The 144,179-nt window shown below is 42.9% G+C and overlaps 8 protein-coding genes across 10 annotated transcripts; 3 read left to right on the plus strand and 5 right to left on the minus strand.

The window, feature by feature from the left end:
• Positions 1–1,775: 1,775 nt before the first annotated feature.
• ahdc1 (AT hook, DNA binding motif, containing 1) lies at positions 1,776–5,708 on the plus strand (the record flags this gene model as incomplete). The annotated part of the gene is made up of 1 exon (XM_080858895.1): positions 1,776–5,708. The coding sequence occupies one exon, from the start codon at positions 1,776–1,778 to the stop codon at positions 5,706–5,708; it is 3,933 nt and encodes a 1,310-aa protein (XP_080715021.1).
• Positions 5,709–23,923: 18,215 nt separating this feature from the next.
• wasf2 (WASP family member 2) lies at positions 23,924–32,300 on the plus strand. Its single transcript, XM_080859660.1, has 9 exons — positions 23,924–24,020; positions 25,370–25,525; positions 26,783–26,917; positions 27,575–27,728; positions 28,723–28,840; positions 28,985–29,109; positions 29,577–29,720; positions 30,107–30,558; positions 31,057–32,300. The coding sequence occupies exons 2-9, from the start codon at positions 25,393–25,395 to the stop codon at positions 31,212–31,214; spliced, it is 1,419 nt and encodes a 472-aa protein (XP_080715786.1). The 5' UTR covers positions 23,924–24,020; positions 25,370–25,392; the 3' UTR covers positions 31,215–32,300.
• Positions 32,301–33,993: 1,693 nt separating this feature from the next.
• Positions 33,994–34,962, minus strand: gpr3 (G protein-coupled receptor 3; the record flags this gene model as incomplete). The annotated part of the gene is made up of 1 exon (XM_080858950.1): positions 33,994–34,962. The coding sequence occupies one exon, from the start codon at positions 34,960–34,962 to the stop codon at positions 33,994–33,996; it is 969 nt and encodes a 322-aa protein (XP_080715076.1).
• A 2,704-nt stretch (positions 34,963–37,666) lies between these two features.
• cd164l2 (CD164 sialomucin-like 2) lies at positions 37,667–39,980 on the plus strand (the record flags this gene model as incomplete). The annotated part of the gene is made up of 5 exons (XM_080859580.1): positions 37,667–37,745; positions 38,149–38,244; positions 39,301–39,378; positions 39,657–39,692; positions 39,826–39,980. The coding sequence occupies 5 exons, from the start codon at positions 37,667–37,669 to the stop codon at positions 39,978–39,980; spliced, it is 444 nt and encodes a 147-aa protein (XP_080715706.1).
• Positions 39,981–54,387: 14,407 nt separating this feature from the next.
• On the minus strand, positions 54,388–74,799 carry fam83hb (family with sequence similarity 83 member Hb; the record flags this gene model as incomplete). The annotated part of the gene is made up of 6 exons (XM_080859065.1): positions 74,694–74,799; positions 62,633–63,127; positions 59,877–60,041; positions 58,083–58,207; positions 54,995–57,713; positions 54,388–54,408 (listed from the first exon to the last, which is right to left on the minus strand). The coding sequence occupies exons 2-6, from the start codon at positions 63,095–63,097 to the stop codon at positions 54,388–54,390; spliced, it is 3,495 nt and encodes a 1,164-aa protein (XP_080715191.1). The 5' UTR covers positions 63,098–63,127; positions 74,694–74,799.
• An 8,187-nt stretch (positions 74,800–82,986) lies between these two features.
• On the minus strand, positions 82,987–105,559 carry sdc3 (syndecan 3). The gene is made up of 5 exons (XM_080859151.1): positions 105,295–105,559; positions 88,676–88,763; positions 86,834–87,708; positions 85,807–86,026; positions 82,987–83,386 (listed from the first exon to the last, which is right to left on the minus strand). The coding sequence occupies exons 1-5, from the start codon at positions 105,343–105,345 to the stop codon at positions 83,220–83,222; spliced, it is 1,401 nt and encodes a 466-aa protein (XP_080715277.1). The 5' UTR covers positions 105,346–105,559; the 3' UTR covers positions 82,987–83,219.
• Positions 105,560–110,284: 4,725 nt separating this feature from the next.
• Positions 110,285–135,219, minus strand: pum1 (pumilio RNA-binding family member 1). 3 transcript variants are annotated; one of them, XM_080858757.1, is made up of 22 exons: positions 135,149–135,219; positions 133,619–133,911; positions 130,185–130,253; positions 129,390–129,489; positions 128,399–128,586; positions 127,545–127,714; positions 127,035–127,266; positions 126,677–126,791; positions 126,289–126,390; positions 124,759–124,895; positions 121,856–122,000; positions 121,578–121,703; positions 119,651–119,938; positions 119,128–119,346; positions 118,547–118,814; positions 116,626–116,755; positions 115,967–116,101; positions 114,784–114,921; positions 114,391–114,516; positions 113,281–113,402; positions 112,693–112,885; positions 110,285–111,748 (listed from the first exon to the last, which is right to left on the minus strand). In XM_080858757.1, exons 2-22 carry the CDS (start codon positions 133,901–133,903, stop codon positions 111,617–111,619), a joined length of 3,420 nt encoding a protein of 1,139 aa, XP_080714883.1. In that variant the 5' UTR covers positions 133,904–133,911; positions 135,149–135,219; the 3' UTR covers positions 110,285–111,616. The 3 variants fall into 3 exon arrangements, with proteins under 3 accessions (XP_080714883.1, XP_080714884.1, XP_080714882.1); XM_080858758.1 differs by having other exon boundaries at positions 126,701–126,791; positions 129,390–129,492; XM_080858756.1 differs by having other exon boundaries at positions 129,390–129,492.
• A 3,720-nt stretch (positions 135,220–138,939) lies between these two features.
• On the minus strand, positions 138,940–144,164 carry fkbp9 (FKBP prolyl isomerase 9). The gene is made up of 10 exons (XM_080859611.1): positions 143,729–144,164; positions 143,294–143,439; positions 142,159–142,348; positions 141,874–142,019; positions 141,143–141,332; positions 140,683–140,828; positions 140,302–140,488; positions 140,008–140,153; positions 139,555–139,718; positions 138,940–139,246 (listed from the first exon to the last, which is right to left on the minus strand). The coding sequence occupies exons 1-10, from the start codon at positions 143,929–143,931 to the stop codon at positions 139,070–139,072; spliced, it is 1,695 nt and encodes a 564-aa protein (XP_080715737.1). The 5' UTR covers positions 143,932–144,164; the 3' UTR covers positions 138,940–139,069.
• Between the last annotated feature and the right edge of the window lie 15 nt (positions 144,165–144,179).

Below are 144,179 nucleotides of genomic sequence, written 5' to 3' on the forward strand. Positions count from 1 at the left end.
GATGACAGCTGCATTTCTGCAGAGTGTCACTGTGTGTCTCCGGTGGACCCCATGACCCAGTTCCTCCCCCCTACCTCCCTCCCTCTCTCTCTATCCCCCTCTCTCTCTCTTTTTCCTCTCTCTCTCTCTCTCCCTCTCTCTCTCTCTCCCCCTCTCTCTCTCTCCCTCTCTCTCCCTTTCTCTTTCCCTCTCTTTCTCTCTCTCTTGCTCTCTCTCTCTCTCTCTCCTCTCTGTCCTTACTCGTGTGTCTCCTTTCCAACCCACTCTCTTTCTATCTGTATCTCTCTCTCCCTGCTTCCCCTCTCTCTTCCCCCATTCCCGCATCTATCTCCCCCACCTTTCTCTCTCTCTCTCTCCCTTACTGTTTCACCCTCTCTCTCCCTCCCCCCCTCCACCTCTCTCTGTCTCTCACCCCTCTCATGCTGTCAAAGCTCCTGCCTGTATCTTAGCAACAACTGCACTCCCCTTAGAAACTGAGTGAGGGGCTTTTTTCTACACCCCCATACACACACACACAGTGAGAAAGAGAGAGATTACAGAGAGAGAGAGAGAGAGAGAGAGAGAGAGAGAGAGAGACATTAACTTAATCACTGACACACTTTTCTTTATCAATAGTCACGCACACACACACACACACTCGCTCTGCCGTACTCACACTGAAGACCCGCCAGCTACACTCAGGTACAAATGCATATAGACAGCTGTGACATGCATATAAACTATCACAGACATTAAACACACACTTATTAACACACTAACACAGCACATTTTACAAGGTTTGCTGTGAGACACACGGTCACAGACTCTTTCAGTCAGATGGAGAGTAGCAGAGAGAGAGTCTGGCATCCAAAATACTAAAAATGTCTCTGTGGAGTCTAGAATGGTTGGATTGAAGGTGATAGCACAGATACCCCTTACGGAGGATGGAAGGATGGATGTGTATCTCTCAGGTTGGGTCATTGATTCAGCGACATAAACAGGACGATGTTTTGGATCAGTATATATTTGTGTCTTTGTTCCAAAAGTCTCCAAAAAAGTCCTTTTCTACAAATGACACATTTCCACAGAGTTTCTACAACTGTAACATATCTGTGAGAGGCTTGATAAGAAACAATGTGTTTGCTCACACGTATGCATATAAAACACATATCTCTACCTGCAGACTAATTTCATTCAATTCTATTTTTTCAATTTTTTACTTTTGTTACTTAATATAGCACCAAAACAATAACATTGTTCAGAACAAATCTTAAGCTGCAGTAACTCATGTTTACACATACTCATGTGTGACAGTGATGTTGTATCACCTTATGACTGATTTTGTATTTTTGAACCCCACAGGTTCACAAATGGAAATGGCTGCCAAATCAGAAAAGGTAAATATTTTGATACAAACCGTGGACGATTTCCATGTAGCAGATTTAGCTATATGTAGAACCATGTTGTCATGTCGAAAAAGGAAATGTGCTGTTGACTGGCATGTGAATGGCTCTATACAGTGTTTAGTTATAAATACGCAGCTGATATACAAACTGTTACATGCCAGGTATTACCTGTGTTAGTTATGTGTAATTAATAAAATAACGACGTTTCTGTTTCTTTGGTGTGCCCTCAGGTCTCTGTGTGAAAGCCCAGTCAGATTTGTCATCGGGGATCCTGGAAAAGAAGCCACTAAGAGAGGAGACTACTGTATTGTCACAGCTAAACCAACAGAGCAATCCCTCTCAGACTGGACTGTGCAGAGCACCAGGGGAATCTCAAATACACACAGTCCCATGAGCGGCCTGTCTGGGCGGCTGCGGTCAGGAGGTGTGCGTGTCGTGTGTGGGGGGGTGGCGGAGGAGGAGTGTGTGGAGCCAGAGGCGTGGGGGGCGGACAGGGGGGCCACGGCGGCCAGTGGCCCCATCGGCCCCCGCCCCTCGGCCTCTGCGCTGCACTTCAGTGTTTACCCGTCTCACGCACTCGCTAACGGCCTGCGCAGCCATGACAACCAGCACCACATGTGCAGGCACAGGAGCGAGGAGACGACAAACACAGACCTGCAGCAGGACCATTCAGACAGTCACACATTCACACACCTTGAAACCGACTCGCCCCTACAGCAGCTGGAGACACACACAGTGCAGGCCCTCATGCACACAGAGTCACAAACACCAGCCTGTACACAAGGGGACACTCGTTCTGAGATGGATCTGGAATCCTCCGCAGTACAGCCACAAACACACAGGGAAACACCTTCGGCCCTGCTCAAGCCCACGTCACCTGCACACACGTCCCTCCCAGCCACAGCCCTTCCTCCTGACCCCGCCAAGCCGAACCACACCACCAACCCCGACCCTGTGCCCGTCGCCAGCCCAGCTGAGCTAGAGAGGAAGTACTCGCTGCGGAGCTCCGGCCGGCCGCGCTTCCCCAGCCGCCTGCGCAAGTCCAGTAGGCTTCGCCGCGTGTCTGAAAGCGCAAAAGACAAGCAAGAGGACGTGATCGAGGAAGAGGAAATACAAGTGAAGAGAGAGGAGAGAACCTGGAGAGGAGGAGAAGCGGGGGAGCGGGTGAAAACAGAACAAGCTCCAGAGGTGACTCCTCCTGCACCCTGTAACCCCCATCCCCCACCTCATAGCACTCCGCCAGCGAGCTCCACCAGGGCTGTTGCTGAATGTCCCGTTGGTCCCCCTCATAAGAAACGGAAAGGCAGGTTTAAGGGGGCACGGCGCATTGTGGTGAAGGTGCCTCGAATCCCTGTGCACCTCAGCCGCCGCCAGAAGAGCTATAAGATCTCCTCCCTGGAGGCCGTGTCATGGGTTGGAGGTGGTAAAGATGCGAACATGGGGATGGGCAGTCAGGGAAAAGAGGGAGAGGGACCTCCTCCTAAGCCCACTGCTCTGCTGCGCATGAAGAACAATGGGAAGAGTGTCATGGTGATGTTCCCCCCTGGGGAGTTACCTGTCATCTTGAAGCGCCGACGCGGACGACCACCCAAACAGGCCCTGCCTGGCCAACCGGACTTGAAGGAGACCAGGGCAGCTGCTGCTGCAATTGCAGCCGCAGGGGGCAACGGTGACATGCCCAAGAAACCACGGCAACGCAGGCGGGTCAAGCTGCCCTCTCCTCAGCCCTGCTATGTGACCGAAACCAATGACACATGCAACGAGTATGCCGATGTCCTGTCCAAGCTGGCCTTCTTAACGAGGCAGCCTCCCCCAACCGGACGCTGTTCCCCTCCACGATGCTGGACACCAACGCACCCCGAGAGTGCCGGTGACACGCCACCGAACCCTGCCCTCCCCATGCTCCTCCAAAGACTCTCTGGGTTTAGGAGGAGGGGCGGACGAGGGGGCGGGGCTGGTGTGCGTGGAGGCGGGGCCTCAGGGCTTGGAGCCAATGCTCCCAAAAGTGATTTCTGTGACTTTTTTGAAACAATCGGGAAGAAACAAAAAAAAGTGATGCCATCCGAACCAGGGGCTCCACGGAAACGAGGGAAGGGTGGTGGACCTGGCGGGGCCGGAGGAATGAGCAGGGCCTCCCTTTCGGACAAGATGAAAGCAGGGGAGGTGGATCCTATGGCCCCACCGGGCGAGAAGCCACCGCGCAAACGGCGCTCTCGCAAAAATGGACTGACAAAGGCTGGGAAGGGTGCGGCCGCCGGCGATGACTGGGCCAATGGGAATATGGTTTGGGAAGGTAAGGACACACCTGAGCGAGAGACAGGGGCCAGGTATGGCCCCATGTCCTGCGCCGAGGGGAGGGGTAGTGGGGGGATGTACGGCAGCCCAGGGGTGCAGAGCAGTGGAGGAGACGAGGCCCAGGGCTTATTTGCAGGGTACTTCCGCTCACTGCTCGACTCGGACGACTCCTCTGATCTGGTAGACATATCCAGCCCCCCTGCCCGCAAGACTCCCGTGGGATTTGAGGGTTCACCCCAGCGATGGTCCCCTGCATTCCCCAAATGCAGCCCTAAGGGACAAAGTACTCCTGTGGATGGAGGTCTGCCCCCCCAGGCCAAAAGCAGTAGCAGCACCCCAGTCAGACCTTCCTATCCATATGGACAAATATCCCCAACTACACCCACCTACTCCAAGTCCTCTGCACTCTCCCAGTCCCGCTCCCCTAGTTCCCCACACCCCTCTACAGGTTATACCCCTTTTCCCTCTGGCTATACCAGCAGTACTGCTACACACACTCACATACCAGTAGGTGCTGTCAATTCTCCCAATCAGGCCCAGCAGAGGGTGAGTGACTGCAGTTTTGGCTTTGGGGCAAAGGCTTCATCATCTCCCTCTACCCAGTGTCAGATGGGCTACGCAAACTACCAGCCTGCAGCCAAATGCAGCTACGGAGCCTATAGCCCAGGCCACTCTGCTCTGATGAGAGGGGAGGGAAATGGGCCCACATCTCCAGGAGGGGGTTACATGATGATGTCCAAATCCAGCCACCATGCCTCCTCCGGCTCTCCACCTGAGGAGTATAGGCAGTACCCAGGGCAGTGGGGGTACCGCCAGGCCTGGGGAGGGGGTGAGGGTTTTTCGGGGGGCCAGTACCACACCTATGCAGAGTATACTGGTGCCACAACCTCTCCAGAGTCCAAAGACATCCTGGACATCTCAAATTACACGCCTCAGAAAACCAAGCAAAGACCATGCTCAGACACTCTCTCCGAGTCATCATCGGACTCTTCACACATTAGTGGAGGTGGCAGGGCGGTGTATAGACAGAGGGAGGTGCCAGTGGTGGAGGCTCAGTCTAGTTTATCAAGTCTGGAGAAGTTGATGATGGATTGGAATGAGAATTCCACCGGCCCCTCCTTTAACTGGAGTCAGAGCATGCTATTCCAGGGCGGGGCCAAGCCGGGTCGAGGAAGGAGAAAACACAGTGAAAGCCCACAGGGTGAAAAAGAGGCGTGTCCTCCAGTGGCAGTGCCCCCAGGGTCACCTGTAAGCCCATCCTCTCACAGTTCGGGGCCCAAGCGTGTGGGGGTCGCGGTAAGGGGTTCACGGGGGTCACGAGGAGGGAGGTACGGATACTCACCTTGCCAACGGGAGCGCTCTACCACCAAATCCAAGTTGCCATCTCAGAAGTCTCCCACCAGGAGCATGTTCCAGGAGACTCTGGACTACTACAGCGGAGACAGTAGCAGTTTATCCCCCATGAGTCACGGTCCCGAGACCTGCGAGTACCCCTCGCCGTACTCAGGCCACAGCTCCACCGCCTCCTCCGACGAGCGCGTCTCTCAGATCTACCCCACCGACTCCACCTCCCTCTCCCCCAGCCAGGTCCCATCTGTCCAGCTGGATGTCCTGAAGCCCTACCCCAAACCAGCCCAGGCCCCTCCCTCTCAGCCCTACTGCTCCTCCTCCACCTCCTCCAGGACATTTAGCCCCACCCTCTCCCCGACACCCCGCCTCCTCCCTCAGTGTGGCTCATCTGTGAGTAGTAAGGAGCCCATCTCGCAGTATGATTCGCCCAGATACAGCTCCTCCCCTTGCTGGTACAACCCCCACGCCTACGAGGAGGCTCGACCCCCTTCCAAACGAGAGCTGCCCATGATGAGCCCAGGGCTGAGAGCGATGCCCCCGTCTCCTTACCCTGGCCCTCTACAGAGAGGCCCCTCTCACACAGGGGCATGTGAGCCCGAGGAGTATGGGTACCCTCGAGGGGGGGTGCTGTGCCAGCTGCTTGACCAGTCCAGTGAGGACTGCTTCACCAGCCTTTGAAGGACGTCTCCATGGCAACACGGCACAGGTGAGAGGTCTGGTCTTTTCCCTTATGGATATCTATCTGTTAAGTGCAATAAGGGAAGGCTGATTGCCCAGGTGTGCAGGTTTGCATTTTTGAGTGAGACTCAAGTTTAAACAAGTTTTGCATTCCCTGATGCGAATGCATCTCTTGAGTGCTCCATGAAAGTTGACAACTCCTGGTTTATGTGTAAAAACTAGGAGCTGACCTGGCACACACCTGTTAATCCAGACACATTCATCAATTTGGGAACCCCCTCCAATGTCAAGTCCAGTTCTAGGAGGGGTGGTGTCAACTATGCCCATTACAAATCTTGCTGTCATCTATAGGAAAAATGTAAATGTGTTACCTCATCAGTTTTAGCACTACTGTGGTCATTTTTTGTGGTCATGGAATAAATTGCCCAAGTTTAAAGTTATTTCCAGCTGTTTTGGGGAAAATTGTATTTATTTGCACACAATTATCAGCTGTTTTAGGGGTGACACAAATGGGACATTTAAGGACAAAATGATTTTTTTGTTTGATGTAATTCTAAGAATTGAAATGGAAGGCACATTCATTAGATAATGGCACTACTGCCTTACAAATACAGGCTAGATTAGTCTGCAGTACAGAATTACAGCATTCATTTGACAAGGAGACATTATATTTGAATGGAATAAACACATATGTATGCTCATCACTGCATTTTGATGTCACACACATGAGGAACTCATGCCCTAGCCTCACCACTTATCATGAATGAGTTGAGTGGTGTCATCCCTCCTCGCAGTGCGGAAAGTGAAGAGTTGTAACCAGAAAGCAGTCACCTGATTTTTGTTTACCTTCGTTCAGAGGATGAGAGAGATAGAGAGATAGAGAGATAGAGAGAGAGAGAGAGAGAGCGAGAGAGAGAGCGCACTGGAAAACAACTGCCCTTCACCTAGTGTTATGTTAACTTATTGACATCATATTATTATAGCCTACATTGGGTTTCTGCTATGATAGCCTCTATCCTCTCCTCAGTGTCTGACACCATGGAAAGGACCCCTACAGTCAGTAGTTCTTCCAGACTGGATCTGAAGAAGAGAAACAATTTTCTTTGCAATTTCTTTACAGTTCTTGAGGTAAACGGAAACAGGTCTATCTCTGTAGGGATCCTTTCCATGGTGTCAGTGGCAAAAAAACAAACGGCTTACTTTTAATGGATGTTTGCCCCGTTGGATTACATTGTATAGATGTTTTGTGATTGCTGGTTATAGCGTTCTAACTCAATATTAGACCAATTTGGGTCATTTTTGTCCCTACTAGAAATTTGAAAAAAAAAGATGGGAAAATAGGGCCCAGGTTAAAAAATACCAGAGTTCTCCTCTCACACAAACATAACACACATTACTGACTCTTTCACCATAAACACAATGTTGCCTTATCCACCTCAGAGACAAGTCCGTGAGTCATGGACAGAAAGTCAATCGCGGCTATCAAGACAACGTTAGCAAGCGCAGCCAACACTGACAAGTAATGTAAGGTAGCTAGCAACAGACTAGTCAACAACTAACGGACACACCATTCAAATACTAGCGTAGCCTACACAAACAAAAACACGTTTGACTTGCTTTTCTGCTGTCAAAACACTGTTTCTTGAAAGTCTCTCCTTTGCAGAGGAAAAATTATTTTGACTCACCCCGATACTGATAATGCATTATTTGTGTGTTTGTTCATTTTGAAGCTTTCGTTAGTGAGCACATCCCCACATAAAACAAAGAGAGGCCTCTCCTCTCAATTTTGAATGGCTTTGGTGAAGCCAAGCACATAAACCCTATTTCCATTTCGACATCATGCACGCATTCGACAGTGAGGGAATCACAGATGTCACACTCACCGTAACCTCAGCCGGAAGCTGAAACAATAAATCCACATATCATAGCATTGTTCTGCATTTCACTCTGGCAACTGTCAACCCAATAAAGATGTGTCTGTGATGTGTGAGGGAAGCGGTGTGGCATGGGCATTACATCCACAGTGGCGGCACATTTCAGAAGCGATTTTAGGCGATTTCAGACAGCAGACACATTACTGCCACTAAAATGACATCTTTAGTTTTTCAAGTGTGAAGGTTTTATTATCATAAATGTACATATGCAGGTTTTATATAAAATGTACATATGCTCTTGACCTGAAGTATTTTTTTTCTCTCTGTCTCTCCCTCTCCCTTTTAGGAGATATGGATATGGACATCTCTCTTTCATTCATTTGTACTCCTTTTTTAAAAGACTGAAGGAAGGAACAGAGGAGAACAGCTGAACTCTGTCTGTCTCCAGCAGTGACAATCAAGAGACAACCACGTGCACACACAAGCACACACACACACCCATGCACACTCACCCACCCACACACACACATACACACACACACACACACAAACTGTATCTGCCTTTCCCTCTTCGGTTGGGCTGGGTGGGGTGTTTGAACAGCGGTTGGGGCTTCGCTAAGTGAGGGAGCAGTCAGTCAGGGAATCCTAACCCCCCCCCCCCTCAGTTTACCAAACCTATCAATCATCAAAATCCTCTGGTTTGGACCCCTGACTTACCCCCCCTTTTTATGTTTTTCTGGTTTTCACCTGTACTTTCTTACCTACCAGTCCTTAAACACGCTACCCTGGCCCCACATTAGTGACCACACCTGTAACACCAGCATCTGTACATAAGGCACACCAAGTGGCTCAGTGTTGTTATGGAAATGCTATGTTCATGCTACAAAAAATCAGTATGTGTGATGGCAGTTTTATTGTAGAGTGGTGCTTTGGCACAAAAAACCCAGGACATACAAAACAGAGACATACATCACAGTCTGATTTGGGGTGTCTGCTCTCTCATAACGGGGAGTGAGGGGCGTGTCTTAGATGATCCGCCCCTTTGTTCTCCTCTTCCTGTGATTGGTCTGCAGCATGGTTTTCTGCTCCTCTCCATGTTGTCCCTGTGTGTATACATCATTTCCTGTCTGGAGAGGAAGAAGCACACTTGTGCCCAAAGACTCATGCCCGTGATCCTGGTCTTAAGAGGCCAGTGTGGCGGTTGCGTTCCAGATCCTCGTTTCCTTTGACTTTGTTCCTGTTCTCTCTCTCTCCGTGGTTGGCTGTATTGTGCTGCTCTTGTGATGATAATTATATCTGTCTATTCCATCCCTGTGGGGTATTTAAATACATGCTCTTCTGATCATTGCTTAAACACACGTCTCCTGTGTGAGTGTATGTGTACTTTTTTGAAATGCTACCAATGGTAACAGTAATATGCCAAAGCCTCCACTGGTGCATACTGTGTAAGGTATGCATTTGTAACTATATTTGGGTGTATATGTAAGTGCGAGAGGGTTTTAAGTCAATCTAGTTTTGAGAGCATGTTTGGGCCCTTGTTTCAGTTTGTGTCTGCCAGGTGAAATTTGTGAGAGAGTGTGAGTGTGTGTGTGTGTGTGATAGAAAGAAAGTGAGGGAGAGTGTACATGTCCTCTCTGGTTGAGTTTATGCACATACATGACTTTTTTGTGTATGTTTGCCCAAACCAAACATTTAATGTATTTTGTAGCTCTCATGGTAAAAGACACCTTTCTGATTGCATATTCAACTCCTTGTTCAATTCATTTCAACTCCACACGGCAGGGGGGAGATGAGGGAGAGATAATGAACATGCACTGCTGTCTCTGTCCTCTCTCCTGCGCTGGCTTTCACAGTTCAGAAAAAGGTGTCAGTGTAGGAATTAACAAGACACATGTTAAACTCACAAAGATCCCCTCTTTGTCACCACCTTGCTTCTGATAGTCTAATGCCCGTAATACACATGTAGGTGTCTCTGGACCCAGGTCCCTTTCTCTTCACAGGTCCTGCCCTGGCTTAGTGCTAGACGGAGATGAGCCTCCATATCTTCTCTATTGTCTTACACATCTATACATCACACTGAATTTATTTCATCTGTGAAATCATGCTCACCTGTACTGAAGACACCTTGAATTCTATTTGTTAATATAAAAAGAAGTTTGAGACACAAGATCTCGTTACCAAGAGAACAGTGGGAAACATACAGAGAAGCAAAGCTACAAGTGAACACTGTGGTGACATGGGTACCACAGAGTCTACACAGTAATACTGGACACTGTGGTGACATGGGTACCATAGAGTTTACACAGTAATACTGGACACTGTGGTGACATGGGTACCACAGAGTTTACACAGTAATACTGGACACTGTGGTGACATGGGTACCACAGAGTTTACACAGTAATACTGGACACTGTGGTGACATGGGTACCACAGAGTTTACACAGTAATACTGGACACTGTGGTGACATGGGTACCACAGAGTTTACACAGTAATACTGGACACTGTGGTGACATGGGTACCACAGAGTTTACACAGTAATACTGGACACTGTGATGACATGGGTACCACAGAGTTTACGCAGTAATACTGGTGAAGCTTTTGGAACACTCACATTTCCTTTTGATATGCACTTGTAGTGCAGCCACCTGGAGAAATCGAATGTAGTTTTTGGACAAAGAGATGAAGCCCTGGAGTCCAAACATGATCTAGATGAAGGGTTATACCTGACAGGTCACTGAGCGGTCTAAGCCTCACTGGAGCAGAAACTGGAGAACCAGCAATACCTGAGCATGGACAGGTGCAACACGGGTTTCCCCTCTTGTTTATGTAGGTGTCACTGGTTAAACAGCTCCAATAAGATCATTCCAGTCTAGGCACACCTAAACCAAACTGTCCTCTCTCTGTAGCGTGTCTGGCTATTAGAGAAACAGCTGTTTGTTTTCTCTAAGTCAGATATATCCTCAAGAAGAAGTCATTCTAACAAGACCCTCTGCCTAATTCAACATTATATTTATCCAATACATTTCCCTAACCTCTTGTAGTTATTCATTAATCATTTGTTATTTTCTTGGTACTTAAATGCAGACACAAATGGGTGAGACATCTATGTATTTCTTTGGGCTGATTAGAATAATGAGCAAATCCAATTCCCCAATCTGAACAGAGATGTATGTATGTCTAGGACGGTGGTCATCAGGGTCTCCCGATATACTGAAATAAGGGATGAGATGGGGGCAAAGACCTCCATGAATGGACTTTCCTCCAACAAATCCATCATTTTTGTCCCTCTGTCCTATTTATACCACAGTAATGTGCCATGTAATCATCAAAATTGTGATTGTCCCAAAATGAATGGTTACCATTATTGGAAATACTGGAATATAACATGGCCTAATATGTAGGATACCCTGTTAAATGAAGAGACTTCACACCTGATGCTATGAGAAAGAGGATTTCTATGACTATATAAATGGTGTTATTCTTGATCCTTTGATCCCCAACCCCTTCACCACAGTCATAGCAAAACACAAGTGCACACACAGCAACACATATCACCAGTTCATACATACATGTGCTTGTTTATTAAAGCACATATGTGTATACATGTATGTGTGTGTGATTTACTTGTTAAGTTTATGTTTTTTTAACGGTCGAGGTTAAGTTACAAAATTATGCGTGTAAGTATTTACGTGTGTGTGTGTGTGTTTCTATCTCTGTGTGTTACATGCCTCAGTATAAGTTTATACTGAATTGTTGATATGATTTCATGAAGCAGTACATTATATTGAAATGCACTGAATTAGATAGAATTCTTTTACCCTTGTGTGTGCATATGTGTGTTTGTGCGTGTGTGTGTATGTGTGTGTGTGTGTGTGTAATGAATGAAAAATGCAATTTTTGAGCTATTTTGATCCATCATATATGTTACCAAAAACTAAAAAAAGATCAATAAATAATGTACAATTTATATCGAGAAGTAATCCTATGTTACTCAGAGCATCAAAAGAAGAACAATTAATAACATATTGTTTGTATTTCTTTGTTTTCCTGTGTCACCCATAAATTTCACTGCAAAATCGTTAATTTTGTTAATTAGCCTTAGTTTGTTTACTTTGGAAAACTCTGATTGAATAGTTTTAATCAGATTGCCTATACTAAGCTCTTTGAGTAACAATTGGGTTGGTTTATGCTTTAAGGTTTGTTTTTGTACAATTATAATGATTGCACTGAGGATTTGACATCACACTCCTACATCACCTAACAAATATTATAATAATGTATTCATACCTCTGTAACACCCACCAACGTAATAACTTCCCACCAACGTAATAACCCTGCCAACGTAATAAAAAAGTGTGCATTTTAGACGTAATAGCCCGGCCAACGTAATAATTTCCTGCCAACGTAATAATTCTTGCCTCCTGCCTGTTTCTCAACAGGTTAGTTGCTAACTAACTAAGTTAGCAACTTACTTGGTTGCAATGCAATTTCCCATTGGCAACTTACTAAGTTGCTACTTAGTTAGCAACTAACCTGTCGAGAAACAGGGTCCAGTTAAACTAAAATTATTTGTTTAATTTTGTATACCGGTAAATCCCTTACTAAATTTGACCCATTTCATTTAATGGCAGGAAAAATACCCTAAATGTCATGTTTCCCCTTCCCCCTTTTCTAAACTGACTAAAAATACACACAATGCATTATATTATTATGTTCCTTATTATCATAAATATCTTATATTGTTTCTGTAGGCTGGTCAGGACCTGAAAAGCTATTCTCATGCACTTGACCTCCTGCACTTTCCAGCTTTTCCACTATACTGCAGGATTGACAAGCAGTTACGTAATTCAAGCTCCCTTAATGTTCTGCAGAAGTGTGATACAAGGAATGGGCCACTTTCATAGTATGAGCCATCAGCAATATACGTATGCTATACAGATTGCATTCATAATGTTTATATTGGCATCCCCATTTGCGTAGAGCCTCTGTTATAACCTTATTTTCAACGATATTGTTATTATCAAGTCTTACTGTAGGGACAGGTAGCAGGTGTTGAAAGACTGTAAAACGCTGCAGTCCCACCCGGAAAAGACATTTGCACAAAGGCGCTACTCACACACACAAACACACAAACACACACACACACACACACACACACACACACACACACACACACACACACACACGAATGTGACAATGTGACACATTATGTTTCTCATAGTGGTCTATTAGTCTATCAGTGATCTATCAGTACATAGCAGGGACATGTTTTATAAGTGTGTTCACAGTTATAGTCTACACTTTTGACACAAGAAGAAACACAATGAAAGATTTAGTCTGCATTTAATTGCAACTGTTATTCACACAAACAAATCCAGCAAAAGGACTTTCTTGATAAACACACAAATACATTTTTTTTTTTTTTTTTTTTTTAAATCAACCTCTATTGAAAACAAAATTACACAACATTTTGAGCTAAACCTGAGGACGCAAGGAGAGAGAAAAGTTATTGTAACAGATAACTGTCTGAGTGGGAACTTTGTAAGAAGGAAGCAGGAAGCTGTGAATTATGTTGGCAGGAGGCAAGAATTATTACGTTGGCAGGAAATTATTACGCTGGCCGGGCTATTACGTCTGAAATGCACACTTTTTTATTACGTTGGCAGGGTTATTACGTTGGTGGGAAGTTATTACGTTGGTGGGTGTTACATACCTCCTACAAATTTCGTTTTTTTTGTAGGCTACAGTCTTTAGAAATGCATGGGCAAACTAAGTAGAGAATTCAGTTCAGTAATCAGATATAATACAACTTAGCTATCAGAAGATTTGACAATGTTTTCAGGCTATGATAAAGAATGTAAAATAAAAGGGTCTTCTTTTAAAACAGGAGTTGATTTCCTTGACCCCCCAATTTTACCCCTCAGTCTAGTTGTGACAAAATGTATCTCAACTGCAGTAACGTGCAGTGAGGTTCGTAGCTGGTGATGCTAGACATGCTAGACACAGTTACCACTGTTCTATGCTAATTAGCAATTATTGTGTTTGGCCTTCAAAGACTTTCTATTTTACTCAACCCACTAAACCTCACTGCCAATCTGGGTCACAGCAACAATCTAACCAGTATAATGAGAGATTCTGTCCTACACTTGGGTCTTGTAGACATAGGAGGTGGGCAATGGGAGATACACTAGGCAGATTATCACTAGCTAATCCATGCTCCAGTTTGATGAGTTCAAACATTTATGGAAAAGTAGCCAAATGTAACCTTCAAAATGTATCAAATTAAAAGTATATTTTCATTTTGGACCATGTTAGTTACCCATGCTGTAGAAATCTTAGCCTGAGTGTGAAAAAGAAAAGTTGTGAGTGAAAGTCAATTTGTGTGTTTATTTATGATAGAGTAACCTACCCTCACATTGTGGTGTTGCAGATATGCCTCAGTCCCCCTCTGTGGCCGAGTCACTGTTCAGCCGCCTTGTAAGAACACCGCAGTAACCTGTCCTCTGTGCCATGGGTGATAGCTAATCCCAGAATCACCTGGATTAAGAGTAACCAAACAGCAGTTCCACTTCAGGTACCTTCAGGAAACTGGAAGATTATGAAACGATTAATGACTATCAACAAGGGGATTCAGCTATTATTTATCCAGGTGTTAGAAAGTGCTAATGCATCTCTTTCCAAACAGAATCTCCTTAAGGAGATTTCTGATTAATCTCTTTAAGGAGCTTTCTGATGAATCTCTTTAAGGAGCTTTTTTTGTTTTGCTTATTTGAAGGAGCAGCTCACAATATCCTTTTGAATAACCACACATGTCCTCTTGCAGAGTGCTGCCCCAGCTGGCCCTGGAGACGCAGAAGCTAGCCAATGCAACCCTATTCAGGTTAATGTGTGGAATTAGTGGCATTATAGATGCCGGTGTAAAGAAGAACACTATTCCAATGCACGTCATCATTATCGTTTCCCTACAAATGACTGGTCATGGGGGGCGTTATTTGATTAGCTTCTCCATGTCTTCTTTAAGCAGTTGCCTCAGGGTCCCTCAGGTGTACCTTTTGTGACTGTTGGGAAGGGAGGTGGTGTCAATGTGTTGCTGATGAAACTGAGGAACATGGACAGTCAGAAGGCAGAAGACTAAAAACATGAAGCAGGAACCTAAAGGGCCTGAATATTCACTGCTAAAGAGGGTGTGGTACGGTCTGTTTGATTATGATATCCGGACATCAGTTTTATTTTCCAACCAGAAAATAGAAAGTTCAGTACTAGAAAAAGACCTCTCCCCACCACAGCGGAAGGCTGAATGCCAACTTGGGTATCAAAATGATGTTTGAAGTTCATTTGTAAATAAGACTTGAGGGGGTGCTCATGTGGACATTTAAAGTAAGCATCTCATTCACTACTATTCCAATTAGATGTGTTTTGAAATATCAGGCTGTTATTACATTATTTCTATGGAGGGTAACACATCACATGCTACCATTGTGAAACTGCTCTCTCAAGGCTTGAGACAGGAAGTGGAGGCGGGAAGTTTTGCTTTATTTTCAAAGTCCTTGGTGATGCACGTCATCCATAAAATGCACTCCAGCCCCCTGACTTATAAGACTCGAAATTTAGTTGCAAGGGTGGAGGATATAAAAAGTGAAATACCAGAACAACACCATGATAACAATCAGCAAATAAGCGTTTGTAATCAACCTTACTAACATTAATATGCAAAAAACCCTTAGAAAGACCAGGTGAAGACTTCTATCTACTTTTAAAATATACTGCCTATTTTGTGTCTGGTTTTCAGAATCAAAGTTGGGCAACCACTGTGAACAGTTTGCAGAATGTAGTTTAATGTTTGGTAGACTACTGTTCATGCTCAACCCAAACCCAAATGTCTCAGTGAATAGTAGGGTAACTACAGCCTTATCAAAGGAGTGGCAGAATTCTTCAGCTGCACAAATAATGCCACAGAGTAAAATGAAAATAAGGACTCATGCTTTGTATCACTCTCTCCCAAAAGTCCACATCCCTGAGCATTGTGACCGTAACAATAGCAACGGTGATATAACAAAACCTGCCACCAGGGGGCCCCACAGCAGTCCTTTCTGCTCAATCTATGGCCTGGTGGGCATACAGAGTAGGCCCTGTGCCAGTATATCAATGCACTCTATTGTCCTTATGTGTCCTCAGTTTGGATGTTATGTGGTAGACTGGTACTTATACAATATTGTGAATAATAAGGAATTGTATCTACAGCAGACAGATCAGTCTGCAAGATGACCATCCTTTCTCCCTTTCTTTCCTGCTCTCGTCACAATTTATGTGCTCTGAGTCATCCTCCCTTCCTGTTGCAGCATCGCCATGGTTACTATTGAGGATGGGCAGCAGAGGGTTTTGTGTTGTAGTGTGATTAAACATAAATACCTCCGAGGTATTAAACACATATCATATCACCTCATGCATTTTAAAGGGTCATGCATGCAAACACACACACACACACACACACACACACACACACACACACACACACACACACACACACACACACACACACACACACACACACACACACACACACCAACATTTAACAGTCATTTATTATGAAACCATGTGACATCATAATGCCTTTTTGAAGAGAGCACATTCTTTCTTGCACAGAAAAAGTATATCCAATGATTCATGTTGTGCAAAATGACTAGTGAGCTTTTCATTTTGTGGACCAAAGGTTGAATGCACGTCTCACTTTGTTGACAAAATTAACTATTTTCGTAAACAAACTGTCATAGATGCCCTAGGCCCTCATACTCACCTTTGTGGCATGAAAAACAGCATGGGCTACATAATGATGACTGGCATCGTATGTTCATTTTGTCCACTTGTTTGCATAGGTTTTGCCCTTGTATAATGTGCACCAAGGAGTTGTGGTCCAATACAGAAAGCAATCTGTCCACAAAAGCAAAGGCTGTTTGAACTTTCATAGATGTCATTGTCTTGTTCAAGTACAAAATACATCCCTAGGCTATACAGTATATAACTAACAGTATGATGTGCACCAAAGGCCTTCGGCCCATACATTCCGTGAGTCTGCAAATTACAGAACACATTCTATCCATGGAAGCAAAGGCTGCTTGAACTTAGACATCGTAGACATCCATGTTTGCTAATGTACAAAATTAAAGATTTACTTAGGCTTTATTACTGAAAGTATGATGTGCACGAAAGGTATTTGATCCGATACATTCCGTGAGTTGTATGTGAGGTAGCAGGTGAGTTAGAAGGTTACAGAACGTGTTCTGTCCTGATCTGTGTAGAACACCGGCAAAGGCTCCTTGAACTCATGTACACTTTTGAACTGGCAATGAAGCCTATGAAAGTGTAAGCAACCTTTGCTTTCATGGACCGAATGTCTTCCATAACTTGCCGACTTACGAAATGTATTGGACCACAAAAATGTGCATGTTGTAGCACAGAATTTCTGTCTAAGAAAAAAGATCTGTTACACTTGATACCCCATAGTTTTCCACACAAACACCAGAGCACTTAAACCTAACATTTCACACACATACCAGGCAAATATGGATGGAAATTAAAAATAAGTATGTTCACAAAAACATGAAGCTTTTAGAGTCGCTGCCCCAGAGTGGGGAGAGGAAAGTGTTCCTCGTTGGCCTGTCTCATAGCCAGACGAAGCCGGACATCATTTTCCAGTTTTGGGACGATCACAACTGGGTCTATCCACAGGATGGGCCCATTCACAGGTTCAGTAATGTCCAAGTCCATCACTTTTTTTTATCCTGGCCTCTGCTGCCTCCCTAGGTTGAATGGTATGCGCCTGAGTGCCTGAGCTAGAGGCCTCACCTTTGGATCAAAGTGCAAACTGACCCGTCATGTTTTTCAGCCTTTCTAAGCTGCTAAATACTTCTGGGTACTGCAGTTGGAGTGTCTGCGTCTGTTACAGCAGAGATGTTAGCGCCTTTTCCCAGAGTCCCCCCTGGCTCTCCAGTATTGCCTCCTCATATCACCCTGAATAATATATCTTTATAAATATATCCTATTGTATATTTTTCTTGGTTTATGCTAATCGTAAAATCCAACAATGACAACGTTATGTCAGAGAATTCCTGGATCATGCAACGTGCTTCCTTCCTTTTGAGTCCCATCCCTCACCCGATCCTTAGGATGTGACGCGTGCTGGACAGCTGGACACAGCTCTCAATCGGATCTCAATGTGGACACTGGAGACACATATTAATACCAGGTGTAATATAAATGTTAACTTGTTTAAAATCATATCATATCTATATCAAATCTGCTGTTTTGGAACATTTCAATAGGCTACTTAAAACTACTCAAAACTGCAAGGTGGGGAAGGGGTATGTATAGCTATCAAAATTTGAAGTAATTTCTACTGATCTTGTTGAATGGTTGTTTGAAGACTGTGTGGAACGTACGGTCAATGCGCAAAAGAGTACGCCTAGTAAAGCAGCAAATATATCACCTTCCTACATGGCGAGACCCGACGAGAGTCAAGATACTACTTCAATATACACATGTTGTCTATAAAGAGATGGTGATGATAACGTGGAGGAATTTACCTTCGATGCAGTTCACATAAAATAACTCACAACATTAACTGGTCAACTGCTTAAAAGTAAATTCCATCTATAAACACTAAAGTGAAATGAAGAATGTTTTATTTTATAAGCAAACTCATTAAAGTTTACATTAAAGTATACTTCGGAATGATGTTAACAGAGTCTGACAGAGGTCTTAGGAAGAGTTTATCTGTTTATTATGCTCTAACTCTAGTAAGGAAACCAAGTACTTAATCCACCCCAGATGCAAGCCAAAGTGGTATTTAGACCATTTTAATATATTTAATAGATGCCAGACCAAAGATCATTGGTGCTTGGCTGCTTCAATGTCCCAAAATATGAAACTATGTAATGGACCCTTTGTTCCAAACCTGGTTAAAATGAACCAAAAAAAACATATTACAATTGATAGTGATAATCCTTAAAACAATCAACAGTGGTAATAGTTATTATACAAATGTATAACATTATTAAACAGGATATTAAATTACATAATTGATCAAACAGATTATGATCCTTTTACAACATCAGTTCTACTTCAGTTACTATTTGAATTGCACCCCGGTCTTTGAAGAGCCCTAAGGCAGGCCATTTTGACTGTTTTCAGGGCCTTGACAAGCGTATTGGAGAGGGTGGCGATGGAGAGAGAGAGGGAGAGGGGTGGTGATGGAGAGAGAGAGGGAGAGGGGTGGTGATGGAGAGAGAGAGGGAGAGGGGTGGTGATGGAGAGAGAGAGGGAGAGGGGTGGTGATGGAGAGAGAGAGGGAGAGGGGTGGTGATGGAGAGAGAGGGAAAGGGGTGGTGATGGAGAGAGAGAGGGAAAGGGTGCTGCTCCTGTGTGCAGAGAGCCCAATCACCCTGATCCAGAGCTCATTCAGACACAGGCAGTGGCTAATAGGGTTTGAATTGCACCCACGGCTTCATTACAGTCTATCAGTTAAGGGGATTTTGTGTTTTCATTGTGTGAGAGTATGCACTTACAAAAAAAAATCTCCATTTAAGGGAAAAGCTTGTCCTGCCTATATCCGCTGGTTTCTGAAACTGGTAGAAGAAGGCTGTAGTCAAATGTGCATTGAGTGAGAATGTAGCCCACAGCCATGCTCTGGCAGTCACTTTAGAACAGCCAGTGAATGATCTATTGTCTCTACACTGTAGACTCTGCAGCAAGGGCCAGGCAGCAAAAAGACAACAGGCACTGCTTTAATAATGTCATCCGCTCCATTAAGTACTTAGCACGACAGAGGCTTGCTTTGAGTGAGCATGAAACAGATGGGGCTAACCAGGGTTGGGGAGTATCTATTTACATGTGCAGTTAATAAATTACAAAATGAATGTAATTACAATTGCGTTACAGTCACTGAGAATAATTATGTAATTCAATTAGAGTTACATTTACATTTACATTTAGTCATTCAGCAGACGCTTTTGTCCAAAGCGACGTACAAGGGAGAGTTACTATTTTTTTTCAAATTTTGACTGATTTTTTTGATCGGATCTCTATTCCACCTCTTGTTCACCAATCAGAAAGTAATAAAATGTAATAAGTTACATTACTTCACAGATGTAATTATAACAGTTAACATCACCTATTACATTTTTTATAAACTGGTATTAGTCAAAACTGGTACAAGTCAAAAGAGACCTTCCTAACCCTGGTGGTAACCTATTGCAACTTATGAGTAACAAAGCACAGAGTGAAAAGAAAAGAAATGTCTCTATAATATGTTTGATCAATTATGTCATTTAATATCTTGTTTAATAATGTAATATATATTTTTTCAATAACTATTACCACTGTTGATTGTTTTAAGGATTATCACTATCAATTGTAATATGTTTCTTTTGGTTCATTTTAACCAGGTTTGGCGCAAAGGCTCCATTACATAGTTTCATATTTTGGGACCTTGAAGCAGCCAAGCGCCAATTATATAAAAAAAAAAAGAATCTAAGTCACTCCCTGCTTCAAAATATTGAAAATACTGCCCTCCAGTCGATGGAACACAGGGCATGTCAGGCACTGAGCAGCCTGTATGTCTATATGAGTCTACGTGTCTACACTACGGAGGCAATGATCTGGTTTCACAGGAGGTGTTTGTGGGCTTGTGTCAAACTGGTGACACCACATGGAGAGTTCACATGCTCCTACACGCCTCAATCTACCACTGACGTGCTTAAAAGGGCAGACGTATGATGGCGTTGCTAACATTGTCATGGAAACCCAATGGGGCACAAGCCATGATTAGAGACCACCAACCACTAGCTGTACATGCCAATTGTGGTACACACTGCATTAGCCTTTAGGGCAAAAGGTACCGTATGTACAGCTTCTCCTGTGATTAGAGATGCAATGGATTGGGTGAGTCAGTAAGGGGTTCTGTGTTGCCAGTCAGGGAAGTTTAACTCTAGGCATTAGATTGGACTAGGAATTAACAGATGCCAGACCAAAGGGCTATTGATTGCACCCATATTGCAGCAAGTCAGGGTGAGAATGAAGTCATTCCACAACATGAGCGTTAAGGTAAAGGATAAATAAGAATACTCGTTTGGTCATACTGGCGCATGCCTTACGCTCACTCACACTGCCTACATGAGCACTAAGGGGTTTGCAGAAAATGCAGTAGCCTGGATAACTGGGTCATTAAGGTCCTTCCTATAATTATGGAATATTCATATGGAAATATTCACACAGCGCAGGGGTCACAATTGGAATATCTTTCTCAACACTGCATAAAATTACTAAAATACAATTTTTCCACCTCATACAGCGCTTTTTTAAAAGATTGTTTATACTGTATGTCAAGTTCAGGCTTTCTCTTGTAGAGACCCCTTTATCTGGTGCAACCTAAAACACATAAAACAAATGATACTGTTGCTTAAACGTTTAAGCTTTGTCCCTTTAAAAGGCCTGCTTTAAGAAAGATGCAAATTTTATCTCCTGGACCTAAAAGTTAAGGCCATGGCATAGGCTCAGGGGAGAAAGATTTGGCTATCCCTGCAAACTTAACATAAATTAAATGGAAGTCATTTTTTTTTACCATTGATTCGTTGAAACCTACCCTGTACAAATGACCAGGGTCTGATGTTACTCCTCCTTCCGCCCTTTCCATCAAGAGGCGACCCTGATTATTGGAGGGCCAGCTCCTTAGCAGGAGTGTAGTATGGTGGAGGGGGGCCCACTCCAGCCTTTCTTGATTCGGTTTTCATCCTGTTGGCTGCGATCACTTTCATAGCCATTTCATTGTTCTGAAGGCCTTTGTATAGCAATACAATCCTACTACAGAGACTGATTATAGCACTCAAGCCTGTCAATCATCTTTACATGAAGGACATGCAACGACGGGTACAATTGATTCAAAGCAACAAGACGGCACACAACCGGGTTCAAAACCTGGGACAAAAGGTCAGTTGACCCATAAAGAAAACAGATTACACCAATTGAAATCCATTTATGTACTTTGTGCCATTGACATGTGCTTCATGTCATCTAAAATTTGGCCAGTGGGGGGCACAGCTTCAGTGTTTTCCAAAAATAGCTACAGGTAGGTTAGTCAAAACATAGGCACAACTGTTAGCTACCTGGTCATAATTCTACTCGCTGATGCCCTGTGAAGAGAAGCGGGAGCTCATTCCTGTTGCTGCACGATAATGGATAAATGGTTAAAAGTGTTCATCTCCGGTCAAGAGAGAAAATTCTGACATCCATTAGTCACATCACTGACTCTGTTATCTGCAAGCCTGATGTGTCAACTTCTCTTAACAATTCCCTTTTGATTATTTCCAATGGCAAACCGATGGGTCCTGGATCACCACCAACCTAAAGTTACTTTGTTATCTCAGTGGGCTGAAATCCACCTTCTACACCGGACACTCATTCAGGCTTTGAGAAACGTTACAGCACAGGTTAAAACTTGCTGACAAAGTGCCAGCTTCTCATTCAAGATAAAAGGTAATTTCCTACATCAACAGCTACTCACACATTTCAATGAAAACTCTTTTAGGAAGCAACCTCATTTCAAGAATTAAGTCTAGAAAGTGCTCATTCCCCTTATCAATCCCCCCCCTCTTGTCCATGTGTATTCCCGACCCCCCCCCCCCCCCCCCCCCCCCCCCTCCCTCCCTTGATGTTGATTCAGAGGAAGGAGGAGGAAGACGATATGGAGGGTGACGAAGGTGTCTGTGTTGTTGTTGTTGTTGTTGTTGTAATGTATTGTTAACATTCGGTATGGTGGAGGTAGTGCATGATGTGTTATAATAAATAGGCTAGGTTTTTGGGTACGAGTACTTGCATGTGACAGTGAGAAGTTTGGCTGCAATGAGAAGTCCCCCACCAATTACACAAGGAATTTAACATCTTTTCCTGTGTGTTACTTTTACAGTTATCTTTAACATGTACTGTTTTCTGACAGAACTTTATTTGGGGCATAGTCATGGTCATTATTTGGCAATATTTGGTAGGACATTCCTAACGTATTGGTCTAACCTCCAATAACATCTTTGCAGCTGAAAGCTCGAATGCCGTTGGGAACTGACTCTGAGCGGAGTACACGCTTTGGCCTGCTGTGCAGCGTGCCACACGTAGCATGAGGAGACAAATGGTAAAGCACAAAATGCCTTTGAATCCACTAATCAGCGAGAGAACCACAGGACCTTTGTAATGACATGACCAAGGGCATAATGCCCAAAGTAGGCTACAGTATATGGTGAGTCTAAAAGTGGCAATCAACATACGGTCGGCGACACACCAGCCACTGCCGTCATATCAGCAGCACCAGCAGTGCATACAATAATGAGTGTTTATAATGAGTTTCACAGGACTGTGGTTAAGTATCATTATTGGGGTAAATCGAAAGTTCAGATAGCATGAGGGTAGCAGCTCTGACAGTTAGGATCATGAGATACGTGTACCTAATGTACCTTCACCTTCCACTATTCAAACATTGATTCTCTCTTTAACTTTAACTTAAGTAGCTTGGTAATTGCTGACTATCCCTATATCTCTATTCAATGTTGACCTAAACAAATTAATGTGCAGATATTGACAATGCAGTGAACTGTAAGGACAAAATTAACATTGAAAAGTGAAATTAAACCAAAAGGGGGCATTGTGTGCTATTACCACAACCATGTAACAATTTGGTGTATTTTCACCTGGCCATATGTATTCATTCTCAACAGAACAGGTTTACTCCCCACAAATGGGTTCCATGTATGATTGATATAATCGTGTTGAATAGCCTGCCCTTAAAAAAAAAATATCTCATGCCATCTAGAGGCTGATGTGTTTAACATGTGCATAAACATAGACACAATAGTAGCCTACCGATACAAAATAAATGCTGATTGCTTTGTCACCAAAAAACGCCTTCTTATCGGCCTTCTTCTTGTTGAAATAGCAAAGTAATTAGTGCGCTTTCGTCAGCCATTATTTGGTAGACTAAGCTTTACGTTGAAAGTCATGGTGGAATTTGTAGCAAGACAGACCAGGCCTATTTCGGATCTGTCCATGCAGGCCAGAGATCTAGGAATGCGTTAACATACTCACCCCCGCCCTGCGAACACTCAAACAGATGTTTGCAACTCGCTGGGTGGAGTTACGCCGTTTACGTACAAGATGTCATTTCCATGCTCCCGTAGTAAAGGATTGATGCTATGTCCAATAGCATGCAAGAACGGAGAAACTCTGGCCAATTAGACGTTCTGAAGTGAGGACCTGAAGTTTTCTGTGTTCCACGACGTGTTGTTAGTTCCGCAAATCTCAAGTGGACTAATAGGGCCCAACCGAAAGAAGCACTAAAGTTGTACTGCAATCAACGATCTCAAACATTCAAGAGCGAACATTTTCACCCTTTGACATTTGGTGAGACCTAACCGTCCTTGTTTTGATATGTATCTACTGAAAGTAAGCATTGAGTAAGAGAAGTCGGAGTTTCTGTCGCGGATAGACAGTTCTGCTGTTAAGCTAACATTGGGATACTTCCTGCTTTTTCGCTTTCAGGCCTGGTCCGAAGGTTTTCTCTTGTTTTTTAGTTTTCGTTCCCTGCTTTGCTTATGTTTTTCATTGCTTATCCTACAACGCATATCACAATTACACAGCAGAGCAATACTATAAACTTTTAATCTTAGCCAACAAAGGCATAGTCAACTTGTTCACAGCTTGGTCCATGTTGGTGTTATTAGCCGAAACCATTTAAGTTTAATAACTCATTCAGCATGGCTTTTTTTTGTGGTATGGAATCAAGTTTCGTTTCGAGTTGTTCAATTATTGGTTTTCTTTATGACAAATATTTAATGCCAATTTGTAACAAGGGCTGCCCTCAGGCACTTCCCGAAAGAATGGTCAGCACCCTCTGCCGTCTGAAGGCCATACTGCAGGGCCAAATGAGTTTCCCACGTCTGGCCGAAAATTACACAATGTACACTAATCACAGAGGCTGATGTTGTACTTATAAGGTGTAACGTTATTGTTTGCGCATTATTGTCTTCCCGATTTTGTAGTTGCCTAATTTGTTAACAGGCCATAAAATTAAAGAAACCTAATAGCTCTCTGTTGTATGGATGGTGGTATTCCTTATTGAAATTTGGGCATTGGGATATGCCTGAATTTGCCAATGCACACTATATGGCTAAAGATTGTGGAACAAGCATGCTTGATATTGTCCTTGTGGTATAGTCAAATAGCTACATCATGAGTGTGCTGGAAGTAAAATACCATTTATTTCAGGCAGGAACTTTGTTTACATTTACATTTTCATGGTTTGATATTGATGTCTAAATTAGTTTTTGTTAATTTGGGTAAGTGCGTAAAGTTTGTAATTTTTGCTAAATTAGCACTATTATCTGTGTATTTTGCAGATGTTTATACATTTATCTGTGAAGAGTAATGCTTCACATAATTTTTGGAAAGCATTTGTTTTGAATTCTGTCACAGTTTCTGCAGTTTGATGACTTGAAATGACATCCAGTCTTCTGGATCTGATGGGCTGACCTTGGCAATCTGAGGTTTCAGAGTTTGAGAAAGGCCATCTAGCAAGATATCTATTCAAGTCATACACCATTGTCATTATGTGTGTGCGTGTCTACAGTTGTTCCCTGTACACAGAGAAGTAGTGAATTCAAATTTTTCATGTTTGTTTGTTTGTTTGTTTGTGCTAGAGACAGACATTTTGAAATATCCTTAATTATTCAGCTCTTTCTTCTGCCCTGCAGGGTCACCATACCCAGTCACCAGGATGCCTTTGGTGACGCGGAACATCGAGCCGCGGCACCTCTGCCGCCAGTCACTGCCCAACAGCATTAAGAGTGAACTTGAGTGTGTGACTAACATCACTCTTGCCAACATCATCCGTCAGCTGGGCTCTCTGAGTGAGTAGGGTGTGTCTGTGGCTGTGCTTTCTGTGTGTGTGTGTGTGTGTGTGTCTGTGTGTGTGTGTGTGTGTGTGTGTGTGTGTGTGTGTGTGTGTGTGTCTGTGTCTGTGCTCTCTGAGTGAGTAGTGTGTGTCTGTGTCTGTGCTCTCTGAGTGAGTGAGTGAGTGAGTGAGTGAGTGAGTGAGTGAGTGAGTGAGTGAGTGAGTGAGTGAGTGAGTGAGTGAGTGAGTGAGTGAGTGAGTGAGTGAGTGAGTGAGTGAGTGAGTGAGTGAGTGAGTGAGTGAGTGAGTGAGTGAGCGAGCGAGCGTGTGTGTCTGTGTCTGTGCTCTCTGAGTGAGTAGTGTGTGTCTGTGCTCTCTGAGTGAGTAGTGTGTGTGTCTGTGTCTGCTCGCTGAGTGAGTTAGTGTGTGTGTGTGTGTGTGTGTGTGTGTGTGTGTCAGTGTCCGTGACTGGAAATCTGTCCTCATGTTGTTTTAATGTAGCCACTGTTTAATGACGGTGTTGGGGGGGTATGGGTGTTGCCCCTTTGTATACCAGCAAAACCACTCCACAGTAAAAAAAAAAATAATAATTTGGCCTACGTCTAACAGCTCTCCCCTGTTAACTTCCCGTTTTTATTTGCAGCTAGTTGCTTGGCTGTGTTTGGCTGTGTTTACATTCATTCAAAGATTCCAACCTGTTCCAAATGGACTTTGTATGTACATCCTGGGTATAGCAATCAGTTTAGAATATTATAGTGAATGCATATAAATTCTATATAAGCTCTACCCATGAATCTACCAAGATGCGGATGGTATACATTTTGAGGACATTAAAGGGGAAAGCAGGCTACCAGAAGCCCATTCTGTTACAGGAATTGAGCTACACTAAGATACCTGTGCTAAAGGTTGACATGTTGGCTCTTTGTTCCTTCAATCTGAAAAAGTCTTTCTTTGAACACCTGTTTGAAAATGTGTCTCTCTAACTCACAATTTTCTGCGGTCATATTCATTATTGGTTAGTTTGGTGCATGATGACAATGGATTTAATGTGCAAAAAATGCATCAGTCACAGATATGAAAAAAAAGTTGGGTAGAGGTGCCATGGAGTTCCACAGAAGCATCTAGAAGTCTCCCATTTCAGCTGCTTGTGGTGTGAACACTGATCTTTTAATGAGAGCCTTGAAAGCCGTAATCAAAAGTGTCCAACATGCATTAGTGTGTGCCTGTAAGACTGGACATAGCAGTGATTTGTGTGTGTATGTGTGTGTTGCAGGTAAATATGCTGAGGATGTGTTTGGAGAGTTGTTTATCCAAGCCAGTACATTTGCCGTGCGTGTGAGCACACTTGGAGAAAGAGTCGACCGCCTGCAAGTCAAAGTCACACAGCTGGATCCCAAAGAGGAGGAGGGTAAGGAAGAAGTTAGATACATGGATGTGCTCAGTGTTGTACCTTGTTCATAGTATTGGTGAACGTGAACTGAACGTACTGTATTACTGCCTGATGAACGATACTGTGAATGCGTTCTGGTGTCTGTGAACGGCACGTTCACTCTTTTTAATTTCGTTCAATAAGGTGCCAGATTTCTAGAGACTTCCAGGCGAAAAATACACCGTTAACAGTCCTGTATCCAATCTCTGCGTGTGCTTTCTTCTACTGTCTATGCCTGGCAAGTGTGAGAGCAGCGAAGTTGCGTAGGGGCCGACAGCGGTATTGCAGACATATAGAGATTTCGAAAAATTATAGCTCGCAACATATTGAAAAAAACAACTGAACTAGTTCATTTTTTGGAGCTGTGAACTTAGTTCCAAATTTTGAATTATGAACTATGAACTGAACTAGTTCATTTTAAAATGTGTTAACTATGAACTGAACTAGTTCATGTAGAAAGTGAACTTTCCCAACACTGGATGTGCTCCACAGGGTGCACACTTCTCCTTTGGATGCAGCATAGAAAAGCAGCCCAGCCTAAACTTGTATCTACCACATGTTTTCACCACTATTCATTTCCTCTTTCAGTAACCCGTCCTGAAATTGTGTCATTCTCTGTCCCCTTTTCTCCCCAAGTCTCTCTGCAGGCGATCACCACACGCAAGGCCTTCCGCTCCAGTCTGACTCAGGATCAGCAACTCTTCAAGCGGCACTCCTTGCCCGTACCTGTACAGGATACCTATCTGATCTGTGATGAGCCCCCGCCGCTCAACAATCTCAGCTCATACAGGTAGATAGTTCCCATATGCATGTGCACATACTCCACTACATATATCTAAATGTAAATGTACTTTCTATGTCGTTTTCTATTTCTTGAAAACAAAAAAAAAGCAGTATTTATTGTTACACCAGGTTTTATTGCTCTTAGCTTGACTGTTCTCTTCCTTGTACGTCACTTTTGACAAAAGCGTCTGCTAAATGACTAAATGTAAAGTGTAAATGTACTGTATATGCAAGGAAAGAATGTTTTTAAAAGTCTTGCCTTGTGACATGCTGTGTAATGTTCCGGACTAGAAGTGCCTCCAAAATGTTGACAAGCCAGTCAAGAAGCCAAATTTGTCAGTTACCCTTTGAGTACCATCTTTCGGTGAAATGCTGCGTTCCACATTTAAGCTGCGTTTACACTTGAGAATCATTGATGAGGACTCGTTGTACTGCAAGGCAGACGTGTTGTGTTTTTACTCCCTCCTGCAATTACAACAGCTCAAATCTATTTTGGTTAAGTCTAACCAGACTATCTAACATATTGATGCAGGCAAAAGCTATGAAGGTCAAGGTACCTGCAAGGTAAACATAGCCAAAGTCCAAGTATTAGCATAGTTGTCTCCAGATAGATGTCGATGGATCGTTTTTTTGGCCAGTCACCACTTTTGCCTCTTAAGAGCCAGTCACATCTGTGGGCCTTCTAAAAGGACTAACCAGTGTTACAGGAAATACCACTTTAAGTGCAACCCATCCTAAACCGACCTATTAACACCCTTGACATATGAACTCCTTCACGCGGGTACACGTCACTTAATATTGATTTCGGTGTCAACCAGGATAACGGATTTTAAACAACATGCGCACCTGCCCAAAAGGGGTATTTAAATTGTATGTGTGCAAAACATGGGGTGTTAATAGGTGTGTTTACTATACCACTTTAAGTGCAACCCATCCTCAACATCGCTCTCCTTTCTGGCTCGGCTTGTTGCCCCTCTTTCACTTCCTGTCATACTTCTTAGGGATGATGGCAAAGAGGCTCTGAAGTTCTACACAGATCCCTCGTACTTCTTTGAACTCTGGAAAGAAAAGATGCTGCAGGACACCAAAGACATCATGAAGGAGAGACGCAAGCACAGGGTGAGACAGCCACACATGCTTACACAGTTTGAGATTTATATATTGTGCAGCTAAGCACTGACAACACACACTCACTGAAAGAACGTGTGTGTTAATAATATTTTGTGTGTGTGTGTGTGTGTGTGTGTGTGTGTGTGAGAGCAGAAGGAGAAGAAGGATGTTGGGAACCGCAGGAATCAAAACCCACGCAAGATTAAGACCCGCAAGGATGAGTGGGAACGCCGCAAAATGGGGGAGGAGTTTGTTCAACCCAAAAGTGCTGATTCCAGGTTTGTGTTTGTCTGTGTGTTTTTATAAAGTGCTTGTGAGTTTTATGAGACTACTTTGTTGTAATGGTGTCTCAGTGTGTTCTCACAGTATGTCAATTATGCCTTTTAGAGTGCTTTGGTGTTTTCTAAGCACTGTCAAAGAGCTGTTATACAGCCAACCAAATCACAGCTGTAATGATCAGTGGGATGGTGGGGCCATATTATGGTGTGGGCTGGTGTCTGGGTATTATTACAATTTGTCAAATTGTCCAAAGGTGACTTTGGAAATGTTTTATGCTTATGGAGGCGTGAAATTATGAATTCTTCTATTGATTCCGGTTTTTATTAGAGCTATACTGATATTTTAGTTTGGAGCTAAAGAAGCATCTTTGCTCATTGTGTGTGGGTGTGTGGTGTTTGGTGTTTGGTGTGTGGTGTTTGGGGTGTGGTGTGTGTGTACTTGTACTTGTACGTGTACGTGTGAACAGAAACTCATCTGAGGCTCTGAATGGCAGTATTGGCTCAGGTGATGACGGCTTCATGGGCTCCGATAACGACTCGACCGTGTTCGACCCAGGCTCCCCCCTCCCCCCTCCAGCTCCTGATGATTTGCCTCCTCCCCCACTCGACATGTGAGTTCCCTTTTTGGGCTTCGAATGATAACGACTTGGTAATGGGACTATATTCCGAAATCTATGTTGTGATTTTTTTTTTTGCCAGTATCATTGAATTTGTTTCTAACTCCATATGTACACCTTTGTGGTCATTCTAATTCAGACAAATAAGACTGAAAAACAGTTTGAGATGTTTTTGGGCTTAGACGACTGGACTAGCTGTGGCCTATCCTTCAGATTATTATGCTGAAGGATAGGCCACAGTTAGTGGCATTGGGATCACTTCATGATGGAATGTACTGATTACAACACTGGGGTTTTACTATGTCAACACGAAGAGGCAACATGAAATTCACTCTCACGTGGATCCGGTGTGATGTTGACCACTCATTGTTCTCACACAGGTACCCTGACAGTCAGCCACAGAAGCGCAGCAGTCTTTTAAGTCCAGCCCACCCACCTCCAGCTCCTCCAATGGCTTCCCCTACTCCTTCTCGTCCTAACCTGGCCCCTCCCCCAGCCCCACCCCCTCCTCCACCATGTGACATGGCCCCACCCCCTCCACCACCTGGCTGGGACCCCAGCCCTCCAACTTCCTCTCCCATGTCCACCTCTCCTCCTGCGCCTCCTCCACCCCCCATGGCAGGCATTCCACCTCCTCCCCCTCCAGCTGCTGGAGGCCCACCTCCTCCTCCTCCTCCTCCTCCCCCACCAGGTCCTCCCCCTCCTCCCTCTGCTGGACCGCCTCCCCCTGCCCCAACCTCCTCTGGAGCCCCTAGCAAAGCCCCAGCCAAAGCTCAGCCTGCTACTGGCGGTGAACCAGGACGCAGTGACCTCTTGTCGGCTATACGTCAAGGTAACACCTGGATGCCTATACATATACCTGTGTATATATACCTGTGGGTGTGTTAATGTGTATATATAAAATTCTCATTAACCTTGCTTGATTTGGATGTTTCAGTTTAGCATGTATCTATTCTGGTCCTCAATCTGCCAGATATACTGTGATTACATGCTTCCCTTGGTCCTCAATCTGCTAGATATACTGTGATCACATGCTACCTTGAGGCTGCTTTCTTGAATGTGCCTACGGCAGAATTGTAACAATTCCAACAATGCACCTAACCTATATTCAGTGCACCTAAACTATATTCAGTGCACCTAAACTATATTCAATGCACCTAACCTATATTCAGTGCATCTAAACTATATTCAATGCGCCTAACCTATATTCAGTGCACCTAAACTATATTCAATGCACCTAACCTATATTTCATGTCCTTATGTATGAACTCATGTGTCTCTCTCCCTGTTTCTGTTTGGGTGTGCCTGGACACATGTGTGCATATTTTAGGTTTAAACCTACGAAAGGTGGAGGAGCAGCGGGATCAAGAGAAGAGAGACACCGTAGGCAACGATGTGGCTGCCATCTTGTCTCGCCGTATTGCCGTAGAGTGTAGTGATTCTGAGGATGACTCATCTGAGTTTGACGATGATGATTGGTCTGACTGAGACCTTCTATCTGTGTGGGTCTCCATGTGTGTGTGTGTGTACGTGTGCGTGTGTGTGTCTGGGTTTCTTTGTGTGTGTGCACGATCATGGTCTCACTCACACTACCTGTTTTTCTCATTTAAAAAAAACAAAAAAATCGTGTTCACCTTCAAGACCAACCAGCAGCATTGTATTGACAGGTCACTTGTGTGTGTGTGTGTGTGTGTGTGTGTGTGTGTGTGTGTATGTATGCGTGTTGGCTTGCTTGTGTGTAAGCTCATATCAAAACAAGATGAGCCAATTATGCCATTCTTTGCCATTTTAAAGTAAGTAGGGGAATCGGATAGAACCACCCTGTCCCTACACAGAGGCAAAGTAGTTAAAGTAATCAGATACCATGTTTTCATTTCGGCTGTGGTATGGCATACAGCAGTCTTGGTTGGCTTTGGACCAGATAGATACTGATGTTGAGCAGAATAATGTCCATTCCCAGACGAATATTCTATCCTAAACTGTGTGGAAGTCACAGAATGTTTGTATGTGTGTGTGTGTGAAATAGATGGTGTGTGTGATAGATCTATGTTTGAGTCATCTGAGAATTTTTGTATGTTGTTTGCGCATATAGCTCTTACTGGGTTGATGAAATGTTTATGATTTAATTTTTATTATTAATGTTGCTTGGATTTCATTGTTACCTTGCATAGATACAGATCATGTGCAAATCTGTTTATTGACATTTTTTTCTACAGAGAAATCAAAAGATTTAATTACTTTTTTTAATCTATTCATTTATTTTGTACAAAATGCTTTAGCCATTTTTCATGGGTGCAGTTCTGACCTGCACTAATGACCTTGTCCCAAATGTTGCATCAGGGGATTGTCTTTTGAGTGGTTTGACTGGCTCTGTCGCGAACCAGTAGCCAAATTGGGACCAATCCAGAGATACATTCTAAAGTGCCTTTTAATGTACTAAGTGCCTTACCTTTCAAAGCCAAAGCTTGATGACGCCCCTCTGTCTATGCCAACTCTGTACTCTGACAACCAATAAAATATATATATTTGACTTCTAACATTTGCATATATATTTTGAGGCTTTTTACATGATCAATTGAGGAAAATAAACAAGATTAAGATACATAGTTTTGTCTGTGTGTGTTATTGACTCTCCCTTTAAACATGCACTGTAGTGAAAAGCAGCACATTTCTGTCTGGTCAAATTGAATCTTGGGTTTAAATCTGCATGCTGTGATTTGTTTTGCTCTTACCATAGGTTGTTGATCAAACAGCCAATCAAATAACACCCCTCCTTTCCGTGCCTCTGAAGCAATGTGTTGATTGGCTGGGCTTGTTCATGGCTCGGTCCGAGCCACTTTGTTTGGGGCCACCTACAGAGGCATGTGGGTATTCCAGAAAGCAGGCTTTGATAAACCTGAGATGAGGAAAAAAAATTGGGCTGTCCATTCAAGAGAGGTAACTCAAACTTAGGATCAGTTACCACAGTAACTGACTCTGTTAACATAACCTGCTTGGCAGTTTGTTTGTTTTTTGACAATCCCTGAGTTTCTTCCTTTCTCGTCCCTCCTGCTGAGCAGCTCCTGGACATGAGGTGATCTTTCATTCATTTGCATAGTCTTACATCGGAAGGAGGAGGGGGTTTTGACTTGAGACCCTGAATTGATGTGCCATCTTTCCTTGATGATTATATAATGGAACATTACCATTTTTGTTTATTCAAACAATATTTTCTTCAATAATATCCCATCACTTGTCAGCTGTAGCAATAATGAAAGACATTGCGGTTTAAATGTAAAATTTAGAGTCATTGACTGATGCAGCAAATTATTGCAGTTCATCTGTGCTGGGTCGTGCCATTAAAATCATCATAAGTGTTAGTTGAGTCACTTGAAACCCTTGACAGCCCAAATGAACGGCAATAATTGTATTAATTGTCTGATGACATGCAGGACCAGCTCCATTGAGGTCTTCAGCTGTGTTGCTTCTCTTTTTCCATAAACGGGGCTCATCCTGGCCATGGCCATAGCTTGAGTCAGATGCTCTTATACCAGTGGGGGCAAGTAGGGGGACCTTGATTTCTCAACGGTTGCCATGGTGACTCATAGTATTGGAGCTCCATTGATGATGGCTTTTTATAGACATCATGTACGCACTTAACTCAGACTGAACTAACTCAGAGTTCATGGTTAGGCTCAGAGTTGGTTAAACCTGCTTTCTGGAATGCCCCCCATGACTGTAGGAACTCCAGAGTTTGAGTCTTGCAGACTCCACCTAATTAGCTATACACTCCATGTAACACAAATTATTTTGGATGAAAGTGAAGGAATAAATATACAGTACAATAATGTAAGATCTATTTCATCCAGCAACACATGTATTTTGAGACTGTTGACTTTGTTTTTTAAAAACAGATGCTTTAATTTGTAGTAATAAACATCATAAAATAAATAAACAAATTGATTACATTCATACTGACAATCATCCATTTTCTGTTACAAACCCTCGAAGCAAGGAGAGCAGCACAGACTCATCAGGTCTAGGCTACTAGCACCATATTAGTAGTTATACTGCCAGAAAACACATCAGTTTCAGCAGTGTCATTCAATGATGAAAGTAAAAACAGTCTGTCTTGTACAAAGTGCAAAGAAGAATGAGGCACAGGTCTGATGGGTTGAGCTCCGTCCAGCTCTCCCCATCCTTTCTTCAGTGGCAGGTGTGAGCAGCAGCCATTGGCAGTGAACTGCCCATGATGTCCATCAGATACTTAGTGTGACGTGAGTATGTCTCAGACGTCACTAGGTGTGTGTGTGTGTTGTAGTTGTGTGTGTGCACAGCCAAAAGCATTAAGCAGGACGTTGCGGATGTGTGTGTTGCGGTAGGCATAGATGAGCGGGTTGATCAGCGAGTGCGTTGCTACAGGTACTAACGTTGCATAGGTGTAGTGACGGGGTAGTGACCCATTTCCTAGGAGACCGTAGAGGGCGAAGGGCAGCCAGCAGCTGGCAAACGTGGCAAAGCTGAGCGCCAGTGTGTTCGTGCGGCAGCGCGTGGGAGTCTGTGCGTGGGGGAGTGTGTGGCGCTGCAGGGCAATCATCCGGGTATGGCGGCGCACAACTTGGCAGACGTGGGCATTCAGCTGCAGCATCACCCCCAGGATCAACAGGAAGCTTCCACAGAGGACACTCAGGTGGACCCGCGTCAAGGGGTGCACCACACTGCACGAGCTGGGGCTGAAGTGCGTGGATGAAAGGGAGTTCAGACCGCAGCTCACACCCAGTAGTGGCAAAGCTCCTTGCAATGCCGCCAGAGACCATGTCACAGCGAGAGCAACACGCGTGTGTGTGCGGTGTGTGTGAGAGCCGTACGTCAGTGCACAGCGCAACGACAGGAAGCGGTCCAGGGTGATGCCCAGATGGGAACACACACTCGCACTCAGTGCCCCCACACAGACACACACACTGGCCAGTGACAGCACTTCCGAGTACACAGTTATGCGTGACAGGAAGCGAAGAACTAGACCCACCCCTGCCAGAGAGTCTGCCCACGCAAGTGAGCCGATAAGAAGGAACATAGGCGCCTTTAAGAGTTGTGAGGATAAAATGGTTGCCACAACAATTCCATTTTCACAGCAGATCAGGATGCCGGACATACATTCAGCATAGTCCCATAGGGTCACAGGGGTGACCGCCTCGGAGGGTGAGTCCAGGGACAGAGAGGGCTGCAACCACGCCAGGTCTGAGTCATTCACATCCATGTCTGTCAGAGAAAGATGCAGAAAGGTTAGTATTTCAGCCCACCACTCACATAGCACTGGTTTCATGATTGATTTCACAGCTGCTGTTCTCAACAAATAGTATGCCTACATATTTATTCTTACGTGCTCGGGTAGCCATCAATTTAGTATGCAAACGTACACACAAAGGCTACCACACTACCTGTTCTATCCCCTGAAAGCTCGAAACTATCCCCTGAAAGACCGAAACCCTTTTTACGCCGATGGGAGGGGCAGAGCAGACACATTACACAACACCCTTCACTTTCGCCTACTCGCTCGCACAGCTGCCTTTCTTGACTGCACGATTTATGCCAACAGATTTAATCAGTTGGTGTTGAAGGCAGCATTTGTGTAAGTAATTATAGTAATTGTATTACAATTGCAATTTATCTTAGTTTAACTCCTGTATACTATGTTACTAACAAGGAAATCAAAGCGCAAAAACAGACCTCAATAATTGTCAATATTCTATCTGATTCCGTGAAGAACATTCTAGCCTACTACAGTGCGTCGCAACGCTATGAACCTACAAAACAATGTCCTCTGCACGAAACATCTGCATGAGGAGAGTGTCCTGATGTGTAGTGCAGAGACTGGTCATTCACACAAGAGCATTGTATGCACAACTCTGAGATGAACACTAACCTCAGCTGACGAGAGAACAGTATGTCCTTGCAAAAACGTTTAGCAGGTGCCAGGTGCTGAAGGACCTTGTTTCTCGGCAGATGTTTGCGGTGTCTATCAGACACTCTCTCTAGATAGGAATATCGTTGTTTGTTGTGTCATCGTTTTCGTCCACACGGTAAGGTTAAAGCTGGCACATTGGAGTCCGATGCATTGGTGTCTGGCTTCAAGTAAGGTGGGCGACAGAGAATACCCGATTCCATCAAACCCTCAGCCAATCAGAGGGCTCTCTCTGACTGAATGGGATAGTGTCATTTCATTCATAAAATCCGCATCTTCAATGCTCCTCCCACTGCAGTGAGGTGAGCATTATAGCCCTATTTCGGTAACCAACTGAGAACAAACGTACGCACGGTCTTTCCCGCTTCCCTCGCGCTAAATATGAGTCACCGCTCTCCTTGGTGCTGAAGTAGGCTGTCATTCAGGCCGGCATTAGGCTACATCTGAGAGAAATTAGCCTCATACCGAAACATGATATTGAGTTTCTGCTCTTTTATTGGGTGGAGGAGAAGGACTTCTCCCATTTAGCGCTTTTATATTTTCATTTTCACACAAACGTGCGTGTGGTGTTAATTCCATCCCCATCTTGCTTCTCTATTTCATCAGTAGGACTAAGACTAGCAGAACCTCACTTAACCTTGCAGGCCTAAACAACAAATTATTCTTAGCGTGGATTTCTCAAATCTTAGCTGAGCATGCCCTGATCATGAAAAACGTCTCTAAAATCTATCGATGTATTTCGCATTGATTTCTGAGACGTGGGCTGTACGCCCACTTAACCAAATGCCATTAGTGAAGGATTCCCGGTGGTACAGGCATCTTCAGAGATGTACGTGGTTGCCCCTGACCACGTACATTTCTGAAGATCTCTGGAAGACCGGGAGTGAGCGACAGACAGTGGGCGAGATCGTTAAGGCAAGCCGGATGGAATTCCTCCCTGTCCTGACCATATAAGGACTGACGGTTCCGGTGAGCCTCTTTTTTTTCTTCCTTCATCTTTCAGGACCACACCATACTGTAGTCTAGATTGGTAGACGCGAGCTTCAAGAAATGGCGCAGGTTGAGATTTTGTGTCGCAGCATATGATTTTATGATGGAGGGGATGGAGCGTTCATAGCTTGATGTTGCCTTTGATTATTAGCGCGCAGGCGCGGTTTTTTTGCGTTGCACTTACATTTTCCTCCTACGTTCTTAGATGATATGGCGCAAGTCCTCGTTGCATTAAAATGACAGAGGAGTCTGATAGTTAAAGCGAACAGATATTGGGGTATTGAAAATTATGAAAACGGTTATGTAACAGCAACCTATGTGAATGATTTCACAAATGATGACGAGAATGTATCACCAGTCATATCTATGCTCCATCTGTTGATTGCTGAGTGTTTGCTGAGATCAATGAACGTCACATCTCAGGAAAATTACTATGTCAGTAAATGACTTGAGAGGAAGTTAGACAGGCAAAATACAGCAGGGAATGGCGAGAGCTCTCTGGCTCTCTTACAGACACACACAGCCTGTCTTTGAAACACAATGCAGCGTAATTGAGTATATATATCCAAGAAGAGTTTGGGCGAATAGATGACTTGTGTGTGAAGGATTGTTTTGATAGTGTGAACGTGCTAGCAGATATACAGCTATGTGGTCAGAGTGGAGTGTGTTTCCAGAGTTTTAGGGGTGGATAGGGGTGGGGGAGTGTGGGTTGCCAGGTAACGTGCTGTGGTAGGGTCACATTACCTGCTCAGCAGTGTCTCTGTGACGTTGATACTCACACAAAAGCACCTCCACACACTCACACACACACACACACACACACACACATATACACACACACTGCCGTCCTCTCACGTCATCGAAGGAGTGAGAATCAGGAGAGTGTGTCAATTCTGGAATGTTTAACATGGTGTAGGCTTCACATCAGAGCGACTAGAGTGCCTTTTTGTTCATTGGACTTCAGCACTGTATAGAGTGCTTGTGTGTCAGCTGTAAAGTCTGTGTTAGGATGAGGGGCTTATTGCTTGTGCTGCTGGGGACATTCGTGACATTGGAGGTGATTCAGATGATCAGCGCCCAAACTGCAGGTAAGAAACAGGACTGTGAAGAAAATGATATGCTGAAGGGGTTAACATGACTCACCAATGAGTAAATCAACATCAAAAATTATGTTTTTTTTTTCCCTCAGGTGAAAAATACCTGATAATAGTGCAGACTTTTGCTATCCAGATGTTACATTTGTTAAAGTCTTGCACATGCACAGGAGCAGAATATGTGTTTAAGAAGGAGGTTTTGATGACGTTCATGTGTGGCTAAATGGTTTGAGATGACTTTAAGAAGGTTTTGGTTAGTAGTTAAACTACCCACATTGTCTTGTGCATGACACAGCAAAATGTTAGACGTTAGCAGGATGGACAGAAAAGCCATGGGTTCTGGTTACAGCTTCTAATAAACAATATCAGTATTTATCTTGCTGCTTATGTGTTGCAGCAGGTGATGGAGATTGTTCCAAGATGGAGTCTTGTGATCTGTGTGTGAGTCTTTCCCGCAACCTCACACCCTGTGTTTGGCGGATCTGTGACAACGGTGAGACACACACACACACCAATGCACGCGTGTGCACACCAAAAACACTACAGTAGGTCAGACTGCATGAACGCGGGTGTTCTATACAAAGTTTATGCTATATATGAGCCTTTGTATTATATATGAGCTTTACACAGAAACAGCCAGTCATTTCAGAAACTGATATTACATCACTGACACACTACACACAAATGAACACCACACACACACACACACACACACACACACACACACACACACACACACACACACACACACACACACACACACTTCCTCAGTGACACATAGCTATGAGAGTAATGCGAGCCTCTAAACCCTAGAACCATCAGGTTAGTGAATTATTCAAGCCCTTGCATGCGAAACACACAAAGTCACACACACCTTCACAGACTGTCTTCCATACTCTCTTTTTTCCTTCACACACACACACACACACACACACACACACACACACACACACACACACACACACACACACACACACACACACACACACACACACACACACACACACAAACAAACACACACACACACACACACGCACACACACACACACACACACAAATAACCACACTCACTATTTTCCACACACGCACACAGTCTGTCTTCTCTGACAAACTCGTATGTCTGCACACATGAACACACTTCTTGAACTCAGTCACACACATTATTAAATATTCAGTGCCATGATCCGTGCTCCTTGTTCCAGTTCCATGGTGTTCACCTGAGCTGTGTGTATGTGTGTATATGTGTCTGTGCGTGCTATGTGTATGTGTGTCTATGCGTATGTGTGTCTGTGCGTGCTTTTTGTATGTGTGTATGTTTGTCTGTGCGTGCTGTGTGTCTGTGTGTCTGTGCGTGTGCGCGTGCAGGCCTGTGTCTCTGCAACTGAGTAAAAATATGGCTACCAAAAGACTGACTCAAGAAAAGAAGGACTTGTATTTCCCTGTTCTGTTTTGCCCCACTCTCCACACATACACTCTCTTCCTTCTATTCACAATTTCTTGCTTTTTCACCCTCACTCTCACCCTTATAATCTCTCTCTTCCTCACTCAGACAACAACACAGGGTGTGTATCTGATACTGAAGACTTTAAGGACTGTACCAGGTTAAACGCAACAGACATGTGTGAAGGTAAGGTTTGATTGTATACGTACAGAATGTGTTCACATTTAAACATCAGACATTTAAAGGTCAGACCAAGCTTAAGTCAATATTCAGCTTATTCATTATATGGCATAAATGTAATGGGCCCACTACATTTGTGAAAACACAGTAAGTTTTAGCTTATAGAGGCATGGGCCAAGGTATTGACTGGTTAGGAAGTACAATGTGTTGACCCTAATGAGCAGTCCCATCTTTCCCTGCCCAACCCCCCTTTCCTTTACGTTTATTTGGGTATGTTTCTCCAGGCACTGATATTGATATTGATATTGATATTGACATAGGTGAGTGCATTTAAAGTCATTGTTGTCTTAACACAACTATATTTAAGCATGGTGATATGAGTATCAAATGATCTTACTTTCTCCATGATGTTCCTGTCTTATCCTGTGGGTTCTCTCTCTGTGTCATCCATAGACACAAAACCAGCTCCAGCTCCTGAGCTCTCCCAGGCCTCTTTTGACCTGTCCAGTTTCATTGGGGGGATTATTCTTGTACTGGTGCTTCAAGCAGGAGGTTTCTTTGCTATGCGCTTCCTGAAGACTAAGGACGGCACTTATGAAACCATGTGAGTATTTATTTATGTATCTTTGTTACTGTTTGTTTCTTACTGTGACTGCAATTGTGTATAATTATGAATATAATATGTATTTGGGTAAACCAAGGTGACATCTCTCATTTCCCTTTTTTTTATCTCACAGAGAGCAGCCCGCGTAAATGGAACATCTTAAAGAGATTCAATCAGTTGATTGAATTGATGGGTGATATGTGGCATCATTATATTTCATTCACTTATTTATTTATTTCATTTCATTTATTGGTTAATGAATACCTATATTTTCCTGTCACTGTCTACCATCTATCTGAGTGCATAGTCTGGACTGATTACTTTTTTATTATTCTTTGTAAAGGTTATTAACATTGTGTGTTGCACTGTGTGTTTAATTTTTAAAGATGATTTATTTAGCTTGTTATGTTTTTTTGGTGTGTTTTTATTTCTTGTTTAAAGGACAGCGAAAATCTTCAGCCTTATCACTATTCTGCTGTTTTGCTCAATGTTTGTCAGCCTAATAGTTTTAGATCTCTCCAGATGTGTGTTAACCTACCATGGTTTGCCCCGCTAATAAAAATAAATATATTTATTTCATTATGAAATAATTCTTTAAACGATTGATGTTGTATGTTGTTAACAGCACTGCCAGCTGTTCACACATTTTGGGACAGATGCATACAGCACATGAAATCATTGAGGATTTGAATATTACCAGATCTTCGATCTAACTCAAGTCAAGCCATCTAAACCAAAAGTCTGTTCATTCTTTTCATTTTGTGATGTGTGGCATTCATCATCTTCAGTATCATGCAGCTTCAAGACCCGATGCCTTGGAGAATGCACAGAGAAAGGGAAACAAATCACTTAGGGCTCGTGAGCACATATATTAACTAGGTTTAATTGTAGATTAAAAGACCCCAGTTTACACTTACAGTCCATCACACACTCAAGTAGAATTTACACTTGGCATTCATCGGTAGGACATTTTTTTGTTCAATCAGTGTCAATGCCAGTTAAATGCAGGGATAAAATATACACACGCCCTTCCATTATGAGGAAATAAAGCCAAATTCGACTAAATGAGAACTGCTGTTCTTCTAGATTCTGTGCATTCCATGCTTTTAGGAGCCATGAGCATGCATAGTACAGGTCCATCCAGAACCGGACCATATTTGGTTAAATCTGCTCCATTCAGTGGTTCCTTCCTTCATTTTAAAAATGAGCTTACACCATTCTCTCTACAGTCATTGGTGAATGCTGCTAATATATTCTCTAACTGCACTTCATGCCTGCTGCCCATCCTACTGGTCATATTGGGAGTGGGTTCATTCATCTTTCATCATAGCATACATCTGGAATTTTTAAACAACATTCTGAATACACCCACAAGAAGGCTCCAAACGTTTTCCTTCTGAATTTATAATATCAATAATAGAAACTAAATCTACCTCCCTGAGATTATTTCTAACATGACTTGTGCATGTAGAAAATGACCCTCAAATTAGCCCAGATAAGCCAAGGTGAATGTTTTCAATGAAAGAAGATCAATGGCTCTCCAGAGTGAATTTTTGTCACATCTCATTTCGAAGTTAATCGAAGTACTTCAAAAGAATTGCAAAAACCTAATTAATTGGTACATTAATGTTGATGTTATATTTAATTGTGAAGACTAGCAATTTACACTTCTACAATACACCCAGAACTACCACTGACCGTCATGAACAATGTGATGCTGCTCTGTTTTGGGATAGGTGTTTTACAGGTCTGGAAAGAGTGATAGATCAGCATTTCCATTCATCTGTTGCTGTGAGAATAGTGCAACACTTTTCAGTGTGTTTATTTTCGGGGAACAAATTTAAGAAATACTTCTAAATTAATAGCCTACATCTAATCTGTGCACCCTTCCCAGCTAGAGAATTTACAACAAAACATTTAGATTTAGATTTCTGCTCTAGGTTGAAGCAAAAACATTTTTTTCCAGAGGATTTTTTTGCAACCAGGAAGTGTTAAAATGCTACCATTAAAAACTACAAACTTCCGGTCGAAAAAACGATAGAGGAGAACATACCTTGGGTCATTTCTCTGATGTTGAGGTGAGTCGATCGCGAGGAGGAATAGGTCACGCGATTTGAACTTGAAGAAGGCGAAGGTGTTAGTGAAGTTGAGATAACTTCGATCCTGTACACTCAAATTTATATTTTACTGTACTGTCAGTTACAGCATTTTACAGCTATGACTTCGTCAGTAGGTAAGTATTGTTTAGTTCGAGTTTAGCTGTTTTCCCCTCCTGTAACTAGCTCGTTAGCTAGCTAGCAAGGTAACGTTAGTCAGGAAAGTAAGGTCGATTGAGTTGGCACCTTCCAACGTAGATATTATTTCGTTTGCTTAAGGTCAGCTGACGTCAACTAATCAAATTACTTTTGGGCATAGCTCCCTATTTGCATACTATAGGGAAAATCGTAATCAGCTAACACCAAAAGCGATAGCTAGCCAAGCTATTGGCTAACGTTTCATGCCTAGACACAGGAATTCCTGTCTATTTTTACACATTCCTAGCCAACGTTCCAGTTTGCTGACCTCAGCTAGGACACATTTGCAGTAATCTGTTCTGACTCCGTATTTTGTGCTCAGGCTTCTCCCTGGATGATATCCTGAAGTTGTCTTTAAAACAAGGTAAGTTAGTTAGATTTAAAGTTAGAATCATAGTAAATTGGTGTAGAATTGAAATTATAATGCTTTAAACCTACTTGGAAACTAGCTATATAGGCCTAAACGAAATCACTCTTATTGGAGACACCATGAAAACGTTCAAATACCTTTGAAACAGAACGTTCTTGTCATTCACTTAATGTTGTAATTGTTATTAAATACTTAAACGTATTATTGTGTTGGAACAAACATCACAGCAAAGCAACACTTCTTTCACCTCAGTCCTGTAAGTGTGCTTTCCCACTGTGCTCCAGAGACCTCCAGTCAGAGTAATAATGCAGTGGTACTGGAATTTCTTAGTGAGGGTTCAAGATCCATGTGTATTTCATCTTATTACATTGGATTTCTGTCAGTTCTCACCTCACACTCAATCCGAGTCACAGCACCAAGGCAGCCTGCATTGTGTGATGTATAGGCTTGCACCAGACTTCAGACTTACCAGCAAGGAACAACCCTGATTAGGCCTTAAAGCAGAAATACACTGATCCAATTTCAGTTCCAACCTGATTCTGTCACTTGAATTTGGATATCTGCCAATAACGCTCCCAGACGAAAGCTGTTTTTGTTATTAATATTGTCATTATTATTGTTGGTATTATTAATATTGTTGCTGTTGGGGGAATTATGTGTAAGGTTACATGAGGCTGAAGTAAACCACACAGCACAGAAATGGTGAAAAGAAAAGTATGTTATTTGTGTTGTCTTTTCTTTTTAGGGGGGAGGAATGTGTTGCTTTTAGACTGACTGGCTTAGCCAGATTCACTTGCTCGGTGGTTTTACACAGTACACTTTCCTTCACAATGGCCTACCCCATCCACAAGGGGGCACCAGCTTACTTCTAGGTTACCTCTGGAGGTAGCTATATATGCTGTGTTCATGAGACGTAGGGAATTGGGAAAATACATGATCAAACCTGGTCGGGTTGGATTTTTTGCTTGCAAACTCATGCAGAAAATCAGTGACAGGATTTAACCGACTACAATCATGGCGTCCGTCATGACAGTAATATTACAAACGCTATTCAATTTCTTTCAGGTTATTTACTAATGTATGTGATATATTTGCATTCCTAATGTATTGGTGAAGTTTTTAAAGACATTTTCAATAACTTATATTAGCCTATGATTGAAATGAACATGACTGGCTATTAATATGATACAAACAAACAAAAATACAAATAATGTTACATACTTCAGAGGCCATGAAGGTGGAGACATGTTGCTGTGGGCATCTATATTGTTTTCAGAGTTGATCAGGAAAACATGGTGTTACGGCCCACCTTGGGCACTAAACAAAGAATTGAGGTCCAGGCGAGAGGTAGAGTTAACCAGGGGTATTTATTAATTCCCGCACAGGACAAAAGACCCGAAGGCCAAAAAAGGTGAGCTCTCACGCAGGAGAGCGAATTTGAAAGAGGTAACGGAGGCGGTGGCGAAGCCGAGACCAGTCACGCAGTCCTTCCGTTGGTGGTTGAGAGAGACAGCTCAGGTGGGAACTGGGCTCTTAAATAGGGAACGCCAGGTGCGCCTGATACACAGCAATCAGCCTGGAAAAGACGGACAAAAAGGGTGAAAGCAATAACTGCCCCAGCAGGGGGTGCTAAAAATAAACATCAAAATATGAGCGTCCGTAACACCCTCCCACCGAAATGGTGGCTCTAGCCAACATAAATTAGCTGCAGGTACAGGAGGAATACATCCACATTAACATTCAAACCCACAAGTCCTAGATGTTTACAAAAAAATATCTATCTTATTGAAAAACACAGAAACAGTTAAGCAATTCCTAACTTGGGACTCAAATTAGGCGTTTACCCGGAACACTTTCCCAGCCCGTCAGGTATTGCCAGTGCCAGCAGAAGCGTTTCTCTTTTCGAGCGTCGGACAATCCACCACTAGGTGACCGGGTTTCTTGCAGTAATTGCACTTAACGTCGGAGCTCGGACTCTGGAAACAATCAGTTTGGCGTGGGCTACCCTCAGACAGCGAGCTTACCCTGTGCGAGGTCTCAGTCTCCCGCAGCCGGCCGCGCATCCCAACTGTATGAGTGAGCACGAACTCGTCCGCTAAAACAGCGGCTTCCTCAAGGGTCGTAGCTCTTTGTACATTGACATACATAGCGACGGTGTCGGGGAGACAGTTTTTAAATTCTTCAACCAGGACTAGCTGACAGAGTTGCGCGTAATCAGCCACATTCTGTACAGCGCACCAACGTTTAAACAACTGCTCTTTCTCTCGAGCGAATTCTACGAAAGTCTGTTCATCGGTCTTGCGAAAGTCTCTGAAGCGCAACCGATAGGCTCCGGGTACCAGCTCATATGCTCGCAGGATGGCACTTTTTACTCCCTCATAGTCTGCACTCTGTTCCACCGAAAGTAAGGAGTAGACTTGCTGGGCCCTCCCTACCAACACACATTGGAGGAGGAGCGGCCAAGCAAACCTGGGCCAAGACAACGAAGTCGCGACGCGCTCGAAGTGGACAAAGTGAAGCTCAAGTGGTTCATCTAATCTAGGAATGATACCTTCCTCAACTAGACCAGTAATTAAGGCACTCAACGTGGTATGCTTTTTACGCCGTACATCGTAATTAAGAGTAATATTATAATGAGCGGCTACCTCGACCAGCTGATCCTTCGTTAACTGTTTCAGTAACGCCACATCAGGTTTCTCAATAAACTCTTTTACAGACGCCATCACGTACACTGAATTACCTTATACAAAAATATGATTTAACCCTAGGTTAGACCAATGCTCTCTGGAAGTGTGCCCGCAAACGACACACGGGAAATCTAAACGATTTCGGAAGCAGCCCGTAGCTACTGAATTAAGCAAAGCTTAAGGAAGTGGCGTTAAAACCACTGGTGAAGTGTACCGCAAATCAATCTATGGTGAAACTTGACAAAGCAGCGCACGAACACAACACTGCAGAGCAATGTAACGAAGTCGTCACACAAAAATGCAACGCTCAAAAACCCCTTAACAAAGCGCTACCAAGGGCAACGCGGAAATTTTACAACAAAGCGTAAAACACGCAAAAAGTCAGTCAAGTCACAGCAACAAATATCAGAACACGCAGTGTAACCAGAACAGTGCATTTAACCGGATCAGCAGAGTTCCCCCTCCCTAAACTGGAAACTCTATACCTGAACCTAGTCTTCTGGCCGTACTGAGCTCGAGGCCTCGAAAGCCCCCTCCTCAGATATTGCCCGAAAAAAAGGTGGAAAAACAGGTCGGTCTTCCTGTAGAACTCTACTTAAACGGGATGCACTTACCTTGTTCCGTACACTCGCAAAAATCTATATAAGTCACGACGAGACGAGACTAGAAAAGGCCGAATTCAAAAATCTTATGACAACTAAGTCAGAAGACACGGATTGAGCCCCCAATCAATTCCTGTTACGGCCCACCTTGGGCACTAAACAAAGAATTGAGGTCCAGGCGAGAGGTAGAGTTAACCAGGGGTATTTATTAATTCCCGCACAGGACAAAAGACCCGAAGGCCAAAAAAGGTGAGCTCTCACGCAGGAGAGCGAATTTGAAAGAGGTAACGGAGGCGGTGGCGAAGCCGAGACCAGTCACGCAGTCCTTCCGTTGGTGGTTGAGAGAGAGCGCTCAGGTGGGAACTGGGCTCTTAAATAGGGAACGCCAGGTGCGCCTGATACACAGCAATCAGCCTGGAAAAGACGGACAAAACGGGTGAAAGCAATAACTGCCCCAGCAGGGGGTGCTAAAAATAAACATCAAAATATGAGCGTCCGTAACACATGGGTTTCTAAAATCAAAATATCCCAGATTTGGTTTCCCGAGTTTACAGTCATCTTGAATGCAACAATAAAGTCCTGAAGCAAGCACTAATTGGGGACACAATTAGCATGGTGAAGCCTGAATGCCAGTGGTTACCGTAACCAGAAAGTTGAGAAGCCTGTCTGTGAACACTGCAGGCTTGATCCCCCTGTGTGTGGATTTGACCCATGATACCGATAGTGGATCAGATCCGTCAGACTCTAGCCTATAGGGTAGGTTTCTGCAGTGGGGCTGTACACAGAGCAACCCAAATGGGTTCACTGACTTCCTGCAGTGGGAAAGGGTCAAAAGTGGGCCAGATGTTTTACAGATAGCTATGTCTTAAGTTCAGATACAAAAAAAGCCATGAATACCCTAGCAGTGTAAATTGTGTTATTAGTGTTAAGGCTGGTGGGGATGTAGCATGTAGCCTACAGTATGAACAAAGGCATGTGTTTGCTCTCATCAGAGGATGGAAAGGAACCCAAAGTGGAGGAACTCGCAGTGAAATTGAGGAGACTACAGCAAGGTATTGTGAACCAGCTAACTATGTGGCACAACTTAACTTAACATGTTAACCAATGCTTTTGTGAAGATGTTGTGTTCGTATGATGCCTTGATCAGGGGGAGGGAGCACTGTCTTCAACCTCTAACCCAGTGGCTGGGTTATAGAAAACAACCCAGAATTAGTTAAAATAACAACAACAAAATGACCCAACAGTCTCAACTCTGTTGGGTTGAAAAAGAAAAAAAAACAGAAATGTTTTAAGTGTTCTAAGTGTTTTAAGTGTTTTAAGACTTATTTCTCCACTTCTGTGTTTGCAGTGTCTTACATAGTTAATAGCTTCCTTATTTTCTGTAACATTGTTTGAAACCGCATAACTGACGTTCCACCTCCCCTGCATATTCTGTTTATTTCCACTGTTGCCATAATAATAGCCGCGCCAAGAAATTTGGTTCATGCACAGTGAGCAAGTCAACACAAAGAATAAAGTCTTTTTTAGCCTTATTTGAGTGGTTGGTGAATCATGTTCGCACAGTTCATGTCAGATTTAATTACGTATTCATGTGATGTACTGTATGATTAGTCTATGAAAAGTTACGGATCTTTCCCCATTCATTTAGATCAGAGCCTGATCCCTCCCCATTCATTTAGATCAGAGCCTGATCCCTCCCCATTCATTTAGATCAGAGCCTGATCCCTCCCCATTCATTTAGATCAGAGCCTGATCTCTCCCCATTCATTTACATTGGAGCCTAATCTCTCCCCATTCATTTAGATCACAGCCTGATCTCTACCCATTCATTTAGATCAGAGCCTGATCCCTCCCCATTCATTTAGATCAGAGCCTGATCTCTCCCCATTCATTTAGATCAGAGCCTGATCTTGTTTGCCTGAAATAGCATGAGGCATTGCCAAGATGGCTGCCAAGTGGAGAGACTTGCCTATAGGGACTCAACTAACTATTCACAGACACCTACATTTCATAGGTGTACCTGAAACTTAAGGTGGTCATGTAATGTCCCCACCTGCGCGCCACTGACATTTTTATTGTGAAATGAAATTGAGGCCACACATACATCACAGTGTGAGTCAACTGTGCATCCATGAAATGGCACCAACATTTATTTTCCTGACTTCAAATCCCAAAATAGCATTTATCATGAAATGTTGTATGTTATATGGCTCAATCAATCACTCTCCACATTACTTGTTGTCTTGCAAAACAGACTACCAGTTTTGCAGTTCACTTCTGAAGAGATCAAACCCAAACATTGAAATCCCAAAATATGATATGGTGTTGTGAGAAATTGTCTGTTACACCATAGACATTTGTTTGAATTATTTTGAACTTCTTCATATGTGTTTTTGTGTACATAGCTAGAAGAACTCTGGAAGAGGCACTGTTGGAGGTGCAAATACTCAAAGGCTCATTAGAACAAGAAGAGGAGACCTGTGAGTAACATAATATATATGTTTGTGTGTGTGTGTTTGTATGTATGTGTGTGTATGTGTGTGTGTTTGTTTGTGTGTGTGTGTGTGTGTGTGTGTGTGTGTGTGTATTTATGGTACAGCCACATTACATACTTTTGTTATCTAAAGAGAACCTCTGTTTCCAGTGTGCTCAGAGGCCTTTCAGATAGATGTCATCCTTAAAGAGAAGAAAGGTATGTTAAGCATTTTCGGTTTATTCACTGTTTCCTAAGGTACCTTATGAGTTCCAGAGAACTTTTCTGTACACAGACACAGACACACACACACACACACACACACACACACACAGACACACACACAGACACAGACACACACACAGACACACACACACACACACACACACACATACACAGATGGCTACATGCTACTTTCTCTAGCCTAGTCACTCCAGATACAAACAATACAAAAATAATACATTCTTATGAAATGGCGTTGCATTTTACTTGAACATGAGATTACACAATCACATGAAATCAACATCACAGCAGTTCTGTGTGGAGGAATGGGTCAAAATTCCCCCAAGTCGATGTGAAGGACTGATCAACAGCATATAAACCTATTAGGGTATCAAATACTTTAACTAATGTAACTAGGTAATTTAATTCTTGAACTGACAATCACCATAGCCAAACACAATAATTATGTAGTGTGCTGCACTATCTGCCATTGTGTCCTGTCCTGTCCTGCTGACTTTAGTGAGTTTTATTTAAAAAATGAGACTACTAATTAATTTGCTAAACAAATCAAGATAAACTAATTCCATTCGTTTAAGGTTTCTTCAACCCCATTGCATAATTTACTGAGTAGCCTACATTACACTAGGATATAGAAAGTGGGTGTCTCTGCTCTAGCTGTAGGTTTAGTCAAGTTCTTTTTGTTATGAGTGCAAATACTATTACATGCAATATTTACATCTGAGATACTGATGCACACCATGTGTCACTAAGACAGACTGTTGTGTGTGATGATCCAAACACACATTGAGTGCAGTTGTAAAAGGTGTCTGTAAACAGAGTAAATAATGCTTATTAAAATTCCCTTTATCAAACCACATAGTGTTTTTCAGCAAGAGCTGATTGTAACTGTTATGTCAAGCCTATGGCCGTGTAAATAGATGGGTTGTTCATTGACCTGTGTCTGTCTGTGAACCCAGAGTCCCATAGAATACTTCAGTTCAAGTGTGAAGAACTGGACCAGGAGTCTCAGAGGTATGTGCATAGGTCTGTTTGCCTTTATGTTACAGAACTGCATAGTTCTGTTTGCCTCTATGTTACAGAACTGCAGCTACATTTCATTGCTTGAGGAAGCGCCTAAGTGCATGTCTGCCTTGTGTTCTTTAAAGGCTGCAGGAGCAGAACAAGGAGAAAGAAGAACTGGTGGAACAGTACCGATACCAGATACAAGAAGCCACACTCAAGCACCGCAAAACAAGGTAACAATAAATCCGTTTTAGTGCGCCATCTGCATCTGAACGCACTAGCTAGATGACAGCAAGCAATGCAGAAATATTAAATGAACTATCGTGCACCATTCAAATGAAATGAAATGTTCATCCTGAATTGTGTTGACTGAAACCACCCTTAAACTCTCATTCATTTTTAAAATGTATTGGAATTTGAATTGAGAAAGAAAATGGGAGGTAGGATTTTTTTTTTTTAACTAAAAACAGATGAAGTTCAGAGGATTTTATTTACACATACAATATAGATGGAATGTTTTCAAATTGTTCTTGTTTCACCTTTTAAAAGGGATTCAGTATTTTTTTTCCTCATCAATCTACATACAATACTGCACAATGCTAAACCAAAACAGGCTTCATAATGTATTGTTTCGAGGTGCTTCAAGTCGAGGTTGGAAAAATAAGGGTGCCATTTAGGGAGCAGTTAAAGATACATATCGCACTTCTAGCAAAAAGGTTGTTCATTTAAACTCAACAGCCAATTCAATTACACATCTCCCTTTGACAATGTACTGATTGGTTGGAATAGTTTATGGCTCGACCACTATGTTTGTTTCCCATTTACAGAATCAGGACCGTGTACAAACATCATATTTCTTTTCTTTTTTCAAGTGCACACACTAAAAAAAAAAAGAAATGGTGTGTTGGATAGCGGACTGCATCTTAAGTAAAAACTAGGATGTTGAAGAATGGGTCAACTCAATTTGTGCCAGCTATACTGAACATACAAATATTTCTGTCCTCAAAGATCATTTTTTCATTACTCAATATGATTAAAAAAGTATTCATTCAGTTCAGTGTTGATTTATTCAGTGATTAAAAAGTGTGCATGTGTATTCAAGTCTCACATGACATGTGTGGCAGGTCCCACTTACTGCTTCTTTGAATTACAGTCCATTGAATTCCCTCCGGTCATTCTAATTGGTCAAGGCCAGTTCAGTTTGAAATCCACCTCATGAACTGAAAGTGGGGGCACTTCTGAATTATGCACAACACTGGTTCAGATACAGCCATTATTCAGTCCATTTTCACAGATGTACTATAAAGATGAACTGTGAAGGCAGGGAGAAGGTTTAAAATACCTCTCTTGGTGGCATGTTATGGGTGGAATAAAAGCTGTTACCGATCAAACACTGGCGACATTTGTTTCTACATTTTTTTTCCCATCAGGATGAAGTTTGAGAATCAACTGCAACAGTTGATGGTTCAACACAAAAGTCTCTCCTCTATGTTTGTGAGTTGTCTTGAGTTCATTAAATATCTGATTGAATATTCGGGTGGTTGTATGTGTGAAAGAGGGTCATTATGCCTCTTGAATGTTCTCGTCAGACACCTGAGAGACTCCCGGCAGAGATCATCACTGTAGAGAATGCTACACCTCAGCTCCTAAAAGCAGGTCAGGATTATTCGGCCACTTCCTGTTCCTGGTCTATGTTCCGTCAAATCACTTAGTCAGATACAGTACCAGTCAAAGGTTTGGACGCCTTCTTATTTTTTAAGACGGTTTTTTTTTTACTTTTATTATTTTCTAGATGGTAGATAACACTTTTTTTGTTAAGTACATCATTCCATATGTGTTCTTTCGTAGTTTAAATGTCTTTCGGTATTAATCTACAATGTAGAAAATAATAAAAGTAAAGAAAACACTTCTCCATAACATTGAAGGTGTGTCCAAACTTTTGACTGGTACTGTATGTTACAATATTTTTTTATACCAGTGGAGTATGGTTTTCAAGTCTTACCTTGATGGCTGCAATGTTTGATAGCAAAAGAAAGATTGCTACTTTTGGGTGTTGCACACTAATATGACACAAAGACTGTAGAAGCGGTTTTACTTGTCTGGTTACCTTTTCACCTTTTCATGAATGTAATGGGTGTGCTTTTGTCTTTTTGTGCTCATGCAGAGAAACTCAGGATGGAGCAGCTGGTTCAACAGCAGGAGGAGCTGAGTGACATTCACAATGGAGCAGGGCAGTCAGATATGGAGCTGCTTACCACAGCGGTGTGAGTGTCGGACACACTCCAGCACACATTCACAGTGTGTGAGGCTCTCACTAACACTTCCAGAGAATTTGAGCAGTCTGATGAGCTACCGTGATCAAACGCTCTGGGTTCCTGCAAATGTTCTTTTAAATGTTTGATTATTTATTCTATGAAAACTGCAATACAGCAATCATAATGAAATGAATACTGTTGTGGAACTATCCTGATTTTTCCAAAGGAGTAACAGGCGTATCAGTAGGTAATGGCTGTCTTTGTATGCCGTTGTTTGTTTTGAGAAGTCTGCTTTGAGAAGTCTGCTCTGTCAGAGTGAGACCTAATGCCCCACATGTCCCTCCTCTTCCTCAGTGAAGGGTGGAAAGGAGTTGCTGTTTGTCAGGGGGCACATTAAAGAGCTCTATGTGTTTGGCCCATCCGCCATGCCACCAACTACAAAATGGACTTTGCCCAAGACAAATGCAGTAGACTAGCACTCAGCCTTTAGAGTGCACTCTGAACTACCTAATACGATAAGAAGCGATACATGCAGTGGTATAGTCCAGGGTATACACAGGTATACCCACTTATTTTTCAGTCAGCATTGCATATACCCACTTCTAAAAACAGGCCGTTTATCCTGTGCTGTATGGGCTGCTTAAAAAAATTAAGAGTTTACCCACTTCTCCAGGGACCACTACACCACTGGATACATGAATATGAGCACAGAACAGGTGGAGACAGCTGACATTTGTAGACAATATTGAGCTCATTGACGTCTAGCAGCCATGTGTACAACATGCAAACTTCCTACCTCCTAAGGCTAAAAATGTGTAACTGTAGCTTTCATCAGCCAACACAAATCTGAATAACATCCTATCACAACCTTGTGGTCACAAGATTAGATTACCTCTGCCACAACATACCTCAGTTTTAGCTTGGGTTAAGAACATCCTTAACCAGTTAGCCACCTGCCCATTGAACTGCTATACATACAAAATTATGTTAACTCAAATATTTTTTTACTGTAGAACTGTTAAAAAGAGTGTATCTCTTATGACAAAAAGACATTTTTCAAAGGAAATATAAATGACCAATAAGTCATTATATTATATGGCCAACAACAGGAAATACATACGTCTCTCCCATTCATAAATAAAAAAAATGACACTAGTCTTATATGTAGAATACACTACTCCAGGGACACACATAAAAACTATACACACAAACACACAAAACTTGTTACAATGGAAAGACCATTTAATTGAATTGACTTTTTTTCTCTGCAAAAGTGTGACATATAAAACAACTGCTGCTCTTTCCTTAACTGTTCAGGTTCTGTTCACTGTCAATGTCAGAGTCCATGTTTCATTAGTCTGATTAAGAACATTTATCAACAAAAACACTAAGACATACTAAGACCTGCTGGGGCACTTTGATATTAAAAAGTCAGTCTAGCAGTTATTTTGTAAAAGTTTTTGATACAATCTTACACTCTGTTTGTGGTCCCTCACTGCAAAGGGCAGTTACCTTTCCTTTAAACATCACTGAAAGTTAAAAAGTGCATAGGCAGTCAAGTACCAGAAGTTGTGTGGAGGAATGCTTTATATTGTGCCTTTGAATGGCAAGGTTGTCCCTGAGTGATGAAGGTGCAGTCACTGCTTTCTCTCATAAGGAACATGTCCACCACTTACTGCTTATTCAATTACCAACCACAGATCAGTGTCCAGCCCTTGTGTTCAAGCACACATCTGTCCTGTTTAATTGCCTAAAAGTCAAAAGAGCTGCATCATGAACCATTATATTTACTTCTCATAAACTCTCTTAGTGTTTTCTTGTACTTGCAGTACCCTCTCTCTCTTGTACAATTATGTACCTTTCTCTTTCCAAGTCTGTGGTTTAACTTTGCCAAAGATTTTCAAGACTTTCCAGCCTTATTTGGCTTGCTTTGAGAGCAGTGTTCATTGGCACAGGACCTAGGTAAACTTAGCTGTGTGTGTGTGTGTGTGTGTGTGTGTGTGTGGTGGTGGGGGCTATGTACATATGGGCATGTCGTTTTGTTTTCATTGTCAATATTTTTGAAAAAGTACTCACACCTTCCAGTCGCTGGTGAGTGTTTGCAGTAAACCCTACGGTGCATCCATGTGTTTCGGTGTGTGTGTGTGTGTATATACTGTATATACTATACGTGTGTGTGCACACAAAGTCCGAGCTGTGTCAAATACAATAGTCCTGCTCCCAATAAGGGAAGGTTGAGTGGACAAAAGAGGCTTTTGTTGGCACTGTCAGGATGTAGTATCTGACCTCAAACATCCTTCACACTGCAGGTAATACAGTTGTGCTGGTGGGTGAATGTTCAGAGGATCCAGATCCAGGGTGGGTTGATCTTTGGAACTACTATTTTAAGTATTTTCCTTGGTTATGTTACAATAAAATGTTCGTATCATTGGGATAGATTCCTGGTGGATAGTTTCCTGATGAAAGGTTTCAGCTCCTTGCTCTGCTATCCCAGGCTATTCCCCATCTGTCAAAAGGAAAAAAAGACAAATATGTGAATGTATGGCCATCTCTAAGTTCTCCTTCCAACCCTGTAAACTGAATAATGCTTGTGATCTATTAAGTTACTCTGTACCATTACAAAAAGTAAGTGAACACTGAACAAATGTTCCATGTACACCAGTCTTGTTTTAGAGGCGGGAACTGAAATCTAGGCCACAAAATCAAAGTGGCCCTGAGTTCTCCCCTACTCAGTAACCTAACACTATTGACAGATTGAAAGACTATTCCCTAAAAGGAGTGCAGACACACAGATATCCTCTTAGAGCCTAATTCACAGAAGCTTTTTGATGAGTGACAAAAGGACTGCTTTTAAGGGGCTATGACACACGTGGTATATTCAAGTAACCCTTTTAAGCACACAACAGATGAAACTAGCTACTCTGGATATAATACACAAACTACAATTATTGTTTATTTAAAGAGATTATAGATTTAAAGAAACTACAGGAAATAATTCTTCACTCCTTTTTCTAATTAAGACCCTCTTATGTGTTTTTATGTATTGGCTTATTGCTCATTTAAGTGCAACACTCCTTGTTCTGAAACAATACCTCAAAACGGCTGTACACTTTCTTTTCTTTTCGCATGCTCTCAATTCTCTTCAGCAGAGAATCTCGCTCCTGGGGGGTGGCGGGAGTCCGACCAAACCGGGTTTTGCTTTGGTATCGGAGAGAAGAATCTATCTCCGGTTGGGATGTTTCGCCAGCTTTGTCACTGCCCCCAACACTCTCAGCTGCGTCAGTCTTCTTTGCCAGTTCTCGATTCTGACTGTTGGCAGAAATTTGCTCCAGGATCACTTTCGTGTCATCCCTGAGGTTGCTGCTGTAGATCACATTGGAAGTGGAGGATTGGTAGCGAGACTGGCTTGGCTTAGTCGGTGCCTTATGGTTCTCTGCAGAGGCTGCACTGGTGTCTGAGGACTTTTTATCTGGAGTCTCCTCTTTGATTTCTGGAACTGTTTTCATGGACTTACTGTCTGAAGACAGTGCTCCTGATGTCTTCTTCTCACCTTTTGGTCCAAGTAAGCCCTTGAGTCTCTGTGTCTGCTTCTTGAGGAAGTCGAGAGCTTTGGTGTCCTTACCCTCTGTGCCTAGAGTGTTAAGTGAGGTGTTGGAGCCGTGGCGAGTGAGGCTATCACGTGATTCGGAGGAAGTCACGCTAGATGAACTTTGGCTACGGGACTTCTTCATTTCACTCTTCTCTGCATCTGTGGCATCCGTCAGTATGTCTTCATCGGCTGACACACGACGTGACGAGGAGGTGTTTTTAAAAGACTTCAGTGGGTCCTTTCTGAAAAACTTGGGTGAGGGGAAGGGCTTCAAACTTGTCTTTGCCTCAAGGCTTTCCTCTTTCTTGGTTGCGCTGCTTTTGTTCTGCTTATCTATATTTAGCCCTGTTGCCACAGGAGGCTTGTCCGTCTGTGCCTTTGTGACATCTGGCCCTGGGGCCAAAGGCTCTGCATGGGTGACCGTAACTTTTGGAAGTTTATCGGCAGTCTTTACAGTATTTAAGAGATCTGTCTTTTTCAGTGCTGGTTTGTGACTTGTGTCCACAGCAGGGGATTCTGCAACTGGTTTTAATGCTTTTCGTTTTGCGGCAAGATCTTTGAAATACGAGAGTCGGCTCTCGGGATCATTCATGTTCAGGGTAGAGGGCTTGTCTTCTGGTTTTGCAGGATTTTCTGTCGCTTTTTCTTCAACCGTGATGGTAGCTTCCTTCTTGTTTCTGTTAGCGTCCTCTTTGGTGCCCTGGTTGGGTTCAGTGGATTTGTTTGAGGTCTCAGCAGGTGCAACGGCTTTGCCCTCTGAGTTTTTGGGATCTGATAAGTCTGAAGCTTGTGTCTTCTTGTGCTTGCTCCAGTCAAAGGGTTCCCTTGATAGAGACCTTCTCTTTTCCAGGATTTCAGCCACTATAGACGAGGTTCTAATTGGGTTGCCCTCCTCCGTTTTGTTTGTGCCCAGCGTTGAGGTGTTGTGCGTCTCTAATGTTGAGTTGAAAATGAGTGACGAACGCAGACGAGAGCTCCTTTGTAGCATTGGGTTGATTCGGGACCGGAAGGATTCATGTTTGGTCAGGCCCAAGTCCCTTGTCTCAGCCTCTCCCTCTGTTCCCACAGAACTAAGAGACTCTGTTGACCTCTTCATATCTGTTGTGGCGAGGTCCTTGGAACTGTCCTTGAGGATAGGTTTACCATATCTTGGGCGAAGGTCCAGTTTGGGCCGGAGGGGGTTGCCGGGAGCCTCCTTGGTGTTAAATCGTGTTATGGATGCCTCCTTGCCATATGACCTCCCGTCTGAGTCGTGCTGGACTTCTTCGAAAGTGTCAGGTCCGAGAGGTTCATGCAAGCCCTCCTCCCCTGCATCCTCACATGTACTCAGGTAGGAGCTGATTCTCCAGTCCCTCATTCCCTGCTTCACGTCGGGGTCCTTCCCCACACGATCCTGCGATGCCCCAGGAAACTTTGGTTGTTTTTGATCTGGGGGGTGAGTCTGTGTGGGGGACCTCTCGCATGCATATGGCTGTCCCACTGTGGGCCTCTTGTGGCCTGTTGGATCGTAGTGCCCTACATGCGGTTGAGACTGTCCAGGGTTAAGATCATCAGAGGAAAGGGCATTGTAATCAGATGGTGGCTCCAACTCAGGCAGGTATCCAGATTCAGAGTGATGGTCCCCCTGCTGCAGAGCACGACTGCGCAGCTGCTCATAACAGCCCTGGCCGGTGCCCTCCGCCTGGTAACTGTGCTTTTCCCGCTGGTAGTGCTGTTCCATCTCGTCCAGGTTGCCCATGACACGTTGTTTCATGTATACACGGGAGGAAGAGTAGCTCTCCTGGGTTCCCTCAGCATAACTGTGCCTCTTGAAGGAATTCCTCTCCATCTGCTGTGAGGCCATGATGGAGCGACCCTGTTCCTGAATGTTCTGCTGCATACGGAACTGCTGGGAGGAGTACTTTGAACTGTGCTGCTCCAGTGTATGACGGAATGGATCCTCCCGTCTGAAGGGCAGTCCGGAATCCATGCGGTCTCGTTGAAATGAAAATGCAGAGTGCTCCGCATGGCGAAGGAAGCTACTTGGCTGGCGCATGGACTGGGTCCTCTTTAAGCCTGACTGGTTGCTGAAGTACCCATCAGCGGGTACCAGTGCATTTTCCACTACCAAGGGCTGGGACTGGGCAAAGAGGATCCGAAACTCCTCGTCAAAGGTAGATACCAGCTCCCCCAGGAACAGATGAGCAATGCAGCGGTGTATCTTCTCAAAAGACCACATGAAGCTGTCAACACACAAGTTTTTACTCATTTACTGTTGGTTATATTGTTATGAGACTGTTTCCTCAAATATAAGCATGATAGAGTAACAAAACTGAAACTAATAATGTAAGTTATGCCTGAAATAGTAACATGGAACAATCTATAAACTTGTCTAGTGTAGAGCGAAAGACATCCATATGATCACATACTGAAATGGATTCACTGTCCAGGAATGTATTTGTGTTTTATGCAGTAGAACGCATTGATTAGGATTAAATCATGAAATAAATTAAATTTGTACAATGTTAAAAATCATTTGGAAAATTCCAACTTTACAGGTATACTGTACATAGGATACTGTGAGAGAAGTAGTGTGCAGGGTCTGTCCTTACCTGTAGTTTCCACTGAGCACAGCTCTGCAGTCAGTCATCAGGAAACGGTCCATCACCTGACCTTTAAATGACTTCCCAGTGCGGCAGAAATACGTGACACCTGCTACTGTCCGTACTCGCATCATCTACAACACAAACATGATCTATAATGTGAACAGGAATGATAAAGGGCATCATAATCTCACCGGTCTTTGTAAATCTAAGCCTTCTGTAGAACCACGTGAATAGAGTGTAAACAACAGGCCCATACCAAACACTTTAAATGCCATTTGAGTAAAGACATTGCAATAAATAAAGGGGTTATAGGTAATTAAATGCTAACGCTAAAGTCTTAGTATGATGGTTAGTTATCATGATCATCTTTCCCTGTTTAAAATGAACTCATGTTTTTCTGTTGTGGTGCTACTAGGGATGCAAATTATCGATTAATTCATTAATCATTAGTTGATAATCTTATCGATCGACTTTCGATTAATTGATAAGCGGCGTTTTTCACCTGAGTTTCAGTGCTTCAATAGGGCCTTTACAAATATCAGATAAATAGTTGAGTTATTATATTACATTACATTATGATAATTATATTCAATTCTATTCTATTCTATTATACATTCCTCAAGTAATTATGCATTAGGAAAAGAAAGCAGAAAAGTTTTTTTTATGGTATAACAAAATACATTCTTTAATTTAAAACAAAGAAATAAATTATGGACTGGCTCAGTTCTTGCATTTGAAACAGACATAAAAAAAAAAAGAATAGAAGAAATTAAATAGAGAGCCAAACAGAATATTATTGAGCCTATCTTGTAACTATATATGTAATCTTGTATCTAACTTGTGGATAGATTATGAAGAAACTGCATCTAGGCTATTACAAGCTAAATAGCCAACACAACTCTCTGAAGTTTAACTCGCGCTCACGTTAGTGAGGGATAGAGTAGTTACATTCTTAATGGCAAGCCATCAGGCAAAGGTAAGCTAGCCCGCTAACGAGCTAGGTATCTAACATAGAAATAATTCTATGGGTATCTAATATCATTAAGCCTGAGTGAGCTAGTCCGCTATCAAGCTAAATAGCCAACTCAACTCTTACTTACTTACTAGCTAACTCTCATGAGCCAAACTCGCGGGCACACGTTAGCGCGGGAGTAGACAGAGATATTCATATTCATAGCAAGGTGAGCTAGCCCGCTAACGAGCTAGGTAGCTAACTCTATGAAGTCTAGGTGAGCTAGCCCGCTAACGAACTAATAGCTAATCTGAGTTTTAAGACTACAGCCTTAACTCGCGGCAGTAACCAGGTGAACTGGTGGTGCCATGCAGGACAGCAGCATGCACAGTGTTCAAATGATAACTGAGTGAGCTAGTGGAACTATTGTATTTCAATACCGCATTACACAGAGAACATTTGACTTCTTTGCCTGAATTAACAATGTTGAAGTGGTCCCACACCGCACTTCTTTTCCCTCGCTTCATTTTGTTTTCAACCAGTCTCTCACGCTAGCGCCCTCTAGCGATTAATCGTGATTAATACATTTTGATCGAGCAACCTCTTAATAGACAATTAATCTAAAGTCGATGAATCATTTGCATCCCTAGGTGCTACCCATCATGCCTTATTTGAACAAAAAGCTAATGTAGCTTTTAGCATAAGACCCAGCATGCTTTACTTTACTATGACCAGTCACCGGGAACTGAGCACTTAGCCGGCAACATGTGTAAGGAAAGCAACAAATATGTTTTTGCCTATGAGTCATGGCAACTTATCTTCTGGACAATGGCCAGAGTAAAACTCACATGAATCATCTCCAGGTTTACTTTGCAGCTTGTCACCATAGAGACAAAATGGTGAGAATTATGTTCGTCTAAAAGGATGTAGACAGGTACGTGGCGGGCAGCTGCATCCAGGAGATCAGCAAAGAGGTCAATGTCAGTGAACACGTCCATGACCACAGCAATGACCTGCCAAGCACATCACAAGAAAGACATTTAGACTAGGCAACTTCAATTATTTAAAAACACAAATAAGGCCTCCCAAGTTGCATTTCTGCTTATCTTCAACGAGAGATTTCAATCTAGAATTCAAACAATGAAATTGATCAAAACAGATCTAGTACAATGTGCCTGAGTGAGAACACATTCATAAATGCACCCTTTCTGGTAATTGTATAAAGGAACTGAATACATGTATTGGACACGTGTGAGGGTTATAATGGTATACAGTACCTTTCGTAAGTATTCACCCCCTTGGATGTTTTACCCTTTTATGGCTTTTATAAATCAGTCATGGTCAATATAAGTTGGCTTTTTGGACAAAAAAATTCACAAAATAGCTCTCTTTAATGTCAAAGTGAAAATATATTTCTACACAGTCATGTAAATTAAATACAAATATGTAATGAAAATAAGTGATTGCATAAGTATTCACCCCCTTTATCACCCCCTTTATATAGACTGACCTAATTCAACAGAGGTCCAGCCAATTGGTGCTAGAAGTCTCACAATTAGTGATATGGGGATCAGTGTGCAGTAAATGTGTCTCAAGTGATTGTAGTATAACGACACCTGTGTCTGGAAGGTCTATTCACTGGTCAGTATTCAGTAATCAGTATTCCTGGCTACTGTTACAACATGAAGACCACAGATCACCCTAAGAAACTCAGAGAAAAGGTTATTGAAAAGTACAGGTCAGGGGAAGGATACAAAAAAATGTCCAAGGCACTTAACATCCCCTGAAATTCTGTTCAATCCATCATCAAGAAACGGAAGGAATATGGCACATGTGTAAATCTGCCTAGATCAGGCCGTCCTTACAAACTGAGTGACCATGCAAGAAGGAAACTAGTAAGAGAGGCCACCAAGACACCTATGACTACTCTGAAGAAGTTTCAAGCTTCAGCAGCTGGTATGGGAGAGACTCTGCATACCACCACTGTTGCCTTGGTTCTTCACCAATCAAAGCTTCATTGAAGAGAGCCACTGTTGAAAAAATGCTCCACTTTGGTCTCATCAAACCACAGAACCTTCTTCCACTTGACCATGGAGACTTCCACATGCCTTTTGGCGAACTGTAGTCGATCCTTTTTTTCAACAGTGGCTCTCTTCCATAAAGCTTAGATTGGTGAAGAACCAAGGCAACAGTGGTGGTATGCAGAGTTTCTCCAATCTCAACTGCTGAAGCTTGAAACTTCTTCAGAGTAGTCATAGGTCTATTGGTGGCCTATCTTACTAGTCTCCTTCTTGAACGGCCCCTTAGTTTGTGAGGACGGCCTGATCTAGGCAGATTTACACATGTGCCACAATCCATCCATTTCTTGATGATGGATTTAACAGAATTCCAGGGGATGTTTAGTGCCTTGGACATTTTTTTGTATCCTTCCCCTGACTTATACTTTTCAACAACCTTTTCTCTGAGTTGCTTAGAGTGATCTTGGGTCTTAATGGTTTAACAATAGCCAGTAATACTGATTACTGAATACTGACCAGTGAATGGACCTTCCAGACACAGGTGTCGTTATACTACAATCACTTGAGACACATTCACTGCACACTGACCCCCATTACACAAATTGTGAGACTTCTAGCACCAATTGGCTGGACCTCTGTTGAATTAGGTCAGTCTATACAAAGGGGGTGATAAAGGGGGTGAATACTTATGCAAGCACTTATTTTCATTACATATTTGTATTTAATTTACATAACTGTGTAGAAATATATTTTCACTTTGACATTAAAGAGAGCTATTTTGTGAATTTTTTTGTCCAAAAAGCCAACTTATATTGACCATGACTGATTTATAAAAGCCATAAAAGGGTAAAACATCCAAGGGGGTGAATACTTACGCAAGGTACTGTATTGATGTTGAAAGACGCCCAGGGAGAAATGAGGTCTGGAAAAACTGGCCTTATCTGCAAAGTATGCTAGGCATTCAGCCTGTCCCCAAAAGGATGAATCCCTTTTAGATTCAGAGACCAACTGGTATTTCAGTCTGTTTTCAATCCAAGCCAGTCAACTACAATGTTATTTCATAATTTTGGTGACGTTAAGCATGACACTTTTTAAAACACTATGTCAATTTCAAACACTAGTTTCAGTTCCTGCTTCAAGAAAAATTATATGTTCTATCTAACCCTAGACTACAATAATTACTGAGTCTGATTACTCATGTTGAATTGCATTTGCATGTTAATATGAGAGTTACATTTATATAAATAATTCAGTTTTATTCATATTTCCATCATATGCCCACAGCCACTTGGACGTGGCCCTTTCTTACTGGTCCCCGGATCAGAATGTCCAAAAATAGGTCAAGGTTGTTAACTGAAGTTATGCTAGTAGTCAGCATAGCAGTTTTCCCCAGTGATTAGTTTCAGTATAGAATAAAACGGCTTTTACTCAACTCAAATATTAAATAAAAATATATGATACAAGTTTATAAGTGTTTATGTAGCTGATCAGTTGACCATTATACTGTTTAAATCCATTAGCATCCATTGTGTAGCTAACCCTGTTTCTTCAGAAAGGTGACCTGCCTCACAGATCTCGGCCCTCACCTGCTGAGCACTTTTGATGAGACGCCGTGCCTGGTCCTTGATGCTTGGCATTTCAGGGTCAGAGGGGTTTACTAAGGTCGTGACCTCTGTAGGGCCTACAAATGAGTGCTGTGGCAGTGGCCAGCCCAGGTCAAGGCCTGGTGCATCAATGTCCGAGTGCATTGGCCAGTAGGTGTCGGATGAGCAATCCTCGTCTGCTTGGGGATACGTCAGCTCCAGTAAGGATCCAGAGGTGGAGGCCGGCGTCGCCTGCGGTGATTGCACAGTGCCCTTGATGTAGTCCACCTCTTTCTGGCACAGGAAGTCAACCACCCCAGCGCCCTGCAGGAATTCATAATACCCCTCCACACCATTTTCCACAAGGTGATCGATGGCCAGCCGGTACTCCTCACGGTAGTGGGGGGGGAGGTAGTTTGGGTCTAAGGGATTCTCCCCCACAGAGGAGCTCTGAGAACGATGAGCCATGCCAGCCACAGGATGGGGTGAGAGGTAGACCTGAGGAACGAGAACACACTGGATCAAAAAAGGCACAGGACAGTGTGACAGGTAGACCTGAGGACAAGAACACACTGGATCAAATAAGGCATAGGACAGGGTGAGAGGTAGACCTGAGGACAAGAACACACTGGTTCAAATGAGGCACAGGACAGTGTGAGAGGTAGACCTGAGGACGAGAACACACTGGATCAAAAAAGGAAAAACATAGACAAGTTTTGTCTGGTTTGATCTTGACCATACGTCTCAAACTAATAAATATCCAAATATAATAGCCTATATTGATTAACCTTGGCTAATCTAATAAACAATGTAGTCGTTTTGACTCTCTACCTTTGTCTGCCTAAGTACATAGAGCTATTCATTCTAGTGAAGGTCATACAAGGATTGGTGAGTGGAAGGATGGATGTGCACAAAGTTGATGTCTCTCAACATGCAGTCATGTTAAAAGGTTATTGTTATTGGATGAAAACGCCACCAGTAACGCATGCAGTCTCACTTAAGGGAAATCTTACAGCTACAATTAACAACACGACCATTCAGTGAAACAACCAAATCATGCACTCCGTTTTCACAAGATCATATACAGTATAGTTAGTCAGACCACAGAGAAAACATTAGGTGTTGGGCAGACACTTTCAAAGCACGCTCAGGCCATTCATAAGAGTATGCTGCACAAAAGTCACCACAGTAGCTCTGAAAGGAAGTCTACATATTTCGCCACACTCTGAATATTTTGACACACCCAACTCGTGGCATGCCTAAACACCTTCGGCACACCCAGTACTCTGTCCTTCAATAACCGGTCTCTGGTTAAATTGGTAAGCATTTGTGTTCAGAAATGTGAACGCACTTATATAACAACAACATCCACAATAATAATTTCCTTCACTTCAGTGCGAGTTTCACTGTAATGTATCTTAAGTGTGCATGTGTAGTTAATGGCTGCACTTGATTTAAAGCTTCGCAGTGCATGGCCAAATTTGCATAATGATTTCAGGGAAAGGAATTCATGAAGACGCTCAGAGCAATATCAGACTAAAAAGTATTTAGTACCACCCTTTGCAAATATGTCCTGAAAACCGCAATCATACCACGACACTGCTGTTGAAAGGCCTGACAGTTTGGAGGAGTTTTTTTTTCTTTTCTTTAAAAACGAGTCTAAACTGTGGTTCAGGGTTATGGTTATGTTCTGCAAAGTTATACTATTTATTTGGTTCCTTTGCTACTACTCTAGACGTGGAACTGTTCTGCCCAAAGGCCATTATGGCTCATTTCCAGTACTGCTTGTTATTTCCACCACATTTAAAATTGGGTCCATATTTTCCGCGGGTCTCTTAGTTTTGAGATTCAAAAGAAAACAGCCATATATACATTCAAAATAGAGTGTATGGATGTGTTTACCCTGCTGTCATGGCAACGTGGTCTGTGGTCTGTGCTGTGGTAGGCACAAGAGTGTGGATTACAGAGAGTGACTCATAGAGAGAGAATTCTCTTGTGACTAAGCATTGGGTGATTCACCGATGCTGCCTGAAGCAGGGAATCACTACCGTGTTCAATACAGTTCTCCATTGTATGCCCTATGGACTGCAGAGGTTATAGCCTTCAAGTTAGTTTGTCTCAAGAAGAACTTTTTGAATTGATTCAAATCTTTGATTGAAGTTGTGTTCATGTGTACACACAAACACACACTCACACCTCATTACAGCCATGTAGAAAATCTACTCACAGAAGCACCGTTTTCTCTCATATAGCCTAAAAGGTTCTCTAAGGGAGAGTGTGTGATAACAGCCTGAAGGTGAGCCTGAGGTGATGAAAACAATCATTCAACAGCCATTCATTCAGCATTCCTGTGAAAAACTGATCTTCATTCCATCAAGAGCGCCACACACTGTGGTGTTATATGAATATACAATGATGAACTAAACCATGAACATTTAACACACTGTGGTGGTACTATATACATATATATGTACAATGATGAACTAAACCATGATCATTTAACATGTGGTCTCATTGGCTTCAGGAGAGACATGTCTGTGTCAGGCAGTGGACAGTCACTGTGAATACATATTTGGAGAACATTATTCAAAGTAACATCAGTGATTCATGGAAATATTGCACGTGTTCTTATTGTTTGCATGTCTTAGGTAAATATATATTTCTATGTGCTTACATCAAAACTAAATGTGCCTAAACAGCGTAGCTTTTTCTTCAAGACCGAGCAGCACATATCAATAACAACTGACACACATAAGAAGATAGTGGTGAAGCACTAGAAAGAAAAAGTGATGAAACATTGCTTCTTTAGTGTTAGAACAACACTGATTCACTGGAATGCTCCTGTTATACTGTAGTTGCTGTGCAAGAGAAAACGGTCATTGTAATATTGTACTAACCCACATCTATTCTGAATATTTGAGGTGAAACGGTGCTCGCCCTGACTTCACATCAGTGATGACACTGGCAGTTAAGTGTGTACTCCACTCAGACTAATTACTCAGTTCCTGTTCCTCAGGGCTTTCCTGTTCTCTTGAACCCACGCACCTAATTTTTAAACATCGTGAGACCTTCCCTGCCCAAACTCAGGCACGTAGCCATCACAGGCTCACACACACATTCTCACACATAGACACACTCACACACACACACACAAACACACAGACACACTCACATGTTGGCCTTTTTATAGCAATGCCATATGAAAATGACCACCCTGCTGTGAACTGACTCAAACATACTACGATTGTTCCAGGAGAGTAAACATTCACTGTTCTGCCAATCATGCACTTGATTTCATAATATTGAGAATACATAAGTCCTTTCCAAATACAGGAGTACCCAATTATCCTAAACAACTCTATCATGCTATTGTAATCATACTTGTACTTACATACACAGAGCCAAATAACCAAGTTGATATAGTATATTACATACTAACATGTGTTAAGCCACAAAAGAATGGGTCCCAGGCCACTACACAGTTAAAAAGGTTTATTGTGACTAGCTCTGTATTATTTCCTTTATGGGCTGCCACTAAAGTCCAATGTAGTCCCTGTTCACTATCTGTTCTCCGTGCTCTAAGATCACTTTGTGTTCTCGGACCAGGTAGTGTGCTACCTGAGCTCTGTGTGGCCTCTTTAGTTACCCAGGATGCACTGCTCTCTACCTCTTATCACTTTACGAGCTCTGCTTTGTTATCATCTCAGCCTGTTTGCTAGCTGCTCTACCTCGCTCTCTGCTCCCTTTCCCCAGCAGTTATGGCGCTCTATCCTCTCTCTGCTCCCTTTCCCCAGCAGTTATGGCGCTCTATCCTCTCTCTGCTCCCTTTCCCCAGCAGTTATGGCGCTCTATCCTCTCTCTGCTCCCTTTCCCCAGCAGTTATGGCGCTCTTTCCTCTCTCTTCTATCTTTGCCCAGCAGTTCTAGAGCTCTATCCTCTCTCTTCTGTCTTTGCCCTACCCAGCAGTTATGGCGCTCTATCCTCTCTCTTCTATCTTTGCTCTACCCAGGAGGTGTGCAGCATCCTTTTCCCAGCAGTTATGGCGCTCTATCCTCTCTCTTCTACCTTTGCTCTACCCAGCAGTTATGGCGCTCTATCCTCTCTCTTCTACCTTTGCTCTACCCAGGAGGTGTGCAGCATCTGAGCGACATTGTCCAATGCATCATAGCAGAATCTCTGATCCCTTTACCAAAGCATTATGAAACAAACCCTGATAACTGAATGTGATTGGAAGACGTGATGAAATAAGTTCATAAGCCTACTGATGGCGACTAAATAATTCCAGTAAACAAAAGACAGCATCTTGTAGCATAAGATGATAAAAACAGCTTGAGCATAAGCAACTACTCATGACACGCTCGATGAGAACCTTGTTTAGATTGCAGTCTACTGACTTAAAGTTTCGATTTAATTTCAAGTTGAATATATATACAGTACTGTGCAAAAGTTTTAGGCAGGTGTGAAAAAATGCTATGAACTAAGAATGCTTTGAAAAATGTAAACAATAAATGTTTATTTTTTATCCATTTACATGGTAAGACTGAGCACAGCAACAAGACACAACGTAGTTATACTACATCAGCAGGGTCTCTCCCAGACAAAGATTTCAAAGCAGACAGGGGTTTCAAAATGTGCAGTTCCAGCTCTTTTGAAGAAGACGTTGAGGATCGTAGACGCAGTGTTCAGCCAAGGAAACTTAATGCAGCTGATGAAAAACACATCAAGCTTATTTACCTTCGAAATCGGAAGATTTCAAGCAGTGGCATCAGCTCAGAACTGGCAGAAACCAGTGGTACCCAGGTACAGACATTTACTGTCCGGGGAAGTCTGGCCAGAAGTGGTCTTCATGGAAGAGTTGCAGCCAAAAAGCTCTACCCCGACAAGGAAACAAGGCCAAGTGACTGAACTAAGCACGTAAACATAGAAACTAGGGTGCAGAAACATGGCAGAAGGTGCTCTGGACTGATGAGTCAAAATTAGAAATATTTGGCTGTAGAAGAAGGCAGTTTGTTCGCTGGAGGCTGGAGAGAGGTACAATAATGAGAGTCTGCAGGCAACAGTGAAGCATGGTAGAGGTTCCTTTCCAGTTTGGGGCTGCATTTCTGCAAGTGGAGTTGGAGATTTGGTCAGGATGAATGGTGTCCTCAATGCTGAGAAATACAGGCAGATACTAATCCATCATGCAATACCATCAGGGAGGCGTATGATTGGCACCAAATGTATTCTGCAGCAGGAACATAACCCCAAACATACAGCCAATGGGCCTCATTCTCGACCTTTTTCTGTAATTCTTCAGAAATGTTTCTTACACGACTTCGCAAAAACAACGTAAGAGAAACGCTTCCGCTGCATTCCCGCACGCTTGAAAATGTGTTCAAGCAGCCGAAGTCTTCTCAGCTGGGTTCCTTCCGATTAGCTTCTTAGATTGATGCGCGTTCTCGTGAAAGTGGATTTGCATACATACACGCCCTGCCAGCTCCTTATTAGGAGACGCAATTTTAGAAACGTGTGCTGTCGCAATCTCCCGAATCCACCTCGTAACAGGTGTTCATTAATAAGGTGGAGATATTGTATAACGTTGAACGTCCGAAGTCCGTAAAACACATTTAAGTAGTCACTTTTTTTTATCGAAAAATAGGCACCATAGGTGTGAAAACCGGTCCCAAGTACGAGTATAAATTGTAGTCCGTCCTGTCGTTCGAAATGGCCACCATAGGGGTGAAGACTGGCCACCAGTAATAGTATAAATTGCAATAAATTCATGCCTCAGTTCTTAGAGATTGAGCTTAGTGTTTATTTATTTATTCACTTACATTTGCAGTGTTCATGTCATTCACAATCAGTCTCTTAGCAGACGCGGCCTTTGTCCAAAGTGACGTACAAGGGAGAGAACAGGCAAGCTACGAGCCATATAGACCTAGTGTAACAATAAACACTACCTCGTATAATTATGACTATAAATGTGAAACGTAATTGTTAATGATACAAATATTCTCGTATTTATTATTATCATAATTATTTTAATCCGAGGATGTCTGTAGAGTTGACGTGAACGCAATCACCAACGGGTTCTCACAAATTCGCCCGTTAACCCTTTTACTGTAATACGGAGTTTTTTCAAATGTCATTCCTCAACGCGATTCCTCAAATAACCACAAGAGGGCCCGTGGAATCCCATTTGAGAAGATTCCGGTAGAGTTACGACTGCTATTTCGAGTTCTGAAAGTTGTCTGAAGTTCAGAAGAAAGCACAGAAGAAAAAAATAACGAGAATGCAAATGTTTTCATAAATGTTTCCGAAGTGGAGTTCCTTCTGAAATCCTTCGGAAAGTCTTCCCAACTGCTGTCGAGAATGAGGCCCAATGTCATTAACAACTATCTTCAGCTTAAAGAAGAACAGAAAGTCCTGCAAGTGATGGTATGACCCCCACAGAGCCCTAATCTCTACATCATCGAGTCTGTCTGGGTTTACATGAAGAGACAGAAGAATTTTAGGAAGCCTACATCCACAGAAGATCTGTGGTTAGTTCTCGAAGATGTTTGGAACAATTTACCAGCCGTGTTCCTTCAAAAACTGCGCAAGTGTATCTGGAAGAATTGATGCTATTTTGAAGGCAAAGGGTGGTCACACCAAATATTGATTTAATTTAGAATTTTCTTCTGTTCTTTCACTGCATTTTGTTAATTTATGAAGAATTGATGAAAATAAACTGTTAACACTTCCATTTTTGAAAGCATTCTTAGTTTACAGCATTTTTTCACACCTGCCTAAAACTTTTGCACAGTACTGTATGTATATAAAGACTTACTTTATGGAGGGTTAGGGTTAGGGTTATGGAGGGGCTACTTTTTTTGAGTGTAGACTACACATGACCACCAAGGGCACCTTTACTACAGCACAAGCTAAAATAAAGGCAGTGCAACTTTTTATCTCCCAATACTGATTCCAGTACCTTGACTTCACTTACTAGCCAGTATAAAACAAGCAATTCTTGCTTTTTTGCCCTTTAGTTTAAAATTATATTATGTTTACACCACAGCATCATTTTCCTAAGTGTGAAGAAGCATTCTTTAAAACGTCAATTGAAGTTGGAAACACTGGAGTGTTTGAAAGCCTTTAGACTTACATTAATGACATATTTCTGAAAGATAGTAGTTGAAAACTGTTCCTGTGTCTTTGCATATTTTTATATATGTTTTCATGCAATTGTTGACAATTAACGACTTCGTTGTAGCCTCCTCGGTTGCATCTACTCTACCTACTCCAAGTTCATTCTCGTCACTAGAGGTTAGTGATGCTATAGAGACTCTTTGCTCTACATTGAGATCTTGTCTGGATAAAGTATGTCCTCTATCCACAACCGGCTTGAAACCCTGTCAACCTTGGCTCACTCACTGATAGTATTAGTTAAGTATGAAAGGAGCTTAGAGCTGCTGAGAGAAAAAAGACGTAAATCCAGAGATGACAATGGGCCTCATTCTCGACCTTTTTCTGTAATTCTTCAGAAATGTTTCTTACACGACTTCGCAAAAACAACGTAAGAGAAACGCTTCCGCTGCATTCCCGCACGCTTGAAAATGTGTTCATAAGCAGCCGAAGTCTTCTCAGCTGGGTTCCTTCCGATTAGCTTCCTAGATTGATGCGCGTTCTCGTGAAAGTGGATTTGCATACATACACGCCCTGCCAGCTCCTTATTAGGAGACGCAATTTTAGAAACGTGTGCTGTCGCAATCTCCCGAATCCACCTCGTAACAGGTGTTCATTAATAAGGTGGAGATATTGTATAACGTTGAACGTCCGAAGTCCGTAAAACATATTTAAGTAGTCACTTTCTTTTTTTTTAATCGAAAAATAGGCACCATAGGTGTGAAGACCGGTCCCAAGTACGAGTATAAATTGTAGTCCGTCCCGTCCTTCATCATAGGGGTGAAGACTGGCCACCAGTAGTAGTATAACTTGCAATCAATGCATGCCTTAGTTCTTGGAGATTGAGCTTAGTGTTTATTTATTTATTCACTTACATTTGCAGTGTTCATGTCATTCACATTCAGTCTCTTAGCAGACCCGGCCTTTGTCCAAAGTGAGTACAAGGGAGAGAACAGTCAAGCTACGAGCCATATAGACCTAGTGTAACAATAAACACTACCTCGTATAGGCTAATTATGACTACAAATGTGAAACGTTATTGTTAATGATACAAATATTCTCGTATTTATTATTATCATAATTATTTTAATCCGAGGATGTCTGTAGAGTTGACGTGAACGCAATCACCAACGGGTTCTCACAAATTCGCCCGTTAACCCTTTTACTGTAATACGGAGTTTTTTCAAATGTCATTCCTCAACGCGATTCCTCAAATAACCACAAGATGGCCCGTGGAATCCCATTTGAGAAGATTCCGGTAGAGTTACGACTGCTATTTCGAGTTCTGAAAGTTGTCTGAAGTTCAGAAGAAAGCACAGAAGAAAAAAATAACGAGAATGCAAATGTTTTCATAAATGTTTCCGAAGTGGAGTTCCTTCTGAAATCCTTCGGAAAGTCTTCCCAACTGCTGTCGAGAATGAGGCCCAATGATCTTGGTAACTATCAGTCTGTTATCTGCCTTTTCTTCCAGTCACAAGTGCAAAAGTATTTGGCATTCTACCAAGAAATGGTGAACAATTCCACAGACAGTAGGAAACTACCTTCTACTTTTAACCGTAACCGAAACCCTCCACCTACACATTTTACAAGTTACCTCCCTCTCTGCTGATGCTACTTACTTTACCGAAAAAAGCGTTCAGTATTGAATTAATTCTTCCTCTCAATGATGCTATGCTTCTTCAGCGTAGTCACGCATGTAGTCAATGCTTGAATTAGTTCACACATCATTCAAACAGCCTCGGGTTACTCCTTTGCTTAATAAAGTTTAATTTAAAGATTCAAAGATTTGATGCATCAACCTGTTGAAATAAATCATATTACAGTTCAACTTTATGCAGGTAAAAATCTGCAGTGATTACACTTAGCTACAGCCAATTCAAAGGTGTATGTTCCCTTGGCGACCAGAAGTTTGAAATTAGCGATGACGCCTGTTGATCCCACTAGCTATTGTTTTGTGATCTGAGTAGAAAACCCTTCTGTGTGCTGTTGGTATTTACAAGAGAAGTAAGTTGTAGTATGTTACTACAAGAAGTATGTTAGTTAGCTCGCTAGTTTTAGGTGAAAACTCCAAAATGATTTATTGAATTAGCCTAATGTGGGATATTTTTTTTGCATTCCAGACTTCTGAAATATATTGCCGTATGAAGCTTATACATTAAATCCACACCCAGTACCACTCAGAAATCCCTAGTATATGTCCTAATCAAACCAAAAGAGAAAGTGCAGATATCACACTTATAAAAGAAATGGTAGACATATCAGCAATCTTTGTGAAAATCTGCATTTCCCTAATGTGGGGCGGTTCTGTCTGATACGTGGGATACTGAAATGGTTTGAAGGGTTTCCTACCCAGAGCACAAAACAATAGCTAGTGGGAACATCAGGTGTTATCGCTTATTTTATACAAAAACTTCTCAGGTCAGTTACCCTCAAGGCTAATGTGCAATCCTTGAGGCAACACCTAAAGCCTGAACCTGCGTAAAACCTCTGCTTATCACACTGTAGTATTGGATAATGTTTGAATAAGTCTTCTAAGCAAGTACAGATGTGGTCTGGGACATTTTCCAAACCCAGGGTCTCAATTACTTCCTTATATTTTTGAAACCACTTCTTCGCAACAGTGGGGTTGAACCCTGAGAGTACCTCTGGTTTGCACATGCTCAGACTTCGTCTCTAAAACCATTTTTAGTCAGCCTTTTCGTAATTTCACTGAAGCCCTTGATTCCTTTCTACTCAGCAAACTGGTAGGCTAGTATTGATATGTCCTCCATCAACAGGGAATCCACACTTGGTTGCAATCCTCTCCCCCTGTTCCACTTCATCATCCACACGCATTTATGGCTTTCTTCCAATCACATGATAAAAGTGACCATCACCTTTTACCCCGGAGATCTGAGAAATTGGATTTAGGAACATTCCAGGCCCTGGCCAACTGCCTCAGCTGAGGCACCCCACCATCCTCATCAATCTGTCTTTACTCTTCTGGCTCCCCTAGTCCTGTCCTGCCTCCACTGACCCCACCATCCTCATCAATCTGTCTTTACTCTTCTGGCTTCCTTCATCCTGTCCTGCCTCCACTGATTCAGTTACCTTCCCTGATTCTTTGCCTGCCTGCCTGCCTCTCTCTCTCTCTCTCTCTGTGTGTCCGGCGTTCAAGAGAGAAATTATATTTACAGTATATTTACACCATATTATATGTTTTGATAAAACATATAACACATCCTGATAAAAGTGTTTTTTTTTTATAAGGAATGTATACACAGTTTGTTTAAAGCTTCCTGTTTGAAGATTTTTCCACCCTAATCTAAGATTGGATATTTCAGAAGACATGCGATTTTGACCACATGGCATCACAGCTTGTGTTAACCAATAGTTTTATTGACTTCAATTAGTTTGAGGAAGACTTACACCCACTGGATCTTAGGTGTCCCGCATTACGGCAATTCACCCTACTACAGGCTACCATGGTCAAAGCGGAATCATGGACTTCATGGCGTACAGGTAATTGAAAGTAATGCACTTCAAGTTGTATTAGGGTTGTTGCATTACTGCTATTACTGCATTACTGGTCTATATACAATTAATTATATGAAACACATGAATCATTCTGCCACATGGAGCATTATTATAGGTTTGCGTGAATTACATTGTTGTTGAACAATTATAAAATCATGTTGTTACTACTTAATTACATAAACAATGTTTGTTTGTTGTTTTATCCATCAAGTGGGTTAGTTAAAGCAACAGTATCTGTATTGCCTGTCTGATACTCAATATGTGCAATAATGTTAGTTTCGATGCTGATACCAATCCAGTGGATCGAATTGTTGCATCTCTATTGTTACCAACACTTGGTTAGATCCTGCCATAGGATGGCATTGTCATGACTTAGCCATTGTATGGATCAGGCACTATTGAACTTGTACCTCCCTGTAGTGGTAGGGAGTGTATGAGATAGCTTGAGAAGTGAACTAGGTGTGCCTTTGTCTCGGCCCCTCCCAGATGCCTCCTGCTGATCTCGAAGTAGCCTTCAATTATAAGGTAACCTTTTAAGGTGACAGACTCAATAAATGATTATGGATTCCAGAACCTTCAAATTTCCTACAAATGGGAGGATACCTAAACACAGAAGTAGAGAAGAAAAGCACAATGCAGCCTAGACAGGAGAGCATGGGCTACTGGACTCTAACGAACTTAAGCCCTAATTAGTTTCTGACTTCTGAACTTCAGATTCCCAATAAAGAATTTAGAATGTGGATGAAACCATAAAACAAACTACAGTTACAATGGACTTTGTCTACTTGATTCTTACACTGTAGTTAAACCTTTTAAAATACCACCGTCTTCTAATAAAATGCTCAGTGTTCACTAACAGTCAGAGAGTGCTGTTTTGGTAAGCTAGCTATAACATGTCTGGTGTTGGTTTGTTGCCCAAGTGTATTTCCAAATAATTGCACTCACCAAGTGATTATGAACTACAGCAACGTCTGTTTCCGTTACTCCAGTGAAAAGTGTCGAATCTGCCCTCACAACACGAAGTCGACTGATAATTAATCTTCATTCAAATGTGGCAACAAGATGCCTAGCCTACCTGTCACCTGACGGTTGGAGACGGGACAGTATAGTCTATGTAGGCTACGTAAACCCGGTCTATAAATTTGTAACTCTGAACGTGTAACTTTGTAACTCTGGCCCTGTTATTGATGATGATTCGATAATCAGATACGATTATCAGTGGGCATATGATATCGGCATAGCCTCTACGATAATTATGTATTAACGAATTCACCCTGGAAGTTCTAGTCTGTTTTTGGCTAACATACAAACATTCATTGTCCACTCTTCTAGGTTCCTTTGATATCTGCTAATATGTTAACCATGAGGACATCAGGCCTACGTTTCATCAAACGAGTCTTACCTAATCGTTTTGATTACAGTCGATTCGCAAACTCCGGTGCAGTATCCAGCGCCCGTTCCCCCTTTTTTCCCCACACGAAGTCCAAAGTTACATTCCTGCCATCACAGCGAGCTCCACCCAAGCTCTGCAAAACCTGTTTGCACTCGGCCAATTCCTGCTTGCCCGTACCTCTTGCCGAGGGAAAAAGTTAGTACTCGTCCTCTTCCCGTGTCTGGAACCTAGAGGCCCCTCCCATGACACAGAACGTCACTCTGCCAAAAAAAAAGATAGAAGGTTCTTGGAGAAAAAGAGGCTACACAATCTTTGGCTCATTGTATGCTTCAGTGATTTAAAAAAATATGTAGCCCTATTAATCAATGTATCTTTTACATTGTTTCAGATAAATGTCCCTCTCAGCCCCCAGCCGTGTCTCAAAAATGTGTATTCCACACATACACATTCTCACACAATCTGAACTATAAAAAGAATGAGAAGCAAATGGAAAATATGAACAGACACATATTTGTGGAGTATTAGACCTTTTGATCGAGGGATGCATTTAGAAATATCTGCTGCACATTAACACAGACATAGCCTACTAACCTACAATAAATTCAGGTTGTTTGAGTGATCAGTTCTGTAGACGTCTCCTCTCAAGCCAAACTGAGGGTTTGAGGCACTGTTCTGAACAATTGTGGTACCAGGTGAATTTTCTGAAATGGAAATGACCTTGGCAGTGTCTTTCTCAAAATAAAATGACAGTGTGCGAAACTGGGGGATGATAGGTGTGTATACCTGTACAAAGAAGTATATGTGTACCTTTTGTCCAAAGTGCAGGTAAGTTATCTGCGTGGGGTTAGAGCGTATTCTGACACGCCCTATACACACGCCCACACACACACACACACACACACACACACACACACACACACACACACACACACAGCCTACAGACACATATACACTCAGATAACCTAATATCAGTGATGAAATTAAATAAATATCCATCTTCAGTCACTTTATACTTGCTTATAATCAGGAAAGTTTAACCTCCAGTTGTGTGCATTTTACTGAATGGGTGTTTAACTGACATAACTTAATAAACTGCACAGGTAGAGAAAAAAAAGAAAGGTGTGGCTCAGCTAAGAATGTGCCAGCACTGCTCTTGCTCACCACACCCAGAACACTCATACACAAACATCTGCTCTTCTACCGCTTCATTTCTCCCCTCCCCCACATCTCATATCTCGAACAGCATATATACACACACACACACACACACACACACACACACACACACACACACACACACTGGATTTTTGTCTGCAAATAACTATCTAGCACATATACACAAACACACCTTTCTGTTTGAATGTGACTCCAAAGTGTTCAGTGTCAACAGTCCCAGGGTCAGGGGTAACAGCACATTCTCTGTTTGTCTTGAGTCCTAACTGACATCTCCCACAATCCCCCTCTTTGGATGTAATGTCACACCCGGGTATCAAGTAACAGACCCGCTTTGTGTGTGTGTGTGTGTGCATGCGCGCATGTGTGCATATGTGTGTGTTTTTAGTGTAAAAATCACTAATTAAGCAGTAGTTACAGGTGCATGTTAAGATCATTCTTGTGTTAATGTGTAGAAAGAGAGAGGAAGAGAGCGGGAGAGAAGACTTTCAGTTGTGAGGAGATGTACTTGAGTGAATATTTAAGCTCCTGTTCGAGCATGTCTGACATGTCTTTTCTGGCCAGTGGCGTCAGTTATTCTAGCTCCACCCACAGCTTAACACTGTACGTAGCCTGGAGTACAGAGGTGTGCGTGTGTGTGTGTGTGTGTGTGTGTCATAGCGTCTGGAGGACATAGGTGTGTGTGTGTGATAGCGCCTGGAGGACAGAGGCGTGTGTGTGTGTGTGTGTCATAGCGTCTAGAGGACATGTGTGTGTGTGTGTGTGATAGCTTCTGGAGGACAGAGGTGTGTGTGTATCATAGCTTCTGTGGACAAGGATAGGGGACAAATGGGAGAGATCTGGAACATAATAAAATATGAATATTGAGGGGTACTACTACGATGATTACATTTGTGTTTTTTATGGTGTATTGGCAGGCATTTGGAATGGGGATGTCATATAGTACATGTCAAATTTAACATCTGCCTGAGGTCTGTGTTCAGAGACAAAAAAACAGATTACACCTTGATACTCTGGACACTTTTTATTCTGCTGCATCTCTGCAAAACTCCATTCTTAAGCACTTGTGAAGACACTTACCTGCTTTATATAGGCTATGCTCTGGATCTGGTGCCATTTTGTTGTTATTGTAACTTCACCAATGGACATTTCTGTCATAGTTACAAGATAATTATCAAATGTTATCTCCTGAAAATAAAGATACGACTTATTTCCTGCAATGTCAGTGGTGTTTCATCATACTCTCAGCATTATTCTTACATATTATCATCATACTATGTCATTTCGTTAACATAATGGATGGACAAAAAAAAACAGATAGTTCAGCTTTCCAGAATACAATATTCATATACAATACATCCATATGGGGCATAAAAACAAGACCTGCTTAACTGAGGCTATTATACCATATGTGTGTTGATGGAGGAAAGTTGCAATTAATGGTTGTGCGAAAAAAAATTCAGAAACGTCACCAATAATGATGTTTTCTAAACGAGGTGGAGAGGAGCCCATATAGGGATCGCTCACCCAACCTCCACTTTCTAGGAGATTGAAACCGGCCTTACCTGTCCTTTATATCACGCGCTAGCAAAGTATCCTATCTCCTCCCTATTCTCCTCCTTTCACTGGGAGCTCTGAGCTCACATTACCCCTTATCCATAGGGGCTGTCAGCAGACATGGTTCCCATGCGATGTGTGCTAAAGGCATCCCAGGACCAGAGGCAACTACCAAGCCAAACATGCAAATTATTACTGCTATAAATCAAGACTTATGAAGGGTGAACTAATGCATTACTATATACTATATCATGCTGATATTTCCAGTTCTCCTGGGTGCTATCTACAAAGTAAACCTTGGGCAAATCTGTTTTCATAACTATTTTCTCTGCTGCTTCAAGTAAGCTGATAACTCCTCCTCCAACACCTTAACATCAGCGGTTTGTGGCTGGTTTCACTGTTTGTCCCCGGCATTCTCCTACTGTAGACCTTGATGGGTCCTGACATGATCACTTGCCCTGTTTTCTAATGTTGCCCTTTATCTGATGATGCCTTAATGCTGAGATGTTTACCTCAGGCAACACCAACAATCCATCAAATACATCTGACTGTAAACCACTGGAGCTAGGCCAGGAATTTACCTCCCATCCAATTAAGCTAAAGGCTCACTGAAGCTCCTGACTGTTCGATCAGTCACTATTCTCCATTGCAATACCCTCCTTTTCCTTATCTTCTCTCTTCAGGGGATCCTTGTGAAGTTTCTGGAATTGTCCCATCAGACTTTGGGTCTGTTTGAAGTTGGTGCTGTGCTGATAAGCCCAGCCGCCCTGGCTGCACTCTGTGTGTGCCCCTGCTCTATGAGAGCACAATGCTCCTGCAAGTGAGATAGCTCCCTGTTACCGTTTCCCTTTACACACACACACTCACTCCTTTGAAGCTCACTGTGGGTTACATTACACTTTCATGACACATCTGGTATGCCATACCACACTGTCAATCCAGCCAGTAATGCCTTCAGAATTAATCTGTCAGACATTATTTGACATCTTATGATTCTAGACGGAAAATGGCAAGGAGGAGCTTCATCAACCAGAAGGACTAGCTTTTATCAGAAATACTGGGGTAAAAGTATGCTAAGAGCGTACACAAAATGTATTCAGTTACAATCAGAGCCATGGAAAAAAAAACAGATGTGACACTCCCACTGACATCACTAGAAGAAGTATTTTTCCAATATAATTTGCATAGACTTGGTTCCAGCTAGTATCCAGCAATCCTGTTTTCGCTTTGTCATCATGGGCTGTTAAGTGTAGATTGATAAGGGAAAAATTTAAACGATTTTAGGCTGCAACATAACAAATTGATGAAAAAGCGAAGGGGTCTGAATACTTGCCATGCCCTGTACTGTAGTCAGTATTGTTCCCAATAGCAGATTATATGAGGTGGGTAAGTCTAAGTATGTTACTGTAACCAGCCACCAGGGGGCAATAAATGTTTAACTTCTCAAAAGAAGGCTACCCCTCGCTGTCAATTATTTTTACAATTCATTTCACTGACAGCTTCCTGCAGAGTCTGGTGACCTCATTACATGCAGTCATTTGGAAATCTCCATGTTTAGAGGACAACATCCTTCATTAACATATTACTTTGAAAGACAAAAGCAGTAACATCGAAGGACAACAAACAGTACACTAAAGGCAGTGGTTGGCCATGTTGGTGGAGCTGACCAGACTACAGTACACATACATTCTTTAATGGCCCAATGGAGCTCAACCTGCGTTGTCAGTAAACAACAGATACCGTGTCTGGTGGCCACACATTATGAAGACCTGGCCACAATTGAGTTATCTCATTCCCACGTCTCACTAAATCATGGCGACGAGTTATTATTCTTGTGTCCACACTATAATATGTCTTCCACCTATGTCACCGGGGTCACGGGTCAGTTTCAGCAATGTTGTACTAAATTTAAGAAAATGCTAAATTTGAAGGAAGTACAATGTATAGTTGCTTTTAAATACAGACAGCCTGATAACAGATTAAAAATATTGAGTAATATCAAACAAAGGCCAGAATTATATTTGAACCCAGTTTGAGATAAGAGGAGTCTTTGTTTAGGCTTTCTAATTCATTGATCCTAGACCAGGATCTGTGTTTATTTGACTGAAGTAAGTAGTGCTCCCACCTACCTAAATGCTCTTGTAAGGGCAAATGTTACACCCAGGATGCTGCGCTCTTTTAGTGAGCGTCGTTTGGCACTGCCGCCTGTGCAAGCACGGCATTCCAGACTATTCTCATTTGTAGTTCCACGTTGGTGGAATGAACTGCCTAGCACTACCAGAGCAGGGGCGTCCCTCTCTACCTTTAAGAAGCTCTTGAAGACCCAACTCTTCAGAGAGCACCTCCTGTCCTAACTGGCACCTCGACTAGTGCTTCACTTGCAACATTCCTGCACTTCTTTTTTTAATGTCTAATGTAAAGTAGTATTTATTGTTACACCAGGTTCTATTGCTGGTAGCTTGACTGTTCTCTCCCCTGCACGTCGCTTTGGACAAAAGTGTCTGCTAAATGACTAAATGTAAATGTAGTAGAAGTGAAGTAATACACAAACTTAATTTATCACCCATTGTTTTTCATTTGTTTGGGACTCAGTAAGTCTTTCATGTCCATTCTTACAAACTTGTTTTATGGATGGTGTTGTGCTGTTTTTACAGTTGCAAGAATTCTGATGTCTTTCATCACACATAATGTCATGTTTTGTTCGGATAAGACACACACAAATGCGGTCACACACATACACACCTCAAGAATCCAAAAAACCATCAAGAAGTCAAGAAAGAGATAGAAAGAGAGAGTGAGAGAAGACTTACGATTGTGAGATGTTGTTGATGAGTGAATATTAAAGCTCCTGTTCGAGCATGTCTTTTTTTTGGCCAGTGGCGTCAACCGTTCTAGCTCAACCCACACCATAACACTTTGTAAGCAGCCTGGAGGGGTGTGTGTGTGTCATAGATTCTGTGGACAAGGACAGTGGAGAAATGGGAGAGATCTGGAACATAAAAGAATACGAATATTGAGGGCTACTACTACGATGATTACATTTGTGTTTGTTATGGAGTATTGGCAGGCATTTGGAATAGGGATGTCAAATAAATGTCCAATTTAAAATCTGCCTAAGGTCTGCGTTCAAAGACAAAAAACAGTTTTAACATTGATACTCTAGACACTTATTCTGCTGCATCTCTGCAAAACTCCATTCTTAAGCACTTGTGAAGACACTTACCTGCTTTAAATAGACTATGCTCTGGATCTGGTGCCATTTTGTTGTTATTGTGACTTCACCAATGGACATTTCTGTCATAGTTACAATCCAAGTCAGTGGTGTTTGATTATCATACTATCAGCATCGTACTAACATACTATAATACTATGTAATTTCGTAAACATAATGGATGGACCAAAAAAAAAAACCCAGATACTAGTTCAGCTCTGATTATTCAAGACATTCATATGAGGCATAAACACAAGAACTGCTTTACCGAAGCAAAACACAAATAACAGATTTTCAGGTCACCTAGTCAGGTGTTTTATTGAGAACAGAGTGGCAAGTTAGTGAATGTGAGGAGAGCCAAAAGCTCCCCCAAAAAAAGACAACTTTAAAAATGCTAATGTATAAAAACACGATGAGCGACCATACTAGCTCCACACGCACATGCGTGTGTGTGTGTGTGTGTGTACACACATGCACTCAAAACAATAAACACTGTAATGCTTGGCCTCATATTTGGTTAAGGGTACAAACATCCGAAGTTTACATAGAAAAAAGACAGACTCATAGAAACCAGTCTTTCAATTTCACACACACATTCTACAAACAAGGGTGTCTGTGAGCACTGGACGTCCTCCAGTAAGCAGATGTCTGTGTGGATATGTGTGTCGGAGGTCAAACAGCACACGGGTGGACCGAGAGGTGGACCATGTCAGCAGTATGTAAAAAAAAGAGGAGTATATGTACAGTATACACTTTTACAGGTCAGAAATGTGATTTGGGGTATGGATAGTATACACTTTTACAGGTCAGAGAGTGATTTGGGGTATGGATAGTATACACTTCTACAGGTCAGAGAGTGTGATTTGGGGTATGGATAGTATACACTTTTACAGGTCAGAGAGTGATTTGGGGTATGGATAGTATACACTTTTACAGGTCAGAGAGTGTGATTTGGGGTATGGATAGTATACACTTTTACAGGTCAGAGAGTGTGATTTTGAGAATGAATTGGGATGGACTTGATATGAGGACACACCTGCTGCTGTTGGTTACTGTCCAGCCAAGGTGGCATCTCACACAAATACACACACACGTACACCAACATCGAAAACGTGTCTTTAATCCGAGCCTGGCAAACATGCCCTGGTGGTGTATGTGTGTGTGTGTGTCTGTGGTTTTGTGCTTGTGCTCTCCCTTAAGGCTAGGTATTGTCTCATTCGTTTGATATGCAAAACAATTATATCCAACAATTAAAAAAAAAAATTAAAAAAAAAAGAACTAACATGCATTCAAAGATCCAAATCCAGAATCTACTCAATCAGAGTGATTACACATCTTAGAAAAGTTTGGGTGTCCTGTAGCATAGAAGTATGGTACAGGCAAGTACAGACTTTTGCTATACAATATTGATGAGATATGCCCAATGAGATCTCTTGACAATTGCTGATATGTCATAAAAAAGACCAAAAAGAATCATGAAACTGCATCAGGATGCATTGTGAGTGTATGTGTGTGTGCATGCAGCTCTGTGTGTGTGACCTGAGGCTGTGGAGATGTATCTTATGAGTTTAAATTAAAGAACAGTGTGTATTTACAGATAAACTTTATTTTACAGCTAATACAGCCCCCTTACCCACTACAAATAGAATATTCACCATTCCCCCACGACCCATGATATATTGTTATTGATTATTATCATTATTATTAATACTATTACTATGGATAGCTAATTGTCTTTGTACAACATAGAGGATCATTCAATCCTTGTTTCTGAGTGTCACTGAACAGTTTATAAACATTCCTGGACCTATGTAAACGTTCTTTAAGTTTCTTGTCTTGATACAAAAGGCCAGGTTCACTAACACCCACCCACCAGCAGAGGGAGACATTGTGTACATGTGTGTTTACGTGTATGCGAGAGGAAGATAATGAGAATCGGAGAGAAACAGTTAAGATTGTTCGCGATGGCCGTTACTGTAAAGTCGATCTGCTCCTTTCACCAGTGAAAGGCAAGTCTACCAGAGCTTACCCCACTGAACTACTAACCCATTCTCGTTTCTGCTTACCTTAAGCCTTAAGCCTTTAGCACCAGTGGAATGGAAGGCACCACTTGACCTTTCCCCTCAACTGATCTCCTCTCGTGCTCTAAACACCTCTCAGCTGTCTGTGTTTCTGTCGTATTGCCATGTTCATATTGTCTGCTTTCATGCAATAACAAAAGATTATTTTAAAATAGTCATTCAACATCGATCTATTCCAGACGCTCAGCTACTCCAAAACACTCAAAGACTTCAACTGTTCCTAGCAACCCCCCCCCCCCCCCACTCTTCTTTTAATTTGATTTCTTAATTTGTTCACTTTTTTCCGCGTAAAAAAAATCTTTATAGAGACAGAAACTCTTATGGGGGATAGAGGAGAGAACGAGAAGGGATGTCAGACGAGGGAGATACGAGGAAAGACAAGGAGAGAAAAAGGCAGCTAAGTAAAAGAATTACAGAATAAATTACAGAACTTATTAGTAGTAATATGTAAACCTTTTCAGTCGGCATATGTGTGTGTGTGTGTGTGTGTGTGTGTGTGTGTTGTTGTGGGTGTTATGCGTAGAACTCCTCTTGTTTGTCAGGCTTGTGGTAGGTGACGGTGGCTTGTTTGGGTTCCTCCAGTGTGTAGCTCCCCTCATCTTTCTTCTTCATGCGGTAAACCAGAAGCATGACGAGGAAGGCAGCAAACAGAGCGCCCACCACACCACCCACGATCACCGCTGCAGACAAAGGCAGAGAGAGAGTGTTAACATTTGCACTGATATACACACCCCCACAAGCACACCACCGACACAAACATGACTGAAGGGCCACTGACACATCTCCATACTACTACCACCGTCATGGCCTCTACAGGAAGGGAGAGAGAGAGATATACGGGTCCATATTGTGAGACTTATTAAGGGATAGAAATGTGCTGATGGCACCCCTAGGTAAGTTGGAATGCTAGATAGCTAGTACACTCCCATTCACTTGCATTGACCTCTGAGACTATGGAATTAAATGTAAGTGAAAAGGGTGCGCCAACTAGCTAACGGTTCAGTTCCAATTCAGGAACACTCCAAATTGTATGTTATACGCCATGTCACTGCCCTCAAAGTAGAGGCCTTGGAGTTCAGAAGGAGACAAGTTAGCATTTTCTCTGAAAGCAGCATCTATGTGGCCAGAAAAGCATGTTTGGAAAGGCATCTGGCCAGGGTTCTGAAATGGCTTGCAAGGATTGTTGCAAGGATTTCACATGGAACGACCCCATAGGACTTGATCACTACTGGAGAGAGGGTTAGCAGGGAGGAGGTGAGGAGGTGGGGAGGTGGGGGAGGCCCAGAGAGTTCCATAGAGAAGGAGGGAAACAGGGTTTCAATACAGAATACAGGACCTGTCGTTATAGCAGTTTATTAAGAAAACGTGCCTGCTTTACTTTTCTTTTTTTAACAAGGGTCATTCACACACTCACAAAAACACACACACACACACACACACACACACACACACACACACACACTTTATATAGTTTTAGTTTGGTCTAACTGAACTGGTTGAACTATATATACTACATGATAAATACTGGCCTTTCAGAGGACTGGAGATCTAGCAGTAGGGCATCACAAAACCACAGGGATACTAACAGACGCCTTTACATTTACATCTATGAACTCAATAAGCACTCAGTACTCTAAACTCACTACAAATCATCTCAGATTTGTCCTGTTTACCTATGACCAGGAAATCAGCAAAGACCACTGCAAAGAGCCCACCAAGCAATACCGCTGAGGAGAGACACATCAGATAGAGAGTGAGATAGAAAGAGAGAGATAGAGAGAGAGCGAGAGATCGAGAGAGAGAGAGAGAGAGTGAGATCGAGAGAGTGAGATCGAGAGAGAGAGAGAGAGAGAGGAGTGGAAAAACCAATGAGTGAGATGGCATAAAATGGTGGAAGAGAGAACAGAGGAAAGAGAAATGGAGACAGAATTTCTTCCACAGGAAATGAAAATGTCATTTGTTATATTCCTAATCTTTTCCCCTCTGTGTTTCTGTATGAGCAGTGTTAGCTGTGGAACATGCTGCCACACCTTACCCTATTTCCCATGGTCTCTTGGTTCCATACATATCAAACTGAAATACAGGACAAGTCATAGAAATAATGATCTAGACTCCAATGACCCGTCTATTACAGTAAACCTCCCGGCCTCACCAGTCCACATATGCAAAGCATAACACACAGAATATTATCATTGCATGTGTAGCTGAAATGGACAAGACTACCAGACATGTAACTGAATGGCTTATCTAACTCCACTCCTTAATTAGTATAACATTTAGTTGTAGTGAAGTAACATCACAGCAGCGCTGAGGAGAGGCAGTGGCGCTTCACAGAGGAAAAGAGGTGTCAAAGCAGCCGCTGACCATTCCCATAAAGCCAGCCCTTGTCAGCCTATCAGGGGGGCAATTAGTGTGCCCATGCATGGGCCTCCAGTCAGTGTATGCAGGCATTATGCCTGGAGGTGATGAGGCAATGAGAGAGAGGCCAGCTGGAGCTGAAACGCCACGCTACCTCTCCCACCTGAGAGAGTTCGCATTTGTTCTTAGAATGGTTTGAGCTCACCGGCCAGGCAAATCTCCTGGACAGTATTGATTTGGTTTTGATAACAAAATGAAAATGTGTGGCATTATGGTTGAAGAGAAATGATGAAATGATTAGAGCGTCCCTGATCAGCTAGACTAGAGAAAGAAACAGTCAGTCACTCTTTATAAAATCTGCAGCTCTCTCTCTCTGTTACTGCACCCTGCATCACCCTCAAAGTTACAAAATAACAAATGTGTCTACTATATTTTGATATGCTAATATACATATAAATACATCCTTGTTAACCATAAGTTACCCCCGCCAAGGAGGTTATGTTTTCGCCCCTGTATGTTTGTTTGTCAGCAGGATTACGCAGAAACGTATGGACCGATTTCCATCAAACTTTGTGGGGAGATTGTGTAACACAATGGCAATAATTGATTAGATTTTCAGATGTCAAGGTCAAAGGTCAAGGTCACAAGGCGGAGGTTTGCATTCTCTGAATGCTCCCATTCTTGTGGTTCATGAGTTAAGAGAAGGTCCTCCGTGCAGAAGGGCTGTTCTATAGACACTCACCTATAAGGACTTCCTTCCGCTCCAGAATGTTCTTCTGGGGGAGCTGAGCGGCTGAGGAGCTTCCCACCGTGTCCACTGTGTTGCCTGTCAGATCAGGACGGTCTTCACCTCGGTCGGATCCTAGATCGTTGTCCTGGCGACTGTTGTTGTCTCGAATCTCAAAGTCGTCACTGCGTCCCAAGCCCACATCGTTATTCACGTCCGTGTAGGGTGCCTTTGTCTGAGGAAAGAGAACAGGTGTGTGTGTGTTTGTGTGTGTGTGTGTTTGTGTGTGTATGTGAGAGAGCGAGAACTCCAGTTAGATATTTCAGTAAAGAAGTCTATTATGACACGTTTGGGATGGACATACTTACAATTCAAATGATCTGAAAGGTGTTAAGTGATTAGCTTCATTATGCTCTAGTAATCATATTTACCCCTAAAAAACATTTTCTTCCTCACTCAATAATGACCTAAATGAGCCAACAGCTTGAACACTGCAGTCATCTGTGGCCAACTCAGGAACAAGCAGGCTTCAAGTTTAGAGTTGTGTAGATATGTTTGGGTGTGTGCATTTGTATTTGTGTGTGTCCACACCATAGTGGTACAACTGTAATGCTAATCCAAGTTATTTTGTGTTTCTGTGTGTGTGTGTGTGTTTGTGTGTGTGTGTGTGTGTTTTTGTTTGCCAGTGGAGGTGAGCTGTAAGCTGGTACTGTGTGTGTGTGTCTGTGTGTCTGTGTCTGTGTCTGTGTCTGTGTCTGTGTCTGTGTCTGTGTCTGTGTCTGTGTCTGTGTCTGTGTCTGTGTCTGTGTCTGTGTCTGTGTCTGTGTCTGTGTCTGTGTCTGTGTCTGTGTCTGTGTGTGTGTCTGTGTCTGTGGAGGTGAGATGAAAGCTGGTACTGTGTGTGTGTGTGTGTGTGTGTGTGTGTGTGTGTGTGTGTGTGTGTGTGCCTGTGCCTGTGGAGGTGAGATGAAAGTAAGTGTGTGTGTGTGTGTGTGTGTGTGTGTGTGTGTGTTTGTGTGTGTGTGCGTGTGTGTGTGTTTACCTGTGTTGTGAAAGTGGTTTGGATGCTTGTGATACTCTCAGAGGTTGTTGGCAGAGGGGGTGTGGTTTCTTCTTCTTCTTCTTCATCGTCTTCTTCTTCTACTTCGACTACGGCTTCTTCTTCTGTTGGGATAACGGGCTCCGTGGTGACTGGTGGGAGCGTGCTTGTGTCGTCCTCCTCTGTGGGAAGGCTCTCTGTTGTGGTTTCTCTGTCCCACGAGATCGTCTCCTGCTCTGTGGGAAGACTATCGGTGGTGGTGTCTCTGTCCCATGGGATTGTTGGGAAGGGTTGCCTGGGTTCATCCGTCAGGAATATCTCCTCCTCCTCCTCTGCCTCAGCCGTGCTGAACTCCTCTGGGCCACCAGAGGGGGCTAACATATCAGGCGCAGGAGGTGGAGCTGGACTTGTGGTTACCATAGGGATGGAGGAGGCCCACAGGGAAATTGTTGTCCTTTCTCTCTCTCTCTGCCTCTCTTTTTCTTGATCCGTGACCCTCCCCCTCTCTCTTTCCTTCTCCAGCTCCCTCACCCTTTCTTTCTCCGTCTCCCTCTCTCGCTCTTTAACCCTTTCTTTCTCTTTTTCCAGCTCCCTGACCCTTTCCCGTTCCCTCTCCCTTTCCATCTTCTTTCTCTCCTTCTCCTGCTGTATCTCCTGCTCCCTCACTCTCTCCTCCTCCTCCTCTGTGAAATTTTCCTCTGCACCACTTGCTCTGTCGGAGGCGGGGGTGGGGGAGGGGGAGGGGGTGCCACTGGGCTCAGGTGCTGGGGGAGCAGAGGGTGCGTTGCCTGTTGCCTGGGTGGTGGAGAGAGGGAGAGGCTCGGGAGTGGTAAAGGACACATCCAGCCTCGTAGGGTTCACCTCCATATCAGGATCCACTGAGAATGAGATGGAGAGGCGAACGGAGGGAAATGAGAGAGAAAGGGAAAATGAGGAGAGGAAAAAAGAGAGTTAATATGACCGTGTCCGAACATCAGATTTCTCTCTACACACACACGGATGCAGCTCTCCTTTGAAATGTACAAGACTATGTTGTCCACTGAAGAGTGTGGTGGAATGCACTTTATCACCACATTGGGGCCTAACGCAGGTTTATCACGCCATGTTTTCAATTACCTCAGCTTTGATGTGGTGTGTGTGTGTGTGTGTGTGTGTGTGTGTGTTCACATGACCATATGGTCCTAAATGCACAGACACACCTCATGTTGAGACACGGTTGCTGAGTAAGTCCTTCGTATTTAAGCTTTACACTGTTTTACCAGCATAAACTAAAGAAAACAATGCAGCTTTTAATATGTAGAATGTGTTTGTATGTATGTATGTATGTATGTATGTATATTTAGAGCCCAAACTGCACACATTCAAACACTTAAAAATACTTCCATATTGTGTGTACACAGGGAAGCAGACTTTAAGTAAGACACAAAGACAGAGACGATCCACACCCAGATTCCTTCTGATTAACTGATCTTATTTACACTAATCAGATTACTTCAGATCAGATGATCACACACACACACACACACACGCACACACACATAAAACACAACGGCCCATACACAACAGAGCAATTCATAATGTTAGGTACACCATACGTGTGTATAAGAGGGCCCCTGTGAGAGAACATGGTGTCCAGGCCAATGTTTTTTTAGTATGTGTGGTAGCACTGTGTATGTGGGGGAGTGTATGTATATGCATCCGTGAGCCCTTCTGGTTTAAGAAGTGACAGCTGTTGCCTTCAAATCTGCAGGGTAGATTCCTGGTACAACCACCAGCTGGTCTCTCTCTCTCTCTGTCTCTCTCTCTCTCTCTTTCTATCACACACATTAAGTCACACAGACTCACAGCCTGAGCCGGACCCGGAGAAGAGATCCTCATCGTCATAGAACTCGTCCGTTGAGCCCTCGTCATCTACCAGGCGACGCTGCTGGGCCTGGGGGAGAGGGAAAGAAACAGAGTCTAAGTCCTTTCATTCACTGAACTCAATTTACCTCATGTGATTGAGAGGAAGAGAGAGAGAGAACGAGAGAGAGAGAGAGAGAAGGAGAGAGAGAGAGAGAGAGAGAGAAAGAGAGAGAGCAAGAGAGAACATGAAACAGCAGGAGAGGGATATAGACACAGCAGAAGAACTAGAGGGGGGGCGTGTTTGTGAGAAGAAGAGAAAGTGCGTGAGATTTTTTTATGGTCAGGGTTTGTTGTTATGGGAACCCAAAACTTGGGAACGACCACCCCTCGCCCACTAGAGCAAACCCTGCCAAGTCAACACTGGACTTTAAGAACAGAAAATAGGACAACTGCTGAAAATATCAAGTCATTTGCTTATCATTTGCCAAGAAAGATAAACTTAAACATACATTTCATTTTCAACCATATAAATAATCACACATTAAAGTTAGTTATGTAGAGTAAATGTAATACATTTTTAAAATAACTTGGACTTGAACCTCAATTTCTGTTTGAAAGCAGACTTTTCATGACACCCACTTGGTTTTGAATTAGCAGTGCTTGCGAGGCAGTTAAAAGACTACTTGCAAGTCAGTGACAGCAAGTTTTTTCGGTGAAAAAAAAGATGACTAGCCTGCATAGACTTATAGTTTATAAATTATTTATAAATGTCTCCAAGTTTCAACAAGCCATTTCCAATTGATTATGAGCGTGCGTTTTTAGAGACCAAATACCCAGTGAGGGATAATGCCACAGATCCCAAGAAAATACACGACAGGGCCCCTACTTTGCTGTTTTAACACCTTCCAATCTTCTGAGAAGGGCTTTTGGAACCTGGCAGCAGGGATTTACTCCCATTCAGCCCCAAGAGCGCTAATGCGTTAGTCACTGATGTTGGGCGATAAGACCTGGCTGGCCGACAGCGCTCGTCCTAGAGGAACTCAATGGGGTTGAGGCGTCACGCAGGACAGTTTTTGTTCTTCGCCACAAAACTCAGAAATCCAATTCTTGGCGCACAGAAATACCACCACACTGTTGCCACAGAGTTGGAGGCACACAGTTGTCTAAAGGATCACTGTATGTTGAGGCATAACGTTTTCCCTTCACTGACTAACCCAAACCATGAAGAACAACCCCAGACCGTATCCCTCCTCCACCTCACTAAAGTGAGCATTATACATTCAGGAAGTAGGTGCTCTACTGTGATCTGTCGAATCCACATTTTTCCCACCCGCCTGCCAGATAGTGAAGGGTGAGTGCAGACAACCTGTCTGCCCCAGTGTGCTCCGGAGCCCTGATGGTGTGCTTTACATCATTCACACCCAAGGCCTCGCACCGCACGCTGTTTGCCTTGTGTGTCACGACTTGGCCTCGTCACAAATCTCACAGTTCAGTGTTACAACTGAGACTAACCTATTTCTACAGCTCTTGGCAATCCCATCCTGTGAATTTGTGTGGCCTGCCACCTCAAGACTGATCTACTGTTGCTCCTGGAGATTTCCACTACTCAATAACAGACTGACAGTTGACCGGGGCAAATCTAAAAAAAGGCAGACATTTGCCAAACTGACTTATTGGAAAGATGTCATCTCATGCCATACCGTAATGGCATTATCAGTGGAGTTTCAAAGGCAGTTTGTTTTTATTTTTCAACACATGCTAGCAATGAGTTTGGTTGAGGCATATTAAACCACTAGTTTTGAACCCACCAAACCCAAAATGATAAACTGGTCTAAGCTGGGCAAAGAAAATAATAAAATAAACATTGCTGAACATTTCTGACCGGTCACTCAGTTAATTGCAAGGGGGCCTACAAACACATTACATTCAGACATTCATCAGCATCATCATAAACACATCGGTCTCCCCTTAATGGTGTTGTTCCTGATTCTGGTGAATGATTGTAGATATCTGTACTCAATCTGTACTGTTAATCAAATACACCCCTCGAATCAGTGATCCTGAAGCAACGTTATCAGTTTGCTTGGTCTACACTAATTGGTTTGTCCTTTACAGACCCAGAACTGTGTACAAACAGTTGATAAACTTGACAAAAAGCATATTGGGTGATAATCAAGGACAACACCTTTAAGACAAGACAGGCAGAAATGACAATTATCTCTTTTCAGATTTTAGTATAAATGTCCTCTACAACATGTCCTTTCTCACACTGTTATCACAGACATTCCAAACTACATTCAAGCAGTTCAGTGCTCTGTCCTCTTATGGCACATGTGATGAAAATGAATAAACGTGTTTTTATTGTACTATCTCCATGTCCACTTTTCAATGTCCCAGGTTTGCTTCACCTACTTCTTATTGGTTTAATAGCCTAACACACAGTACATTTCAGACAAATCTAGGATTCATAGCTAGGATAAGAATATGTTGATTTCAGTTAATGCATCCTACATTCATTCTCCATCTCCAATCCCACTGTAGTGTGAGTGATTTAGATGAAAATCCTTTTTTCTATCCTTTCACATACATGCGTAGTCTTTGTAAAGAGGGATTCAAGTTCTGTTGAGAAAAGTCTACACAGCTGCTAACATTAGGGGCCCTAATTACACTGACAGGCAACAGGCAAAGTCTGTGTGTTGCAAGTGAAAGCATTGAACTAACCCACCCATATTAGGGTCTTGTTTATGGTATTCTAGTTTTTCTGGGAAATATTTTGTAAAATACTAACATGCTTAAATGAATTGCTCTAATATCTATCTATCCATCTCCTTATTGTAGATCTAAATACAGTTGAAATTTATAATTTACTGCTTAAGTAAACATTTTTTATTAAATTTGGTATGACTCATGTTTGGTATGACTCGGTTTCTCTAATGCCACGAGGTCTGTAGGCCAAAATGAAGAGTGGTGTTCTGTTGTAATGCAACTGTCCCTGCCAGAAAGGCTAAAGGCTTGTTTTGTTTCTGTGGTACAGTTCAAAATTGCATAGTGGTGGTACACAGTATAATTTGTGAAATGTACCCACACTGGAGTAGGCTATTCTGGTTTAAGTGCACATTCCTCTGTGTAAAGATGACAGCAAACTTAATTAGTGAATTATAACCACCTGAATGAAACATAAATAACAATAATAAAAATGTACAGTTTCATTTGAAAAGACTTCTACCAATGATAGATTGCATAAAATGAGGTGGCATTATTTGATATGTAGTTTGCTTCCATTCCAAATATGATACATCATTTAAGTGAGTGTGCTGCTTTCAGAGGGCAAATTGAGTTTATTTTCTGTTATAACTGGTTCAGGGACCCGAGTCCTTCTGATTCTCCTACTGGGTGAGGCTGTTGTTGTAAACAAATTAATAAGGACTCCTTTTTGAGTCCTTGCTGGGCATTTGGACATGCCAGCATGTTAATACATTGATTTGGAATTCAAATTTACGATGTGTGAAGACAAATATGACTGCAGTAGGAAATGCGCTATGGTTAGCGGTAGCAAGATGGGGGGGAAAAAACACTCATGTTTAATCATCTCCATCAGACTTCAACCATGAATTTAATTAATTCACTCAGTATAATTTGTTTTGTGTTTTATTTTCAAGCAGGACATGCTGTGGGAAAAACTCTTGTTTATATTGTTTAAATTGTTGTGTTGTTTATTTGTCACATTCGTTTCAGTAAGAGTACCAACACTATCCTCACACACATAGTGTTTCATTCAGTGTACCAACACTATCCTCACACACATAGTGTTTCATTCAGTGTACCCACACTACCCTCACACATATAGTGTTTTAATAAGAGTACCCACACTATCCACACACACAGTGTTTCATTCAGAGTTCACACACTATCCACACACACAGTGTTTCATTCAGAGTTCACACACTATCCACACACACACATAGTGTTTCATTCAGAGTACCCACACTATCCTCACACACACATAGTGTTTCAGTAAGAGTACCCACACTATCCTCACTAACATAGTGTTTCAGTAACAGTACCAACACTATCCTCACACAGCGTTTCAGTAACTGTACCCACACTATCCTCACACACATTCATAATGGTCAGCCTGGATTAAGAACTACAGTGAGACAATGAATGTTATTTCAGCTGTAGCAAAACAGTTCCAATAGCCTTGACTGAAGCATATAACCAAATAACCTAAGCGATAGCTACAGCCTATTATGTGTGTGTATGACTCCTCCAAGCCCCTTAACACATTTGTACATCAAAATACACCAAAAACACAGAGGATGTTTCTGCACCGTGTTTTACTGCTCTGCAGTATCTTATTGATAGTAGTTTCATGCTATTGTGTATTTGTGGACAGCTGTTCCTTAGCGACAATCCTTAATCCCAACAAGCAATCCCACAATCCTCTGAGATTAAGAGCATGTCACAGACACATACGGGCAGCAGGATAGGACAGAGACATTCAGACTGGTGTCTCTGCTGTTTGATCTAGCCTATTGACCTTGTTAATGGGAACTCCAAAGCATGCTGGGTAATATTTTTTTAGTTTTGGGTTAAGGTAGGGGCTGTGTTTCTCTCCTACCCTAGCCATAGATGTCATTACATGCCCTATGCCCAGCCATCACCTCTGATGATAAGACCCAGTAAACTTCACACACAGCCCAAATACAGCCATCACCCTGACCAAGCTCATTTGCAAGTTGCTGTTCTCTGGGTGTCTCTGGCTGGCGAATTAAGAAAAAATGCCGAAAGCAGGTGAGACAGCAGAGAAAGCAATATACAACTGTGGGAAAACATCCGGCACCAAATTGCACCATATCAGATAAAAGAAAGCCAAAGTCCATGCTGTTTTGATTTGGCACACCCAGTTAAATGGAGTTATAAAACTAAATTGAGCAAAATACCCTGGTAAACAGCGTTGCTGAACATAGGGCCGTGAGAAAATAGGGCGGACCCATCGTTGATCTCATATCCTATCATTTCTCACTGGCAGGTATTGTAAGTTACAGTTAATACAACATTTAGATGGAAATGGTTCATAATAAAAAGCTAGCACAGGACACTCTTTCAAACACACTGTCATTTGATGTTGGAATGCAATGGTGACACGACAAATTAGCTTGCCATGTTCCCCAGGCTTTATTAAGCCTGTTGCGGGACATCCGTCAACACTGGGAACAGTATGCATGTGCAAGGTGCATCAGCCTGGCGCGCACAGAGTGGAAATGACAGAATGAGTGCTGGAGTTCCCCTATTCATCTTTACCGCAATCTTACGCACAGGGTGTTTGCTTTCTTAATCACTGTGCCATCATGAATCTGTTCATGCTAAATCCTTTTTACACTGATAACTTTTTACACTTTCATGATAACAGCATGGGGCTTCAACAACAAATACAGAAACATATTGTGAACCAACTCTCTCATACTATATTAAATCAACATGTGATTGTCAAGATTCTTATAATGGGAATTGAAAACACGAGATTCTACCCATATGGAGTCAATTTCATATAATCGCAAAAAAAGAAACCTACAGAGCCAATTTTAGTATTTCAAATAATCTTAGAGAGACACAAACCAGCAGGTCAGCAAGTTAGACATCACATTACATTGAATTCCTGTCATTTAAAATAAGATAAACCTCTACATTATGGGCTAGGAGGGAATTAAGCCAATGCAATAGCTTTGCCACGGCTAAGTGCATGGGAATGTATGGAAACAATGCGGAGCACTATGTATACAAATGTGCTGTTAAGTTGCAGTCTTGGAGTAATGCCAGTCTTGCCAGAATGCATGTCCACAGAGTTTAAAAAGGTGCTACGTTAAATACAGTATGTATAAGTAGGTATATTTTTCTTGAAAATGCGTACTATCATTCCAAGTGTTTAGTCTAGTGAAAAAGAAGTATGTGAGATGATCCAGTCTAATGTGAATGTATTTTCCTGAAGGCTGACCTGATTAAAGGACTCATGGGCCCTGGGTTTGTGTGGTGCCTGTGTGAATGGAGTCTCTCTCCCTCCCTCGCGGCCCCCCCTTCCAGGGCTTTATGAGGTGTCCGGCGTTTCTAAGAAACTTTTCAGAGCAGCTAAAAAATGCATCATGAACAGAGTGTTGGGACGCTGCCTTTCTTGTGCATGTGAGAGCCTGTGAGAGCCTCAAGGCTTTGTTTGCATGTTTATAAATGTGTGTGCACTTGTTGAAAAAACATGACATGTGGTGCGTCTAAAAGAGAATAAACAGGGAAGAACTGTATGTGTGGATTATGCTCTCTGAACATGAAATCCCATATTACATCACCTTGCCAATGTAACCACTTCACATCAAACTACTTCAATCCTGACAGAAATACAAATGCGATTCTATATACAGCTTGTCAGATAGCCAACCTAGAACATCAAATAAACATGCAGGGGAACTCCCTTTTTAGTTTTGTTTTGTTTCATTTCCAATTGGTGAAATGAAAATTACAATTATATTACAAAATGTGTCTGCATAATGGGCTGACGTGAATGCTTATTTTATGAAACATACATTTTATCTCAACAATTCATAGCAAATAGACCATATGCGGCTAGGTTACCTTTTTCGGAAGGGGAATACTAAATTCCTTTTCAGCTCAACCAGATATTCCCCTTCTGGTGAGTACCTATCAGAAACCATTACCATTCTGGGGCTCACAGCAACTAACACCCTGAAGCGAAGCATGCTGGGCCAGGCAAGCACCTGGATGGAGGACGAGTAAGGAGGACGCAAGTTGGTGAATGTTGTATCTTGGTAATGATAGTATTAATCCAGAAAGAGACCATGCAGAGTCAGAGTTCATTCATTGTGTCTTTCCTTCACTCGCTTGCATTACAACAAAGTATACATACATTTCCCCTGATGCAATGCAGTCTTTTACTACGGTTGCCCGCGAGGAACATAATACTATGATACATAACAGTGAAGGGAGAACTGAAGTTAAATGCACCCAACCTCTGGGCAGTCTGGAACCTACTGTTACAGTGGTGAGACACTGCCTGAGATATAAAACGTTTTTTTTGAGACTCCGTTTCCCCAAGATAACCCAGACACCTTTAATGAGAGGTCATGGTGAACAACTCCAGGTTTCTGGCCCCAGCGGACCCAACTGTCTATTTCACAACCACAGACCATTCCTAAATTGTCCTGCACTCAACCACAGACCATTCCGAAATTGTCCTGAACTCAACCACAGACCATTCCTAAATTGTCCTGCACTCAACCACAGGCCATTCCTAAATGTTCCTGAACTCAACCAGTCTGCTGGTTCTCTGTCTGTTCATTTACCCGGACAGCCCATAGGCAATGACCGCACTGGCATACATACAATGGCTGCTGCACAATCACCCATGTGGGTGAAACAAATTGGTAGTGGTGTGATGAGATCTCAACCATGTAGGCTACATTGAATGCATGGATATGAGTATCTAGAACAATGATTTATGAATTCACACAACTACATTTAAAGAGCAAAAGACTGGCTTCCACAGTTTTTTAACCCAGCATGGTTCCACCTACATTCAATGACTGCTTGCCTAAACGGGCTTCCTCCTTCCGTGTACACTGTCTGTCATTGACCAAAAGCCAGAAGTGGCTCTAAAACAAGAAAACAATTAATACAAAGGTTCCATATAAAAAGTGAATAGAAAGGGGACCAACAGAAGCATCTCCATGGCATGCAGATGGCGTAGAGATCACTGTAGTTATACTTAGACACTTACTAGTCTGCACTGGCACAACATGACAGGACGTGGCTGCAGTAACTGTTTGGCCCAATGAGAGAAGGCATATTTCTGTATTCCATGCCAGTGTCTTGGCACTGATAACTGGAAAAAGGTGCTCTATTCACACACGCACTTCCTGACTGGGACGCAGAGCAGACGCCACAATCATTCTGGCCTGGTCTTCCTCAGTGCGGAGCCGCATCAGAGTACATCATTTAAACCGTTTATTACAGCTTCTTCCTCATCACTTTACACCTATCATGTACCTCCTTTAACCAGCGAAATATGCAACACCACCGGAATATGTGGTGGGGTGATCCCTAGCTTGGTTCAAGGGGGGGCTATGTATCCCAACATCATGTTGCTGTACCCAGTGAAGAATGGTCAAGGTTGTGACTAAGGGGCCCAGGGGACTAGCTTTAGCTTCTATTGGGGGAGGGATGCTGCCTTGCTGCCTTGCTGCCTTGCTGCCTTGATGCAAGTTATGTACACACATAGATTCATGGAAAAGTGATAATGGGCCTGTGCCATGGTCAATGAAATTATTCAATTCAATTTTATTTATATAGCGCCATTACAATACAATTTCCTCTAGGCGCTTTACAGAACCCAGAGCCTGAACCCCTTTAGTGCAAGCACAATGGCAACATTATGGCTGCCTCATCTCCGGTCCCCACTGGTTGTTGTGATGTTGTGATCTCAAGTGCTTCCGGTTGATCTCTTTGAATGTCGTTTGGATTGACACTCATACGCCCATTACCCAATTCCAGTCCAATCAAACACCTCCAGTCTATGATGAATCGTGTGCATTGTGGCTTGGTGGAGCCAGGCTGGGAGATCCCTGCACTATCTGGTTAATTATTCAAACTCCTCCCTACAGGAAGTCCCCGAGACGGAGGAGACCCCCACCCTGTCACACGCTCAGAGACACAATCTCAAACATCAGGCAGGCTAAAAATATCAGCCTTCTGTTTAACCCCAGACTAACAAGGATACAGATGTGCAGTGTGTGTGTGTGTGTGTGTGTGTGTGTGTGTGTGTTTGTGTGTGTGTGCGCTTGAGGGCGTGCGTGTGAGTGTACAAATCATTTCCGGAGAATTCTCATGGCTCCATCCTGGATATCACAGCCCTTTCCCAGATCCAGACGGTCAGTTACACACACACACACACACACACACACACACACACACACACACACACACACACACACACACACACACACACAAACAAATGGCAACACACATACAAGGCTAATTCAACTGTGGGAGGACACGACTACTAAGCAATTGGCACACATACCAAGTTTACTGTTTAGATGTCTATCTCAATGAAATACTCACAGCCAAGAATCCTTTGTAGTCTGTCACATCTTTATGCTCTCTCCCCCCTCCCACCCCTCTCTCTCTTACACACACACACACACACACACACACACACACACACACACACACACACACACACACAAACAAACAAATCCCATAAAAGTCCTTTCCCCCCTTCTGTTCCCTCTCTACCTCCTGCTTTGCCCCTCTGCTCCCCTCCCCCATCAAACTACTGGGGCAGAATTTTAATTAGCTCGGCGAGAGTGGTGGAGAGAGTATGGAGGGATAGAGAAAATAAGAGAGTGAGAGAAAATAAGAGAAAGGAATGATGACAGCAGCCTCAGTTGTCATGGATACCGAGAGCGGACCTATCCTACATTTAAAGTATCACTCCCTTTCTCTTGCTCATTCATCCCTCTATCCTTTGCTCATTTCTCCATTACACCTCCGACCAATCCCATCCTGCAGTGTTTGGATCTCAGTGTGTACATATATATATATAAATATTACACACACACATAAATGACTAAGTGAACTGCATTTGACTTGCATCATATGTGAGGGTGATGTGTTATTAGCAATGGGGTTTGACCTTTGGCTCGGCCATTGTGCTGGTTGTAAGAAACAGGGAGGCAGGGACATCTGCTAGGGTGATCACAAAGTTCACTGCGAGTGTGAGAGGTAAATAGGAACTGAATGTGCCGCCTTCACAAAAGAAAGCCCTGACACCAGCCATAACACTTGACATTGGCTTTTACTGCAAACACGACTACTTAAAAACATGTCAAGAGGGTCATGAACCCTTACAAGAATTAGAGTATTATCGAAAACCTCCATGGCTTTGTTATGAAAACGTTTAGAGATGCTACAACCTGTTTTGGCTATTGCCCTCTTCAGGAGGAGCATCACCTGTGGTAGGTCATCATGACTGTTAGGTGAAATTTTTCAATGACCCATTTGTTACACCCCTCTACATAGAGCACCTTCCCTTTACCCCTCTTGTGTCTCCATCCCTACCTTATCAGCAGCACTCTGTTAGGGTTTTTTCCTTAAATATTAGAGGATGTTTGAGTTGTCAAGACTAAACACCTAACTTCCAGACAGTCTGACAACAAGAAAACTACTAAATTGATTGGCACAGAGACATTGGACTAGACCTATGTGGTTCTAAACAGCAATGGTCAAGCATGACCAATCACTGTGGAACATGCACTGACTTCGATTTGAAAAGGATTTACACTTGGCCGTGGTATTTTGTTTATCAGTAGGCCTAGTACTGTAAACTTTGAAAACATAAGAGGAATGGAGACAAATCATAGGAACTTCACATTAAATGCTTGTATACATTTGCTATTTGACGAATTTAGAGCTATCCTGTTTAAGGTCATTGGGTTTTGGGTATTACTGACATTCACCAGTATGTCAGCACACATTTCAACTTTTGATTTTTTTCCTCACAAATCTGCCGTAGGAGGCTGTGACTAAGGAAGTGTGGGTTGCACAGAGCAGCCTTACTACTGAAGATTATTCAAAATATCCTTTACCAGAATGACCTAAAGTAATATAGGGAACCTCCTTCCATATCATGGACGCTGTGGCAATTTTGCAGGCCGTTTTAGCTGAGACACATCATGTAGACCAGAGCAATACTAGTGAGGGGTACTGAAAGTGTGTTTTTAGCTCGAGTTCTGCAAAACACTCGAGACATTTGACTCTGCTTAGTCTAGGTAACTTTAATGTGGGTCTCCTTAAACTTTGTTTTGAATGCTTTAATCTGGAATGTGCTGGAACATTCTCAAGGTTAGATAGCAAGACTCAGAGGTAGCCATGAACAGTCATAGAGAGTGCTTTGGCCAAACAACAGAACATTGCAGTTGCAGTATAAACACACTCTCAGATATCCTAATGTCTGAACATTGGTTGACAGCAGAGTGTACAGACTTTAAAAGCAGCAAATTAGTCATGGAATATTTTCTAGAGTAAGATTAGGTAAAATAGCAACTATTTAGCCAGACTTATTCACTCAAGCAAATGCCGGTTTAATTTACCTACCAGTAAGTGATGTGCCACAGCTCTATTTACTCTGTATTGGCAATGCCATTTCTCAAGATAATAATGGCCTAATGGTATAATGGCCTCTCGCGGTATTTAGTCTGCAAACTCTGGACGTTACACAAGGCCCAGCAAAATAATGAGTGTTTTCCCTAGGTTAAGTGTTGTCCTTCTCTGTCCCTCAACATACACAAAACATTTTAATTGGATAGAAGTTGATGTAAGAAGCCTTCAGCCCAAAACAAGGATAGTTTCTCTATTGCAATGAGCAAGAGTTTGTATTCTGGAGGAGTGTTCATGCAGTATGACCCATCATCTTCTAGATAAACCAAGTAATCTCTGCTGAAATGTCAAACCACAGCCAGGGAACCTCAAAGGAATGGAGCTCACAACATCTGTATGTTGTGTTGAACTAAAGGGAACTAATTTTAGTATCATCTTCACATTCATTTCGATGCTATATGGTCATGGGAAGGAAAGATAAACACACCCATGGTTTCCACTAACTATGCACTATGTAGTTCTGCGGTCTTGGGCGCACTATCCTGCTAAAAACTAAGAAAAGCAAGAGTTGTACATAAAACACAACAAACATCACATTATACCATCTCATTTCAACCCTTATACCATCTCATTCCAAACATTATATCATCTCATTCCAAACCTTATACCATCTCATTTCAAAAATTCAGAGTCTACAAAATACATTCCAAAGAGTGGTAAAATGCAATTTACTCTTGAAGTTAAGAAAGGAGAACAGCAGACATTGCAAGTTTTTTGCAGGAGGGTCCTGTTTAGATTATGTGAATGGGAAAACTGTGCTGGACAACTGCATTTTACCTTTTAAAGTTCTAGCTCCTTTAAATCACATCAGATTGCTGGAAGTGAAAGGCCAAGTTTCACCTTTTGACCCATGATCAGACCACATACATGTCTGATTAACCTGGCAGCCTTGATTCTAGGACCTGCGCAACTGACTATTATCTTTGGAGGGTAACATAAAAAGATTCAAGGTCATTACAATCTCCAGCAATGGAGAAATCCTTCAGTGAATCCAAAGACAAACATGAGTCTGCTACTGTTTCTTGGCGTGGTTGAAACATTCACACAGCTGGGAATAGAAGAACCAGAAACCTCCAGTTGGCAACATGAGTTAACATAGTTTTCTGTGTGACTGATAGACGCACTTAAGACTCCTAGTGAGCTGTATGATTGAACACACACTGTGAACAAGACACGGAAATGTCTTTTTCACTCAGCAAAGAGAAAACTCTGATGTTAACTAAGGGTGACTATGACAGAGTTCAAGGCATTTGTGTGGTACCAGATCAACAACGACATTATGCATAGTACTTGTTATGCCTACTAAAATTACCTGATTAGATGTGGTCTGTATTCTTTCACTTTGTAAACTTGTGACATTTCTCAATCTCAACTGATACATCCATTCTGTCTGCACAGCACCAAGACATTTCTATACGATTCAAATAACAAAACAAGAAGTGCGTCAGACAGACCAAGTTGTTAATCTGATAGATTTGTTTTGACAGAGGATGTCAAAAGAAGACATCTGCCTCTGTGCTGAGATATGACCAACACCATGACCCCAGGGTCACGACCTCTACATATCTACTCTGGTCTACTACTAAGTGGAATTTCATTTCAAATCAGCAGATTTTGACAAGATGTTCCCAACCATCTTGGACTTGCTTCATACCTTACTGAAAAACAATTCTGATTTATGAGGCATTAAACATGAAAAGAACAATCATTTTATGTCTATGTTTACCATACCATCACATTGAGTATCTGTTACAACATGGTAACAACGTCTACCATGGTCCACCTTAGAGGTAGTTAAGGATATTGGTTGTAGCTGTTGAGTCGTGTTGGTGTTCCTGAGAATAACTTCTTGTATTCATATATATGGTATTCTAATTGGCTTTCTAGTTATTGTATTGGACATGTTTACAGTCTGCAGCAACAGTGTCCCCTTTCCCGCTCGTTCAGCAACCATGAGAGTTTGATTGTAGTAATATAGTAGAGTTGTGTGAAGGTCACTACCTAGCCAGAAATGCTGGGAGATCATTCAAGATTAAATTCTGTTACAGTTCTTTCATAAAGTACAGACAGTGCGGAGTAATATACACAGAACATATAGTCCACTAGGCAGGGAGGGTCACTAGGCAGGGAGGGTCAGGGTTTACTGCCCGTGTTCAAGCGTATCCACTTTTTGACCCATTGTGTACATAGTAAGGTGGTAATGCAGAACATCAATATGGAAAATGTCATTAAGATAATTGAATAGTTTAAGTGATAAATATTTCTATTTTAAAATGGACATCACTGCTTTGTGAGATACTACTTCTTTTGATGTCTGCTGTCATGTAGAGATTCTATCAAAGACTATGGTTGAAAACTGTCTGTGTAGGCTATAGATAACTGGCTCATGAGAGACACAAATGAGACCTGGATAGTGGAATTCTTGGGCTTTCCTGTCAGTGCGTATGTTTATGTTTTTTGGTCAGCATAACATACTAGCCATTACTGAGGTGAGGTATTTGATAATTAAAATAGGACACTGGAAAGAATTGTTGATATTTTTCACCCTAGATTATTAACATTTATGATAGCGCAACTTCTGTTTAAAAGGAACTTGACATTTTGCTCCTTTAAACCTTGTACTGACTGCTTTAATCATGATGTTTTGGAACATGCCCAAGGTTAGGCAGCAAGCCTCACATATTGCCCCAGAGTAACTATCATCAAATGCCTTGAGCCTGTGAGGCATCTGCTGTTCTGCGGTATGTTTAAGATCCTGCCATGCACAAACCTGCATTAAAACATCTGCTCATTTGTTCTGTGTGACAACTACATGTCTCCACTGCTAGAACGTTCCTGATATTTTCTATACAATTTAAATTATTATTTTTTTTCAACATTTTAACATTACCATTAGTCATCTATATTGTGAGGTATAATTGTTTGGATTGACAAAACCCTAAGAGTATGAAAAACTAACTTAAGTATCGGCTGAACTCTGACTTGGGTTCATTCTTAACGGCAAAGCTAGCCTACCAGGACCAGCACGGGTTCGGTGAAGGTTTGGGTTTATCACTCAAGCCCCTCTCAAAAGACACTCTTTATGAGGCGTGTTTGACGGTGTGGGAAATATCCCTTCCAAAAATGTGGCACTTCCTGAGTTTGTTTATTTCTGGCTATACATTCCAAGTATGCACACACACTCTCTCTTTGACACACTAAAGCACAGACACACACACACGCTCTCAATTTCTCCCTCTCTCTCTTTTCTATGGTCGTCTTTGTGGACTGTAGGACAAAACACTGATTCATTTCTGCAGCAACTGGACAGAACACATTGCTTTTTTTTTTTTTTTTTACATGAAATTTCATACACACCCTCACACGGCACACTCTTCCTGTTTTGCTCACGCATGAGACCTCAAAGTTAAATAAAGAGGGGTGTCTCCAACTCTTGATGCTGGTAAAAGACCTCAGGATATCAACACAAGATAGAGAGCTACACAAAATGACTGACCCAATTCCCATCAGATGATTGTGCATGTGTTTAGAGATCGTATTCTTCTATGAACTTGTTTGAGGAAGTCTCCAGTTGCCTTTTAAAGACTCTGTACTCCCTCAATTTTCGAAACTCTCTGCCCCTGCTGCAGCCAACTAAACAAATGCCAGTGGTGGGACAAAAATAACAGGGCTTTTCTACTGGCTCAACCAAAGTAGTAACACTGTGTTTTAAAGAGCTGTTCCATAAATATGCTCACAATATATTTCAATGACTGGTAAAGGGCAAGACAATCCGCAGATATATTGGGAAGGGGGTTAATACCAGAGGTTAGCAGGGAGACTGATGGGCTAGTAAAGATACGTCCCTAATTGGTTGTCTTTTGGTTTAAAACGCAAACTAAGAAGATTTAATCAGATTGGACTTGATTTGTGAGTCATAATTACACATGCGCATAGAGGACACACTTTAGATAATCCGAGAGAATTTGATCCACATAGATTTACATTACAAGTAAATCCACATGCAAAACTAGAATTGTAAAGTAATGATAAGATATGAAATACAAATAGCATGAGAATGTCACTACTTTATATGTTACTATCACATCCTTATCACATGGTTTCACCTGTCTGCTTGCTCCTTCAGACTGACTGATGATGGAAAAAGAAAATCTGCACTAGTTCCACTATTGCTCAAATTATAACTCAGATCTTATATGGCTGCACTGATGAAGGTGTAGGCTATAGGCTGTCGGTCAAAAATGCTGTGTTTCAGTCATTGACTTCCTCTTAATAAATTATGTTGTATATTTTTAAAGTGTCCATTTCAATCTGGTCCTCCCCTACTCAACCTTATGACAGTATCAAGCAAATAGGTTATCAAGCAGAATATGATTATGAATTTTAGTGAAACCTATGAGTTTTAGAAAAGGAATAGTAAGTAGACAAGTACATTTTCATAGGTGAACACTAAAGGTGGAAATCTAAATCAAGCTATATGCAACATTCTGTTCAGCACATATCGATTACCTGAATACTATCTCAACATCTGTCAACTGGGTCACCAAATTTCACGTGAGGTTTTAAAATAAAGGCTCTCAGCTGTCCAACACCGTTCTCGCGAGAGCCAGACGATGTATGGTTCCGCTATCTTGCTTCACTAATCGGTTCACGATGTCGTCATCGACCCAGCCACCCCTTTCCACCCCACCCCGCTCCCCGGCGGGTTTAGCACCGCTGTGCCCCACCCCGGGCTTCTGCACCCAGTCTGCCCGACCATCACCACCAACCAAACCCCACCTCCATGCTCTGGCTGCATGAAAGGAACACTGTGGTTAAGAGCCTACATTTTTTTTTCTTCAGCTATCCTTTCCCTCAGTGTCAGGTAGGCCCTTACGCACGTGCGATTGTGATGGAGTAGCCTAGTAGTTCTGATGAATGAGGAAGGCGCGAGCAATGAAAAGGGAAACAAAACCCGGTGATTGCATAATTGAACAGTAGTCTAGTCTAATTAACGGCAACACGGCAATTAAGTTGAATCACAAGCGCTACCCAAATAGGCTGTCTCTATCTCGCTGGGGGAGGGGAGTGAGGCGACAGTGTGTTCTTAACCCTCCCAAACACAAATACACACCCACACACACAAGCACCCCAGCGGATTCTCATATGCCGTTATCACTATAGCGTATCCCACTCTCATTCACTCACATACACACACACACACAGGGTAACCTTATCCTCTCCGACTCTATAACCCCAATAAGCCCAAGGTCCAGAGGACCAGTTACACGCACAGTCACATAACCTACAATCCGAAGAGGGCGTTAGGCTACCCCTGTGAGGCGAGGAACTATGCAGGTCCGAGGTTTTCCTAGGAACAATGGAACACAATGGCCGGGAGCAAAGCTCGCGCTTACCGATGCGGCATGCTGGAGGAGAGCTAGCGCCATCCAGCACACGAGCTTCATGATGCTGCAGCCTCGAGCCTCCTCCGCCCGGTCTTCGATGAATGAAATATGTTTTCCTTCAGTTTTAAATATCCTGGTTCAATGAGCGCGACCGTTCCTACATCCAGCCTCCCGTTATCTTGGTCGGTTTAATCCCGCTAAAGCTCATGCGCGGCTCTTGAAACCCAAAGCGAGCTGTGTGCGCGGCCTTCTCGTTTTTTTTCTCTCTGAAGGATACGACTTCAGTCTACGAGACCTGCTAGATGCACAGTCGGCAGGCGCCAGACTGCACCCTCTCACTTGCCTGTTTCCTGCCTCGATCCTACTAAACGCGTGCAGGATGGTCTGCTCCGCGACTACTCTTGTGTATGCGGATGCCCCCTGTAGCCCGCGAGAGCAGTAGCATGACAGTGGAAATCGGCCAACCTACCAACTACAGTAAATACCCAGACTGTGGATGAAACCATTCAAAACACATAGCCCTGTCCCGATTATTTTCACATAACTGTGCGCAAACCTCAGGACAAAATGTTCACATCATTTTCTTTCAAACAAAGGCACAGCATTGTCTTGTGCAAAGGGCATCTGATCTATCTAGAAAAGTAGCCTACAAAAATCTGCTTTTATTGTATTGTTTTCATTAAACTTGTTAGATGTTGGTGTGGAGGAAATCCCAAGATATATTGTGAAGAACGAATATTTCATGTCCATATGTTAGTCAAACTCGATTTTGCAAAAATGAAATAATTGATAAGCCCTACTCAACAGCTTTTCAGTGATAATGACTAGTACATTCGCACAGTGTTTTGAGGTCCAAGAGGCCTCAACTGGCCTTGTTGTTTAACAAGTTTCTTTACAGCGACTGACAATATTAAAAAATAAAAAATAAACTAATAATCACTAACAACCTCAGATTGATGTTCCAACCAGATCGTAGCTGTGAGGTTATTGATGAAATTGTTGATCTTTAGTGGAGAATATATGTGCTGCATGAAGGTAACATTATGTCACAGCAGAAATCAACAACTGTTTTAAAGTAATTAACAATGCCCCTTTCAGATATGGAGAAATAAACAACTATGGTGTAAAGAATATCATCCATGACAGCTGCCCCATTGGGATTCACCTCAACCAAGTGTTTATGTAAACACAAACTGACCCTTTTGACATGATGGGCTCAGCTCAAAGACTTTCATCCCTGGGGTATGGGTGTTTGCCGTGGTCAACTATAAATATTTCCTTTGCCCAGGTGAAGTATATTTACCATTATTAATAACAAATAAATTCCTTGAACAAGACCTTGGACAACTAGCTGTGGAAAGAATCCCCCCCTGGTTTAGGTACTCATTAATCCTGAGGTCCTTCAGGAAATGGCGTCAGCACACAAACTGTTTGTTGGAATGTAGGAAGGGTTGTGACGTGGGTTCGCTATCCTCAACCACATCAAACATTTTCAAAATGACTGCAATTATGGAAGTTCCAACAGTGGTGCATGTTGAGGTGGAAGTACTCAATTATTCCACTGCTAGTAAGATTAGCCTTAATGGCTCTTACAATGTAACAGCTTACACGATATTATGTGGCAACAGATGTGTCACTTTGTTATCAACTTGTAATTATTATTTAAGGATAACACTGACCAGAGAAGGATTTCCCATAGTGACAATGGAAAACGTATGCATCTTTGTAAATACTACATTTTAAATAAATATTACGCAGGGCACTATCAGGCAAATTCTAATTGACAGTGTCATCAAAATTATACTGAATTCATATACATACTCAATGAGCTTGGAGAGTGAGGAAAAAGTATTCCAACAAAGAATGCTTGTGAGAAACTAGATAAGCCAGATAGTTTTTTCGCGGGCTTCAGAGTTTCACTGAGGCAGATACTAAGGCTGTCAATAAGAGCCAACTCTGCTCTAAAGTTATTCAAGCTGACTATCAAACCTATTGATGAAGTTTCTGAATAGCCTCGAAGAAGAGTCGTTTAACAAGAGTGCCACGTTAGGTTCAGATTAATTTCGACTGACACACAGATATGAAGGAGACCTGGGTGGGCAAGAATGCACATGCTCTTCTGAACCAGCTTCTATTGATTTAGTGTGACAGATTTAGAGGATGGGGCCCACCTGGACTGTGTCAGGAGACCACACCTTCAAGGCCCCACAATAGCATAGTATAGCATATGGTGAGCGGTTTCCTCATCATTGTAATTGTAGTTTTTTATGTTATTATTAAGAGCCATTGAAGGTGTGAAAGCCCTAAATGGAACTCTATAGCAGTCCATAGAATTATTTTGAACATATTCCTTCCCTACTGGCTTATCTTATTACCTTTAATGCATTACTACCAGAGGCTGTTTGTTGTTTGTATAGTCATACCCTCAAGTCACAATTTGCTGACAGTTCTCTGATTTCCGTGATTCAAAATGTACTTCCAGATCACTAAACAGTGGTTAATTGCGTGGATTTAGAGTGCAGGCTCAGTACACAACATCATTGGGTACAGAGGCTCCTGCCCCCTCTCTCTGACAGCGCAGATGGATATTCAGGGCACAATGCAACACAGCATCACTCATGGAAAAAAGGGTCTGTCCAAGTAGCATTTGTGCCAATCGTCTCGGTAACGACTCACCACTTTGAGTAGTCTTGTCCTTTGTTATCTTTGTTTTTACAGAAAGACTGCCTCATTTTTGTGTGCTTGCACTAAGGGGTCCAGGCTCTGTAAAGTGCCTTGAGACAATTTATTGTTCTGGCGTTATATACATAAAATTGAATTGAATTGAATTGAATTTAATTTGACTATTGCTTTTGCACAAACCCATATGTTACACCAAAAAGATGTTTGGAAGTTCTCTGGTGTGTTACCAGCTATGGTTACTTCCCTGGTATTTTAAAGCTGTTCAATTTGCCGTGCTTGCGTGCTTGCGTGCTATGTACAGTGCTCTCTGTATGTAATGTATTGTAAACATATCATGTGTCTACCCTTCCTACAAAAGATGTTTTATCAATGTTATGTGCATGTTGTGTCTACACATGACATCAACAAAAACAGAACAGATGTGATGAGTGTTGAAATGCCTTCAGATATGATGTCAAACACAAGCCTCATCCTTTTATGTGTTTATACTGCATAGTTAATACTACACAAATACAATATTTTTTGGCACGCAAGTGGCAGATCAACTGTTCTATGCCAGCCTAATCCACATCTGGCACTAATTTGGATATGCACAACAACAGATTGTGCAACTGCTGTGTAACAACACAGACTGAAATTTGAAGATACATGCAATAAGCAATTTCATTTGTATCACAGAGGCATAAGGTTTCAACGCCATTCTGTAGACCTTGCACTGGTTTCATGCACTTCCATTCACCCAAAGGTTGCAGGAGTCATTGCTACAGACGCCCAAGGCTATGACCCCGTTCAGATGGTCTTTTTTTGCTATGAAAAGATTCCTAACTGAGTGAAATGACCTGGAAGTATGGAAGTGACAGCCATGATAACAGTTGGTTGAATTCTCTGAATGCTTAGGAAAGGAGCCTCAATGCTTTCTTTCATATCTCCTTTAGCAAGATACACTGGAGCATCCTTTACAAAAGAAAAGGAGATAGTACTGTCCCACAATTCCTTGCAACAGCAACAACCCAATCAACAACCGATCCACTTTACCCACAATAATAACATCCGCCTTTGAATAATTAGTCGCCTGGTGTGAGTGGTCAGATTCTCTTAGCACCACGGTTCTTTTCCTTAGTCCTTATGAATTATACTTCACATCTTTCATTGACCTTATGAAAATTTCCTTCAAGGTCATGAAAAAGTGTTTAGGAAAATACTAACCAATCGCAATCTAAGATTAGGATTGTTTTATAATAAATTTGTTGTGGTTCTGAATGGTTTCATGTAAGTATCTCACACATCATGCTGCACACAGGAGTTCTGTACCTACATATTGCTCCACAGCGCCCTCTAGTGTTACATTGTATTGGTCACAGAAAATGCACTCTTGAGTTCTCAGAGGAATTCTCATTTGGAGTTCATGTACCTATTTTTGCAATGAAGGTTGAATGGGGTCAATGTTTCTGAGGAATCATGCATATCTCCCACGTCAATCACATTTCATCTGTAAAAAAAACTAAACATTTGTGCCACTTTTAACTCTCAAGTTATTTAACTACAAGCAAGTCCCTTCTAGCATCACCTTGTTTTTACAAAAAAAATTATTCTACATTTTATTTCTGGTTTGCCAGCCGTCCTACGACTCTTGTATGAAGACATGAATCCTTGAAAAATGGTCCTAATGTACGAACGAGTATGACTCGTACTCAAATATGAATAAGACATAACTAGGGAAGAGGAATCACTATCAAAACAATGTAATTGGGGGGTCAGAGCTCAAAGGCATTGACAGGTCAGTTGTGAAGAGATATTGCTAGCTTTCAACTCACCTTGAGAGTTAATGATGTATCATAAACAACACTATGTTCAGTGCCGCTCTTTTCTCTCTTTTACACGCTGATGTGATGTTTTAACGACACAAAACAACACTACATCAGAGCTGAAGTGCCTAAAAAGTTTTTCTTTTTTTGCCTGAAAACAGGCAAACGTATTTGATCCGCACAGACCCACAGATGACGTACAGACTGCTCAAAAATTATTAATAAAAGAAGAAACTATCTTCGTTAAAAGTATTAAGCCCTGCATTTCTAAAACAACTAGTAACCCTTTGCAGTCAGTAGTGGAAATCCACTGTGAACACGATTTGCATCATAAGGCTGGTTCATTGTCTTCACTGCACAACAGAAAAATGATACTATACCTCACTACCTAAGATTGCTAGCTTGCAGGGTGGGCTGTAGACTGGCACTACAGACCTCCATTTACAGTGTATTGCGCTTGTTAGCGTGCCCCAATGTGTGAAGTGAAATAATGTTTTGAATCACAACCACAATAGAAGACACAAAAACTCTCCTTACAATTTTTGATTTTTTTTTTTTTGTCTCAAAATAAAGGTCACACAGCGTATCGAGACCATCTACAACAGGAGATACAAAACATCCAGGCAATCATTATGCACGCTGCTGCCAGGCCTCACTACACACACTTCTATACACAGATGCTGCAGGGTGTGTGTGACTCAGGAAATTTACACAATGCTGTTTAAATGTACACTGCAGCAAAAGAGTAAATAACAAATCAAAAAAAAGGGAAGGAAATGAACAGATTTATACAGTCACTTACATTAGACCACAGAATGGCAAAATCTGTACACACACTCGCCGCAAGCGTAGCCTAAACCTCTCCCCCGCACCCACACACCTGCAGGAGAGAGGGACTATAAAAGAGGTTAAAAAGAGAAGAAGAGCATTATGGGCAAGTTCGGTGGAAAAAGTGAGCATGTGATGTTGATGTTAAAACTAAACAAAAATATATAATTCATCAACAAGTTATGTTATTTTGAAAACAAAACAAAAGAACAAAAAAATCTGATATTACAATTTACAATATACAGCAAATGCAGTGATTTACAGAGCGTAGCCATCACACGCTCACAGCGGTAATCAATCGCTTTTTATCATCTGTTTCCTCAAAAAGGATTCCACATTTACACAAGGTTTACAAATATACAATTATACAGCAGTCAGCACTACTGGGATACAGTATAGATACAGGTCAACATCAAAAACCAGAAAAAAACTACAAACTTTATGTATATATTTATAAGTATATGCAAAGGTCTACGGCAAGATTACACTACGTACATTTAAAGAAGCAAGACCAGATGTGCATGTCTGTGTGTAAGTATGTTCATGAGACAGAGAGATAGAAAGAGAGAAGTAGATTACAATACGTACATTTAGAGAAAAAAGATTGAGTATATTTCTCCCATGCTCAAAGGTTATGGCCCTGCTTCAGGGACAATGAATTTGTTAGCTAGAGGGAGTGTAGCTGTGTGTCAGTGAATGCTGGATTGTGTGCTGGCCAAGGGTTATGTGCATGTGTATCATTTTAAAAGGAGTTAAATGAAACACTTTTATTTCATAGAGAAGAGGGTAGAGTAGAGAGAGAGAGAGAGAGAGAGAGAGAGAGAAAAAAAAAGAAAAGAAGAAGAACTGGAAGAGATCCATGATGTTTCAATTGAAGCCGGGGCTTTAAGCCGCCTTAGACTTTACCATGCCCGTACATGGTGGGGTTTTAAGGCGCCTCAGACTGCACCCTGCCCATATATGGTGTGGCTTTAAGCCGCCTCAGACTGCTTCCTTGCCCATATATAGCGTGGGCTTTACAAGATCCCGTTGGGGGGCGCACACAGGGGGCCCAGGTCCACGCCGTTCTTCATGTAGTACTTCTCCAGCTTGGCCAGGATGTGCTTCCCGTACGTGTACTTCCTCAGGGTGGCAATGTGGGGGCGAATCTGTGCAGGCACATATGGACGCACGCGGATGCATGCACACACATACACACACACACACACACACACACACACACACAGCAGAAATATAACATTAGCACAGCATTAATTAAGCAAACATAAATCACAATCTGGTCAAATCTGACGGCTCAACCCAATTTCCCTCTACTGCAATTATTAACGCAAAGCTCATCAGAAACATCATCGGCACAATGTCTTACACCATGTAGGAACATGGAAACACCAATAGTCAGACAGCAGAGGCCACACGCTCCTCAGCCATCCTACCTATAAGCCCTCTTAAACTGAGGTTCAACAAGGGTTATACCCACCTTGAGAAGTTTAACACGGCTTCACAACCCACCACTCAACCTCGGTCGGATGAGGGTCGATTCAGGTTGTTTTTGTTAAGTTCTATAACCACAAGTTCTTGTGCAGCCTCCACCCTCTTCATCTGCTTAACTGCATTGTGCAGGAAATGTAAATCCCTTCCCTTCCAGTCTGTCAGTTAATAAATATGCGTCAAAGTTCGAATGATTACTTTACCGTTGTGATATATAACCCAAAAAAGCAGCATCCCTATCTGTATCAACAATGATGTTTACGGTGCACTTAATTTCATTGTCAACCCATATCAAAACACCAAACTGAATATATCAACACATGGGTTGGGATGCAAAAGGTCACTATCGGGGGGCACTGTGGCTCAAACAGTAGCCCCGACCACATTCTGGCTTGACGCTCAAGAAGGTCACTGGTTCGAATCCGGCCCGATGCCATTTCTCCTGTCCACTCCCTACCTCTTCTCCCTCTCATTTCCTGTCACAATCTTCACTGCTCTGTCAATTTAAGGCATAAAAAGCCCTTAAAACAAATCTTAAAAAAAAAAAAGGTCACTATCACCGGACAGACAAACATGTCATGGCAACAGTGCCACGCTCAATCACCTTGTGCATCACGATCTTCCTCTGGGTGGGCTCAGCGACGTCAATCATCTTCTGGACCACATAGTTGGCGTACTGGTCCTTCATCATGGTGTAGAGGGCGCTGTGGGGCCCGTCTGCCATGCTACACACCTCGTCTATCAGCAGAGCTCGCTCAGCACGTAAGGAGTGTGTCACACACTTCTCCACCACATTACTGCAGGACATAGAAACACACACACACACAGGCATTAGGATATCAAAGACCACTACAATGGTTTGGTTGATGAAGCATTACTAAGGCTACAAATACGTTTAGATCACAGCATTTAGACCTCTTCAGAAGTCATAGCAAGACTATGCTGCACAACATAATGCATGGTGTGTATCATGTAATGCATTATAAATGAGGTTTTATAGACTTATAAAGGGGGCAAGACATGCCTTCAAACAAGGATTTAACAAACATACTGGGTGAGATGATTTTCTTTGATCCCAATTCTCCTTTTATCAATAAAATCTGCAGCGCTTTTAGTGATACATTAAATGTACGTCACCCATTCTGATACCGTCATTTACACCGTGTAATGTGTTGTGTGGGTGTCGCTTTACCTCGCAAACTTGTGCTGACTCAATCCCAGAACGTTTCCACGGATCTCCGAGACAATCTTGCTCTTGTCCTCAGCTCGTCCGTGCTCCAAGACGTGTTGAATCACATAATTACCATACTGGTCCTGAAAGAGGGCATTCAATTACCATACTGACCCAACACATAGACAAACCACTGACATTCTTTTGTCACTTGGTAACAAAAACCAAGAGCATTATATATTTTTCTAAGTAGTACATATACACACTGCTGTTAGTTTGACAGCAGATTCAAAAGAAGTTGAAAGATAGGGCTGCAGCAGTATAGAAACGTCCTTACCGCGGTATTCGAAGAATGCCACCTTGCAGTGTGCGGTAATGTGTTTAACTATTATACGTCTGTGAAGGAGGTTATGTTTTAGGTGCGGTTTGTTTGTCCGACTGTCTATAAGCAGGACTAAGCTAAAACGGCCGGCCCAATTTCTATGAAAGGTGGTGGAAAGCTCAACCCAGAGAATATGGGAGGGGATCCGAATCATGGGCGGATCGAAGAGTTTAGGTTCACTGTAGCTAATGTTGCGAGATACGGCATTTGACCTTGGCGGAGGTCTGCGCTCTCCGAGTGCCCTCCTAGTTCATTCATTTGATGTAACTTGTCCCCTAATATGTTGAAACTGTTGAGCTGAAAGAGTTTAAGGAGTTAAAAATGAACATAATTAAAAAGACTATTTCTGTATGGCATGTCTGTCTTGTCTGTTAACGTTGCAGTAATGTGCAGTCATGAGGATTCATTCCCTCGGAAACGGACACTTACAGTTAAATGTTCCCCGTCACATTCAAGTGTATTTGAATACAATATTAACATATTTAATTGTGTTTTCAAGCGATTAATGGTCAGTAGACCATAAGGTCACAATGATAAATGTGATGTGTATGTTCAGTACAGAGGGCTGGGCGTTTTAGAACCGCTTAGAATGACTGACAAATGTACCTTGTGTGAATGGTATAACCTGCCGTGTTGGTATCTTACTTGCACAAGCTGATCTGTGTGAAACGTATAACCTTTGATGTTGGTATCTTACTTGCACAAGCTGTTCTGTGTGAATGGTATAACCTGCCGTGTAGGTATCTCACCTGCACCAGCTGCTCTGTGTGAGTGTGGAGCTCCTCCAGGATAGGAAGCGTCTGCTCGGGGAGGCAGTGCTCCAGGATCCTTTGGATGACTCTGCAGCCGTACGGGTGAGTCGAGAGAGCAAACACCTGCAGACCCACAGACACATTCAAATACATTTACAAAATGCCACAGCATACACATACCAACACACACAAACAAATCGATGGTTATGTATATAACCACGGTTCTATGAGTTCCGGATGACCGCCAGAGGCGGTGCTTATAGCACATGGATGTTATCGCACGTTCCGTGTGATAACATCCATGTGCTGTAAGCACCGCCTCTGGCGGTCAGTAGGAACGATATAGAACTACACTAAATGGTGCAGGTGGTTGTCTGGAGGAAGACCCACCTGTCCTTTGAAGGCGTCGATGATGAACTGGAGGGCGTGAGGCTGGACGCACTCAATGCACTTCTGCACAACATGGTTCCCGTTCTGATCTTTCACACACTTCAGGACGTGACCATCTAGCTCACGCACCATCTCACTCTGCAACACAGACACAAACACAGACACAGGTCACCAATACCATACAGCTTATACAACACTCAAATACAAGGAATGCAAAAAGGCTCAATTTGAGAGTGAGCTGAATAAACCATTTTAAATAAGTGACATTTTGTTTTTGTGGTAAAAAAAAACACCAAAAATGCCTCTGGACTTACAACAATCATTTTCATTTAGTGCTAGTGCTTACTAACAGTGATGTGCATTCTGTACACGTTTCAGGCCATGTCTTGCGTTTATTTACTATTGTCCTGTGTAAAAATCAATAAAACACCTGCAACAAAAAAACATCAAGCTAAACTATTATGACCCCAATGTGTTTAAACATTCCGTCTGATCTGAGTTAAGCTGCCTCTACCACACCTCTGCACCTTCTGTGAACAAAGACATGAAATCGATTACCGAAATAGTTGAGCGTAAATGTCGTCATAGCAACTAGGAGTGATACAATGAGTAAATTATGTTTTTGACCTCGGTTCTATTCCACCTGTGTTTATGTCATTGAATAGGACATTCTAGCCGGCTGGTTTGCAACCGCCCATTAATGGTTTTGTGGCACATCACCACTCTAGCCAACAAAGCCATAACAGAAGACCCGTAGCATTTGGTGAAATGTGTTCATTAATTAAGCAATAAGCCCCAAGAGGCCGTGCTTTGCGCTGATTTTAGAACAGGTAAGGGGAGAACTGTTCTACACATATTTGATTTAAGAAACAATAGTTTAATGATAAACCGTCATTCTTCCGCCACTAAAAATTATAGTTCCTAAATAAATCGTTGCCACGCAACCCTTGAAGCAACGCAACAGCCAGATGGAACACTGGGTATGAAATGTGCTATATGAATGCCTTGCCATTCGCTGCGCAGTAATATGGAATGTAATCAGGTCAAATTGTAAGGTAATGCTGGATTTTACAACGGCTTTTAGCCAATCACAATCAAGGATTTGAACAATCAGGTTTAGAAACACAAATTACATCTTCCGCTTCTGGTCCAAATGAAGTGCTGGTGAAAGCCCGGTACTCACAATGACCTGCTGCTCAGAAGGGATGAACTCCAGGGCCTTCTGGATGACCCGGCAGCCATACATCTGCAGCGCCAGAGACAGAACATGCCCCCGGATCCGCTCGGCCAGGGCCAGCTTCTGGTCCAGACTACCAAACTGTAGACAGACAGACAGACAGACAGACAGACAGACAGACAGACAGACAGGCAGACAGGCAGACAGACAGACAGACAGACAGAGAAGGCAAGAAATGTATCAGAAATAGACAGGCACGTGCCAACAGGTCAACAACCAAAGCACACAGGTTGAAATGACATAATGTATAATTCAGACAGAAGAACTGAAGATAAAATAGGTAGCACTGGGGGAAAAGGTACAATTTCAGTGGCTCTCTGGCCACATGCACAGCAAGTATAAATAATAAATGAGTCTTTAATGACTGGTAAGAAATTCAAACTACTTAAATGATCCCCTGATAACAATATCAATACTATGCACATTAGGGCTGCCCCTTTTGAGCCCAGAGGTAGACTCTTTATATGAGCAGGTGACTAATCACATTGATTTATTTTGTCCTAAATTACTAATTAAGCCCGTACGTTTTTTTTTTTTTTTTTTACAAGGTCACACAGAAGGACACTTCCACGGAACTTTCTGTGGGTAATTTCAGACTCACACACCTCAAAGAACTTCTGAATGACGTAGTTGCCGAATACGTCCACCATGAGCTGATACGCTGCCTGCAGGATCTCGGTGAAGACCAGCTGCCTCTCCGATGGACTGGCACGCTCCAATTTCAGTTGGATGAATCTGCAGCACCAATCAAACAACAAACATTTTATTAAACAACCTAGCTTATTAGAGGTCCATTGTTTATTGCATAAGACCTTTCTGGTGGTCATTAGTGTAATCTGGTTGAATGTTTTGAGCCATCAGAAAGAACATGAAAGGCTGTACAACAACTTAAAGTAACAGTATGCAACAATTATACTTCAGAATTAGGGTTAGGATAAGCGGTTTTACCTTAAAATAACAACTTGAAAAAAATTGGGGCGCTACAATGACTTTTAATATGGAGAATCGCCTCCGTGCCATACCAGGGTCCATAGGCTTCTAACTGCTAAATTTAGGATTGCCTGAGGCCGACCGGCTTCCTACCGTCTTCCGAACTAGTAAGTAGCTTATTTGCCGTCTTGCTTTGTCTTGTGTTGCACTTGCTTGATGTTTGACTGTGTTAGGACAGTTGTTGAGTAACTAGTTTGTCATAATGTCAAAGTCAGCACATTTCAAGAGATTTCGTAAATTTTAGCCGCTAGCATATCGTTAGCAAATAGCAATTGATCCGGAACGCTTCTTTAATCCTTTCTGTACTTGAATATGTTCCAGTTCATCCCAAAGGTGCTCAATGGGGTTGAGGTCAGAGCTCTGTGTGGGCCAGTCAATTTCTTCCATACCAAACTCATCAAACCATGTCTTTATAGTCCTTTCTTTGTGCACTGGAGCACAGTCATGTTGGAATAGAAACGGGCTTTCCCCAAAATGGAAGCACAGCATTGTCCAAAATGTCTTGGTATGCTGAAGCATTGAGATTTCCCTTAACTGGATATAAGGGGCCTAGTTTAAACCCTGAAAAACCAAATACTGTCGTCCATATAATGGTCAGACGTTCGAATACTTTTGTCGATATAGCGTATGAGCCGAAACATACACTACACTTTCAGCACCACCTGCTGGCAGGCAGAAGTCACTGCATATGTTTTAGTAGTTAAAGGGATAAGGCACCATGTTGCCATGTTTGGTGTTTATCTGGGGCTTTTTTTTTACTTTCGTTAATAATCAGAACAGATTCAAAAGGTTCTTACACTGTCTAATGTCCACTCTCCCACCCCTTCTGTTGACCACAAGGACTGAGCGACATAGGAGGTCATTCGTCCCAGCTGCCATTAAACTTTAATTACGCACTTTACACCATACATCCTTCATCCTACACTGTTCATAGCTAAATTGTATTGTTGGTAATGTCTGTATATATTGTTTGTAATTATTGTAAATATGTGAGAGCTGCAAGATCCCAGAATTTCCCCACGGGATTAATAAAGTATTTATCTATCTATCTATCTATCACATGACAGAACAGTGCAAGACCAGTCAAACGTCACCAAAATCCACTGCACACACTACTCCTTCAGTGAGCTCAAACCTGCTCACACACAAGACACACTCCTCCCTGAGTGAGCTCAAACCTGCTCACACACAAGACACACTCCTCCATGAGTGAGCTCAAACCTGCTCACACACAAGACGGCACACTACTCCTTCAGTGAGCTCAAACCCTGCTCACACACAAGACACACTCCTCCCTCAGTGAGCTAAAACCTGCTCACACACAAGACAGACTCCTCTTTCAGTGAGCTCAAACCCTGCTCACACACAAGACACAATACTCCATGAGTGTGCTCAAACCTGCTCACACACACAAGACGGCACACTCCGACACAGAAACAGAGTTGCACATACACACAGATTGCACGTTCCAACAAACTTTCAAACCTCTTCATAAGCATGAAGAATCCTGCTCTGGTGAAGAGCTCATTCACAAACCTAGAGCCATGCTGGTCCTGGGAGAACTCCATGACGTGTCCAGCGATCTCTCGCAGTTGCAGGTTGGGATAGCGGTTGTTGCGGAAGTCCTCAAGAAGGCGGCTGCGGCCAGACGGCATCACATCCGACATTCCGTAGCGTAGCCGTGACGATGGGAACAGCTGGCTACTGGGACTGAAGAGGGAGGAGCCAGAGGTGGAGCTGCGGTACTTAGCCTCGGCCCCTGGAGCTGCAGAGATGAAGCGCCCGCTCCCATTGGTTAAGCCACCTGTCAGAGAGGACGCAGGCAGAGGGAGAAAAGTGAAATTGAGGCTTCAGTGAAAAGACAGGACATGACCACTCACATGAGAGGGTAATAAGGGATATGTCACTCTCAACACATGATTTTAAATGAAATACAGAGTATGTGGAATACACTACACTACATATGAATAATTAACACAGCAACACATTTATGGCACCCATATAAATAACTGTATGGGCAACATAGATTTCACATACAATAGTCAGTTTGAATACAACAAATCAGGCACATGCATGGGAGTGATCTAACTAAAGGTTCGATAGGAGGAAATTCTCACCAAGGTTGAGGCTGGAGGAGGAGCCGTGATTAGACAGAGAAGGGGGCGGGGTCAGTGAGTGGGAGTGGCCAACAGGGCCAGGTGAAGGGCTGAAGCCGAGGCCGTTGTAGAATCCTCCATGGCCAATGGGATTCAGGCTGCTAGGTGTCCTCTTGTACAGCTCAGAGCTGCCCGTCAGGGAGTCACGGCGTGAGGCACTACCTGTGTTTGAATTAGCCACTGCACACACAAATTCAAAAATCAATTACACAAACAATATCATTTACCACAAAGTCAATGCAGAACATTTCTTAAATTGTTACTCAGTAGATTGACTCCAAGTAAGACATTTCAGCCTTCGTCTGACGGCCTTCAAAAGGATGCATCTTATATTCTAAAGGACTTTCACTCAGCCTCACATTAAGCAGGACTAACTGTACTTGTCTCTTTTCCTTCACACATCTGCTATATGATCTGCCATCTTTATACTCCACACACACACACACACACACACACACACACACACACACATATACGCACTTACCAGCGGTGCCGAAGCCCCCCAGAGATCCGAGCGCTGCCCCGAGCGATGACGACCCATTGGCACTAAAACTGAGGGAGGAGGAGCCAGGCTGAGGAGGGCCTTGAGAGAACAGAGAGGAACTCTGGGAGGAGGAGCTTAGAGAGCCACTCCCGTAGAAGGAGCTCCCGCCCAGCCCCCCGCTGCCTTGCTGCCCTGTGGCCTGCTGGGAGCTCATGGCCCGGAAGGCTCCACCGCCTCCGCCTCCAAGCCCACCTCCGCCCCCACTGGCTGATGCAGCTGCAGCGGCAACTAGGATTTAAACCACAAAACATTATCATTAGACATGAGCAAAAAATGATTATTAGACATGTGCAAAACATTATTATTACCCATGAGCAAAACACTATTATTAGACATGTGCAAACATTATTATTACACATGAGCAAAACATTATTATTACACATGAGCAAAACATTATCATTAGACATCTGCAAAACATTATCATTAGACACGTGCAAAAAAAAATTATCAGACGTGTGTAAAACATTATTATATTGGGTTTGACATTGGTTCCTAATTGGATTACCCTGGCGAGGAAGCTGTTCAGCACCAGGACAATCATGTTTTAACACTCAAATCATATGCTGGTAATACGCTCCTTCTCTAACTGTGTCTCCAAGCACTGTTGCCTCAGCTGTGACCGTGGTAAACAGTTGCTAGTATGGATACCCAACAAACATCCATATGCTTGGCTAGGATATTTATGTTTTGGTTTAGATTATTTGATCCGTTTCATCTGTGTATCTGCATTGTAAATTCAGACTCACTGACAATTCATGATACAACAGCTACTTCTGTAAAAACATAAATGAGATTGAACTATAGTTATGTCAGTCAAATCATAGATCACTGTATACGTTTCAAGTGGCCTTCTAAACTGCTCCTCACATGGGTGCAAATGTTTGATTTTTGTGTCACCCGCTACAATCTATTGTAGGTGCATAATAGGGTTCTACAGAAACATCCTTTTCTGTATCTGTGGGCGTGGTTTTTATGGAGTCACATTTAATCTGGCAAATGTTCTATTTTCTTACGTAATATCCATTTGCAATGCAACTGCTGTGCCTTTAAAACAAGTTGATTTAATATTGAGATCTAATTAATAATGAAATATATTTCCACATCCTCATACCGCACTTTTCATCTCTTTCTCTTTAGCGATCACTTCTCAATAATGTGTAGTAAATGGAACGACTCGTTAGTAAAATCATCGTATGTTGATACAAACAGAATGGGCACTTTTATGTTGTGCCCATCAACAATGAATCTATTTGGAGGAACGTTATGGACACGAACACAAACACACACAATCATGGAGCCCCTCAAATACTAAAGAGCAACCTAAGGTAGAACAAACATCCCTTTCCATCGCATCATTTGTGCTTTCCCGAATAATGATTTCAAATTCTGGTACACCCTTAGAGTATATGTAGTGACACACTTGAATTATCAGGCAAGACACTGTAGAAGGATAGAGAGAGGCTGAGGTGTATGGGGCTATAGACAAGACAGCGGTGAGGTGTATGGGGCTATAGACAGGACAGCGGTGAGGTGTATGGGGCTATAGACAGGACAACGGTGAGGTGTATGGGGCTATAGACAGGACAGTGGTGTAGAGTGGTGAGGCGTATGGGGCTATAGACAGGATAGTGGTGTAGAGTGGTGAGGTATATGGGGCTATAGACAGGACAGTGGTGTGGAGTGGTGAGGTGTATGGGGCTATAGACAGGACAGTGGTGTGGAGTGGTGAGGTGTATGGGGCTATAGACAGGACAGCGGTGTGGAGTGGTGAGGTGTATGGGGCTATAGAGAGGACAGTGGTGTAGAGTGGTGAGGTGTATGGGGCTATAGAGAGGACAGTGGTGTGGAGTGGTGGATATCTGCTTACCCGCTGTAGGGCTGATGATGACCGACCCAGGAGCCATGAGTCTGACGGGTCCATTCCGTCCTCCTGTGTTGACCAACAGCGCCCCTGTCTGGTCATAATACGCTGCTGGAGCTAGTACTGGATAACCTAGGGGGACACATACATTTTACTATACATACCATCATACATACATATGTCTATTAATATGTGTATATGCCCAATAGTATAACATCAACCACACACACAAACACACACACACACACACACACACACACACACACACACACACACACACACACCTGGTACTCCAGCTGCAAGGCCTTGTCCGAAGGCAAGAGCAGAGTTCACAGCTGCCTGAGCCGCCAGCTGTTGCTGCTCTGCCTGCTGTCCCTGCTGCCCCTGGTTGGGGGTCAGGGGTCGCTGCGAGCCACCTGTGCGCATGACCTGCACCACATCAGGAGTGACAGCATAGATCAGAATAAGAAAGGAACTATCGGAGGGGACAGGGCTGAGGGGACAGGGCTGAGGGGAGAGCACTGAGGAGAGAGCACTGAGGAGAGAGGGCTGAGGAGAGAGGGCTGAGGAGAGAGCACTGAGGAGAGAGGGCTGAGGAGAGAGGGCTGAGGAGAGAGGGCTGAGGAGAGAGGGCTGAGGAGCGAGGGCTAAGGAGAGAGGGCTAAGGAGAGAGGGCTGAGGAGAGAGCACTGAGGAGAGAGCACTGAGGAGAGAGCACTGAGGAGAAAGCACTGAGGAGAAAGGGGTGAGGAGAGAGGGCTGAGGAGAGAGCACTGAGGGGAGAGCACTGAGGGGAGAGCACTGAGGGGAGAGCACTGAGGGGAGAGGGGTGAGGAGAGAGCACTGAGGAGAAAGGGGTGAGGAGAGAGGGCTGAGGAGAGAGCACTGAGGAGAGAGGGCTGAGGTGAGAGCACTGAGGAGAGAGGGCTGAGGAGAAAGGGGTGAGGAGAGAGGGCTGAGGAGAGAGCACTGAGGAGACAGAGAGCACTGAGGAGACAGAGAGCACTGAGGAGACAGAGAGCACTGAGGAGAGAGGGCTGAGGAGAGAGGACTGAGGAGCGAGCGCTGAGGAGAGAGGGCTGAGGAGAGAGGGCTGAGGAGAGAGCACTGAGGAGAGAGGGCTGAGGAGAGAGCACTGAGGAGAGAGGGCTGAGGAGAGAGGGCTGAGGAGAGAGGGCTGAGGAGAGAACACTGAGGAGAGAGCGCTGAGGAGAGAGCACTGAGGAGAGAGCACTGAGGAGAGAGCACTGAGGAGAGAGTGCTGAGGGGAGAGCACTGAGGGGAGAGCACTGAGGAGACAGGACTGAGGAGACAGGACTGAGGGGACAGGGCTGAGGAGAGAGGGCTGAGGAGAGAGCACTGAGGAGCGAGCACTGAGGGGACAGGGCTGAGGAGAGAGGGCTGAGGAGAGAGCACTGAGGAGCGAGCACTGAGGAGCGAGCACTGAGGAGAGAGGGCTGAGGAGAGAGCGCTGAGGAGAGAGGGCTGAGGAGAGAGCACTGAGGGGACAGGGCTGAGGAGAGAGCACTGAGGAGCGAGCACTGAGGGGACAGGGCTGAGGAGAGAGCACTGAGGAGCGAGCACTGAGGAGCGAGCACTGAGGAGAGAGGGCTGAGGAGAGAGGGCTGAGGAGAGAGCACTGAGGAGAGAGGGCTGAGGAGAGAGGGCTGAGGAGAGAGGGCTGAGGAGAGAGGGCTGAGGAGCGAGGGCTAAGGAGCGAGGGCTAAGGAGAGAGGGCTGAGGAGAGAGCACTGAGGAGAGAGCACTGAGGAGAGAGCACTGAGGAGAAAGCACTGAGGAGAAAGGGGTGAGGAGAGAGGGCTGAGGAGAGAGCACTGAGGAGAGAGCACTGAGGGGAGAGCACTGAGGGGAGAGCACTGAGGGGAGAGCACTGAGGGGAGAGCACTGAGGGGAGAGGGGTGAGGAGAGAGCACTGAGGAGAAAGGGGTGAGGAGAGAGGGCTGAGGAGAGAGCACTGAGGAGAGAGGGCTGAGGTGAGAGCACTGAGGAGAGAGGGCTGAGGAGAAAGGGGTGAGGAGAGAGGGCTGAGGAGAGAGCACTGAGGAGACAGAGAGCACTGAGGAGACAGAGAGCACTGAGGAGAGAGGGCTGAGGAGAGAGGACTGAGGAGCGAGCGCTGAGGAGAGAGGGCTGAGGAGAGAGCACTGAGGAGAGAGCACTGAGGAGAGAGGGCTGAGGAGAGAGGGCTGAGGAGAGAACACTGAGGAGAGAGCGCTGAGGAGAGAGCACTGAGGAGAGAGCACTGAGGAGAGAGTGCTGAGGGGAGAGCACTGAGGAGACAGGACTGAGGAGACAGGACTGAGGGGACAGGGCTGAGGAGAGAGGGCTGAGGAGAGAGCACTGAGGAGCGAGCACTGAGGGGACAGGGCTGAGGAGAGAGGGCTGAGGAGAGAGCACTGAGGAGCGAGCACTGAGGAGAGAGGGCTGAGGAGAGAGCGCTGAGGAGAGAGGGCTGAGGAGAGAGGGCTGAGGAGAGAGCACTGAGGGGACAGGGCTGAGGAGAGAGCACTGAGGAGCGAGCACTGAGGGGACAGGGCTGAGGAGAGAGCACTGAGGAGCGAGGGCTGAGGAGAGAGGGCTGAGGAGAGAGCACTGAGGAGAGAGGGCTGAGGAGAGAGAGAGCACTGAGGAGAGAGGGCTGAGGAGAGAGCACTGAGGAGAGAGGGCAGAGGAGAGAGCACTGAGGGGACAGGGCTGAGGAGAGAGGGCTGAGGAGAGAGCACTGAGGAGCGAGCACTGAGGAGCGAGCGCTGAGGAGCGAGCGCTGAGGAGAGAGGGCTGAGGAGAGAGGGCTGAGGAGAGAGGGCTGAGGAGAGAGGACTGAGGAGAGAGCACTGAGGAGAGAGGGGTGAGGAGAGAGGGGTGAGGAGAGAGCACTGAGGAGAGAGGGCTGAGGAGAGAGAGAGCACTGAGGAGAGAGGGCTGAGGAGAGAGGGCTGAGGAGAGAGGGCTGAGGAGAGAGGGCTGAGGAGAGAGGGCTGAGGAGAGAGCACTGAGGAGAGAGGGCTGAGGAGAGAGGGCTGAGGAGAGAGGGCTGAGGAGAGAGGGCTGAGGAGAGAGGGATGAGGAGAGAGGGATGAGGAGAGAGGGCTGAGGAGAGAGGGCTGAAGAGAGAGGGCTGAGGGGAGAGGGCTGAGGGGAGAGAACACTGAGGAGAGAGTCTTACCTGCTGCTGGTTCTGCTGTGTTTGTCCACCCTGCTGCTGATTGGCGGAGTTGTTGGGGGCAGCTTGCTGCTGGAAGAGGTTTGCTGGATAAACTCCCCATGGAACTCCATAGTACTGATGGGGCATGACTGCTGGGCCTACACACACACACACACACACACACACACACACACACACACACACATATATAGAAAACACTTTAAACTACCAGTCTATAACACCACCTCCAAACACAACCACAGAATTGAAACCTCTTAAGGTACAGAACATTCTCTGACCTAGTGAAAATAACTTGTTATTGTTATTCCTTCCTGTTTTCTGTTGTATGATTAAATAAATACATGATAGAATTGGAGTTTTAACATTGGTGCTTTCACAACTTTGCAGGAGCTTGTATGCGTTCACGTCATCCAAACTGTTGATGTAGAACAGTAAGGCCCAATCTCAATTCTTCCCCTTACCCCTTATCTTTCCCCTTACCCTTGAAGTTGCGCGTTCATGTGAGAGCTAGTGGTGTCTCAATACCCAATTTGATCAAGATTAAGGGATAAGATTGAGGGCTATATGGCCCTTGGAGTTAAGATGATCCGAGACCTTATTTGCTCCTCCAAGGGCTATCCCAGAGCACACAGCTTGCTAGGACACACAGCTTGCTAGGACTAGCCTGACTCCATGCATGTGTACAGATAACTTTATTATCCACGAATTACATTTGATATCTGTGAATGACAGCACTTGCTTTGGAGACATCGATCTGTGCTTTACATGTACCGTCCACAAAACAATTACGACAGTCTAGTTTTGTGCTCTATACAGTCGTATATATATTTGCAACCATAATTGAATTTTTTTTTTAAATCGCTAGTTTCATAGCTCATACAGTCACGCATGTCTACAGATAACTTATCCGCGAATTCCGTTTGATATCTGTGAATGACAGCACTTGTTTGAAGACATCGACCTGTGCTTTACATGTACCATCCTGTATTATCCAGGGACGCCAAGTGACGTACCCGAAACCGAGTGGTGTCTCATTTCATAGGGGAAAGTTTTCAGCCCTTGGCCCTTACACTTGCAAGTGCTAGGGTTAAGACAAAGACAAAGAAAAAGGGGCAAGGGGAAGAATCGAGATTCGGCCTAAGACTAATAATCTCAAGCAACTTGTTTCAACTTCCTGACAATAGGTTAATGAGGATGTGGTTTTAATGTTTCGATACATATGACCAATCCCATGTCAAGTGGACCATTTTCCAGGGGTTTTCATTCTCTCTCCTTAGATATAAACCCTCAACTCACATTCATGCCCATAAGAAGTCTTATGTATTTGTAACCAAGGAAACCAAACCGATCACTGGGAGCAGCCATTTACGTTATGGTGCTTTTATAACAGTTTCATTGCTGTTCCACTACCAAGTTTGAACTGAAAACATCCCGAAAACACTCAACAATGACTTCACAGTTAGCAGTCCGAACAGCAATAGTGAAGTGTGTGTATTCTAGGTTGGGAGGGGGCGGCGGGGGGGGCCCTACCCAGTGTTGCGGCGGCAGCCAGTCCTGCGGTGTAGGGGTCAGTCCCAGGGGGGGCTGCACTGATGATGTAAGGGTTCTGCATAAACGCTGCGGGAGCCAGACCTGCACAGATGCAGGGAACACAGGTCATCTCTGGCACACACACATTCACAGACACACGGTGGACTCCTTCTATTCAACTGAAGCAGAAGGAGGAAGCCAGACCAGTCCAAGTTACTGAGCAGGTCAACAACACACAACCTTACCTGGTTTTAATTAAATGAATATAAACATAATGTATTCAGAATTCATCTGGTGTGTGAACATTTACAATTCTGGGTATTTAAAGCGTCATACATCATCATCATCATCATCATCATCATCCATCCGTCATACACGCACAAAATACCTGAGTCACGTATATAGAACTGACCGATGTGGGGTTGCTGGGCTGCCAGGGCATACTGCTGCTGCTGGGCGGCCGTGAGCTGTTGGAGGGCCAGAGCACCCGGCCTCTGAAACAACTGAGCCAGAGACAAACGCATTAATACATTTACATTTAGCAGATGCTTTCATCCAAAGCGACTTTCATATTACATTGTATTCACATTTTACATTTTTTTTTACACTGATGGTACACCGCACATCAGGAGCAATTAGGGATTCAGTGTCTGGCTCTAGGACGCTTAAGCGCATTAATACCACCACTGACTCACATCACAGGAAGCTGCATTTCATGTTTCTCAAAGAGCCGAGGGGTTCAGTACCTGCTGTTGTGAGCTGTAGTCAAAAAGGCCAACTGTGGGAGGAGCCGAATCCAAGGGGTGAGGACCGCCCGCATAATCAAACTGCAATGTTTCCATGGAAACTGACTCCATGGGGTCAAGGGTGACATTTTGAGGCTCGACAGAAGGAAAGTCGTCCCCAGCTTTGGACATTGCCCCTCCAGATAGATCTGCCCCTCCCAACTCCACCTCAGGAGGGCAGTTACCAGGACGGCTGCAGGGAAAGGCAGCACCATGAGCAAGGATACAGGGAGTGGACAAAACAAGTATAGTTATATTTCAATCCATTACCACATGAAAAAAAATGTATGTCATTCTATCCTTTGCAAATGCAGCTGTTAAGGTAAGACACTGGGTCACAATGTGTCTATAGAAGTTTGACAACTGACATTTTGATTGGAGAGTCAAAACAAGTAGAGCCAATGGAATACACCCATATGAGAAGAATAGGAGTTATGAGTATGTGTGTTACGTGTGATTGTTTACGTGTACCTATACTCTTTGACATCCACATCTAGGCCATTTTGAATGGCCAGTCCATTAGGGTTGTCCATGACATCAGGTTCTGACTCCACAAGGTCCTTTCTGTCCGAATCGAAGGCAACTTTTGGCTTTGACTCCACCCTCTTGTCAGAGTCATCAGCCTCAGAATCGTGTGGGCCCTTAACACACACACACACACACACACACACACACACACACACAGGGGAGGACAAAAAACCTTATTAGGCATACAGAGAAGAAAAACGTTCCACACAATGATTAGACAGGCATTATATCCACCCTACATGTTTCAGGATCCTTGTCTTTCACCTCAAGAAGCTGCCCATCATTCAGTCACGATAAAGGGTTATAGGGTAGGAACTACTGGAGATGGAATGGTTCAAGATATACCAACGAGAGGAGAGCTTTTAAGATTGCCCCAAATTGAGAAGAATCGTCATAGCCTGTGCAATCCGATCTTTGGAGAGCATGTAGGTTTTACCAAGGTGTAGAATAGTATGACATATGGTTGTGCGCAGGATCCAGGTCAGGTTTTATACAGAGGTTGTCAGGCCCTGTTTGATTTGTGTCCAGACAATTTGAGGAACTGTGAGGCTCTAGCTCTAGGGCATCTGCCTTATACGGACTTCAGAAAGGAAATTGGGGCTCCTGCAAGGCTTTAGTACACGGCCGGGCCTACTATTTTGGGCATGACAACATCTCAGTTTGGGATGAGCATTTGTCTTGGTAAACAAAATACATAGTGTTTCTAAATGAGCAGAAACATAACAGATATACAGAATGATTGACTGAATGAGTGGGTGAGGAAAAGATAAAGAGTTAGAGATATGGCAGATTCTTACAAAAGCTCCTTTACGCAGACATGAGTCAAGTTTCTCTGCAGGGGAGGAGCTTAGCACGTATTCCACCATGGAGACACCCAATCCTCCACTCTCGCTGCGCGGTGACAGGACTGAGCCCGCCTCCCCAACACCATGGAAACCCTGGACAGGCCGACGCTGGACCATGATTGGTTGAGAAACCGAATGTTCTAAAGAGGAACAGTGCAGTACTTAGCAGGGAAATCTTTACAGAAACATGACCCACAAAGGCATTCAAAACACACACACACACACACACACTGTAAACTGAAATTATCACAATCACCACACACACACACACACACACACACACACACACACACACACACACACAAAGGAAACTGAAATTACAGCTACGCTACACAACTTAACAGCAACATATGCATCAGGAAGATGACCAGATGACCAACAAATTATTCTAGATAGCTGATGATAACACCAATCCAACTGGCATAAAGCTGAATTAACTACACCAAAAACACACACTCTTGGAGTAAACAAACATTTTACAAATGGTTCCCACACTTCAATTAACCTTTCTACCACAGGCAGATCCCACAGGGCTTATTGTTTAACCTAACTCTGAATGAGAGATGAGCCATTAAGGGACTAAACCATTTACATCCCGGAGAAATCTCTTCACTAGGGGAACCTCAAAATCCACAAGTGCAGATTTGGTCTAAATGTATTCTATGTCTTCACTAACCCCAGAGTGGTGTGATGTCCAGCTTGGGAAAGCTATAGATCCATTCACACCACTGAAGTAAAGAGGCTAAATGAACACACGTATGGCAAGCATGCACATAAGCCTTGCCTACACCACACACACACACACACACACACACACACACACACACATAGTATAAAAGCTTCAAAAGCCACAAGCCCAGTGTGCCCAGTGTGCCCAGTATGCCCAGTGTACACAAACACAAACACACACACACACACACACACACACATAACACACACACACCTGATGCCCCCCATGCGCTGTCCCTCCACTGGTCCAAGAAGATGCCCTTAGGTGCCTCTTTCCCTTCCTCCAGCTCCCAGAACTTCTTTCCTGTCAGGAGCTGCTGCAATGACAGGTCACAGGTCATTTACTACACACGGACACACTCAGATGCATGTCAATAATAATCAAGTCAAACACACTCCTCCTTGCAGAAGACAACTTTTTTGGGGGGAGCTGTGGCTGAAGCTGTAGCATCCCCACTCTGTACGAGTGTCCACAGGGACCCAGGGTTAAATCTGACCTGTGGTCGTCTCCAGTTCCCATGTCCCTCTCCCACTCCTGTCTCCAGTGTGTTTACACATACATGCACAAAGCCCTTCTCCCATTCCTGTCTTCAGTGTGTTTAGTTTAAGACACACACATGCACAAAGCCCTTCTCCCACTCCTGTCTCCAGTATGTATAGTTTAAGATACATACATGCACAAAGCCCTTCTCCAGTATGTATAGTTTAAGACACATACATGAACAAAGCCCTTCTCCCACTCCTGTCTCCAGTATGTATAGTTTAAGACAAACACATGCACAAAGCCCTTCTCCCTTCTCCCACTCCTGTCTCCAGTATGTATAGTTTAAGACACACATATGCACAAATCCCTTCTCCAGTATGTATAGTTTAAGACACACACATGTACAAAGCCCTTCTCCATATGTATTGTTTAAGACACATACATGTACAAAGCCCTTCTCAAGTATGTATAGTTGAAGACACATACATGTACAAAGCCCTTCTCCATAATCACAAAACTGCTCACCTCTCCCATGGCCCGCCCCTCCAAAGCTAACGCCTGGAAGTCATGATTGAGCTCGTCCATCGATCGGACCTGAAAGATGAAGCAGATCATTCAGTCACAAAGCAGCAGACACATCCAGAGGCATGACAGAGTCAAGAAGAACACAGGCCAGGGAGAAGAGGACAACTTCCTGAAGAAAAAACAGGTTGGAGGCCACACAAGACCACTGCTCCAAAAACACTGCATTCATTTCAGTGCACCACTAGAGGTTAACTAATAGGCGCTGCTTTTGCAGTGAACATCAAAAGACAGCCAAACATCCTGACTCCTGTCTGAACTGAAGTTCTAGCAATGAAGCCACCTTTATTGTGAAGCAGTATAGAAAGAAGATATTTTTGTTTCAAAATAAGGAGTCTATATTTTTCTCACAGTGAAGAGCACAAATAGTGATAGTTGTGGTTATGGCTATATGGCTAGGGTTTGTGTGAGAAGAGGATTAGATTATAGTTAGTATAGGTTAATTAATTAAGTATACAGAAATGAATATCCTAGGCTTCATTTGCACACTATAGGTCTTGATGGACGTGATTCACAGTTTGTGCTTTAGTGTTTATATTCACCAAAACAATTGAGCTGGATGGATCGGTGCACTTAAACCTCAAATCCTGTCAGCAATTCATTTGCATGGCACTATCATGGTAACCAAAGAAACCAAGAGAAATCACAACCCAAAAGTCAGAAGCAGCAGGAAAAAAAACAAAAAACAACCACCATCAGGAATTCATGGACCATCAACTACCAGACAACCATCAGGAATTCATCAAATTATGTTGCAGAGAAGAAAGACAGCAGCCCTAACCTCGGCCTAGGCATATCCAGCGATGGGAGCTGCAACTTCAGTGTGAATGGATGTGTGGAAAAAGAGCAGAACTGAGGAGCAGCATTAGTAACCTTGAAGAATGAGCAGGATGTGTACAAATTTCAAATGATTGATTGATTGATTGATTGGCTTATTGACAACACATCAGCTTTTTCCTTTACAGGAGCACTGTTCTTCCTGTGGTCAAACAAATCATATATTCTTTTTACATTTTTCTGAAGTGAAGTGAAATGGAGAGGAAAAATTTGAAATGTTCCACGAAACATTCGTCATCGACGAATGCATAACATGCATAAATGACTTCGCCAAATATGTATTTGGATTCCAATCCAATCAGTCACACAATAGATATCCAATTCATATTTCATTTATTTTCACGTTGGGATGAGACAATTTGCATACTAAGATTATCTGCACTTCTGTCTGATTTACACAGGCATGAAGCACATCTGTGTGGGGAAAAAAACAAACAAACAAAGAAAAAGTACAGAATTTGGACACAATGACCATGTAGAGTGAAACTAGCCTGACTGTAGGGGTTGCAAAGAGTCTTAAATGGCTACTCCAAGGAAGTGTTACCCCGTGGTCAGACAAGCAACAGAGTGGGGAGACAAAGCGAACAGCTGCTGCGAAAATAGGCAAGAGGTCTTTTTTATACAAAAACTAAAAAACACTGCGACTACCAATGGGTGTGAAGGTAGCATGAGACACATTGTTTAAACTTTAACCTCAACTAGAATCATAAATGGTGGACCAAACTGGGTAGAGGGTGGAGTCTGTATACAAACGTAATTTGTTCGGCTTAGATGTTTTTTAAGTTACCAAAAACAGACACCATACATTAAAAAACTCGTTGTAACCAAAAGATCGGTTGTTGTTACCAAAAGATAACATTAGTATTGTAACAAGCTGTCTGACAGCCAATCATCTAACATTACTATCGTAGTAAGGCATCTGAACAGCCAACTATCTAACATTAAAATCGTAGCAAAGCATCTGACAGCCAACTATCTAACATTAGTATTGTAGCAAGGCGTCGACAGCCAACTATCTAACATTAGTATTGTAGCAAGCTAACTCCTTACAAAGCAGAGCCATACAGAACTTGTTTAGTTCTGTAACCTGGTAACCACAAGCTAGGAAACACCTATAAGCAGCAAGCGACAAGTTTGTCTCCCTTTTGTGTCACTCGTGTGGCTAGTTAGGCCTACACCTCATTTCTGCTAGCAAGACCATATTTCCACACAAATTTGTTGCAAAAGACACTAAAGCCACCTTAACCAATATTGGTCTATTTTGTCATGAAGGGGTTAAAGGAGCAATGTGTCTATAAACCCCAGGATTCTGATAGTCTCTACACAACTGGCATGTTTAGGTTTTATCTTACTCAAATCAGAAGATGTTTTTACAGGGGGTGATTCCCTTTAAGAAATAGAAAAGGAGACATGAAACTCTATTTGGAACAACACTCCTGGTTCTAAGAGCATGAAACTCTATTTGAAACAACACTCCAGGTTCTAAGAGCCTGAAACTCTATTTGGAACAACACTCCAGGTTCTAAGAGCATGAAACTCTATTTGGAACAACACTCCAGGTTCTAAGAGCCTGAAACTCTATTTGGAACAACACTCCAGGTTCTAAGAGCATGAAACTCTATTTGAAACAACACTCAAGGTTCTAAGAGCATTTCCTGTGCAATTTCATGTCCATGCTAACATGCCTGGAACCATGCCCAGGCCACAAATCTAATCACACTTGGATTGCAAGTTTTAAAACTGAAGTAGAGAGGAGGCATACTGTTTCCCAGTTCTGATGACAACTTGAAACTTGCAATTCAGTCAAGTTTGCAAGTTTAGTCAGTTAAAGGTACAGTCCACAATTCTGGTGAAAGTTTGTTGATATCTGAGCTCAACAGCCAATCAAATTAGACCCCTACCTTTTGTCTCAAGCAACATGTTGATTGGCTTAAATAGTACATGGCTTGGTCCAAGCCACTTTGTTTCCTTTTAGTGTACCAAAATTAGAGTCTTGTACACCACATTTAACATAACATAACATTCTGCGTCTGTCAAGCCAAAGCTAGTAAACTTAGGTCAAGTAAACTAAGATCAATTTAACAAATTCCGGCTATGTCAAGGAAGGCTGTAGCTAGTCTTGTCTACCCCCACATATGTTACATAGCCAACACCTTGGCAGAACCCTAGAGGAAACAAGTAATTTTTTTAAGATTTCTACACCAATCCATCACCTTGTAAAGTCGAAGCTCAAAGCAGCAGCATTTAATCAAAACAGAAGAGAGCTAGGGTGAGCAGTGCTTTAAAGTTTCCGAAGCAAAGCTAGCACAATCTGTGATCGATTTAGCCACACTCCACTACCGACTTTGAAACAAGTTGCTTCAATGTATGTACTTTTGTCAACAACTTACTAAAACTCCGCCATGGTTGCACTCAACTAAAGACGCAGGCTCACCTGGCTCTGAGAAACTGGACATTGTCCAGTGGGCACAGACCACACCCACTTTCACACAGTTAGCTTAATGTAGAACCTTTAGTGCAGGGAAACACACAGCACTCACCTGGCTGTCACCGTGGATGGTGTCACCAACAGGCCAGCGCTGTTTGCCACTGCCGTACCCAGGCTGCTCTCCATGCTGCCGCTGGAAAAAGTAGTCCACCATTGCGTCGTCTTGAGAACGCCCCGCCCCCTGGGAAGGGGGAGGCGGCTGGGGGGCGGGGCCAGCGGCACTCAGCACCACGGGCATGCTGGGTAAGGGACTGTCAGAAGGGGGTGGAGTTCTGCAGTGCAGGCTGAAGGAGTCCCAGACAACAGCTTTGCTCTTCAAAACACACGCACCACTCATACCACCACCTACAAACACACATACTGTACATGAACACCAACAAAAGCTTTCCAGTTTTACAGACAGCCTCAGTCCCCCGTCCCCGTCCCCCCCCGCCACGCCACGCCCCCCAACATGGAACCCAATAAGCAGTTAAAGACACAAACAACATTCATGCACAAACTCTTACTCCAGTTGTCACTCTCTTCCATCAATCTGGCAGCAGTTTTCAAAACTACACCACAAGTGTGTACCAAAGTGAAGTCAACCATCAGTGGGTTCAGGAGTGTCACTACATATGGCTGATGAGACAAGCCCACATACCTACTGCACTGCCTAACCAACAGGAATACATCTCATCTTCTTACGCAAGACCACCCATGCAGATATGCAGATAAGAACAAACACTAGTCTTTATGTGTGGGAATGTGTTCATAAATACAGTATGATTAAATTTTTTAAAAAAAAAAACACCCGGAAACGGGCCTGAATGATAGTCCTAAACTTATGTTAGTAGGCTACAACCGCACACCACACCTCCCGGAAGTAACCCCGCGCCATAACGGCTTTGACAACTTCATCTTCACAAAGTTCCCACCTGCTGTCAGTTGAAGACTCGTTTTACACATGAACGGGCGAGGCGAAAGCTGTCAACCCGGTAAACCAAAACATGTCTATGATAGAGACTTGGCCCTTGACAGCTCAAGACGTAAAATCACTGTTGAGAGCTGGTGTAAACAAACCTAACGCTAGCTAGTTTATGCTATAGAAAAATTCCATCAGAATAAGCACAACATAACTTCCACTATAGGGGTGTGCTGCTGCTGCTGCCGCCTTTATATGTCAGGGACTGAAACATTACCAGAATCGCAGACTGGAAACACACGGGCCTTTTCCGCGAAGCGCGAGGGTCCCCGTTATGAGAACGCGCACGTAGCAACAGCGACATTACTAGCCTGTAAATGTAGGCCGACAATAAAGCCATTTGTCCGAAAACCTCAGGGTTGTACCACTTAGGTGCAAAAGCGTCATATTCCACAGGTCTTCATGACGCTAACACTAACAATAGGACCGAACGTGCGAGGCGTCTGAGCGGAAGATCCATAGAATACAGTAAGAGGAAGGGGAGGGAGGGAAGGGGGCGGCAGTGCCCACAATTATTCAGACCTATAAGAGTCGTTACAATTAAATCCAACGTACGGACACACACATGTGGACGTTTAAAGTGACTGGACATGCATAGCCCATTTGTTGGATGATACTTACAGGTGGAGGCTGCAGATGGTGACGGATTTGCTCGCCGGGTCTCTGAACTTCCCTGTCTTTCACTTCGACAACATGGCGGCGCAGACGAAGCAAGCAGCCGCGCGGCATCCTGGGTACTATGTGAGCCAGCAACCGGGTGGCTCAGTGCGCCAGGATGGGAGTGACGCTCAAGTTCTTTGTTGTATAAAAAGCTGGATGATGCACATACAGTCTCAGAAATGCCTATTCCATGTGGGGCTGGTGGTGACATTACATATAAACAAATTCCTTTAATGCTCCTTTAATTCCTGGTTTCAGTGAATACATACTTCATACTATACACACTATTACACCAAATTACCTCTTGGTTTAATATCAAACCTAGGCCTAAGTTATACAGTTAGCCTATTTCCTTATTAATGTACAGACTTGCCTTTTTGGCTATAAAGCACTTAGTATCAGTGATAATCACCTGCCTGTGGAAATCCATGTTTAGATAAACAAGAATTTTGGACTGATTCCACCTGACCTGCAGAACATTCAGCTCACTGCACATATTGACAAAAGATAGACCCAAAGATGGTCTGAGCATGGCAAGTGAATCAGTCATACGTGAGTCCACTCCAACTAGGAGCAGACGTTTGAATGTCGTTCGTAGATTGGGTTATTTTACACATACTAACTCTTATGTGATTCTGATGGACTAGGTCCATTTTGACCAGGACCATGTCACCTCATGGCAATTTGTTATAAGTTTGGACAAAATATGGAACTGTTCAATTGTTTTTGGTACTAGACCTACTGAATACTGAGGGAAATTGCAGTGTGTGAAGTTATTGCAGTATAGTTACAAAGCGAACTACTGTTTGTTATATAATCACCATCAAATATTGCAGTGCTTCTAGGTAAAGCACTGTAATGAAATATCACGTAACATGCAAAGTACTTTCTCTATGATTGCTTTTTGTTACAGAGCTTTCCAAGACAATATACAGCAATCTATTGTTATCCTATTTTTCTTTCTTTCATTCACTGTGTTATAGATCTTCCAAAGCAAAGCACCAGTTTTTGGTCTTGGTTGACATTTTTCTGCCTGTATTTCAGCTCAAACCACTTGACATAAGGAGCTGAATGCAGTTGGGCTTAACTGGACCCTGCTGATCTCTCAGCTTTGACTCCTTGTCCTTGGCCTACAGGCTCATCAACATTTCATGTGTAACAAATCAGGGAGAAGATACAAACTCCCTAACAAGCTCCTTTAAGTCACTTTCACTTTAATGGGTTGTTTCTCAGCCAGCTATTACAAGGCAGTCCATCAGTGGTTGTAGTCTGACCAGCTCTTTTCAGCCCTTTCCTGACCTCTGCTCTCTTTGCCAGGGTCCTCTTATTTGGAGGGAGACAAAAAAGACAGAGGTCTTTTGAAATCAATAGGGTATTACCAGTGGTGGACAGTAACGAAGTAAATGTAATTCGTTCCTGTACTTAAGTAACATATCTATGTATCTGTACTTTACTCAAGTATTTCTATTTGGTGAGACTTTATACTTTCACTCCACTACATTTCAAAGTGAAAATCCGTACTTTTTACTCCATTACATTTAGTAAAGCCTCTCGTTCCTTTTTCCCAAAACGAATCAAATAATGAAAGGTCAGCGTGAGTTCACAATCACACCAATCAGGGATTAGCGCTATTTGCTCTGAAGTCCTTTCGGTTTTGTCAGTTTGGTTCGTTCGTTGAGCGTGAGCTACGTTGAATTCTGCTGCATTTTGAGGCTGTTTTATGCTCAAGCTTAGCCTACGTAACGCTAAATAATGGAAGAAACAATCAACGGAGTTTCTGCTCAGGCTCACATTTAAAAATGCTTGCCTTTTATAAGGGCACAAGATGTCGCAAACTTTTATCATGCAGTTCTTGACAAACTCCCTCGGTAAAGGTATCACTACATACTTCTTTACAGTCTTCAGTGCAGACCGGTGTGCTCTGTAATTTTGTGCAACTTCTGCAAAAACTAGTTCCTGTAATGACATTTCTTTTCTTCACGTTTGATCTGAGGTCAAGTGTTTTGTATTTGTACCTAGGGTTGTGTAGGGAGTATCACTGCTAACACTAGTCTTCAGCACAAACTAGCATAACTAGTTCAAGTGTTGTTGTTTTTGTACCTAGGGTTGTGTAGGGAATATCACTGCTAACACTAGTCTCCCTCACAAACTATTACAACACCACATTCTCTGATTTTGTGGAACTAGTTCCTGTAATGGTATTTATCATACTTTGAAGTTTAAGGGTAACACAGACCGACAGATGTGATATAGTAAAGGAGCTTATGTTTAACTTCACATTTTTGTATAATTAAATGTGCAACTAAGTTACAAATAAATGTAAAATAAAATAATTGTTCTCTTGTATTTCATAACCACTTTGTCTTACCTAATGGCAAAAGATAGCTTTCAATGTGTTGTGCTTATACACTTTTAAATAGACAGTAGTATTTTCATCTTATATCAGTTGATTGACCCCGAGCTTTGATGTGAAAATGATAAAAGGCCATTAGAACCATAATTCATTAAGGTACTTTTACTTTTAATACTTAAGTATATTTGAAGGCAAATACTTTTATACTTCTACTTAAGTGGAAATTCAAAGTGCATACTTCTACTTTTACTGGAGTAATATTTTACACCAGGTATCTATACTTTCACTTAAGTACATAGTTAGTGTACATCGTCCACCACTGGGTATTACAAACAATTCACCCACACACTAAATGGGACACTGAGATAAGCTTTGTGCAACATAGCAGACAGGTTCAAATGTTCTGCAAGTATTCCTCATTTTTAGATTGTGTCTGAGAGAAAGGGTTTAAACACATTTGTATACATTGTAGAAATGCACTGCTTGACATGGTTATACATCCATGGTGTGCGTTGTAGTTTAAATTAAAGAACAGAGAGCGGAACCAACAAATCTCAAAAGTGCTATTAGAAGTGATGTAACACAATGGTAAGGTTGAAGGTAAAGAAACACTGGACTACTTTAACCAAATATGATTGATCACTGTGATTTCCCATCATTAAATACACACATGTGTGTAGAGATCTGTCCTTGTCATGACCATATCCACTCTTTGCATATGAAATGAGACACACTATCATCATGGTTAAGGAAACACCAGGAGTTCAACTTGTACAACTTTAGATTTCATGATTATTCATGGCAACATAGTCTCTTGTGTTCTCTTATGTGTGAATCTCCAATGTGGATAAAGATTGGTGTAGGCCAACCTGTAAAGTGGTCCCATAGGGGTTGTATTCACCCTTGATTCTATATATTCACATTTCAGCAGCAAACAGCTGCTACAAAAATGCATTGGTCGCTGACACTGTTTAAGCACACAGCACTACAATGTGAATAGCCTTGCATATGAATGAAGCCTATTTAAATGTTCACTACAATATGCTTAAGGATTTCATATAACCCTAATATTCTTTAACCACATCAAATGAAGACCTTGTGGAATGGCAATGAAAATTTGAGTTTTTATGACCTTACTTTTCCACCGGTCTTCAAGATGGTAGCAATAACAATAGACCCGAATGGTCCTTTCAGATGCTCACATATCAGGGGACATCCTTAGGTTTCCTTTGGAAGTATAACCAGTTTAGATCATTGTTAATCATATATTGGATATTAATGGCACCACACACAGTACAGAACAAATAGACATACAAGTACCCTTTAGGGGTTTTGAAATTATTTATTATAAAAGAGCACTCTAACAAGCAAAGGCATATCTGCACCACACACTCTCTGTTGCTAATTTTCAGACACCCACACACACATAGATACACACGTACACACAAACACACATCTGTTACCTCTTACACCCTGACACACAACCACAGGCATCTGTTCATAAACCCCATGTTAATCACTGGACCCTCTCATAGCTCGTCATGGTTGGGTTCATCTGCCTTCAGTTTAAACTCAGCCTCTGTAATGTGTCCATCTTTGTTGCGGTCCTGATTTGTGAACATGTTCTCAATGAGTCGGTGAGGATCGAAGCCAGGAGCCAGTCGTCCATTACCTTCATTCACCTGTTTAAGGATGTAGTCTGAGAACTAGACACACAAACACAAACAAATACATTTGAGTGTACAGGTGAGACATGTTTTGGACAAAGACCTAACACAAAACTGAAATGATCATTTGTAACTATTTAAATGGTTGTGTTTCATAAAATATCCTGTAAAATATATGAAATATGGACACTCTTGCAGAACTCTTCCATGTCTTATTGATCTCTTACCTTTATGCATCACCTTAATCAACCCTAGCTATCTCTAAACATACTCAACAGACAAGTATTCATACTTTACTCTCATTTAAATAATATAAACAGTGGATGGATTTAGGAGAGAAGATGTACCTCGCTGGGCTCGATTTTGCCATCCTTGTCCTTGTCCATCTCCACATAGAGGTCTGGAGAGACATCATTATTCCACACGTACATGTAGCCCTCAGGAAGGCCCTCCTCCATCTCAATCATCTCAACGTCAAAAACGAGCACAGCACTGCCTGGAACTTCTCCTTCTACACACACACAGACATAGTGTTTGAGTAGGACCATCAAGGTGCTCATTGTGTGGGTGAATGATTGGAAATGTTATTGAAATTAAAGTGTGGTAAAAAGTTAAGGAATGCCATACAAACAGCTGACTATTATCACTAAGTAAACATTGATCTGGCCCAAATATGTATTTACCACATACACTCTGGATTTATGGAGTAGAAGAGTTTGGATGAAGGATAAATCTGGGCTTGCCCACTATTTTCTTGTGGGCCAGTGTGGATTTGCATATGTGTGCATTGTAAATCTTACCCACTCCCCTCTCTCCATAGCCGAGGTGTGGGGGGATGACGAGGCGTCGTCTCTCTCCCACACACATTCCAACCAGACCTTGCTCCATGCCAATAACCACTTGGCCAGCTCCCAGAACCACATTATATGTCTTCCCATAGCGGTAACTACACATGGAGATAAAATCACACATCAATTAATGGCCAGGATGGAAAACCAGCTACCGCTACCACAATGCATCACTGGAGCTACAGGCAGGAACTACAGGACATGCATTGACGGACAAACTTTACAGTGTGTTTCTGTGCAACTTACGTAGAGTCTATGTCTGTGCCATCCAGTAAACTGGCATTGTAGTGGTATTTGACAAAGTCTCCATTTTTAGATGTAGGCGAGCAGGCCTCGGGCTTCTTAGTGGTGACCTCCACTGTGTCAGATGGGTTGTGGAAATCGATCACATGAACATCGAACACCAGAACGGCTGAGCCTGGGATCTTTGTGCCTGAGAGGAAGGGTGGTTGCATTATGTTGGATAGGGTAACCAAACCAGTAATCAGTTATTCCTTCTCTATACACACACACACACACACACACACACACACACACACACACACACACACACACACACACACACACACACAGACACACACACACACACACATAATTCCACTCTCTCTCTCTCTCTTAAATGCATACCTGATCCCTCCTCTCCATAAGCAAGATGAGGAGGAATGGTGACTCTTCTCCTCTCTCCAATACAAACACCAAGCAGTCCTGTGTCCATTCCGCTTATGACATAGCCCTTTCCCACATATGTGTCGTAAGTGCGATTCCTCGAATAACTACACACACAAACACACACACATGATGGTTGGATGGATAGGTAAGAGATTACTTGTATCAATCACTCACAATATTTTATTATGTGCCTCTGTTCTCAATAAAGACCTAAATAGTGAGTCTAGGTATTGTATACACATCATAGATGGATTGAAAATCCTGAATCATACGACAAAGGTTTGATAAATGATCAAATAGTAATTTTCAGAGAATATCTCAAATAGCACATCCTATACATTTCGCATATTACACATCTATAAGTTGATAATTCATCCCAAAAAATAAGAGACTGTGCCAACAAAGTTGAACAAATTACCTTGAGTCGAAAAAGGTTCCGTCCAGAAGGGATCCATTGTAATGGTACCTCATGAAGTCACCAACAACACTCTTACGTGGACAAGGGTCTGGGAGATGCTGAACCTCAACAGCGATCTCATCCTTCGGGTTGTGAAGATCCAAAAGCACCACATCAAATACCAGTGAGGCCTGAGGAGGAATGTCACTACCTAGTGATATGTAAAGAGACCGCAAGTAAGAGACAAAGTTAGCAAACATGGTCATGGTTCTTGAACTGTCCTGAGAATCCTAGTCTTGATATCTGAACAATATAAGACACTTGTCTATTGTGTCTCAACTTCTACATCTCTGAATAGCCTTAGCCACATTTTACCAAGTAGTAAAGGCAGTAATAGTTCCAACTACTGTAAAATGCTATGCAACTCCCCAAAATTCACAGAAGGATTTAAATATGAAAGATGCATGGAAGATGAAAATGACCTTTCACACAAGTACAGAAAAGCTGAGGGAATAGAAGACAGTGGTACAGGAGGTAGAGAAGTCGTTTAGTAATCAGAAGGTTACTACTGCGATTCCCTGTCGAAGCGTCCTTGAGCAAGTACCCCTAATTGCTCCTGATGTGCAAAGTGCCATCAGTGTAAAATGCGTATACATACATCCTTGTAAGTCGCTTTGGATAAAAGCGTCTGCTAAATGTCGAAATGTAACTGATGCAAATGTGCCTGTAGTTCTGAGCCCATTAGTGCTCACCATCTCCATTCTCCCCATAGCCAAGTGATGGGGGCATGGTGACGATGCGCCTCTCGCCGACACACATTCCCAGAAGCCCCTGGTCCATCCCAGCAATCAGCCAACCAATTCCCACATATGTGTCATATGTACGCATACGTGTGTGACTGCAAGGCAATAGACAAAAGGAAGTGTAAACATCTCATTTGAAAGATTACGAAAAAAGCATTCCATATCAAACCCAAAAAAAGCATTATAACTGTTACGGTGTGAAACAGTTTTTATTCCATGGAGTGTTTTTGTCACCTTGAATCGAACAGAGTTCCATCCAGAAGGGTTCCATTGTAGTGATACCGTACATAATCTGACACCTGCACCTGGCGGTCACAGTTTTCTGGCCTGTGGTAGGTGTTAATCTGGACCTGATCTTCAGAGCTCCAGATGTCCAGCAGTAGCACATCAAAATGCAGCACCGAATTTGGGGGGATGACATCACCTATGTTACCAGAACACAATTATTTGTATTAAATGTGGTTTGAATCCCATTTCACAGACTTGGAATCTTATTCAGCATTATAAGGCCTACATGAATCACAACATTGGCTGCAACATTTTCCAACTGATTTTGAGTTGCACTTCAAATAAGCATTATAGACTTTTGTTTAAATATAATGAGCTAACTAGCAAACAGCCAACAGACTTGGCTTGCAATTACAAAACTTTGGTGGAACCCCAAAATATGTTTTGGGGGGGGTCCCCATCCAGAGCCCCAAACTACAGGGCAAATGGCCTGGATGGCTATTGGGATCGACTGGTGAGTTTATCAGCCCTTCACATAGCTGTTTATGACTTAAATTCATTTTAGGATGTTATTCATTTAAAAGATGTGGATTGAATATAACATTCTAGGTTTGAGACCTGATATCAATGGAGCTAGGAAAATAACTTATTGCAGCTGAGATTGCATATTTTCACTGCCATAAGTTGTCACAGTGACAGTTGTAAGTCATAATTAGACTTCATGTTTTAAAAGCAACCTTATATGTTAGTCTATTAGCATTTTTCACCGCAGAAAAGCTATTGTATCCATATATTTGGGTTCGGATCGAAACAGTCTGGACATCAGAAGTCCCACCCACAAAAGTGCCACGGGTCCTCTGATGCAGGAGAAACGACCAACCACTACTGTTGCTTTTGCCTAACCCAGTGTTAACATTCTGTGGTTGGATGTTTTGTAAGTCAGTCAGATGTCTCTTTTATAGCCCTGGGCTGCTGTTTGGCCATCTTCGGTTACAGTGCGCAAGTCTAAACTTCGCACTGAAAGTTGGTGAAGTTCAGTTTGCATTCAGCTCCTGGGCTGCTAGACACATGCTGTGCATGTATGATATTCATGAACGCTCATAAAAGCATGCTCACATTACGACACACAAACACCAATTACCGTATCCATCTTTGCCGTATGCCAAATGTGGAGGTATTTTCACAAGTCGTCGTTCATTCACGCACATTCCCACCAGAGCCTTATCCATCCCAGCGATAAGTTGCCTCCGGCCCACAAACACGTTATAGGTGGAGCCACGGTCATAGCTGCCACATACACATCAGGGGACACACAGGAATAATAGAGAGAGAGTGAACACTGTTAGCCAGACCTACATTACTGCAACATGCACCACCAAAACCCTTTATCAATTAGGATAACCAACCCAATCGTGCATGCACAGGATGATCCATTTGATAAAGTCACAGGAACAGTCTTGTACAGGTACCCTTACAAACTAAATAAACTCCGTTCTGCTTGCGTGGCCACTTGGAGAAAAGTTGTGGGGAAGAAATACATTTTGAGAATGATTGAGAAAGAGAGATATTTTCTAACCTGGAGTCGAACTTCTTCCCGTCTGGAAACATGCCGTTATAATGATACCTAACATAATCTCCGGTCTTAACTGCGCGCAGGCATTGCTCTGGACTAAAAGTTTTTTCAATAATAATGTCATCGGTCGGTACCGGCGGGGCATTACACGTAACAAAAGCTACGAGAAACGGCAATAAAAACATCTTGTGTGTAATCGTTATCATCTTCCAGATCCAAGTGAGGTGGGATGGATTACCGGCGGCGCCTGATCTCCTCCTTCTTGCAGAGATTTCCTACAGTGTGACCTACCTAATAAACTTTCCCCGTTTTCTCTCTCTACCGTTTTCGTAGATACTACGTCGTTTACCCAGAGGCGTAAATCAAATATGTGGACGTGGAACTTTGCCTGCAAGACTGCACAGAGCACCCTTCCCAAGTTCTTTTTAGCGTGTTAGGACCAAAAACTTTACTC

The sequence above is a fragment of the Sprattus sprattus genome (genome assembly GCF_963457725.1).
Source record: "Sprattus sprattus genome assembly, chromosome: 20".
Classification (NCBI taxonomy): domain Eukaryota; kingdom Metazoa; phylum Chordata; class Actinopteri; order Clupeiformes; family Clupeidae; genus Sprattus; species Sprattus sprattus.

What these genes read in the sequence shown, in the direction of transcription:
- pum1 (XM_080858756.1), bottom strand. Translation starts at nt 133,903, where the DNA reads ATGAGTGGTGCGTGTGTTTTGAAGAGCAAAGCTGTTGTCTGGGACTCC. An exon ending in CACAGCAGAACCAGCAGCAG is followed by an intron (nt 122,001 to 124,758) that starts GTAAGACTCTCT and finishes GATGTGGTGCAG; the next exon opens with GTCATGCGCACAGGTGGCTC. An exon ending in ACACAGAGCAGCTGGTGCAG is followed by an intron (nt 113,403 to 114,390) that starts GTGAGATACCTA and finishes GCCCTCTTTCAG; the next exon opens with GACCAGTATGGTAATTATGT.
- wasf2 (XM_080859660.1), top strand. Translation starts at nt 25,393, where the DNA reads ATGCCTTTGGTGACGCGGAACATCGAGCCGCGGCACCTCTGCCGCCAG. An exon ending in AACAATCTCAGCTCATACAG is followed by an intron (nt 27,729 to 28,722) that starts GTAGATAGTTCC and finishes CATACTTCTTAG; the next exon opens with GGATGATGGCAAAGAGGCTC. An exon ending in CCTCCTCCCCCACTCGACAT is followed by an intron (nt 29,721 to 30,106) that starts GTGAGTTCCCTT and finishes GTTCTCACACAG; the next exon opens with GTACCCTGACAGTCAGCCAC.
- fkbp9 (XM_080859611.1), bottom strand. Translation starts at nt 143,931, where the DNA reads ATGATAACGATTACACACAAGATGTTTTTATTGCCGTTTCTCGTAGCT. An exon ending in GGAACTCTGTTCGATTCAAG is followed by an intron (nt 142,020 to 142,158) that starts GTGACAAAAACA and finishes ATTGCCTTGCAG; the next exon opens with TCACACACGTATGCGTACAT. An exon ending in GGCACAGACATAGACTCTAC is followed by an intron (nt 140,154 to 140,301) that starts GTAAGTTGCACA and finishes CTCCATGTGTAG; the next exon opens with TTACCGCTATGGGAAGACAT.
- sdc3 (XM_080859151.1), bottom strand. Translation starts at nt 105,345, where the DNA reads ATGAAGCTCGTGTGCTGGATGGCGCTAGCTCTCCTCCAGCATGCCGCA. An exon ending in CTCCGGGTCCGGCTCAGGCT is followed by an intron (nt 87,709 to 88,675) that starts GTGAGTCTGTGT and finishes TCTCATTCTCAG; the next exon opens with TGGATCCTGATATGGAGGTG. An exon ending in AAACCACTTTCACAACACAG is followed by an intron (nt 86,027 to 86,833) that starts GTAAACACACAC and finishes CTCTTTCCTCAG; the next exon opens with ACAAAGGCACCCTACACGGA.